We start from the raw sequence: 143,720 nt of genomic DNA, 5'->3' as shown, positions 1-143,720 counted from the left end.
TGAAACAAAATGTATTTATATTTTGTCATAAAATGGACGGAATAATTTTTTCATGCTGGTAAAAAAGAAAAATCTCATAAATACTACTACTGACATTAATTAACAATAGATTAAACGCAACAACAACAATGATATATTATTAATAATATTAATAATAATAACAAACATGTTAGTTCTTTAAAAGCTATTTTAATGCTTAAAGAATTTCCACTGGACTGTATCTGCTTAAGATGGAGCTTTTATTTATTTACATAGTGCAGTCATTTTATTCAAGACCCTTGATTTTTATATATATATATATATATATATATTCTATTCTATTTGAAATTATATTTACATTTTTTTAAATCTTTTGCATAAATTGCACACATATGTGATTTTTATATTAAAAACTTAATCAGACGAGCAAAAATGATAGATAGATAGATAGATAGATAGATAGATAGATAGATAGATAGATAGATAGATAGATAGATAGATAGATAGATAGATAGATAGATAGATAGATAGATAGATAGATAGATAGATAGATAGATAGATAGATAGATAGATAGATAGATAGATAGATAGATAGATAGATAGATAGATAGATAGATAGATAGATAGATAGATGCTCTGGGCCTGTATCGTCTCCTCTATCTGCAGCTTATTATCTTCTTCACTACTCCTTTGTGAAGCGACACTTTCACAACACTTACTGAGGTGAAGAGACATTATGCAGCGACAACAATCCACTCATCCTGTGTAAGGGGAGAATTCATGCAGTTTGTGGTGTAAAACAGTGTGATTGTGTCAAACAGCAGGATTTCATGTTAGAGGATGTGCCACCAAACGTGCAACATTGTTCATCTGCTGTGAGAATTGGATGTTTTTACTTAAATGTTGATAACTTTGACATTCTAGCAGCAGGTGGACATCTTCAGTGGCTGGGAAGTTTGGAAAGTGAACAGGTGGCTGCAGAATTTTGAATCTGGGAAATATGACATGTTCATGGTCATATCGAAAAGAAATAATAGATCACATTGCTCCTCTAGTGGGGTTACAGGCATAAAGAATGTGGTTTTACATCGCTGCTTTATTTTTCTGTGACTTCCTTGGAGTAAAAGCGTCTGCCTGTTCTTGCTGCCTGGGTAATACTGCCCCCTGCTGGACAGGATCTGCTGCTGGCATCTTTCGGCTCTCAAGTTTATTCCTTGAGTTTCCAGCTGAAAACAAATCAACTACTGACTTTAATCAGTCTAATGTTACACATCAGAGATGTTATATTTAACATGTACAAATGAAGAGCTGATTGGTGTCATAGAGAAAAACATTATAAAGTTACAAGTTCTTATGTAAATATCCATGATTACAATTTGTGTTTTTTTTAGTATTTACATTTTTAATGTTTATTTTAGGGCTGGCAGTCAATTAAAAATATTTAATTGCAATTATTTGCATGAGACTAGAAAGTAAATCATGATTAACTGATTTTTTTTATTAATGGATTCTTGTTTTCTGAGTAGCGTTGGGGGAGACAAATATACTTCTTTTATAAAAATATTTGTTTCTCATAACTGCAAAAATATCAAACATGACAAATAATAACAAGACTATTCTACTGAAAACTATAAAGTTCTTATGCTTAGAAATTGGCTAGAAGTATTTCTATGCATATACATGATAACTGTTTTACCTTCATGGTGGAAAATGAACAGATGTGAATCTGGATTACAAGGAAACAAAGAAAATAGAGTAAATGAAATGGAACAGTGTGAAGCGTAAAACAGAACAAGGACTCACTGTATAAAAATCAACTACATATAATTAGTTACATTACTCTTATATAAAGATAGTTACACTACTGTTACTTATTAAATGGCTTTACTTGTCATGGTAACCAGTGATATTTTCTATCAACTGTTTCTTTTACAATCCTATTCAATAAATTCGAGCGTCCCACTGAGTCCCACTTGTCAGATTTAGAAAATAACCATTAAGCAGGTAATAAACATAGTTTTTATTAAACCCAAATTAATGTTTTGAATTTTTTTTGTCTGATGTAATATAATTTGTAAATGTGATGCCTTCATTATCTGTAAGTGAAAAATCATCAAAATTAACCAAACATCCATCTGTATGTAATTAATCTATACAGTGTGTTTCACTTTGTGATAAAGTTCCTGAAATAAATAGATATTGTAATAATGTTCTAAATGATTAATGGGTTTGTTTAATTTCTTAAAATGAAGTTTGTATTTTGAGAGGAAAAGAAGTAAAAACTTGTCCTTAAAAATGACAAAAGATTGTCAAATGACAAGAAAAAACAAATGATTAAATATTATTACTCACCATGGCCTTAAATACTATATATTACTATATAACAAGGCGGAAATAATATAATATGGATTTCTGGCTGTAACATTTAGACAGATATACAATGGTTAAAGTGTTTTAGTAAAAACAGTTGAAAATAAATATTGAGCATAAAGAAATCATCAAGGCTGAAATATTCAGTCTTGTCAGGAAGTAAATCTGTGCAGTCCTGGTAAAATGACTCCTTAACTTGAGTTTTTATTCAGTTTTATCAGAATATGCTTAATGATCTGGTCTCAACCAGGTTCTAAACTTCATTTAAGCCTAACTTCAAGTGTAGAAACACGTAAAACAGATTCCACACTTCCCCAGGTCAGGTTTCATCAGACCAGAACTGAATCTCCCACAAGGTTTTACTGGGAGCTCCATCCCTGCCTGGATGTTTTCTTTGGAGAAAAAGCTTTTATTATGCAACTGTACTCCTTACTGGAGCCATGTGGAGGAAAGAGGAGATTTTTGAAGGATATAAAACACAACCAATGTCAGAACTATTATCAGTTTTTTTTTGTGTGTATTATACTTGGCCTTCCTCACCAGATTCTTTTTTTTCTTCCTTTTTTTCCTCAATAATTTTAGGAGAAACACGCAGTTTTGATTATTGTCTACAATACATTAATATATAATGTTTAGAATAATGCTAGCAGTGTTAATAGTCTGATGGTTTTCAAAGATGTAAAATGTTTCTCAGACTGGTGTGACCAGTTTTGCCTCTGCTAAAACACACAGGAGCCAAGTCAAAGATTGACTCTAGGATTTCCTCATTCAGTTTCTGCTCACCGTTACCCTGCTCTCTATTAAAGTACCCAAGCTGAAAACATAAATACAAATATTAGTGACAGACTTAAATAAATGTGCAAAGTAAGCATTTCAGTATTTTTTGTCATTGTTGTAGTGACAAGAAAATAGTCAGAAATAGTTAGAAAACAAATGTTTGCATGCGCTCTATGAAAATACACATTAACGTTTGTCACTTTGTCTGACATTATCAGAGGCTGTTGTAGCTCAATTACCCAAATTATTTCTCTTTGCTAAATATCAGAATACTGAGAGAAATAACTTAATTTAATTCTCTATTCAAAGTCAAATTGACTTATATGAAAATAACGCTCAACGCAACTACAGCTAAACCTTTATAGTTGCACATTTAGAGGGTGCGCTACCCAAGAAAGTAGAGTAGCTGTAATACCCAACCTAACAGTGCTCCTCTATTAAGCCCTTAACAGCGTTTTTACCTCAGCTCAGCAGATGAGTAGCTCCAACATGTGTTAGCTAATTGCTGCTGGCTAGTCTGAAGGAGCTGAGCGGGGGAATATTGTGAGGTGGAAGCTCAGAAGCTTGGAAACTGGAGTACCAAGGAGGAGCTGTGCATCGAAGGCGGAGCTAGGTCCAACCTCTCGTTTTGTGCAGCTGCAGTTGCCATGGAGATTAAAAGGATTTCTCAAACATGCATGAAAGAATCAAAGCAACACTCCAGATATGATTTTGATGAGGGAATAACATAATGACATGATGTCAATCTCAAAAAGTTGATTTTTCATAATACTGCCCCTGCAAACAGTGGAAAAATGTACATATTAAATGATAACTAATAATTTAAAAGAGAAGGAAAATGTTAAGTAAACATGACTGAAAACCACACACTATATCTAATCTCTAATTTCAACTTTATTTAGTAAATTTCAGAGAATTGTCTGATAAATTTTAGTCTCTTTTTTTTTCTAACACATTTCTGTAATACCAGAATATATCCTAGCTTAATAATGTAAAGTTATACTTTTGATCAGGGAAAATTGTAATGTGTTTTTTTGTTGTTTTTTTTTTTCCAAATTTACAACTTTTCTACATCAAAGAACATCTCAGTACTTCCTTGTAAACATGTGAACTTACTACATGTTGGTGCAGGAACAGACTGGCTGCCAGTCTTGGTTGTGGAGTCGTTGCAGTTTGCTCTTGACGTATTTTGTGCTGAACTTTGTGCTTTAGTGGTGTCAGAGAACAGCCTGGTGCGCGGCGCTGGGAGAGACCCAGAAAGACTTCCCAGGAGTTCTGCACGAGTTCCTATGAAGTATGAAATGCCAAGGCTAGATGGAACTTTGTTCTTCCACGCCGAGTGAGAGAGAACAAATTTCTCTGTCCTTGCAGAGTAGACAGAGTAGACCTTTATCCTCTCTGCTTGCATCACATCAAGTCCTGAAAATAATCAGAGCTGCTGAGAAGCAGCGGTGCACGCTGCCCAAGATGGAAATCCCCTGGAAAAGCATCTCTGAATGTCTGTGTTCTTGCCCTCAGCACACGTATTGCTCTAATAAATATGCTGAGGAAAATAAAAAAGCAACATTGCCAGCAAATTAATACCTGCGGAGTGCGTAAACGGCAAAGCTCTGTCATCAGAGTGCTGAGTATCCATTTCCCCACGGTGCGCTGTGGCTGAGTTAAACAGGCGGACTCGTCTGCTGGGTTGACTGATGCCTGTCACGCCTGCAGAAGCAGCCAGAGGGAGCAGAGATTCACCTGGCTGTGGTTCAACATCAAAAACTACTCACCACAAAAACAAAACATGGTTTTCCCAAATCCGTTTGAAAGACACAACCTTTCCCAAATTAAATGTCACACGGAACAAAAGACTGAGATCTCTGACCTACATGTGGTTGGGGTTGTAACTGGAAGCTGCTTAGGGATGCGTTAATTAGTCCAGGGCCGTCATTATGACCGCGGCTTTCACAGAGCTCCCTCTGTAATTAATACTCCGAACAAAGATCATAAAATCTACCTGAATCAAATGGGAAACTTGCTAATTGGCCGACTTCTTCCATTTCACCGTCCGTTATAAGAATCACATTATGTTCCTTTTTCGTGTGAAGGTAATTGAATTTCTAATGGAACGTTTAGTTTTTCAAATGACCTTTTTCAATTAAAGCCCTTTAATTGAATCTATATCTTTTTCAATCACTGAATGTTGTTTAATTAAATTTGATCAACGATATATAGGACACTCTGGTTGAACTCTGGTTTTCAAAAAGCTTGTTTGACTTTTAACTCTCTTTTGACATTTTTACTGTTTAAAGTAACATGCATGTTAAATCCACTGCAGAGAAGGTTTCATAAGTTTTACAGATATCTCAGGATATCATCTACCTTCATGTCATCGGACAGGATGTCAGCAAATCATCTCAGGGTTGTCAACAAACATCACAAGTTGTTCCTGTAATAAACTAATTACTGATCCCGTCTATTTTAGCCAGCTGCTTAGGAATACTAACCCTGGTTGCTTACACTCATCCACTTTATACTCTAAAATGATAAAAGAGATGGGACTGTGGAGCTCCACATCTAGTGGACCCTTCTTTTTATAAAAGAATGAGTGAGTTTTATACTTCTTTAAAATCAAGAAGTATTTTAAAGAATGTTTCTCGATTCTTCCTGCTACCAGGAAGATACTGCTATCAGTTTTAGTGTAGCGAACAAAACGGATGACTGGCAGCATTAAGGCCCTCCTCCTGGCTCTGATTGGTTGTTGCTAGTTAGCACTGGGAGAAGGCAGAGGATCTCAGTTCTTTCACAAATTATCTGTCTCATACTACGCTGTAACATCATAGTGACAGTTTGAACAAATATGTAAAACATATATTTTTTATAGAAGTTAAATGCTTTAACTTTAAGTGGGATTTCTCAGTCCGTATGGTTTTATTCTGGTTTTGCTTATGGCTACATTTGATTTTTTGTGGACAAGATTCGAACGTGTGGTTCTACTTTTTCCAAATCTTTTTCAGAACTATTTATTGACCCAGTCATGAAAACATGAGGCTTATATGATGTCATGTGATATGTGCCTCCCTCCCCTTGTGCCTGTTCTCCATCTCACTGGAGAACAGCGCAGTCAGTATGTGTGACATTGAGCAAAGACACAAAACTCTGGTAACTGCAGCTCGGTTCACATTATTCATACTAAAGAGCCAACTGAATAAAGTTGGTTTATTGGTAATAGTCACTGTTTCTGCATCAGCCATTTCTACCAAAAAGTCAGCAATTAAATGAAAAACTCATTGAAATCAAAACTGTGTCTGGGAAAGTTCAAGGTTCCTCATCAACGCCTCCCTGATAATAATCATTTCAAATCTTTTTTATCTTTGCTATAATAAGCTGTACTTCTTACGGTTTGTATGTCAGTAGATCAGTTTCACACTTTGCACTTTAGAAGCAGAGCTGGAATGTACAAATACAGCCAAATAACTATCTGCTTTAGTTAAGTATTGGCTTGGCGTATCCCTCGGTTACAGTAGGTCCAACTATGAGACAAACGGCTCAATGCTGCCGTTAAGCTGGAAGGGGACCTGTGTTTGTCTTTTCACCCTGCAGCATGGCAGCATCTTGGGGACCCTGAATTGCCATAACGACCAAAAGACACATTTAAACTGTTCTGTATGTCAATTTGAATATGTGGGCGTGAAAAAGCTTTTCCCTGTCTTACCATGGCAAGCAGAAACGTGTGAAGTTTGTTAAACTCTGCCGATTCGCACTTCAGCATTCACAGATTTTTCCATGGAACGTAGCCAAAAATTCACCAATTTGAAGATTTTTTTCTAAAATATTCTAATAAAATGCATCTTGGGAAGCTGAAATACCGAGGCCCGATTCTACTTGACACTATTGGCTAGCGTTTGCAACACAGTCCACTCATTCTTCTTGGTGCTGATTGGCTGAACACCCAAGAGATAAGGAAGTTTGTAGATTTGAGCTTCTGTGGCAGCATCAGTACATGTAAATGAAGGTATACTTGGAGTTTGAACTATTAAAATAGACACATGTTTTTTGAGGCGGTCTCAATTATTCTCCGATTTTAGCTGTTTGCATGTGGTAAGGTAAGGTAATGTTATTTCTACAGCACATTTTCAACAACAAGGCAATTCAAAGTGCTTTACATGAGAGAAAACAAAATTACAAAAGAAAAGCAAAAGAAAAAAATATAACAAGTTTACTAAAGGTAAAAGTATAGAACTACATATTGGTTCCCCATGTTTAGTAAGAATACATTTCTAAACTAGTGGGGGTTTCTCTGGATTCTTGATCTGACAAAACTAGATGTTTGTTCTCCATGTATAATGACACCAGTGAGGAACAGAGCTAAATGTTGTTCTCCATGTTTGATTCTGTAAAGTAGATGGTAAATGTTGATCTGAGGTAATGAGAAGATGAGTTTCCCTGGATCCCAGAGAAACTCATCTCTCTGGAGATTCTTGTTTGCTCTAATTCCTTTTCTGGGTTGAGTGAAGTATATAAACTAAATGTTCCTGTTCTGACCTAAGATTAGGTCTGTAACTGCTGTGAATACTGGGGGCTCACTGTATTGAGTTGTGATTATATTTTTGTACACAACTAATAATAAAGATCATTATTCCTTGACACCCGACTTAAAATATTAATTTTGGGAGAAATCTGATTTAAAAAGAAGAAAAAGAGAGAAGCGTGTCGTATGACACAGTGAACACCTTGCCCTGTGCTGTTTTTGCCCTACAACTGTGTGTGTGTTTGCGTGCGTGTGTGTTTCTGTCACCTTTTGGCATTGCTCTGTCGACTCTTTTTTTTTGTGCAGCAGCTGCTGTTGCAGTTCAAACTTGTTTTCCTCTCTCTCTCTCTCTCTCTCTCTCCCTTCTTTCCCAACCCAGCCCCCTCAACATCACCTTTTCTCTCCAAATCAAATCCAACATCTGGAGGAGGAAGAGCTGCTTGGATCGCCTTTTGTTCTGCGCGTCAGAACAAATCTCAGACACAGGCCCCGTTGCGATGATTACAACCAAATATCAGAATGTTAGCAACAGGAGCTCCTGACAGTTTTACGGCATTAGGACGCCGTCAGACGTAGACCCGAACACAGTCCAGTGTTGCTCCTGACCTCCTGTACTTCCCGTCTCGCTGATCTCGTTAAAACATTTTCCTCCCTCCTCCTCTGACATGCAGAGAAGAAAAAAAAAAAAAAAGAAGAAGATCCGACTGCAGAGAATCTTGTGATTGTGGAGTAAATCTGATGGTAGCCCACATTCTCCATCTGTGAGGGGAGCGATAATAGGCTCCACGCTGGTTTATGTCAACTCCGGGCCAAAACTCAGCTACAGGCGGTGCAGATCTGTGACAGAATCTGACCAAAAGGGACTAATAAGTAGGAGAGAGAAGCAAACATCGGGGCCGACTGTTTGTTCTCGGCGTGTATCAGCCCTCAGAACGCTGGATGTTCCTACATGCAATGTGACAAGACCTCCTCTATTCTTAACCTCTGCTGCTGTGGCTGCTGTGGGGAGGAGAGGGGTGGGGGTGATGGGGGTGATGGGGGTGTGGGCTCCTGGCTGTGGAACGTCTGACACAACCTCAGCCTCTCGGCTCCACGCCGCCATCTGCTGCCCCCCCTCCACCACCACCACCACCACCACCTCACTCCAAAGCCAGCACTCACACCCGGATGCTGCCATCACCGCTGACAACACAACAAGCTAATTAGGAGACTTACTGCGCTAATTACACATGCTGCAGAAGTGTTGCAGGAGATTTCTATTCGGGGGGCCTCAGCTCCACACACCGTTTCCCCTCCATTAAAGGCAAATGTAGCATGTAAAACCGAGCGAGATCCTGCTTTGCACCCCTCCCCTCCGTCACCCCCAACACCCCCCGCTTGACGCTGATGCGTGGCGACACCCGACAGACAGCTGGGATGGCTGAGGGCCACCTGACTTTCTGAGAGGCCGAAACAAAGAGATGAGATCCCCGGGCCCCGCAACCAAAAGGAGGAAGTGAGTCGAGGGGAGGCTAGACTGAAGATAACACCCACAATCTAGAACATCGTGCTCTACTTTCTCCTAACAATTAAGAAGCGAGCAGGAGGAGGACTGCACTGGGCAGGACAAGCCCAGAGAGAACCAGTCCAACACAAAACAGCTGCTTCCTTTGATGCAAAAGTCAGCCTGACTGGAGCTCTTTGAAAGTTACTCAAAGGCCCAAAGGAGAAGAAAAAAACATGCCAGCATATAAACTGACAAGCAACCATAGCAGTGTTGTTTTAGGAGCTTACTGGTCTGGATTAAAGTAAATGCAGTCAAATACAGTCATAGTCAAAGGACAGGGCGCCATATTTCTTTTCAGCAAAATGTAAAATGAACGTTTTGGAGTTTTTCATCATGTTCTGCTGTTATTCTCTCGTTGCTTTGATTCTTTCAAGCATGCTTGAGGAGACCTTCAATCTCCATGGCAACCATTGAGCTGTGCAAAACGCCTGGATGGATCTAGCACCGTCCTCGAGGACGAAGCTCCTCCTTTGAGCTGCAGTTTTAAAGTCTCCCACTGCTCCCGACAGACAGCTGCAATGGCTGAGGGCCACCTGACTGACAGAGGAGCCCTGCTGAGCTCATTGTACGAGCTTGTCAGTGAAATGCTGGTAAAAATTTTGTTAATTAAAAGGTTAATAGAGGAGCCATGTTGTGGTGACTTCCTGAAGGCGGAGTTTTAGAAAGAGCAGGAGTTTTTAAAGAGACAGAGCCAATTTCAATTTACAAAGTCAGTTTTCTTTCAAGTCCTTTTTGACATATAAAGCATTTTCATAACAAGTGAATATGACGTAGTTGATGTTGCTCCAAAATTGTACTATAAGAAAAATACAATGATAAAAATTACAGAATTGAGCCCTGAGTTCATCTTTACAATAATGCAATATGTCCACCTCTAACCAGTTATAATAGTTTACACTCTTCCTACAAAAAATGCTTTAATCAAAACAGCACTTGCATAATTGTTTATTTTTAATGAAAAAAGAATTTGCTCACATGTAATTTTGAGTTGACGATTTTGGTTCATTTGACAAAACATGTGGACACCACTGATATAGAGACTCAAAACTACCGTTAACTAATAACGTTTTTATTATGGCAAAAAGAAGAAGAAAAAAGACTCAGGAGACAATCAGCTTTTGGCTCAACAGCAACCTGCTTATTAGCAGATCTTACAAATCATTGAACAAACTGTTGAGCGTATCAGTATTTAATCTCATGCTCAGTACAGGCCCTCAGTAATTTCTAGGAACCATCAGGAATCTTTGTGCAAATCCAGGTTCAAGAGCCCAGGAATGAATCTGAGGTCTCTCTCTCTTTTTTTTTTTTTTTTTCATCGAAATGTAGCCAGTAACTTCCATGTCCATGATCGTGAGAATGGAGTGTGAAGTCACACACACATACATTAAAGCAAACTTGCAAAATGGAGGGAGAGTTGAGGAGGGAAGAGCAACAGAGAACAAGAGAAATATGATGCTGTATAGTTTTTTATGACGACATGCAGCACAGACCCTCAGACGTTTCTAAGAGACGCTGTTGGAAAACATTTCATTCTCTCATAACTAGAACGGGTCACGTGGTGCTTCATTTTTCAAGAATCAAATTCGGAAGTGGTCCACGTGGAGGTAGTGCTTCTTTTAATGTACACAGAAACATCCAGCAGGTGTTTTGAAAGGTTCCCACTCTGGACTAGAAATAAATGATCATTTCTAGCTCCGCCTCACCCTCTCTGGAAGAATAATGAGCTCAGTCAGGAGAATCCAGAGAACATCTCCTTTTGGTGTAGCGTTGTTTTATATATTTATTTATTTTTTTGACTCAAACCAAAGCTAAGTGAAGAGCTATCTAAACTCCGCACTGCCAGCACTGTTGCCTGCACCGTTCCACCTTATTACTGGCAAAAACAAAAACTGTCGAGGCACCAGCAGAGTGTTTAAATATTAATGAAGCTCTTCCAGCATGGGAATAATAGAGGCATCTCCTATTCCCTTTCTCTCCTTTATTGTGCTCGTTTGTTGAATTAAAAGAGGATGTTTTAGGGAAATTGGTTTTAGTCAAAGGCCTCCGGCAGGCGGGCCGCTGCCTGCTGGAGAAGGTTTGAAAACAATTTATCAAGCTTTGAACATTGTTATAGAGTGACGACCAATCCATCGCTCTGAAAATAGTTAACTGTTTTCAGCCTAAGCTAAGAGGGCGGCCAAGTAGAGCATTAGCTAGAGACGTAGCCATGGTTACTCTGGAGGAGCAGCAGAGATCCACAGCTCAAATGGCTCAACATTTGATAGGACAACCTCTAGTCATGCACTCAACAGATCTGGCCTTTATTAGAACAATGACATGAAGAAAGTCTTTGGTCAGAGCCTCTTATAGTTTACCAAAGGTCCAGCCTGGACATCGCTTTCCTGAGCAATTCTGCTCGATTCTCATCTCCCAGCACTGCTCCGCCTGGGATTTCTCCCACTGAGCTAGATTTCACTGAGCCAGAAAAATCTATGCCGTCACCCAACAAGACCTGTAGACAATAAATGACCTCTTAATCTGATGAAATCTTTAGTTCCCGCAGGTGGACTAGTCACGTCGATAAGGGGAATGCTGATAGTCATGCAAGACAAGACAACATTTTCAGTTGACTAAGTAATTTGTTGCAATAAAGACGAGAAATGTTTGACATGACTGATTAGGGCTAGAGGAGGGTGAACACTTTAAATAAAATCAACTATTATCAGAAACAAACCTGGAGTGTTGCTTTGATTTTTTCATTCATGTTTGAGGAATCATTTAATCTCCCATGGCAACCATTCAGCTGTGCAAAACGCCTGGGTTGACCTAGCTCCGCCTTCGTGGACAAAGCTCCTCCTCAGGGTTGCAGCTGACAAGCTTTCACCTCACAGAGCAGCCCTCCGACAGAACCACACTCAGTCAGTTCCTTCAGACTAGCCAGCAGGAATTAGCAAAAACCCGATGAGTATTTTCTGAGCTCATTATCAGAGCTACTTCTCACAGCAATGAAAGACGTTGTTAAAGGGTTAACAGAGGAGCCATGTTGTGATGACTTCCTGAAGGTGGAGACTCAGAAAGAGCAGGAGTTTTTAAAGAGACAGAGGCCCAATTTCAAAGTGTTAAATTACAAAGTCAAATTTCTTTTAAGTCATATTTTTATAACAACTGAAGTCAACATAGTTACTCGATTATGCTGCATGCCTGGAAAATACATAATACTGCCCTTTTAAGGATCCACTGTGATTAGTCTGTAAATGTACCATATCTAGTTTATGTGTAATGAAATGTGTTGGATTTATTAGATGTTCAGACGATGCGATGCCTAATAAAAATACTTCCTATAGAATGTTTCACGTTTCGGGAAGAAACCTAAAGATGAGCTGCATTGGAAAAGTCCTGTTGTTTCTGAAACATGGCCTGAGGCAGCGTTTGGATTCAAGCTGCACAGTCCAGGGTCATCAACCAGTGTGAGGTATCAGAGAGGCTCATCTCTTCCATAGCAACAACTGGAGTAAACAGAACCTCCATGACAGGAACGACCCGCTGCTCCGGCTACAGCTTCAGCTCTGTCCTTTCAGAGGCCTGGTCGCTCCAACACACCAACACATTAATGAGTTTGAGCTGCAGTTTGAAAAGACAGCACACACACAGAGGGGTTTTTTTATTTCCCTAATTTCCAGAATATAACAGTGACAAGTTGGAGAACACCACCACACTCCAATCCCTGTTTTAATTGCTTTTCAGCAGCGCTAACAAAGGAGTCATTTAGACCAAATACAATGGCATTCTCAGCTGGCCTGCCCCACTTCCAGTATGAAACTTTTAATTCAAAGTGCCGTGTAGATTCATTTTCTGATATGTTAAACATTGTTCTGCATGCTAATTGACACAGTTTTTTTTTTCTTTTTTTATTGTGCAAAGTGAACACTTTTCACGGAGACGTAATTAAAAATTGGTGAGGCTTTTATGGAACACATCAGAGTCCATTCCGGGTTCTGTTTGAGCTGTGGAATGGCCGTCACTGCACCTGTTATTTGCTGCCGTTTCATTACTTCTAATTACCCACCAAAGTATCCAGCTTCCCAAAGCAAAAGAGGTTCAAATCCCTTGTCAGGAAATGTGCTGGATAAGTTTGGGTTGATGTTTTTGAAGACTGAAAGAATCGACAGCCATAAGGATTTACAATCTGTAGGGGAAAATTTTAATAAACAAACTAGAAAATTTCGGAAGAAATTTAGCCGGGGCCTGCCAAGGCGCGCCCGTCGGGCATGGGCCCGGCGTCGTCACGCTACAAATCGGCGTCGACGCTAAAGAACGCCGCGACGTAATCAGTGGCACGCGGAGAATCGCAAGAACGTTAAGCGAGGCGGACGTGCACCGTTCAGTATTATAAAGTAAGTATATCAGCTAAAATCAGCAGAAACGCTAATGTTAGCGTCATTGCTTTCATCAGTATGTGGGAAATCACTAGGATATTTTCTGTAATTGATTTACTCCATTCAGTATACTAAACATTGCTAAAAAGTAAAATAAATAGCTAATAGCTTATTGAAGCTAAAATGCTAACGCTAATGAACCTTGCATTGAACTGTTTAGTAACAGTTCAATGCTCATAAACTGCAGGAAGGCAGTTCATTAGCATTTACCTAATGATTGTCACAAATATAAATTTTCAATAACGCACACACACACAACATATTACAGTTTAAAAATATATATTGACCTTATGTTAAAGATTTCTACAAACATTTTACAGGTAAAGTTTACAATGAACCAAAATTACAACATTTAAAGAATACCATAAATTTAAGAATCTAATGTCTCTGCAATAAAAAGAAATTGCTATCTTTTTTATTTTTAAACAACACCTCATATTGTTAAATAACTGATTTTATGTATTCAAGTTTTAAATATTACATTTGAGTTTGCATGGATGTAAAATTACTGCTCAGTTTAAAAATTACAGTATTTTTAAACTGAGCAGTTTAAAAAAATGCTCAGTATTTTTAAACTGCTCAGCTAAACTTCGCTCTTTAGCTCGTTAGCTTGTCGATGTTTCAGTTTTATTCGCTGGGAAAATTATTCTTTGTCTGCTTTGAAGATAAGCAGACAAATAATAAAAAACAAGTTTTGATATTAACTCTCAACTTCATTCACAAAACTTTTTCGTTATTTATTACGCAACGAACATGCATTTCACATAAGAACAAAACAATGAGGTGACGTTGCCTGTCCTTGAACACAACGCTGATCCCTCTTCACCCTGTCACCAACTCACACACATCCTCATTGTGTTGTGTTCTGTAAATAAACAAAACACAAGCAAAATCAATAAACTATATGCATATTCCAGTATACTGAGTTTTGGTTTTACATTCATTCTATTTAAATGTAGTTTGTTTGTGCTTACCAATGTTTTCTGGCCGGATGTCAGGCACCGTTTTCCCCTGGTCAGTTCGTCGATGTCTGGTTTTAGTTCTATTCTGTGGCAATCCGCAAAACGGCGTGTAGGTTTTCGTCAGTAATGCGCGATCTGTGCTTGGTCTTGTTTAAAGTCATTATTGAAAACATCTGTTCGCACAGATAGGTGCTTCCAAACGTGGACAAAACACGAGCTGCGTGGAGTCGAAGCTGTGGCATCAAATCAGGGGGCAGTAGACGGTAAAAGTCCTCGATTGAAACATCACGGGACTTCGCTCTTTAGCTTCTTAGCTTGTCGATGTTTCAGTTTTATTCGCTGGGAAAATTAATAATCAGCTTGAGGTGACTCTGCTGCACTCTAGTGGCGAGAAGCCGTAATGTTGGTTGGTAAGAATCGGAAGGCATTATGGGATATGTAGTTTGTAGTCAATTCGTGCTCAAAACCTATTTTAAGTCAATCAATGGGGCTGTAAAACGGTGGTAGGGGGGAGAGGGCCACATAAAATGACGTAGCGGGCCACATGTGGCCCGCGGGCCTTGAGTTTGACACATGTGCAATAGAGGATCTATCTGCTGCTCATGCAAAACAGTCTATTTTAATCCCATGTGTAATAGTCATTGGGTTAAATCAGTTATATAATGCTGAAAACGCAAGTAGTTGATGTAAAAATATTCAAGGCTTTTATTTTGAAATTTTTGTTAAGCTTCATTTCAAAGGGCCAAACTAATACCATGTGTAACAGTGCTTTGGATGAAAAAGTCAAATAAAGCCAAAAAGAGCAATTACATGATGTAAAAATATTCAAGGCTTTTATTTTGAAATTTTCAGTATGCTTCATTTTAAAGTTCTGAACTAATACCATGTGTAAGAGTGCTTTGGATGAAAAAGTCAAATAAAGCCAAAAAGAGCAATTACGTCATGTAAAAATTTTCAAGGCTTTTATTTTGAAATTATTATTATGCTCCATTTTAAAGTTCCGAACTAATCCCATGTGTAACAGTGCTTTGGATGAAAAAGTCATACAAAGCCAAAAACAGCAATTACATGATGTAAAAATATTCAAGGCTTTTATTTTGAAATTATTATTATGCTCCATTTTAAAGTTCCAAACTAATACCATGTGTAACAGTTCCTGAGTTAAATCAGTTATATACAGCCCATAGCAGCAAATAGTTCTAAAGGCCAGTTCAGTCCTGATCTGTTTCAACTGAGGGTTCCACTATAGATAGAACTACAATGATGCGTATTCGTAGTCCAAACCAGCAGCCAATAGCCTCTTGAGATCCGTTGCTATGGCAAATAATGGTCTCAGCAGGGTGTGAGCTCTGAGCTCTGAGCTGTCAAACACACAATTGTGTGTTTGAGCAAACACGTTTTACTGACAAAAAGCATTGGAAACAAATCCTTCCTGGTCGGGAACCGTAATACATATTCGAAAAGCGTTTTAAGCGTATGACAGTTCAATGTGTCTTCTGCGATAGTCCCGAGATTCATATCTGTACCTCACTCAGAACATTTACAGCGATGAGAGAAAGAAATGTTGTGCCCAGATCTGAAATTCTATTCAAATACATGGGAGAGAGCCTCAGACAGCCTCAGAAAATCCTGTCGCATGACTTTGCTCTGAAGCACCGTGACAGAAAACCGTACGATCTAGATAAATTTCGAAAAGATTTTACCGGAGCAGACAGGCGTATCAATGTCAGGACCGATTTTGATACTAATCGTGCGATATTTGTGGGCGTGATGGCGATTTCAAAAATGATTTGGGTTGAAAAAGTTGTCTTGATCTCTCACTCTAATCAGCGAGAAAAGCACTCTAACTTTAGGAAAAATGAGAAACTTTGGGTCGCTTAGAGGCAAATTGTGGACAAACCGTAACTGTTATCGACGAGCCGTCTTCACTTTCGAAGAGATCACAGACGTATCTACAAAATGAAATTTGAATGGCATTTCTACGTGAATTAGTGACGACACAGAAAATCCTCAAAAATAGGGTATTTCCAGGATTTTTCCCATTGACTTATAATGGGGTTTTTTTCGTAGTTTTTTGCGAATTATGTCGCCACGTTAAGCCCAAATCCCACCAAAAGTAATAGCAACAATGGCGTGAATTTTCTGCACGTTTTGATACCTCATTTGTAGGTGTGCACCCAGCGGTATGAGCCGCATTAACGGTTACGGAAGAAAAATAAAGAACTATAATAATAAAGAGACGCTTGTTGGGTGTAGAGTAATAGGTTCCTGCCATTGCTTTGCATGGCAGGCCCCAAAAAACTACGAGATTTGATTTGAACACATTTACGATATTAGGGACTACTTTCAGAACCTAATGTTTGATCCTAGCCATATGACAATCAATACCTGTTAAACTGAGTGACACTGCCACCTAGTGGAAGGATTAAATACGACAAGAAAAGAATGAGGATGGCTCACTGAAATCAGAAATATTCTCATATTGAACGTCTTACTGTGTGTCCACGCCGAGTAGAGGAACAATAGTAGTACCAACAATGGCTACTCGGGAGTTGATATGTTGAAATTTCAACTTCTCAAAATATGTAAACTGAAACATTGTTAGCTGGGTGTGATGTCATTCTCATTGCAACACAAGAATGTATTTTCTGTTTACTGAGAAGTAATGTACTAATGAAGTAATGTATCAGAGCATCAGGGTAATTTAAAGCTGTTCAGTCAGTTTCAGTAGTAAATTATTACGGTCCTGTCAATTCTCTTACTAAGGTCGATGGAATAACAGTTCACTGTGCCACAATATTGTTTCAAATGATTTGGAAAACAAGTTAGAAATGGATTACTAGTAAATGACATCAGCGACCACCTGCCAGTGTTCATACTGTATAATTGTTACAGCAGGAAAAAAAACAACATGAAAATAAACTGTTTCATGTAAGAGTTAAGACTGATGAATGTACAGAGACACTTTTTAAAGCAAGAGTGGCAATTAATATGCAAAGAAGATGATGCTGATGAGGCTTATGAGGAGTTTTTGAGAGTATTTATGATTCTCTATAATAAAAACTGTGTAAAATTACACTGTTAAAAACGTTGTAATTTTTTGGTGCTAAACCAAGTTTCATTAAAATGTCTACATATTGATACTGACACTGTGTTGGAATTGGAAAATGTTCAATATTGGATCAAATGTTAGTTTTTGTAAAAAAAAAAAAAAAAAAACAAGGTTAATTGCGATTAATTACAGATTTTATTTATTTCATCCCACCACTGATAAGTAATTAACATTATTTGTATTCTTTCCCCACTGAACAGATTAAATGATTTAAAATATAAAATATGAGACTGATTTGTCCAATAAATAAAAGGTGATTTTAAAATAATTCTAAAATATACCAAACAGATGAACACTGTGATTCTTAATAGAAGAAACTCATTCTCTCATACATGTTACAGACATGTTGGCTCAGTTACAAACAAAAAAAAGGTGCCAGATTTTGACAAGTGTCCTACATATCTGTGTTACAGTTTAATTAAATAACATTCAGTGATTGAACAAGATACAGTTTCAATTAAAGAGATTTAATTGAAAAAGGTCACTTCAAAAACTAAATGTTCCATTAAAAATTTAATTACCTCCTCATGAAAAGAAACTAATAATTTTCATAATGGACTGAAATGAAATAAGTTGGCCAATTAACAATATTTCTCATTTGATTTAGGCAGATTTTTATTATCTTTGTTCACATCATCAGGTACAGAAGGAGCTCTGTGAAATCTACACTAATAATGACGACCAATGGCAGACCTGGATAATTAACGCATCCATAAGCAGCTTCCACTTAGAACACAAATCAAGCTGTAACACACAGAAAGGTCAGAATCTCAGTCTGTGTCCCATATGAAATTTTACTTGGTTTGTCTTTCAAACATCAGAGTCACATTTGGGGAAGCATAAAAAGTTCTGTTAAGAACTGTAACAAACGACATCTAGTTTTTGTCAGTGATGAACTTTTTTTTTTTTTTTTTGATGCGTTTAAGTCAAGTCAAGTTTATTTGGGCAGCACATTTCACCAGCAAGGCAGCAAGACGAAATAATTGTCAATATCAGAATCGGATCAGTACTAGTGTTGTGTGATCAATGCTTTAGTTTCCTCTTGAAATATTATTTGATTTTGTATTTCAGTTTCTCAACTCTATCTCAAAGATTTTACTTTAGTTTTGGTCTCAAATGATGTACAGTATTTTCCCACCTTGATCATTTAGGGACAATGCACACACATTTGATTTGTTGTTAATCGTGTTAATGTGTAAATCAAATATTTTGTAAACACTTAGAAACTTTGTCCACATTCTATCCTAGGGTTTAACAAAATAATTCATGCATATGCATAAATGCTAAGCATTATTGGTATTTATTAGTACATCACCAACGCTGAAATCCTGCACTCAGTACACAGCAGCCTCAGAGAACAGCAGACTGGTCCAGCAGAGAGCTGGAAGCAACGGTCAGGAGGAAAAGATAAGCTAAAGGCTAGAAGGCCACTGATTTTAGCCTCACACAATAATGTAATACACATGTAAAATATGATGGGATAACACCAGTCGAATACAAATAGTACATTTTCTCAGTTTTTGTCACATGCGGATGAAAATGAATTTTCATTCTCATTTCATTTCCAGCCTTCTGTATAGTTATCAGTGTTGCCAAGTCCGCTTATTATAAGCGACTTTGGCCTTGTTTTTTTCTAAAGTCGCTTGTCAATTTATTGAGTCAGAGAACCCAGAGGAGAATATTTCCTGCTCACCTTTCAGTCACCTTCGCCCCTTTTGGGTCATAAATTCAACCCGCTGAACACAAGACATGAAATTCAGTCAGATGAAACTCAATGAGAAAGACAACGTTGAAGAGCTGATGGAGAAGGTTTGCTGCTACTCATCCAGCAAGACTTGCCTGTATGAAGAGTTGTAAGGACAAAAGTGTCCACATCACAGGCAGATACAACAACTTAAGCACATCCTTTACCCAAACGGCCACAGAAGAGAAGGAGACAGACAAAGAGGGAGGAAAGGCCACAGTCAAGGTGACAATCAAGAAATCTGTAGAGAACACATAAGCGGACCTAAACGAACACTTCCATGGCTATGTGAAGAATTTTAGCTTTAACATCAAGCAGCTTAAGCCTTCTGCCTTGAGCTGAAGAGTTTAGGTGAGGAGGCTGTGATTCACATTGATTTCTCAGACAACTACAGCTGTAAATACAGTTCCTATGTTCAGGCAGTCCATGGTTGTATGTTGGCGGACACCCAGAGCCTGTGTGCTTTAACACAGTCTCTGCCAGTAAACAGCATCTAAATCCTGTGCTGGATTTCCTTCAGGCACAACATTCACAAGAGCCTGTGCTGCACTTTTTAAGCGATGGACCGTGTACACAATACAAACAACAAGGCAACTTCCTCCTTTTCGCCATGGAACTGGACAGAAGAAGATTCCAGGGTGGTTCGGGAAATTTTTTCAAGGCCAGTAATGGAAAAGGAGCACCTGATGGTGATAGGGGAGCCTTAAGAAGAACGGCTGACATGATGATGGCAAAGGGCCGTGACATCCCAGACGCAGAGCCGTTATTCAGGGGCTTGACTGAGACAAACACAAAGATGAAACTGTTCTTTGTGAAAAGTGAAGATGTTGAGGAAGCAAAGGAGAAAATGCCAAAGCTAACAGCAGCTGTTCCTGGAAGCACAGGAATTCACCAGGTCATTACTCTGGCTGTGGGAGAAATGACATTTTGTGACCCAAGCTGCCTGTGCACAACATGGAAGCAGATTGCCTGCAAGTGCTTCAAGAAGAAGGGCAGATAGAACAATACCCAAAATGCATTTGTAATTACAAACCAACAGAAAATCCAAAGAGGAGTTTCACAGTTTAAGTGAATTCAACTGCATATATCAGGATTTGAAGCTGCGGTTGAGTCATAACTGTGTAATTATGTTTATGTCACAACTGCATAGTTTTCTATTTCTACTGTTGCTTATTTCTACCGTTTCTCCATATGCTGTCATTTGTCTTTCACTATACTTCTAATACTTCTACAGTCAGGGTCAAACTAGTGTTTTTGTTCCCATCTGAGTTTGTGTGTGACAAACAATACCTGTTAAATAGAAGGATGCTTCCACCTAGTGGCAGAAGTTAATACGACAAGAAAAGAAAGAGTAGGCCTCGTCTTCATTTTTGTGGTGCGTTTAAAACCTAACACTCTGTGGCAAGGTGGATGTTTTTGTTTGAGTTGATTGCATGTCTTGTTATTTGTTGTGTCCACAACAAATAACCGCCTCCAACTTTTTTTATTTTTATTTTTAAAAAAAGTTGGATTTATTTTGGATTTATGTAGATGTGGGATTTTCTTTGTTTTGTTTCTTTGCTGTTTGTTTTGGATTCATTTGGGTTGTCGTGTTGCATGTTTTTCTGACTTTTTCGTGTATATTTGCCTTTAAGGCTGACGTTACAACCCACAGCACGGCCCTCTTCGACCTGCACAGGTGTTCCCTAAGCCAGAAAATGGGGGAAATAAAAAGAACAGATCAGTGGTTGAACGAGAGGAAGGCGAGACAGAAGCGACTAGGGCATCGCTGAAAGCTAAACAGGAACCACTGACATGAAGCCACAGGTTGAGCAGCAGCGGAAGGGATGTGAAGTTGAGGGCCGCCGCTGCGACATAGGAGAGGCGTGAACACCTCAGGGGCCCCGCATCGTCAAGGCTGTGGTGGGGCCACAGAGAGGGGCACCTGAGCTGAAATCTGTCGCTTGACGCTTCTACGCACATTGGCCGGATGGAGAAGAGGATCCCTCCAGGCCAGGAGCGAGGGCAGGATCAGGATGGAAGGAGACTCTGGGCAGACGCCGGGCCCCGCTGGGCCCCGCCGGGCCCCGCCGGGACAGGTGCGGAGCGGCCGAGGAGAAGCGAGCGCTGGCGAGAGAACCACACTCCCCCCTTTCCTAGCTAAGACTGTTTTCAGCTTTTCCGAAGACTTTTATTGACTGTGCTGCTTTTATATTTGCCGCTGCATTTTTTTTATTGACTTTATTGTAATAAATTAACTTCATCTGACTTGTTTTTTAAAGCACTGCTCACTCCTGCAGTTACCTTCGGGCCTTATTCCTAACTAGGTGGCGCTGCTGTTTGTCCCATTTCCCGTTCATTTAAAACATCAGGAATGTGGACCAGAAATGACAAATTGTCACTTTTAGTTTGTGTTGTTGATTCACCAATGTCTGAGTAGTTTGACAGTAGACTTTGTGAAGAAAGTTCACAGTGTACGGTACAACTTTTGTATTTAGCTAATTGGGAAAAACGGTTTTATTGACTGAAGACAAAGTTTCACTGCATCTTTGTAAGCACCTACAGATATGTGAAAAAAGTGTGACAGATTTCCTTGCAGAATCCACATTTCTCACCAGTTACTCCAGAAGCACTTGTGGACTGATCCAGGACAACATCTAAAGCACTGCAGGCCTCAGTTAAGACTAAAAATGACTAAAAGACTCAGCAAAAATGCCATGCATAGGAAAATGCCAAAGCCAAAACTACTGGTGACTGAAAATACCTACTCAAAGGTAGTGTGTGTGCGTGCATGCGTGTGTGTGGGCGTGTGTATGTGAGAGAAAACGAACACATTTTAGAAAAAGAACAAGTCAAACATGCTGGATGTAGTGTCATGGCCTGAGGCTTTTTTTTTGCAACTTCAGGCCCAGAGCATTTCAACATCTTTCACAGCAATGTGAACGACTCATTATCAGTCATTAACGCCATAAGAGGGTAATTACTGTTTCACATGTAATTGAGATGTTTCACAAGGTTGAGATGTTTTTGTAATGTTTGTGTAACTTTATTGTAATGTTTTGAGTGTGTGAACCCCAGAAGTAATAGTCTACAGACTAATGGGGATAATTAAATAAATTAAACCATACCTCTCTGTGACCATGAACATAAGTTTACTGGACCAACTTAATCTACTTATGGACCTAAATTCTGATTTTGTTTGCTGTCTGCATCACAGAAAAGAACTGAAAACACAGAACAACATGACTTCTCACCTGAATGTCAAAGCTGTTCCTGATTGTTTAATGATTCAAATATGAAAATAGCAAATCTCTTACAACTGTTGGTTTTCTTCTGCTGTATTTTGGTGCTATTCCTTGGCATGGAATACTTCAGACTATCAGAAATTTTCTAGAGAAAAACAAATTCTACTTTCCGAGTGAGGAGTTTGACTTTGGCCTTTGAAACTAAGATTAATCTAAAAATGTATGAGCTTTTTCTCACAAATGTTCCCCTTTCTTTTAAATCTAAAATGGCCCAAAGACACCATTGTAGTTTTGAGTTTCTTAGCTGTGATAGATTAAAAAGTGTTTTATGTTCTGAGCTTGTGTCCACCGCAGTCTGGATGTCCTGCTAGAGCTCCACAGCGCCCCCTGGAGACTCACAGTCAACATCTGTCTCTTATTGGGAGCTTTTTCAATTGAGCAACATTCCTCATGATATAATTTTATTCTCAATGCCTTAATCAAGTCTCACGTGTTTCTAATTGGAACTATAAAGTGTAAACACCAGAGTCCTGTTGAAACTAAACACATATTTGCATTTTTTCCCCACCATTCTACTTGACAACTTTGTGGGCATAAAAACTCAAGCTTTCCAGAATCAAAGTGGAAATGCTGCTCTGGCACTTTTATTTTTACATCTCCGTCTGCCAACACAGAGGAAGCTGGCGGGGGAACTGGGTCACGATTTCTGCTCGACAGGCAGAACATGTACTACTGCTCTGGATTTGTATTTTTATTCTTGGTTGGCTCTTCAGGAGTCATCATCAGTGAAATCCTACTGACCCGTTACTATGCAACAAAAGCCAAGGCTCATTTTGGTATCCAAGAAGAACTTTTGAAAACAGTGTGCTGCTCAAAGTAAATGATTTATGTAGCCCTCAAAAAGAAATAAATGCAGTGTGGTTTACATTTCAGCAAAGGTGTTCATATTTTAAAGTCTTCACTTAAAAGTATTCAATAATTGCTTCCATCGTTTATGTGTCTTCCTCCAGTATCTGAAAAGTATTCATACTCTTCCTTTTTCACGTTTTGTCTTGTAGCCACAAACTGGCAACAATGTGTAGTCACGGGTTTCATTCATCTAATCCAAATAAAATACCACAAGGTTTTGCGGTAATGTAACGAATTGCGGAAAACTTATGAAGGTATTGGGATGGACTTGAATACGTGTGAAACGCTATGAACCATCTTGTCTTGTCTGCAGTAAACTGAATAGAAACATGTTTTGCACCAGCCCCTCTCCCCATGTTTCAGGCAGCTAACGAGTGAAAACCAACCTGGAGCATAAACCGACGGTTCTGACTGCAGATCTCAGACTGTCAGAATCAACGCTGTTTACTTTCCAAACAGCCTTACAATTCCCAGTTAAGAGGGTCACCGATGTTGCAACTCTATATGAGCTGACCTGTTTTATGTTTTCTGGAACCAAACCATGACCTCATCCATCTTTCTTCTCCAGTTACTCTTTGTTATCTAATCCTGTATTTTAAAAACAAGTATGGCTGACCCAGTACTTCCCCACCAGGGCGCAATAAGCCCTATTTATTCTATTTCTGTTCAACTTAATGGTTTTGTTTTATAAATCTGATCTTATTTGCAAAGGTTAAGGACTGAAATGGCTCTGAGTGTTTTAGGAAAAATCCAGTTTGACTATATCAAGTTTTTCATCGAGCTTTAATTTAAGTGTTTATGTAATACTGTGCAGACCCATTTCAATAAATTAGAATATTATTGAAAAGCCCATATATTTCAGGAACGTTATCACTAAGTGGAACACATTGTATAGATTAATTACACACAGAGGCTTGAAATTCCTGTTCATTCCAATGATTTTCCACTTACAGTTAATGAAGGCATGACATTTAAAATTTTAATATTACATCACACCAATAAAAAACGACTTCTAAAAGCAGAAATGTGGACTTAATGAGAAGGATGTTAAAAAACTTCTTAAAGGTTGTTCAACCTGTGTGTGCGTGTGGGTGGGTGAAGCTCTGCACGTTCCTCTTATAATGCAAACAGACATTTACGGTTAATTTCTCTCACTGAATTGCTCATAGGTGTGTGCGTTATTTCTGCACTGTGTCTCTCCTATGGCCCCTTGATGAACCGGATGACCTGGCTGACCCCTCTGCCCCTTTCCTAAAGAGTAATAGGCAGGTATTCAAAATGAACGTGGATATAATTTTTTACAAAAATCCTCAAAATGTGAAAGTTGGATATTTAAAAATATTTAAATAATTTCTCATCCAAATTTGCCATAAAAACTGAAAAACAACAAAAATAGTAACAATTTGAGAATTGTAAAAAGAAATCAAGAACCTATTTAAAAAGTAGTATTGTTGAAATTTTACATATTAATTAAATAAAAACTTTAATTAAAACATGTATTTATTTAGACATTTTATGTTTTTCTTTTATTGAATAAAGGGTAAGATGTTTTTTAAATAAAGACAATGTAAATAAGAAATGTATTTGATCATTGTATTGAGTAAGATGGTGCCATTTATATTTTGTTTACGTTTTTTAGTTTTTTTTTTATTTCAGTAAGATATCCACACTTTTTATTACCACATTTCAAGTAATATTTATTGAATTATTTTTGCAAATTTAAGTATGAAATGTATCAAATTATTGTGCATCCCTATTTTTAAATAAGGCAATGTTTCATAGTTTGAATATCAAAGTTTTTTAATTTAATGTTTAAATTTTAAGTAAGACATTTTTAAAAATTATTTACATTTTCCTTACTTCACGCAAGAAAAACATTTGAACAGGCAGGTATCGGACACTAGAGGGCACACTTTTTACTGTTTACCACTCGGTTTGTTGAGATTCCCACTCCAACCAGGACTTTTTCTACAGTTTGCGTCTCATTTTAGATGCAGTTTATCGTGTCTTCTTAGTGTCCGGGTCTTCGTTCATACTTTTTGTGACTCTTTGGGGGCTGAAAGTCTTTCTTTTAATGAAATATGGAGGGTGGAGAGTATTTGCTTTGTTCGCCGCTGAAGTGTCAGAGCGCGTGCCTCCTCCATCCCTTCATCACGGGCTGGTGACGTTTCGCTTCGGACCAATGGGAGGCGGCGGAGATGCTAGGCAGGGATATAAATGCAAAGGAGCAGCGGCGGGGTCAGCAGGAATGAACAACAATAAAAAGAGACACTTCGAGCACAGAGCAAGATACTCTTTTGATCTTTCGATATTTTTCTACACTTAACATCAGGTATGTGAGTTTTTGTCGTCAACAAACGCGCTGTTCTGAGTTGTTGCCATCATTTGCTTCGTCTGTCGCAAACTTTCTCCTTACCTACGTAGGCTCTATGTCCGCAGCTGGATCGGAACAAAGGATAGCTTTGTAATGTTTGTCAGTGATGCTGCCATTTTTAATCAGAGATGTACAACAGTTAGCCGTTACTACAGCTTATTTCACATCAAACTAACCTTTTATATCTACAATGCTGCCCATAAAGTTGGCATTAAATTTAAATTTCTTCACCTTCCTAAAATAATAAGTCATATTGTCGCCACCTTTTTTTTTTTTTTTTTTTTTTTTTTGCCAAAATGTAAACTAGGCACACACAAAAAAAATCACATTTGGAAAAAAAAAAAAAAGATTTAGGCCATGATTTTAGGAAGATGACCAGTTTTAATCTTTTTTTAAAGGAAATTATGGTGAGGTGATATTGACAGATAATGGTTTTTTGGGTTTTTTTTAAAATTGATGACTCTCCTTTGAACATTACACTCTGTTCACTGAGCGGTTGTATAAACAGGAATGTTTATTAAAACAAAATGATTCCAACAGAGAAGCCCATCCTGTTTTGTCCTCTCTGTAGGTCCCAGGGTCAGGAAAGATGGCCACCTCAGCAAGTTCAAAACTGAGCAAAGCTGTTAAGCAGCAGTACATGGAGCTCCCTCAGGGAGGAAAGGTCCAAGCCATGTACATATGGATAGATGGAACAGGAGAGGGACTGCGATGCAAGACCAAAACTCTAGATTGTGAACCGAAAACCATCGAAGGTACGATCGACATCTGTTAAAGTGAGGTTGAACTGTTGCTCTCAGATGCTTGTCGCAGGTTTTTGATGATCTCCCCTTTCCTCTGTTAGATCTTCCTGAGTGGAACTTTGACGGCTCTAGCACGTATCAGTCAGAGGGTTCTAACAGCGACATGTACCTCGTCCCTGCGGTCATGTTCAGGGACCCGTTCAGAAAGGACCCCAATAAGCTGGTGCTCTGTGAGGTGCTGAAGTACAACCACAAGCCAGCAGGTGAGCGGATGGAAAAACAAGCCAAAGAAGATCTTTTTGTTGTTGTTGTTTGTATTCTAACTTCTTTCTTTTGCTTCCCAAAAAGAGACCAACTTGCGTGCGAGCTGTAAACAGATCATGGGGATGGTTGAGCAGCACCACCCATGGTTTGGCATGGAGCAGGAGTACACCATCCTGGGTACAGACGGACATCCCTTCGGCTGGCCTTCCAACGGGTTCCCGGGTCCACAAGGTGAGATCTTTAGTTGCTACATAAATTTTGAAGAGCCACCTCAACTGCTAACCTTAACATATTTTCATCATTTAGGGCCTTATTATTGTGGAGTTGGAGCAGATAAGGCATATGGCCGGGACATTGTGGAGTCCCACTACCGAGCCTGTTTGTACGCTGGGGTTGAGATTTGTGGAACAAACGCTGAAGTCATGCCAGCACAGGTACTTTTCCCTCAACAAATCACAGAAAACACTGTTTACGTTCATGGTAATTGACATAGATGTTGCTGCTGCTGTTTCAGTGGGAGTTCCAGGTCGGAACCTGTGAAGGAATCAACATGGGGGACCATCTTTGGATGGCTCGCTTCATCCTTCACAGAGTCTGTGAGGATTTTGGCGTGGTGGTGTCATTCGACCCCAAACCCATCTCAGGGAACTGGAATGGCGCTGGCTGCCACACCAACTTCAGCACCAAGGAGATGCGTGAGGCAGAAGGACTCAAGTAAGGACCCAACCAGTCCATCGAGTTCTGTCCGATAAGTTCATGATTCAACGTTTCCTAATCCTAAACGTCTCTTCCCTCAGAGTCATTGAGGAGTCCATTGAGAGGCTGGCGAAGAGACACATGTATCACATCCGGGCGTACGACCCTAAAGGCGGGCTCGACAACGCCAGGCGCCTGACCGGTCATCACGAAACCTCAAACATCGACGAGTTCTCGGCTGGCGTGGCCAACCGCGGGGCCAGCATCCGCATCCCCCGTACGGTGGGACAAGAGAAGAGGGGCTACTTCGAGGACCGCCGTCCGTCCGCCAACTGTGACCCTTACATTGTGACGGAGGCGTTGGTGCGCACCTGTTTGCTTAAAGAAGAAGATGACGAGCCCACAGACTACAACAAATAGTGTCACTATTTAAGCTTTGTTTAGTCACTCGTCTATTTTAAAACTCAATAGAGAGACTTTACTTGTTTTACTTTGTTGTTTGACAAATGAAACAATTAAAGTATCTCTGCATTTAGTTGTGTGCATCAACTGTTGCAAACGCTGCCTTTTATTAACGGTGGGTTTTGTTCGTTTCAAATGATAATTTCTGTAGATGTGCACCATTGTCTGTTTAGCTTTTACTAATATAAGCTGTTAAAGTGCCTCAACTTGTTGCTGTAGTCAGATATTCAGCCAAAGGATCCTAAAGGCATTTGAATGTTTTTTTACAAACATTGACCTCTGTCCCAGTTTGTCACGTTTTGCTAAGTGTATGCCAGTTTTTCCTTTTATACGCTTGTAAATAAGCATGATTGCCTTGCCTTTTTACACGAGTTATTAACTCAATAAATTGCTTCTGTTTTTACTTTTTTTTTTTTTTTTGTCTGCATGTTCCATTCTGACACAAACCAGCTTGTCACGAGTAGAATGTCAGCTGAATCTCTGAAATGTGACTGCTGTTAAAGGAAATGTGCCGTAATGTTTAGCAAACAGTGCTTCATTTAGAGGACCTGGGCACACATCGTCTCCGTTAAGCAGGACCAAACGGGCTGAAGTTACAATAGATACAAGTAAATCTTGAAATGTGTCTAACATTGTCATAAAAGACTGACTTCAGAAGAGCTAACTGACTGAAACAAGCCCTGATAACGTTTAAAGGACAAGATGGGGACAACATAAGGGTTGTTCAGAATTAAGGGACAAACTGGCAAATTCTGTTTGGAAATCTCTAAACAATTAATAGCATGCTGTGCATTATACAGTTTATCTGCAGAGCAGTAAGTTTGGGCAGCATTTACAACCCTAACCTTGTACGCTGATATAAGTCTGTCAAACCCACTGTACAGGTTCTATTACCAAGATTACAGAAAACAAGTTTGTTTTTTTTCTTTTTAGATACCTTGTATGGTTCTATATCAAGTCCAAAGGACTTTACACTACATTCAGTCATTCAAACTCTGATCTTGACAAGCTAATGAATGATAGCCCTGGCTTCCCTGGGACAGGCTGACAGAAACAAGGCTGCCATGCACCGGCGCCACCAGGCTATTCAACTCATATTCTATCTACAAGTCCCTTTTCTCTGATTTGTATATATTTTTTAATTTATCCTAAGGTCACCAAGCTTGTTGGTCAGTGTGTTACAGTTTAAGTTCAAGGCCTGTCAACTATAATCAGTGGTGACACTCTTACAGTGTTCGCCAATGCTGAGACACTAAACCTCTTCACATAACCCCTTTTTTTTTTACAGAGGGAGAGATCTCTAGAAGTTGGAAGGAACCTTGAAAGCATATTAAAGGAAATCTGTCGCCACCATAACCTTTTGAACTTCATTAAGTCTTTGAAAGAGTGCTTCAGTGGTAAACCTGCTTTTTAAGAGTTATGAAGTGATTGCTGTGGCACAAGATCTGTTTACTGAGAACGTGATCACACCTGACACTACAAAGTGCTGGGAATCTGTTGTTAGATCAGAAGTAGGACAGTTAAGCTAATGTTAGCTCAGGTCATGAATTAAAGTTCAAGTGTTCTTCCTCCTGCAGTCCAAACATGCCTGTGAGGTTATCTGGAGTTCCTGCGATGCTGTTTGGTCTGCATGTGTGTTTTAAAAATGAAAGTAATGGATTTGTCCTTCAATTTCAGTGCTCAAAATATGTAATTTTAGTCATATTTGGTTAGATTTTTCTTCATGTCCTAGCATTACCAGGGTTTTCAACCTCCCCCCTGAAGTCCCGAAAGAGGGTCAAAAGACCCTGGACTCAGGGCCCAGTAATGGCCTTATTTACAGAACAAAAGCACCTGTTCACACCTGCTTATAGGATGCTAGCTAAAATCCTTCAGGTCAGTCGACCCGTCTCTGGGCTCCAAAGGTAGAAATGTTAAATGACCCTTCTCTGGTAATGCTAGTTTATAATACCACTGTGACTCCTGTGATGCGAAAAAACTGTTTCCATTGCAGTTTTGTGACTTAAATCTATTTGGCTACAACTGAGAAACCATCTCATAGAACAAAAGTTTTTTATCCAAAACTGAGAGTTTTTCAGTGTGTTTCCGTTTAGCAAATTTATTTTCGCAATTTCAATTTGCTAAATTTTTTGACTAATGGAAACACAGCTACTGACCGTGGTGCAGGACATTTTCTCTGTGCCTTTGTAAAGGTTCTGCTGTGTCATGTCGAGGAGGGTCCTTTTGGAGCTCGCGTGACAGCCCTTACATAAGCTGGAGTCAGAGTGTGTGTGGTGGTATTCGCTTGCGGCGATGCATTTGACAGGAGTTGAGACCAAACCAAATTCAATTTGGCTCAGAGCTAACTGCCAACGGGGGGAAAAAAGCCCAAATTATACTGCACTGGTCTGCTTTAATCAAGTCCAGCAGTCAGGAAATGCTCCTCCAGTCGCAATAAGTCACTCAGGACAAACTCCGTGGTGCAGCTGATGCTTCAGATAGGCAGGAAATTGTGTCGACAAAAGTGAAGAAACTTAAAAAATTGATAAAAAAACAAATAGTCAAGAACCACACACGAGGTGCTTTGATTAATGCTTTCAGCTAATCCTGTTTCAAGCTGGCAGACATCCAGTCAAGTGTTTTGTTGAGTTTTTTTTCTCATGAGTGCATTGTTACTGCAAAAGCTCCACTGCACAGCCTTCGCATATTGTATTGCCCGTTGTTTGACCGTAAAGTATTGTCACTACACAGGTGTGTTGGAGTCAAATTATTTTTCTAATACTGTCATGACATAGTGACAGTATTTTAGTATTTTAACAAATATGTAAAAAAAAAAAAAAGCATATTTTTGTAAACATTTCATACTGCTGCTATATTCAAAGGTTAATTCACATCTTACCTCTAAATCTAACTATTAGAACTTTAGATTGAGGTTTAAAGACCTCCCTTCGCTGGCAAATCCTGTGAAAGTGACATTCTACCACTTTCACAAGTACACACACACACACACACACACACCCACACACACACACACACACACCCCCACACACGCATTCAAAACCAGTGTTGTGCAGCCTTATCACATAGCATGTCTGAAGGCTAAATAATCTCACTTCTCTCTTCAACAAACCCCAGTCACAGCAAATAAAGACATGAATACATCATTCTGGTCAGTGTGGAGTGAATCAGGTGGGTTGAGTTCAAAAAGCAAATGAAGCTTCATCCTAATCTCATCACATGCAGGCTATCTCCTGTGCTTCAGAGGCCTTTTATCACGACTTCTACTGATGACAGCGCTCTGACTGTGTATGATTCCCACCTCCCCTTTCCCACTGGAACCCCCCCCCCCCCCCCCCCCCCCGCCCCACACACACACACACACACACACACTTTTCACTTGCTTCTGGGTTTTGGGTCATTGAGAAAAAAAAGCTGTTACGATGTTCCTGGCCTGACAGTCGGAAAATCGTACAGCTGTACAAGCAGAGCCGCGGTATGAGAAAGAAAAGATTCAAAAAGCAAAGCTAAACATGGACGGAGATCAGACCACCAGCAGTTCTGTGGACAGTATCTGCAATACGGAGCAAGAACATTTCAGTAGCACGATGAGAGCAGACCTTATGGTCACCTCTGACCTGAAAGGGTCAATCGTTTCCATGACCTCAGAGACATTTTTAATTTTTGTGGTATGGTTCACTACCCAGGAGACAATTTAAGAAGGAGGGTGGCATTGAGCGCTCTACAAAACTAACCAATTCCTCTGTTGTTGTTCTGCAGACGTTTCCTCCTGTTGCTTTTTTCACGCCCTGTGTTGAAGTTCTCCAAGTTCGTGTGTGATTCACAGAGCTCCACTGGGCTTTAAAAATAATTGTTTTACTCTTTTTCAAAGAATTTGGACTGAATTTGATGACCCTGGGCTCAAAATTTGTAATGCACAAACATGAACTGGAAGTCTGCTTTAATCCAACTGTAGTTTGTTGGCCTGTAGAGTCCGGTTCGTTTGGGGAGGTGTGAATGTGTAATCAAACTCCGGTCTGCCTACAGACCTAGATGTTGGATTGGTTGAAGTGAACTCTGATGAAGCTTGATTGCATATGTGAACAGCAAGTGGACCGGAGGAAATTTAAAAAGCAGGAAACTGACGACAACGCTGTGTATTCTGGGTAAATACACCAAAACAAACACGTGTCTAACGCTAGCGGGAGAAACGGCAACAGGTCTTTTGTCAAAAACAAAACAGAAATTCTACAATCACTCTTGTTTACATGTTGTGAAGAAGAAAGTTTTGATCACTGTCTTCTTCAGAGGTTTTTGTGTTGTTTCCGTCAGTGGTTCTTGGTGCAGCGCCCCCCACAGGTGAGGAGGGGAACAGGTTGCTCAAGGGTTTGGCTTGTTTGACTCAGTGCAGTGTGACAGAGAATCACAGCAGCTGAAAATGCAACGAATTTATAACTTTGGTCCTAAAATCAAACTGATTTTACCGGATTGTCAGGACTGGAAATGCCCTTTCTAGTTTCTTTGCATAAAACAAGCCTTTTTTAACTTAACATTTATTTTTCCTTTTGCATAAGAACCAGTAAGACAAGCACAAAACCACTTTATAAAATCACACTAAAGAACTATTCATGCTAAAAATTGCCCCTAAATTTACACAGCTAATGTGTCCTATTACCAATATTTTTGGTAATAGGACAACCTGGACACAACCAGGTTGAGTTTAAGTTATATCGTAACTGTCATGTTGGAACAAAGCGGTTCTTTGTGCTGCTGCATGTGCCCCGCAGCTGACCGACTGATAAGGAACATGAGAGAGCAGGAAAATGATGACCGGTCCTCTACTCAGCTCCATGTCCAGCTGCATGTAGAAGTGAAAATCACACAGGAATTATTTCAGATTATCCTATTTGGAAAGAAAAAACAAAACAAAAAAAAACAGCTACTGATAAAGTTTGTATTTCGTCTCATTCACCATGTGTCCAGGATTAGGAGCCTCTGGCCTGACTTTACCAGAGAACTGGAGAGTTGCTGCAAATCTGGTCAAAGTTGTTTAGAGTGATTTATGATGACTTTGAAGAGTCTGAGGAAGACCTGAACCAAATCATTGAATCATTGGATGTCTTTCCAATGGTTGAATCGACAAAAACTCACACAAACTCATTAATCATGCTGTCTAGTGTTTTCACAAGGAGCGTCGCTGATTGTCAGCGGTTGCTCCGGTTACTGCCTCATACAAGATGGCTTTTGAACCGTAATAAATGGAAGACTGACCAACATGTTTGGTGTGTATTGATGCTGCTAACAACGACTCGTGACAAAATGTAATGACTCTTATTGGCTTTCACAACTCTTCACTATCTGATGTGTTTTTATGTTTTCACAAAAGCACTTTCAACTGCCATGTTGCACAAATATGCTATTCAAATAAAACTGATTGATTGATTGATTGATTGATTGATTGATTGATTGATTGATTGATTGATTGATTGAAGGTGTGTGGTCTCTAATTCATGATGATGTCTGTGCTTTTCATTCCTGTTGTTTTTTAATGCACCTCTATCCTCCAAATATATTTTAGGTCTAATAAAGACCGAAAAATATTCTATTTTTCCTTCGCTCTCGTTTAGTGATTTATGTATTAATTTGGAGATGTATGTTTCTAATGCGTGAGTCATTTTGTGGGAGCTGCTTGATTAAACTTTGTAAACGGCATTAAACGTTTTTCCTTCGTTGCCAATCTATCACTACTGCATCTCTAAGTGTTTTTTTTTTATTGGGTGGAGAACTGACTTCATGCTTTAATTTGAAGTCAGTATCCTACCTACACCAATAAAAGTTCAGTGCGCTGCCAGCTCCAGGCACTGCTGATGTCCTAATTTGTGATTTATGTAATTAGTCCCATGAAAATCTTAGTTTTGTGACGGGTTGTTGCAAGTTAAAGAAAAGTAAGAAGTTAACAGCAGGAGAGGGAGAACGTTAACTTGTTGGCAGAATCATATCAGCTCCAGGAAGGAATCGCAGCCAAGCAGAAACCCAGACCAGGTGCAGCTAACAGCTGAATTTAAAGCAAATCGTGCAAATTGGAAAGAAGGAGAAGAAGTGAGGAAAAGTGGTCAGGGTGATGCGGTGACTGCATGGTTTGATAATTATGTGAACAAATGTACTTTTTCTGTAAAGTGTTAAGAGATGGCATGCATCGCAAACTGGCTTTATGTACAGAATTGAGTTTAATTGAGTTGAAATTCAGTTTGTTGTTCAAAATGGTAAAAAAAAGAATTTCTAAGAAAACCCACCAATTACATCCACTCTCTGTCTTGCAGCATGCTAACACTAAGCATCCAGGCAGCGACAGAGAAGAGGAAAAATTCAACAAGAATAAACCTCCAGCAGAACCAAAACCAGAACCAGAACTGGGCCCAGTCCCAGTGGCCATCTGGCACAACAGACTGAAGGCTTGAGAAAACAGAGCAGAGACACAGAAAAACAGAAGCACTCATTCAGAACTTTTTAGGTTAAAGAAAAGTAGAAAGTTAGTTTTTAACTATTAAAGCTGCTTGATACAAAAATCTGTTGCCATGGTTGCTTACAAAACATGGACTCAAACTCCCCACTAAACTACATTAAGATAGATTGTTTGATCAATGATGGAAGCTTTTTAGTCACTTTATGCAGTTTTGTTTTTATTTTTTACTGGCTTTCTGTTTCTAAAACAGGCGTTTCACTGCAACAGACACAGGTAGCATGAAACTTGTGTTTGTCTGCAAGTTGATGCAGAACACTACTAGGAAGGCCCAGCCCCTATCAAACTGATTTACTGTCTATTACAGACACCCAACTGTGTTGCAACATGTTCAAAACAGACTCAGAAGTTGTTCCTCCTCATGTCTATCAAATTTAGTGTTTCCAAAGATTGTGTGGCGGGTAGGGAGAGTTAAACAGAACCAACTGAGATGTAAACTAAAATGTAACGATTATTGAACTGATTTATTTTTAACTTTCTAGTTTAAAAGACTGTTGATTTCAACAACATTTTTTTCCAGTGTTTCACTGAGAACTAGCTCCTATCAGCAGATGCACACTTCCACCAGGTGTTTGCTAATTGCTACTGGCTAGTCTGAAGGAGCTTAATGACGGAGACGTAGGGGAGAGCTGCTCAGTGAGGCTGAAGTTTGGAAGCTTAGAAACGGCAGCTTTGAGGAGGAGCTGCGTCTCGAAGGCGGGGCTAGGTCCACCCAGGCATCTAATGCAGACGAATTGACGCCACAGGAGATTCAACGAATTCTATAACATGCATGAAAGAATCAAAACAACACTACAGATATGTTTTTGATGGGGGAACAACGTGACATGATGCAAAGCTCACACTGTAGGACATCAATGTCAGGTTGACAAGGTCAGACTGTTACAGGAGATCCTGCCCACCCACAGCCATCACCATCTACAAGAACACTCTCAAAACCTGGACTAATGTGAGTTACAATATTTAATTTCCCTTTGTGATCAATAAAGTATATCTGAATTTGAATTAAATACCATTTATCTTTAATTTGTTACTGGCATCTGAATTTCCTCACTGAGAGACAATAAATAATATTTCTATTCTAAATAACTTGTCTCTCATAAGATTTTCTCGTTGATATCATGATTAATTTCTTCAGATTATCATTCTTATCTACATATCAGGGAAGACTTTGTATGTGGCTTAGCACTAGTACAACATGAGATAGTTTGTTAGTCATGCTGCTTTGTTAAAGTCCTAACAAAAGAGGAAACGCGTATTGCTTCCAGAACAGAGGACAGTCAGGCTGACTGACAGAACTGTGAGCCACATTTGGCTCCAACTTCACTCTGTTTTTCTGTGTTCAGTAACAAAACCAGGCTGAACGACGTTTTCCTCAGAGGTTCACCTCCCTCATCCTCTTTCACTGTAATCACTGGTGTCAAGTTACGAATGTACAACTCGGACATGATGTTCTATTTTCTTTGTATTCTTGTGTTGGGGTTTTTCGTGATACGCGTTTCTTTTTTCCTTTAAGGGGGGAAAAAAAGAAAAGAAAATCCTCCCTAGTTCAGAAAAAAAAACTGATTCTCACAGCTCTTGTAAAGAATTCCTATAAAATTTTACCCTGCAATATCAGAGTAACTGTTTACCCTGATTAACATTTTCTTTTTTTTTTTACCTTTTAAGCTTTCCTGATTATTGCTAAACAGTCCATGAAGAACACACGGGCTTGATAAGGTTTCCTGTAAACTAAGCAAAGTTTCTTGTTTTTTAGTCAGCTTGTTTACTTGCTGTCTGGACTCCCTGCTCTTCGCTGCACATTTTCTCCTCCCCCTCTGTGTAAAAGCCCCTCTACCATTTACAATGCCCTATTTCGAGACCCTCAGGAACCGTAACGTCAGCACTGCCACCCCTCGCCCCCACTTCAGTGTTAAAGAAAGTGGAAATTTACAATGGTCACACAAGCGTTTTTAGGGGGTTACAGAAACAAGTGAGCCACACGCTATGTGGGGAAAATTCCCGCTTTAGTTATAATCCGAAAAACAACGTTTGTGCCATCTGGCAACGTCTTAAAACTGGTTTGACCAGGTTTATGGTCGTGACGCCAGGAGATTCACTAACTGCTGACAGTAATTAATGCCTCGAAGGAGTTTATCGGAAATCACCCCGTCTACGGCTGATCTTGTTCCTTCACTTCTTTTCCACTTGCAGACTTTTACCTTTGAACAAATTCTGTTTTCACGCAGACCATAATGGTTTTCTAAAGCTACAGTACAGACCAAAAGTTTGGACACACCTTCTAATTCAATGGGTTTTCTTTATTTTCATGACTATTTATAAGGCAAGAAATCCCACTTATTAACCTGACAGGGCACACCTATGAAGTGAAAACCATTTCAGGTGACTACCTCTTGAAGCTCATCAAGAAAATGCAGAGTGTGTGCAAAGCAGTAATCACAGCAAAAGGTTGCTACTTTGAAGAAACTAGAATATAAGGGCTATTTTCAGTTGTTTTACACTTTTTTGTTTAGTGCATATTTCCACATGTGTTATTCATAGTTTTGATGCCTTCAGTGTGAATCTACAATGTCAATAGTCATGAAAATAAAGGAAACTCATTGAATTAAAAGGTGTGTCCAAACTTTTGGTCTGTACTGTATATGCCGACAGCAATTTGTTTACACCAGTAGAGACAACGAAGTTTCTGCTGCAGTGGAGAAGGTCGAGATGCCGCTTTGGAAAAACCAGGTTCTGCAGACTTTATGGTTGGTTTCAGGAGTGCTAGCAAAGATCCTCAATCACTCTCCGTCAAGTAGGACTGTCTGATGAAACTGAAAAATAATGAGAAGACTTTCTTCTCTTTCTTCATTCCGCCTGTTTTAAATAGAGGTAACTGGATTCTTCACCTCTAATGTGCTTTAGTTCTTTTTTTTAGTCACACAATGTTGTTGAAAAGAGCACATTGAGTTTATCACGTTTATCATGACTTCATAGCAATCCCTCCTCCAGAATAAACATGTGACGACAGTAGAAAGGAACTTTTACTCAAACCTGGGTAGAGTAGCCAAACTATGTACTGAAGTATCAACTGCACTGTAGAAGAAGACAGAGCAGACAGGGGGGAAAAAAGACAAAAACAATGGTTCAGGTCCATAAGTCCTTTTAAAACCGCAAATATGGTCAATGGCAGCAGAGGCTCTTCTAGTGATTTCACTTAACAGAAAAATCTAGCTAAATAGACAAACCTGTGAGCAAGAGGTAAAATAAATGGAATGAACAAACAGAATGTATTTAATTTAAACTCAAAGACAGGATAAAATCAATATCCTCTGTAGAAGCCTAACATCAATCAGGACAGAAAATGGGGGCTGAATTGTGGAATTTAAAATATGAGAAAGTGGAATATCATTTGGTAATTTGTGCTTTTGATAAATCAGATTTCTACTGATCAAAGTGTTCTAGAGGTGCAGCTTTACACTGAAGTTCCCTGTGAAGGAGCATCGACAGAGAGCGGGTGTCGGTCGCTGCTCCCTCAACCTTTCTGCTCTGTGACCCATTCAGCTGAAGCATAACTCTGTTCATTCAGAGCAACGTTCTTCATTCAGGAAACAAGGAAGAGCACTTTTGGTAAGTTTTGTCTGCACAAAATTTATTGGAACTATGAGGAGAACATGTTCTGAACAAAAGTAGCAACCAGAGCCTGTGACCGTAAACAGGAAACAAGCTAGCATTAGCCAACCGTTTCTGCAAACTCCTCCATCAACAGAGATCCTTAGCGAAGCATGATGTGCTTTTTACTGACACTTCTGGTGAGTCAGGTCTTCATTTTGAATAAATGCTAAAGCTATGTATGTTTTAAGTGACGTGTTGTTCAAACTTTATAGTAGCTTTGTAAAACCAACCCAGCGCTGTTTGAGGCAGAGAAGCAAAACTCAATGTCAGCCACTAAACGTCATTATCGACAAAACTATCACTCACTACATTTAACTGAAAGTCTGACATTTATGTTTAAGTCTGAAGAGCTTTTAGCTTTTATTTTAAAAATGGAGAGTAGGAGAAAGTAGCAGAGGGAGGAAAAGTGGTCAGCCTAAAAAAAGTGTTACAATCAAATTCAAAAATACCGTATTAATCCTAAAGGGGAATTAAATGTTCATTCAGATTTTTCAAAGCGTTATTGTAAATGGTGATGGCTGTTGGCAGGAAGATCTCTTGTAGCAGTCTGTATTACAACAAATCTGAAGAAGCCTCTGACTGAAGATGCTCTGCTTTCTCAAGATAGTCTTATGAAGAGGATGTCTGTAACTTTCTTGATTTTATGAAGAAATCATTTTAAGCCTAGAGTTAAAGACAAACATCCTATCTGCAATCCTGCAACATGTGGAACAATTTAATGTCTATGTGATGGAGTTTGATTAGAAAGAATTTTATAGGCACACAGCTGACAAGTTTGGGAGAAAACTTCTAGAATTATACAAAAATAGCCCTGACTCATAACGGACTAAACAGTAAAGATTTTTATTTGTAAAAAAAAATAATAATAATAACGTACAGTTTTCCTTCAACCTCAGAGCTATGCACTACCTTGTTTTGATCTTGTATGAAAAATTCCCATAAAATCTGTTGAAAATTGTGTCAGTTAAGTGACTAAATGTATGAATACTTTTGGAAGGTACAGTATTATGCTGTGAAACTCACCTGTCAGCTGCAATAAATCTCAAAGAGGCCTGGAAAAGTTTCATGTGGTTGAGTGGAGATTACGTTCAAGAGCACAGCAAATAAAGTTAACAAAGCATTCCCTGTGCCAACAAGAAACAACTGTTAAGCCTTTGGTGATTCTAATGCCGCCCATATGAAATGCTGTCATCTTCACATATTGTTAAATCAAATTGTCAGGTGGCAAACCAAGCCAAAAATAAAGCTGAAGAAGATTTGATAAAGATTAGATCTTGCTGCTGTCATACAGAAACACACCTTGTGAAGGAGGAGACACTACAGGACCAACTCTAAACACACAACTGGGTTTATTTTGAATGACAAAGAGAAGAAAAAGGCAGAGAGGCTTTGCACACACTGTCAATATATACTAAACCACATTAGAAACTTGTTTTTGTGCAATACGCACCAAAATCTTTCTGCTAAAGATGCAACAACTTCCACAAACCTGGCTAACGTGGCAGCCTTTAACGCAAATGAAAAACTAATTTGATTCTGTTTATATCCAAAATAATAACTATCAAAAATCTGCTTCAGAAAAAAACAAAAAGTCATGTTGGGAAGTTTTTTGGCATCTGTCACAGCATGAATAGCGTGGTTAGATGCCCTTAGGGGTATAAGTTGAGCAAGCGGGCGAAAGCAAAGCCAATCCAAGGATTTTCTGGGGAAAAGGGAGCGGAAGCCTGTGGAAAATTCCCAGATCTGGTATGTTCTCAATTAAAGCTGTCTACTCCTCCATGAAATCGAAGAAACCGAGGAGTGACTCAGCACTTTCTCTGCTTAAGCTGGTCACCAGTGATGAAAAGGCATACTCATTCACATCCAACTTTAGGAGTGCTGGGATTTTTACTTAAATCATAGTGACTGGATAGAAATAGACTTTGGATTTTGTTTTTTATCTTGTTCCTCTTCTCTGCTATAATTGAAAAAGATTCCTTACTGATATCCTGGGAGAAATCTAATGAAATCTTTGTCCCAACAGGGACTTCCTGGGTCATGTTCCTTAAGCCAGTTGTTGTTTCAGCTTCGGCACATAGGTTCAACGTTTAACGTCATTCTGAGGCACTTAAGTAACATCCAGCTTTGTTGTGGCAACTTCCAGTTGAGCCACTGAAAAGAAAATTCCCTCTCCCACTGTGTTTACCTCTCTTCTACCTCACTCCTTTTGATGGGGAGGCCGAACACAAAAAAAGTCTGAGTTTCATTCAAGACTTTTATTGAGCTCAAAGTTCAGGTCAGAACCCACATCATGAAAATCTTTTTAATTTTTCCCGAAGCAATACAAGCATTCCTGTTATTTGTGACTGATTCATCAAATGTTCCAAACACAGCTGCAGAGGAACATTGTTTGATATTTCTAGTAGGTGACCTGAGAACGTCGACTAGCACGGTTGAAGGCAGATCATTTAGCTACACTGGCGGCCATTGTCTTTCAACAGACCTGGGTCAAATAATTAGGTAGTTAGCAGGATACTAAAAAGGTAATTCAGACATGTTGTTCAAGTGTGTTGGATGAAGGACACTTCTACAAGTTGGAGGACTCAGGTCCTTGAGGACTGGACTTGAAGACTCCTAAGATACACAGTTAAAAAAGCAGTGTAGCTGTTTTTCTTACAGTGAAATCTGACCAAATTTTTCCTATTTTACATCTGATAGAATTAGCAAATTAATTCTGTCAGAAAAAAATGAGAGAAAGATTATTTTAGAGAATTTATCAAACTTTCTTTTAGCTCAAGAACAAATATCTAAATAGCTGGAGACATGTCCTGTGGTCTAATACATACATTTTCTCACCATTTGGTAGGACAACCTTTTAAACTTCTGGGTTTCCTTTAACAATGTTTTTGCAGTGGTATGCTGGAATTCTGGCTCATTCCCTTTGACAGAACTGCAGTAATCGCTCACACAGACCAAGCACAAATTTTCTCTGCCGTTGTTCTTAAACCACTTTATAAGTATTTTGGCAGTATCCTTGGTTACTGTCCATTCGGCAGACAGATTTGTGTCTGAGCTATAACCTCCAGACTTGAGATGATGTGTCAATGTTTTTACAGTTTCTTCATGACACCAGTTTAGCTTTGCAACAAAACACGGGAGCGCCATGATGCAGCCACCCCCAATGGGCCGAACAACAGGCCATCCTCCGTCAGTTTAGATCTTTGTCCTTGAGTGTATTTGCAAACTATAATAAGTTTTTCTGTTGTCGCGTTTGGAGTAATCACTTCTTTCTTTCTAAGTGGCCTTTCAGTCCATGATGGTCCATAAACCAGTTCACTCATTATGACACTTTTGTAGTTTCAGCCAATATCTTAGTAAAGTCTTGTTCTTTTTGGAATCTGTATCTTGGAGTCTGTTTTCTTCCTGAATGGTATGGTGATCATTTTGGTGTATACATATTTCCATCAGATTTGAGAAGTCCACCACTTTCTTCCTGATATCTTGGCTGATGTCTATTGATTTTCCATAAATTCGCAAATGCAAGCAGCAAGTTTGAGTCTTTGGCTTATAATACAATCATAGGCAATAATTTCAGAATTATTCTGGGATTCAACATAAATAATTTCGCTGATCCTAAATAATTTCAAACAGAAACGGTTTAGTCAGAGTTCATGTCAGAAAGTGAGAACAATTGGTTTTCACCAATTGAGTCTTATTTTTTTGCAGCATATTTACATATCTGGTTTCAGCTTAGATGTCATGTTGACGTGTGAAAAACTGCAGAAAGGTAGATTTGCACAGAGATCAGAATTTGACACCCAGGAACGAACAATACATGGATAAGTCTCAGTCTTAAAGGGATTTGTTAAGAGTTTAGTCCAGACTGCTCACCTGGGAAACTCCTCCCTGCAGAAGGCAGGGAACATCCCTGACAACTTAATTGCAGAAAACTCTGCACATTTAATCATTTATGTAAGACCTGCAGGAAGACAGGATGCCAGAGTAAAAGTGATTTTGTTGTCCAGTGTGTGACTGTTAGGGTCAAAATTGAACACTCATCAGTTTTGATAACTTACATCATGCATGCTATGAAAATCGATATTGGAATGCGCCTTTTATGGATGAAAAAAGAAGTTACCTGCAGCTCATGCTTTCATGTTTTAGCCAGATGAAGTGTTTTCCATAACAAAACCAACATATGTGCCAGAGTTGGAATTTTTAAGTTTTCTTTATAAACGACAGAGAACGTTCTGTTCTTAAACAGCACAAATGCCAACTATGAGGAGGATTTCTGACAGATTTGTAACATTTCACTTTTGTTTTTTCCTGTTCAACCAGTGATTTTCCGCTGTTTGTTTCTGATGGGCTCTGAAAAAGAAAGCGTAAGTGGTGCCATCTAGTGGCCATTGTCCAAACATACGGGTCATCTCAAAATATAGTTGTGATTTTCACAGCTCTGCTGTGATGCAGTTCTGGATCTTATGGCGTTAACAGCTGTATGCTCACAACAATCTGGTTCCTCTAACAAAATGTAATATTATTATTTATAATAGCAATAGCACAGTATATTCAGTTAAACAATAACTATAATAATAATAGTCATCATCATTGTCTGCCTGGCCAAATAAAACAACAGAACCATTATATTTAAAAACCCAAAGTACCCAAAGTGTTTAGTTCAATAAAAACTGAACTAAACATTCAGTGGCAGTTAAAGCAGTTGTTAAGTAACCTTGTTAGTTCTTGGTCTACAAAGTGTTGTTTATCTTGATAGTTAGTCTTGTCATTAATTATAGAAATAAATGCTCAAATCTTATGTATAATTTAACCTATTAAATGTTATTTTGAGGAGAAGTTGTAATATGTCTGCATTAGTGTTCTTTTTCATTTCGACCTGTTAACTCTAATAAAATGTGAACGGATCGAGACCGATGATCAGACTTAGCTCCGAGCGACTCCCTGCTGGGACTCAACAGCCCCCATAAGTTAAATTTCGTTTAAAAAGTATCATCTAGACCTGTGAAAATCGATACCTGTGTTTACTTTGTCAGGAATAATAAAGGCAAAAACTGAATGTCTGCTGTAAATTTACAAGTATGAACAGTAAGGGATCAAAACCACCATCTTTACATTTGTTACACAAACTCCCTTTCTCAAGCAGTTGTCTCAGTACTTAAATTAGGTTAGAGAATCAAAGTTGTCACTGTTTGTGAATTTTTGTCCAGGGATTTCACATTGCCAGGCCTCCGTTTTGGACTTCTTGCCATGAAAGACAAATGTGTGAAATTTGCTGATGTCAGATTCACACCAAACTTCCAGAATACATTAGATCTGGTCCTTAGCAATACTATATATATCTTTATATTCTGACATCTTCACATTTCTGCTATATGCACTTTATTGTCCATATGGTTCTCTACTGAATTTTGGCATATGGACTTGATGCGGTTTTGTAGTGTCTTCCGTCTTTTCTGTGGAAAATGCAACCAGCTAAGTTGACCCTTACAACAGGTCAACTTACCAGTTGTAAGGTGGTCCAATTTACTGAACTTTTTTTTAACTGATGGAAACTGACCTGTGTGGATACCATGGTGGGGAAAGGTAAAATATGTAGGCAAGAATGCAACAAACTAAAGTAATGCATTTTCACAATGTGATTTCACAATAATTATCACTTTATACTTGCGTTAGTTGTGAAATTATTTGTTTACAAGAACAAACTTAACAGCTAAAAGTCAACACTTTCAGTAACGGCCCTAAACTCCAGAAAGCAACAGCATAAACAGAATTGTGCCTCTGAGTCTAACGGCCAGCCTTGCTATATGTTCACCCTCTCTGAGTTTGACCGTGTGTGTAACTTACTTCACACCCCTTGCAAACAGCTGGTAAACTAAGTCAGTGGGAGGTAAGGGGAGCTTGGCTGCGAAGATATCCCCATTCCTGCTGACTTGCAGGATAGATGCTGACCTACAGACGACTCCTGCCAAACTCCGCCTGTAAGAACATCTTTCCCTGAGTTATTCAAGACCAGGAGCCAGTATATCTCTGTGGCATCTCCTGGACCTGGCCTGCTTGGAGTGAAAACGCAATGTAAGGCATGCTTCAGTCTTTAAATTGATATAAATATGTATATAAATATATCTGTATTTATATTTTATAGAAATAACCACAATTTTACATGCTAAGGTTCTGGTACTTAGTTCAAATTCCCAGTGATACATGTGCTGCTGGATGCTTCCAAGACACTCTTGCATATTCAAAACTGGTGAGCAAGGCATCAGTGGCAAAACTAAATCTCCACTGATCTTACAGATGTCTGAAAGAACAGCTGCTGTGAAAAGGAGCAGAAGAAAACGTCAAGTGAGACTTTGTGTAACTCGTAGTCCGTCTGATGGAAGCACTGTAAGTAACCCTGACAATATGAAGATGTACTCTTCACTTCACGGTGTGTGTGCTGGTGAAGATTTGCTTGCTGACAGCAAAGACAATGGAGTTCTTTATCTAAATCCTCAAACACCAAACTGGAGTCTTGTAGAGAGGTTTGCTGAACTTTCACCAGCAGAAGAGGTAAAGATGCCCATGAAGCAAGTCCACAGGGGGGCCATGGCACCACGTTCCAAACACGCTGAGACCAAAAACAAACATAATGGATTGGCAGATGCTTTAAAGGAGAAGGAAATAAACTCTGTCCAACACTTAACAAAACAAAACAAGGACTCAGACCAACTGAGGTCAGCTAATCTGAAAGAGCTAGATGCTGAGGAATACTCTCCTAATGAGGATGGAAAAGGGACCATAAAGAGACTCAGAAAAAACCCCTCAGCAAATAAGTCACCTAAAAAATGTAAAGACGATAAAGCTCCACGACTTTTGGCTGTAATGAAAAGACGAAGTGCAGTGGACACTGAGGACCGACCTTTCAAATGCACACACTGCCACTGGGCTTTCAAGAAACTCTGCAACCTCCAGAGCCACTTGCAAACACACTCTGGCCTCAAGCCACATGTGTGTGACATATGTGGCAAGGCTTACTCACATCAGGGCACTCTGCAGCAGCACAAGCGTCTGCACACTGGGGAAAGGCCGTATCGCTGTCCCTTCTGTGACAAAACATACATCTGGTCCTCAGATTACCGCAAGCACATCCGCACACACACCGGCGAGAAGCCCTACATCTGTGAAACATGCGACAAGGATTTTATCCGCTCCTCCGACCTGAGGAAGCATGAGCGGAACATGCACACCAACAACAAGCCTTTCCCATGTACGCACTGTGGCAAGACCTTCAACAAACCTCTCTCCCTGAAGCGCCACGAGCGCAAGCACCTTGGAGAAAGGCCCTTCTCCTGTCCGGACTGTGGCAAAGCATTCGCTCTGGCCAGCCGCATGGCCGAGCACCAGAAGGTCCACATGGGAGTTCGGCCGTTTGTTTGCTCCGTGTGCTCCAAATGCTTCACAAAATCCTCCAATCTAACGGAGCACAAAGCCATTCACAGTGGAGTGCGGCCTCATAAGTGTGGGGAGTGCGGCGTGGCGTTCGCCATGGCTTCCCGCCTGGTTCGTCACCAGTTCATTCACAACAACCAGAAGCCGTACGGCTGCACGGGCTGTGGCAAGAACTTCAGCCACCTCACGCAGCTGAAGCTCCACCAGGAGCAAACCTGCGCCGGCAGGATCTTTGTCTGTGTAGAGTGTGACAAATCTTTCCAGTGTGCCACAAAGCTTGCACAGCATGTGGCGGAGCACAAAGAGAAAACAATGTGACCCCAATAAACAGGGTATGATGTTTAACCCATATGTCAGAAATCTTCATCCAGTACAGAAGAGCATCGTAAGATTAAATGTATTTAATAATTTAGTGAAATGTAGATAACGGTCCTGCATGAGGGTAGGTTGCACAAAATGATGTCTGACAGAGCCATGAAACTTTCAGGTTTCCTCTGTTTTTACTTTTGTTTTCCAAAATCAGATCAGGAAATATAGAAAGCATTTCTCAAATAATGATTCCATTTATGAATGGGAGAAACGGCCAAGGCCACCTGGCCCTATAAGAAAATGTCCTGAGCCCGAAATCTAAATCTGGCAATGAGTTTTAAAATTGCTGTGGTGGAATTTTGGCGCAACTTTCTTTTCGAAATTGTTTTTGTTGGTGTACTTTGGATCATTGTACAAGTATGCTTGAACTTAAGATCAAGCATACTTGCTGGATGTTCTCTTACAGTATTTTTAGGTTGAGGGTTTTATTCCAGGTTCAGTCAAATAGAGCATGTTGTCCAGGACCTGAAGCAGCAAAGCAGAACTTTATACATTCCAAAAAGTTCCACTTTTGCCTTTTACAGCTCATACAATATTTTATTAAAAGTCTTGGGGCTTATGAAAATGTCTTATAGTAAATTTCAGGCCCGTGTTTTGTTTAGGTCAGCCATGGTGTTAATCCTGAAACTCTTCTATGGTTGCCAGACAAGTGAGGCCAGCAATATTTTAATGTTGTTCTGTTTTGATTTTTTGTGACCCTTGGATGATTTACAGAAACACTGTTAGAGTAATCGTGGAAGGCCAGCCACTCCTGCGCTGGTTTGTGTAACTCCTTCTACACTGATAGATGCCACTGACTTTGTTTCTCTTAACCAAAACCAATTCAATGGACTTGGTAGAATTAGCAGCAAAGGAAGACTCTGTTGAGCTTGACATACTTTTTGATATCTTTGATTCTTTTTCTCATTGTCAGACAGATTATACTTAAGAGATTTCTAAATTCTTCAAGTCTGGCAGAAATAAAGATAGAGGAATTGAAATAAATTAAATCACCATTTAACAAAGAAGAATATTACCTTTTCACACTGGGTCAGGTGGATTTGGGTTACTCTACCCCCTAATAACTGAAATCATTTGAAAACTGCTTTTTGTATTTACTATTGTATTACATTTTTTATTTTTTTTGATGATCCGAAACATTCAAGTTGGACAAAAAAGAGAGTACTTTGAAAAAAGGTAAGGACAAATACTTTTTCACAGTACTGCATGTAATTAGATTGCATTTATAATTACAAATAGATAAAAATTAAAACCTCACACACTCCTACCCCGGTGGGGGTGGGTTCGCATCAGGGCTAAAAATTTCCACCAACCCAGCTCTGATATTGGAGCTAGCAGTGATGTGAAACCGCTTACGGTGTTAGGCTGTTATTAATGTGAGAATCCACGTGTAACTGATAATACGCACAACTTTTTCTCTTTGCATATTGGCTCACAAATAAAGTAGCGCCAACTGACAAAGACTTGGCTTTGAATAATTTGTTCTGACTTGAGTGTGGCGTCATTTCTCTCTCTTGTATCTAAACATACACTGAAATCAAACTGTCCTTTTCTGAACAGCATAACTCATCTAAACGAAACTCAGACATATAGCAGCTGTTGTAAGGTGCGGGACATTCTTCAAACTCTAGGGTAAAAAAAAAAAAAACATTTTGTTTTTTTAACCAGAAAGCTACTCACACTAACTGGAAAGTGTGGGGTGTGCAGTGATTGGACTGTTCCTGCTGGTAGAGTAATGCAACTTACCAAAAACTCTACATAAGCAACTTTTTCATAAGCCGAGACCTTACATAGTGTTAGCTGTAGCTGTTTCTTTTCCACCATTAGCGTATTTATCAGCACATTCATGATGTTGATTGTCAGCGCTAAGACCCTCCTCCTGGCTCTGATTGGTTGTTTTCGGTCGGGAGCGGTGCATTTCTTTAGTCGAAGATGGGAATTCTCAAAGACAACCGTTAGTCATGTTTGGAATGGGAGGTGGGGGAGTTGGGTTGTCACGTGAAGTATTGATTAGGTTTTGCAAAATGTTGTGTCAATGTTACCTTTATCTGTCGCTTACAAGGCCATTCATTTTACAAGCAGAAGTAAAAATATAATTTATTCTATTTTGTCTAAATCTCAGTGTTATAATTCAGCCATGCTGTTTCAAATGCAGCGTATTAAAAATATACTGTTCACACTTTATCATCTGGTAAATTTTGCCTTCTATCATTTTGTGTCTTCATTTTACTTAAGCAATCAGAATGTAATAAAAAAAAATCAAAGAAGAGTTTGTGATGTTCCTGAAACTACACCTGATTCGCTATTTATTTACAGAACTTTATTAATTATGTTAGGGAAAATGCATTAATCCTTAGTGGCCTAATTATAATTCTTTGACACTCCAAAGGCTGCTTGAAAAGCTATTCCATAAATCCATTCCATGTTCTAAGTTGCTTACGCTGTGACACATTACAGGCAGATGGTGACATGTCTGCTGTGTGTGTGTGTTGCATTCCCTGACCAATCACACATGGCTTCTGCAGACGAACAGGAAAAAGGAGCCGGCACCTGCCGTGTTGTCACCAGGCCTGTGCAAAGTGAGAGGCCCGCTTGGCATTATTGTTATTTCTGAGCTCAGACCCGTCTGTTATTTATTCACCATGGCTGTGTGACAGGAAATAGAACATGCAGGCTGAGAATTTGTTAATGTTTTAATGTTTTAGTGTCATTGAAAGAGAAACAGACAATTGTCATGTAACTGAAATGTAGAAGGCATTAATATACTTTAAAAAACAAAACCTCACTGCTTAACTTAAAACATCTTAAATATATACAGACGTGTTTACAATATGACAAAGAAACAAAACAGGTGATCCTCAAAGTAAATGTACTTCTACAGACATTTAGTAGATAACTAAGATAAACCTTCCTCACATGAACATTTCATAAACAGTTTGGCTCTATAAATATTTTTTGGGGGTGGGAGGGTATGAGCAGAAGCATTACTGATTGATAGCCTGGCAGAGGTCTCCCTTTACATAGAACCCTCCCACGTCCACGCACACACACACACACACACCACGTATTATGAGACGACATGAGGAAGAGCAGTTTGTGCATTTTGCAATTACAACAACAAAACACTTACATAAAATCCTTAAGAGAGTCAGAATGGCTAAATATTACCTCAAGTAGAGAAAAGCTATACTGATGAAAGTGTTTCATTTGTGTGTTTTAAAGCTGTGGCTCTTACCCAGATTACAAATAACACAGCGGATCTGTTAGACTTATCACTTTCTTCTACATTCAAATGACTGATAATCAGCACAAAATGATCGCTACGCACAACTTAAATCATCAGCTAGTGGGCACAGGTTCTTCAAGTTGGCTTTAACTTTATGTGTCACGTGAAAACTCGCATCTTTGCTGCTGATAAAACTGATTCCAGTCACTTCTAGGCTGTAGTCACTGGGGTCAGAGATGCTGTCCTGCCCTCCCCACCGGCCCCTGGTGATTTCCCAACAGTCAGCTCTCAGGAAGCATACCTTGGCTGTCACAGCCGCTGCTATTTGAGTTGCGAGTATTTCGGTTCCATGCATGGAACATGATGGTGAGTCCGCTGCAAGGGTCTGAAACGGAACCCCAAAGAAAGAATCATCTGTGCAAGCAAGCAGTATACAGTTCTTCCTGGTGGCGGTATATGTGCACAAAGTCCTCACTTCGATTTAAGGGTAATCAACTGTTCTGCAAACATAAAGACATGTAATCAAAACTGACTCTTTTTGATGATTTGTAGAGCAAAATGTGTTAATGCTTTACCTTTGATGGAGTTATGCAGCTTTTACTACCTTGGCTGCAGGCCTGTGAGGAAAATACAAAGGTTTACAAAAAACACATTTACAACCGTAAATAAGGGTTAAATGATGTTAAAAAGAGCTAAACTTCTGCAGGTTTAAATTTTGGAGCTAAAGAACTGAAAGGTGCATGACATGAGAGGGATCAGACGCTTTGGACCGCCTCTGTCAAAACGCTTCAAACATGACTGAAGATGTGAACAGTGTTTAAGCTAACAGCATACAACTGGTAGAGGTAAAACCCACTGCTTTACATAACAAGCCACAACCACCAACCTCAGTGCATTTCATTGGGATGTCATGTAATGGGTAAAGAGCAGTGAAAGCATGAAGTAGGAGAAAAAAGAACATGGCATGCAGCTTTTTTACCAACACAAATCTGGAAAATGCGGCGTCCATTTTTACTTGGCACCTGCCACCTTTTGCTGCAGCCACAGCTGCAAGCCTTTTATATGTGTTTCCACACCTGATAATTCGGTAGAATCATTTTAATTAGGGACCAAAATTGTAACATTTGTTGAATTTTCAGCTGCTGCGGTTTGGAAAACCTGTTCCACCACTTGCCTGTGGTGGCGCTGCACCCAGAACCACTGAAGGAGACAACACGAAAACCTCAGAAGAAGACTATGAGCGCAACTTCATCCTTTGAAAAATGTGAACAAAAATAGAGTGGCGTGAGATTTTAGCAGTTGCAGAATTTCTATTTTGTCTTTGGTAAAAGACAACAAGACATTTCTCCCGCTAGCGCTAGATGTTTTGTTTGTTTCGGTTTGTTTTCTTTGTATTTGCCCAGAATGCCCTACGCTGTAGTCCACTTCCTGCTTTTGAAGCAGTCTCCGGTCCGCTTGCATCCACGTTTAGTCAAAATGCACCAGAGGTTATTTCAACTGAACTGAGAAGAAGGTTTGTTAGCAGACCAAATCAAAGCTTTTTTTTTTGCTTTGATTAGGAAATATTCACACCTCCCCCCCAAAAAAAGACTTTCTAGACAAACAAACTAGAGTTTGATTAAAGCAGACTAAGCTGGGCTGGTGTGAATGCACTTTATAGGTGTTGGGAATTCCTTGCCTGTTCTCCTTACCACAGATCTTTTTCTTGTTGGCCTATCTATAAATGGTCTATAAGTTTTGTGATAGATAAATTTCACTAAAGAAATTTTAAATACATAAAAATTTGTGGTTCTAATTTGATGAGAGCTTTAGCAGGAAACTGTACGTCCTAATACAGACAGCTGGTCAACACGGTCACACAGGAAAACTATTTTTTTATTTGTCTCATGACTCACCTGCTCTCCTTGAGAAAGGATTCATCCCAGCCGGTGATGCTGGACATGTGGCAGCAGGGAGAGCAGCAGGTGGAGGAGGAGGGTGTTGGCCAGCAACTGGGAGCTGGTCCTACAGATCAACATATTAATATAAACAATTTTAACAAACTGATGAAATCAATCATGTTTTCCATCTGTTGACATCTCACCGTCTGAGCTGGGATGTCTTTCTCTGTATTTTCCTGGACCTCTTTTGGTTTGGATTTGAACCAGCCACTGAACCACCCAGCCTTGGTGCTCTGTGTGACCAGAACAAAGACTGAATCCATTCATGTCACCTCCTGTCAGCCGGCAGGAGCTGCACTTCCATTAACCATAAAAATGTGCAATTTGAAATTACAAAAATAATTTTTGCCAAATGGAAACATTGCAATTTCCAAAAAAACCTGTTTTTTCATTAAAAGGTTTTTGCAGTACAACAAAGTTTTACGGCCATATCAAATTAATTGTATTTTGCAAAATAACAATGGAAACACTTTTTTTGCATCACACAAGTCACACGACCAATAACCGGATGTTACTACTTTTCTTTGTGGCAAAAACCACAAAGACGACAGGAACTAGTAGGAGCATGATGGTTTGCTTTTGTTTTTTTCAGACAATGTACAGCTCTGACCCCACCAGAGCTCTCACAACATCACACTTCATAAAAAGTTTGGTGTTGTTGATACATGTTGAATATTTTAACTCTTCTATAAAATCACCAACTACAATTTCCCCAAAAAACAGCATATGTAGTTGCTCCCGAGTAGGCGGGGCTTGTTGCTCCAAGGCCTGAATAAGACGCTGACATTTCCTCTGATTGGCTGATAGATGATGAGCGCTAGCTCCATGGCTGAATTATGAATATATTTCATGTTACTGTTTACATCTGTTACTGAAATGATTTATCACATGAACAATGTGTGATTTTAATTTCATTTTTCATTTAGTGAAAACATAGCGATTGCATCTCATATAGTCCAGAATAAAGACAAACATTTGGGCACTTTAGTAATGGAAACACAGCTGGTGTAGCAGCTCTAAACTCCCTACCTGTTTAGGAACCTCTTTGGGCCCCTCAGGCTCCTCCACAGCCCCAGTGACGACCTGCTGGTTTGGATTATGACCGAAGCTAACCTCAAGCATCTGATTATTCATTTCCAATAGAAAACAAAGAGTTGATTTCTGAAATAAGTCAACAATTTCTCCGCTGTCTTGGACAGATAATGACTACAAAGAAACCTCTCACCGTCCCAGTCCTGGAAGACGAGTCTGCCTCTGCGGATGAAAACAAAGTAGTTGAGCAGAGAGCCAACGGCTCACGGGATGTGAATGTCTGAACAGAGACAGGAATGAATGACGTTTGGCAGGGGACCCTCACCATCAGCTGCCAGAGAAACATTACTCAGAGGACAATGTGGCATGGAACTCCTGGCTTCAACACCATCCGTGTAATGATGACTGAAGTTTTGGCCGGCGGGAGCAGAGGGAGCATGAACTGCTATTGTTGGCATGGAGGGAGCATCGGCATGAGGCCTTGACAGAGTAACAGGCAGAGAGTAGCAGAGCTGGTCAGAACTGAGCCACCATGTATGAACCAACCTGAGTGATTTACAGTGCTACTAACAGTTCTCTACCTTTGCTGTGTTTCTGTGTCAATGTTTGACATCACTTCCTGCGTTTCCTCTCCACTCCCATGAATGAGGCTCTCCTGATGCTCAGAACTTTGAAAATAGAGAAACTCAGGCTCCGGATTCTGGTAGTGACAACTTAAATCATCCAGATCAGATTCTGTACAGAGAGATAGATAAATGGATTTTTGTACTAAATATGTAAGAAATACATTTCAAACTAGATGTTTTCATATCCGTTATACAAAGTTTGTAGGTCACTTTGGATTTCCAAGAGAAGTTTGCTTAATGACAGAATAACTAAAGAAATATATACATATATATTTTTTCACTTTCTTCAAGTTAGGAAATCTGAATATAGTGAGAGTACTGTTTCGTCAAATAATTTGGGAAACTTTAAATGAAGCACTTGCGACCTTTACAACCCAAAAATCCATTTTGCCCTCAACCTCGTTAAATAAAACTTATTTGGAGCTGCATAACCCTTTGGAAGTTATAAGTATCTACTACAGAAAATCTGTTGTAGTTTTTAAAGAACAACCATTTTTTTGATGATTTCATGTTTATAAATCTAATGGCAATTAGATAATACATGTCCTGAAGTCTGATAAAACTAAAATCATCAGTTTGACTATTATTTTCATTTTCATTTCTGGAAAAAAGAGGGGAAACGTATACCTCATACTTCCCAACTGTGAAGTATTGGAGTGGCAGCATCATGCTGTGTGGTTGTTGCAGTTAAAACGACAATTCTACCAAATACTAATATTGGTGAATTTATAGAAATTCTGAATTTAGCTCGTAGAAATAATTCTGGCTAAAACAGAAAACATTCAGTCTGATTCAGTGCCAGACAGTGAGAACAAATGATCTAGTTTTTCAAGTGTATAAAACTGCTCAGCAGTAGGAAACCTCACAGGCAACATTTGAAGATAAACTTACCCGGGTCCAGTTGGCTGTTCTCGTCGGCCAGGGCATGGTTTGCAGGAGCTGCTTGATTTATATCAGTACCGTCATAAATCCCCATCTGAGAACAATAAATGTTATCATCAGACTATTTGCACATCTTAAAGGTTTAACAGGGAGTAAATCTTTAATACAGCTATCTTAGCTGCTCTTTAAAGCTGTACTGTGAAGAATTTCAGCCTGGTAACAAATCCTAAAAATGATACTAAACATTATTTAACTTATTAAGTGAAGGTCATATGTGAGACGTTAATGGAAATGTGACTGGTGTTTCAGGCATCTGATCATAACACTGTGAGTGGTCAGATCGTAAATTTGATCAGATGCTAAATAAAACCCCATTGGTCCATCATTCATCCCAACCTGACGCGCGAAGAATCTCAGAGCAAAATTCCTTGGCAACCCATTCAATATGTGGAGACAACTAATTTAGAAGGCTTATTTGTTATCATAAAGCATGTAGAAACCATGTATGTCTACACCAAATGTTATGGTTAAGGACAGCAGACCAAGCAAAAACTATACTGTTGAGCTATATCAAAAAGGAAAGTAACAAGAACACAAAACATATTACATAAATATTTACAGGCAGAAAAGGCAACATCATAGTCTTTTCACTATGTGAAAAACACCTTTTCATGATAGCTAGTTGGACAGATAGCTAACTAGCTAGGTATACAGATAGATAGCTAAGTGGATAGCTTGATAGACAGCTAGCTAGCTAGCTAGCTGGGTGACTCCACTTTTTATTCTTTGTCTCCTCCCAAAAAAAATCCTTGTAAAAGTTACAAATCTGTTATTTTAAGCCATACTGTATCTATTCTGGGTTTTTAACTATATCAACAGAAAACTGTTCATGGAAAAAAACTTAGCCTAGTCAAGTTTGAGATTTTGATGATGGTATTTGACAAAATGCTAAGTTTAATGGTTTGTTTTATAATTGGTTACTGTTTCACTGGTGTAATGTACCTAGTATAGTTACTAATATTAAAAAATAATTTTCATTAAGTGGAATAAATAAAAACAGTAATTAATGGGCAAAATTATAACTAACTGAAACTACATAGTGCATTTATAAAACTAACAAAAACATACTGAAATTATAGATAAAATATCCTTCATTTTTATGTTTATGAATTTAGACTCCAGCCTTCCTGTCACTCAGTTCTGTTAGCCTTTCAGTCCTAAAGGCTAATAAATAGTTTTCCTCTCCCCATTTCCCAATAAAGGTTTACATGATGACATCACAATAATTTGACCTTTGTGAATTCTCTACCTAAAAATTTATCAAAGTATGACAACACTTAAACTGCTACTATAACGAATAAAAAGTAAACTAAAAACAAAATAATATTTAACTAATAATAACGAATAACAAGTAGTAAACACACTCTAAGAACTAACTAAAACTAACTGAATTAGACAAACAAAAAGTAACAAGGACATAAATCTAAAGTATAATGAACAACCCATAACTATCACAACCCTGCTTTGAACTGCCTTGTTGCTGAAATGGGCCACATAAATAAACAACTTGACTTAACTTGACATTAAAGTATAAAGCATTTTTACTGGACATTAATAAGTCCAAAATCATTCTTAGAAACATCAGCAATCCATCTACTCCTGATTACAAATTGGACTTAAAACTCGTAATAAATTTGCCTTCCTTACAATGTCTGAATTCTGTGACGTTTAGAATTAAGGCCAGATGTCTTTCTTCACAGACCTACCCTTGGTCAGCATGATGTGAAATGAACGGACTGATCACCTGCAAGCGTTGGTGTCGTGTCCGAAGGTGTTTGAGCCACTCTGGTTCCTGTTCTGCTGCAGTAAACCCAGCTTCACTGTACTGACCCTCGGAGAACCTCAGTCTGTCTGACAGCTGTAGGGGAAAACACACACACACACACATACACACACACACAGCATGTGCAGAATCTACTAGATGCAAAACGTTGATAGGATGGATTAGACATGTAAACCATATTGCATGAAGTGTGCATACCTTAATAAGCTCCTCCATCAGCACATAGTGAGGCTCCTGCTGCCTGAGTATGGCCTGCCCTACCACCTCACAGTAATGGAAGGCCTGAGACGAAAGCCCACAGTCCAACAGCCGACTGGCATACAGGAACTTATACACCTGATCACAGAGCATCAGACATAGCAGAATAACCCTGAGATGACTTTAAATGTATTCTTGTTAAAGTTCTAGCTAAAGGCACAGTAGGTGTGAGCTACCTGAAATGATGGGATTGAAAATGACTTTCCTCCGAGCGTCTGACAGTACTCATATAGCTCAGTACACTGGATGGCAGAATTTGACGCAAAGTTTCCAAAAGGCTGCCTGAAAGAGAGGACAGAAGTGTGTGAATGAAATATATCAGTTTACAAAAAAGAAGTCTCTTTACCCTTGAAAACATCAAACATCATCAAACGAAAGGGGAGGCCCACCAAAGGCCTACGGACATTCAAGATCTGGTGAGATCATTTAATTTTGCTTCAACGTTCCGGTGCCCCTTACTGAGCATATGTTTTATTCTCCCTTTAAAAGGGCAGTATGATGTAAAATCAACTTGTTATAATGTTATTCCCTCATCAAAAACATACCTGGAGTGTTGCCTTGATTTTTTTCCATTCATGTTTGAGAAATCCTATAATCTCCCATGGTAACCATTCAGCTGTGCAAATAAACTGGGTGATCCTAGCTCCGCCTTTGAGGCAAAGCTCTTCCTCAGAGCCTCAGTCTCTTAGAGCAACCCTCCTCTGTGGCTCCCCCACTCAGCTCCTTCAGACTAGCCAGCAGCAATTAGCAAACAACTGGTGGAACTGCTCATCTATTATTCTATTACAGGAGCTACTTCGCAATGGTGGTAAAAATATTGTTAAAGGGTTAATAGAGAAGCCATGTTGTGATGACTTCCTGAAGGCAGAGTCTCAGAAAGAACAAGAGTTTTTAAAGAGACAGAGGCCCAATTTCAAGGCTTTAAATCATTTTGTAAAATTTCTTTTAAGTCATATTTGATCTGTGCAGCATTTTTATAGCAACTAAAGATAATAGTTATTTGATTTGATTATGCTGTAAAATCCCACTATGTGCCTGGAAGTTCGAAGCACAGCTCACCTGTGGCTGCTGCCTAGAAGCACGAGTCTCTCTGCCTTCTGTGGAAACAGGCCAAAGGAAGCAGCGGCCGTCAGGTAACACACATGGGCCGCATGCGTCAGGCCCCTGGAGGCTGCAGGGGGAACAGCAACCCCACACATCAGTGTGTGTGTTTGTGTAGAGCCACCTGTCAGTGAGTCGGTGTTTCTATACCGAGCGAGTCCCCCATGGTGAGGATGGCCTTCTGCTGTATGGCGCCACTTCCTGTCTCGTTGGAGAGCATCACGGCCAGATGGGGCCGCCAGTCGCCCCACTTTTCATTCCCACAGCACTGGATAAGGAGCACCATCATTAATGCCATTGCTGGGGCTTCATAAAGTATTCATGAGTGGGACATGTGATCATTTTATTGCAATATTTTACCGCAGATGCAGCTGGAATTCTCCCAGACAGAAGCTGGAAGAGAGTCTGGAGGGGATCATTTGCTACTAGCTGGCTTGTAAACCTGCCAACACAGCATTTTTGTGTCATTTCACATCATAACCCAGACCAGCAGCAGCACTTGGTGTCAGTTTTCACAGCCTGAAGCAGGAACTAACCTACTTAAACAGCATCCCTCCTGCCTGACTTTGGAGGGTTTACACAGTTCACCCCGACAGCTCAGACTCTGGCCTTCTGTCACTCACAGATCTTAATCATGCTGGTCATCTGACGGCCCTCTCCTCACAGATTCCTCCTCTGGCTAACCAACACATCCTGCTGTGTAATATGCTTCTGATTTTAAAACAGGTCTGAAAAAAGCGGACTAGATTACATTAAATCTGTCATGGTCCAGGGAGGGCCGTGGGTAGCGAACACGTGGTTTGTTTCTTGAACGAACGTCCGACTTGATTGTTTGAAATACATATTTCTAGCAAAAAAGTACAGACAAAACAATAACTAAAAACTGCTTGCAACCTACATGAATCTTACAAGTTCAAAAAGTGGTTCAATATATTAGTGTAAAATATTTGACAAATTAAAAAAAATATCTCCACCACGGCCTCCCATCCCCGGATGTGTTCTTAATCTCTGAATTTAATTGAAAGTGTCTAAAAGTTACTGAAGTAACCTTAACAAATCTCAACACAAAAATCAATTAAAGATTTTGGTTCTAAACTGACAGAAGTATATTCTAACAGCCTGAAAAATGAATAGAAATTTCGATTCAACATAAATGGCCATATCAAAATGAATGCACACCTGTGGATTAAAACATTTTTTAATTTTTAAAAGGTTTTGTTAATAAAATGTGCCTTTTTCTAATTGGACGACACCAGACTGGCTGCTGCGCTGGGCAGAAACTATGAGACTTTCTGCATTCAGTTTTCCTGCAGTGTTTTAAGCTACATTAAAGTCTGGACCAGGACCGAGTCCTGATAAAAATACACACCAGTTACTGTTGTGTTAAGGCGGACACAGTAAAGCCGAGGCACAGGAAGACTTTTTGAACAAATTATCACTTCTGCACTTAAATGTAATCAGATTTCAAGAGCTGTCCCGTTTCAAAGGTCTTGGCATTTCTCACCTGTTCAGTACTGTGGTATATGATCTGCTGCCCATCTTGCTGGCCAGAAAAAGTGCATGCCCCCACAGACCGCTGGACATGGCAGACTCCAAGGCCTCCTGCTGACCACATGGGGAAAGTGAGAGAAACACAAAGAGCCAAGAATAATTACAGTTCTGTGTTATAAAACACACTTTAAAGGCTCAATATTATGTATTTTCCAGGCATGTTGTGCTGTAAAATGGCACAGACAGTTGTTATAAAAACGATAGATATATTAAATATAACTCAAAAGAAATGTCAAAGTCAACTTTGTAATTGACTTTGAAATTGGGCCTCTGTCTCTTTAAAAACTCCTGCTCTTCCTGAAACTCCACCTTCAGGAATTCATCACAACATGGCTTCTCTATTCAACCTTAAACAACAGATTTACCAGCGTTTCACTGAGAAGTAGCTTGTAAAATGAGCTCAGCAGATGTGAGCTTGGGATGAACAGAATGTATTAGCCTTTCATTTCCACAGCATTGGTGGACATGATGACGTAGGAAAATAACACTCCCAATAATCACGTCCCCACCTACTTGGAGCACAAGCCATCCTGAAACACAACTAACATGTCGAAAAACTGTTCCTCAGGAGGCCGCCGTGCACAGCGCACACATGCACCGCTGCTGCAAAACCAATGGAACTACAAAAATCTCACATGATGCTATCCAGATGCTGCACTCACTTCAGGATGCCTGATGTTGGAAACTGAAAGTGAAACTTAGAATTTAATAGCTGATCGATTCAGTCAAGCTACTAATCTCAGGACTTGGGCAGGAGGAGGGGGGTGTCCAAAGAGCACTGAGACAGCCACTGAATCATGACAGAACCCCCCAGAAAATCATAGTACTTGTACTTGACGCAGCAGAACACTGTGCACACACACGATTCAGAACATACATCAAAATAGTTCAGAGATCTCATTCCTTTTCTTTATGTTAGACCCAGGTATTTTTCAAAACTTCAGCATGCATGGCGACTCAGGATAAACAAGGGCATTGTGGCACAAAGAAGCTACGTTTCAACATGATTTTAGGACAAATGTAAGACGTTTGCTCCAAGCATCATTAATGACACCAATGGAGCAGATGCAACCCTTGTTTCCTCGATAATTTAAAATAACTTTGCTTTGCACAGCACGCTGTCCAGATTTATTTACCATTGAAAATGACAGGCAAGATCACGAAAATGATAAGCACTCTGTTCTCTACAAGTCAAACATGTAAATAAATATAAAAGTAAAAACTTTGACGTCAGACTACAACTGGTAAGTAAATGACTGAACCTTCTTCCTTCCAGCCAGCAGCAGCTGAGTGTAGCTCTGCAGCGCCCTCTCTGGTCTCTCTGCACCAGAGCTGCTGGGATCTCCTGTGAGCAGATCGTCTCCGCCGGCAGGCGGCGCTTCGGCGGCTGGATGCTCGTCGAAGTCGATGAGTGTGGGGACATCTGGCTTCCAGCTTCCATCTGAATGGGAATCCTGCATCAGGAGCTCAGCGATATCTGAGCCAACTATTTGCTGGAAATATCAGAATATATATTCACATGTGAGGTGGTGTGGAAATTGTAATCTCAGCTTTGACTGTTTTATGAAGCGCACACTTACTCCATTCTGTCTGCAGAGAAGTATCAGAAGGTTCCACAAGAGGGCAGCAGAGCTCCTATCTGCCAGCTGGCCGTCCCTCATGCAGACTCCTGCCTTTTGATGAGCAAAGTCTATTGCATCCACTTTATGCAAATCTTCCCTAGTAAAATATGCAGAGACATTTTTCAAAGCAAATCATTTTTCAGATAAATTTTTGATGTCATGTTCTGCAGTAGGCAGCATCTTGCGTGCAAGTAACAAGGCGGTACCGAGTTAAAGGCCCTGGGAAGTTTCTCATCTCCTGCTGTTCCTGCGTCTCACTCAGTATGAGCTGTGCAGATGGAGAGATGATGTTCTTCAGTATACCACGTTAGAAATCCAAACTAAAATATCCTGCATTTCAACACTGATTCATTTTGTACTTACTTCCAAACTGTGGATTTCCAGCCGACTGGATTTCTCCTGCGCTGACAGGGCTGGAGTGACCCGTATGAGCTGGCCCACGGGCCCGAAGCTCACCACTGTGTGAGGGACTGAATACTTCAGAGGAGCCGCGGTCTGACGCACTGCTGGGTGCTCTAAGCAGGTAGAAAGCAGAACATGGCACTCAAGACTCAAAATTTAAATACATATTAAAATTAAGTACAAAATAAGATTTAAAATGCAACCAAAGGGCGTAGGTTACTTGAAACAGATAAGTTTTGAGTTTGGATTTGAAGTGTGGCAAAAGAGTCTATGTTACGGAGATCAGGTGGGAGTGAGTTCCAGAGTTTGGGAGCAGAACTGCTGAATGCCATAGTAACAAGACAGGCTGTTACTATGGCATTCAGTGAGATGACTAGGAGAAGAGGATCTGAGGGTACAGACGGGTGCAGCAATGTGAAGGAGGTCCAAAAAATATGGAGGGGAGAGGTTGTGGACACCTTTGAAAGTAAGAAAGAGTATTTTATAGCTGATGCGATATGAGATGGGAAGCCAACGGAGATGTTGTAGAATCGGTGTGACGTGATGGATTGAAGGGGTGTGATGATACGAGCACTCACCTCCGTCAGAGCTGAGGACAGGCTGCATGTCTGAATCAAGGACATCAGATCCGTTCATGTACTGACTCAGCTCATAGCTGCTGGAAGACAGGCCTGAGGTTTTGGAACTCTCTAGAGTCCCGGGGTGATAAGAGGAAATCTCCTCATTGTCTCTGGAAGGGTTAGCTTCATAATCACTGAGGTAACGCTGGGAGATGTCCCTCCTCTGGTCATATCTGAAAGAAGGAAAATCTGACTTTAATCCATTATCATTTTACTAGAATAACGATATGGCTAGCACATCTCTTCTCATCTGGACCACAAGAAACTCTAATGTGGTATCAGAGGGGATGTATGGCAACCAGTTATCCCATTATGGTCACTTTCCAAACATCAACCTCTCCACTTTGCCATCAAGGCAGCAATTAGGCAGATCTAAGGTATCGGACACCATGAATGGAAGATTCTTAAATTAAGTTCTAGGACATGCAAACTCAGGCGAGGTCAAACTACCCATGGTTGTTTGACTTGTATTGCTTATGTTGGTCTGATGATGGTTTAAATGTCCCTAACCTTTCACTCTCACACTGCTGGTATAATCTCACATGGGTTTGTCTTGGGTCCACCAAGCAGAGAACATGTCCCAACCAGCACACTGTCTAGGACAGGGGTGGGCAATCCTGGTCCTCGAGGGCCGGTGTCCTGCAACTCTTAGACGTCTCCCTGATCCAACACACTTGAATCCAATAGTTGAATCAGTTCCTAAGTGCAGTCAGGTTCTCCAGAGTCCTGCTAATGACCTCATTATTTGACTCAGGTGTGTTGAAGTAGAGACACATCTAAAAGTTGCAGGAGACCGGCCCTCGAGGCCTGGAGTTGCCCACCCCTGGTCTAGGACGTGGCATCGTGGTGATGCACAACATTGGACAATAAATGTCCAACACTACTTGGTCACTAAAAAAGCAAAGTGGATGCTTGGTAGCTGATTGGCTCTAAGGAGTTATCTGTTCTGTTCCCTTTCTATATTTCAGGTAATTAAATTCTCTATAGCTGATGACAGGTTTGCATAGTTTTCAGTTGAGCTCAGGATCTGTGTCATATCAAAGGTGTGAAGAATTTGGAAATGATTTATTGATTTATTGCAAAAAAAACTGAACAGAGCCATTGTACAATAAAAAACCCTGTTGATGCAGTTAAATGAAAAATTTGTTCTGTGACTCACCTGTGCTCCTCTGAATTGAGGCTCGCTCCATGTCCCTGCATATGGGTCCTGTCAGGAAGCTGATTGGTTTGCCATGATTCTTGGGGACCCCACTGTACACCATCTAAATAAGTAGAACAACATGTCATTTATATCTAACCAGATGTCTTAGAAATAGGTCGAGCTAATCCAATTCCAAGTATAGTCCTGAACGAGGCATTTCCAAACAGAGTCTCTACTGTATACTCAACTCACAATATAATGTGTATTATCTGTTCATCTAAGCTAGAACTTTGTTGATCAATGTTTAAAATTCACAGCTTGTTAGCATCTACACTACTTGCAAAACTGTAATAGAGGTTGTTAATCTAACAAATCTGGGTTTTTGCTAACTTTGGCTATAAGCCTGTACTTGCTGTTTAGGTTTACCATATATGTGTCATGTGCTAAGACAGCTGTCTTTGTTAGAAAGAGCAATGCAGAAAGTAAAGTCCTAGCCAAAACATTAAGCACATGAAGCAGAATTTTCTAAAATGGTTCTGTCTGTACCTGATCACTGGAATCACACTGGAAGAGTTTACAAATCATATTATCAAAAAGTCCTGCTAAAAGAAAGTAATCTTTCTAATGTTAGCCTACCATTTCAGCTAAGTGCTTTGCATAGACATCAGTAGGATCGAGATGTTTTCATTATTTACTGTAGCTGCATGCGGCATGTTTAGTATGTCTTCAGAAACATGAGAGGCTGACCTGCAGAAACTGCTACGAAAAAATTTAAATGTTAGAAAACAGAGACTGCCGCCTTCCAAACATCAACAGGAAGTGAGGTATCCGGGACAAAATCATAATACAAATGTAGACTATGTCATAATAAAAATATGTTTTCCCCCAGTGATATGAATTTACTAAACTTTCAAACTGATATAATGCCTTAACCAATTCAGGTCATCAAACATATGTTATAAGGATAAAGGGAAAACCTGGGTAAATACAAAATCACTTGCCACACTCAAGTTCAATTACTTTCTGGTATGTATAACCAACAAATGACTTCAACACAGCCTGTCTAACGACTAAATATTTCAAAAAGTGGCCCATCACAGCCCAATGTAAAGAGAGAAAGTCAGTATGGAAAGTGTTACACAGCCTTGAAAAGTCATTGTTCATGATTCAGCAATAATAAAGAGACTGGGCAAGAATGGCATCCAGAGGGTAGTCGTAAAAACTGCTGCCAACCACAAAGAACGCCAAAGATGTTTACCAAAAATATCTTTATGATTCCCATGACTTTTAGGAAAATATTCTGTGGACTGATATAAAAAGTGCAACTTTCTGAAACCTGCGTCTGAAGAGAGAATAACACAGCACTTTAGAAAAGGATCTCATCTCTTGTCAAACATGGTGGGGGTATTGTGATAGTCTAGGGTTGATTTGGTACTGCTCCACCTGGATGGCTGGTCCTAAGTGATGAAACCATGACTGCAGCTCTCTAGCAGAAAGTCCTGAAGGATAATGTCCAGCCATGGATTTGCTATCTTTAGCACTTGTGGGTTATGCAGCAGGATAGTGATTCAAAAAACATCAGCATCTAAATGGCTCAAACAACAAAATGAAGGGTTTGAAATGGCATAGTCAAAGTTTGCATTTAAATTTAATTGTAACCTGCTTTAAACTCATCTAACATAGCTGGATTAAAACAATTCTGGAAATAATAGTGTTTCAAAAAGTGACAAAAAAGACCTATTACCAGTTATTGCAAGACCTTGATGGTAGTTGTAGCTGCCAAATATGGAACAACCAGATTTACTAATAATAGTAAATCTTAACTTAATAATTCCATCAGAACATTTTTTAAAAGTTACAAAAATTTGGAGGTACACAAGCAGGCGTCATAATTTGGAAATAATGTGTACGGCCAAAAGGCAGGTTCAGGGACAGCACAAATGATGTACACTCCCTCACGCCCAGTTCATTGAGTCAACTACAAAGCTCAGTCTATGTTTACTGTCACTGTTACTGGTGTATAAAAAAACTGTTTAAAATAAACAAACATGGTGGGGGGCAAGTAAAGTCTGGTGGCCCGCCAGGCTTATAATACACTCTGGGACATTACCACTTCACATACAGTGGAGTAAGGTAATGTGAAACCACACTGTGTCCAGGTTATCATTGCCTAATATTAAAATTAGTTTGATGATCTGAAACACTTGAAGTGCTGCAAAAAAAGGCAAAACAGCAGAAATCTGAAAGGGGGGAAACACTTTATCACGTACATGGTATTATTGTTAACGAAGAAGCAGGTCAGGTTTGGTGTCTGTCATGAAAAGTACTGCTTGGCCCTCCCTACTTTAAATATCTTGAGTTGCTTTGCGTCAAGATACCTTGCTGTGCATGGTGGCCTCTGTAGTAGTCATAATAGCCATAGCCGTCTCGGTAATCCCAGTGGTGTTGAGAGGAGTAGTCATAGCCGTGCCTACAAAAAAAAATTGTTTAATCTTAGGTCTTACTGAACCGAACAATGCTGCTATTGGCATAAAGAGGAAACAGTCATTTGCTTAGCACGCTGCACCTTCTACTGTTGCTGAATGTCAAGATACAAAGAGTTCACTGCAATAACCAAAACATTCAGTATATTTGTAATGTTTGCCTGCAGTGACTTATATGGAGAACTGACCTGGACTGAGGTCTGTGATGCTCCTGCCACCCATATCCATATGCATATTCCTGGGAGTTGTATGGAAGCAGCTGAGGTCTGGCAGGTGGGCTGGTGAAGTGGCTCATGTAGCGTGCATCGGGACGATCCCAGTGTTGGTCCGGCATAGGATAGTTCAGATCCCGCTCCTGCTGAGCAGACCTGGAGTAATGCTCCTTGTCTTTCTGTCTGTGGGAACGGTGGCCGGAATCAGGCACCTGGTGGCCCCTCTGGTACATCTCTAAGACTAGACTCTAACACCTTGTGAGTAGAACAAAGTGAGTTTTAGAAAGCTGGACTTATTTTAAAAAATACCATTCACAAAAAAGAATTGGGGTGAAGTGTTGCTGCAGTACTCACAGCTCAGACATGTCAGAGGAAGGCAAAGTACACCCACAGCTGCCACATCATTCAGCAGAAACACACAACATGAGCTGATAACTAGTCAGTCTGATAACGAGAGGAGAAAGTTCACACACTGTGACCCAAAACAGGAATTTGCGTGGGCAACTCGCGGTGGCAGAAACAGTCTGAATGAGAATAAAACAGGATCAAAACTCAAGAAAAAAGTTTTCATTTTGAAAAATATTATTTTGTTTTAAAGATTAGAGATTATCAAAGAAGCGTGTGGTAGATCGACGGTGGTTGCCCTAACGATGAAAATCCCTTCATCCTTTGCGTCCAATGAGTGTTCTCAGGGAGTTTTAGGTAAACAGTGGAACACGCCCTGACTGCTGTTCCTGCTGAGATCCATCCTCTGGTTGATTACAGAAAAAAAAAACACTCACATTCTCCGTGATGTACAGGACAAACCGGGTCCTCCATAGTGGCTTCATGTTGTTGGGTTGGGGGAAAAGGGGCAACTTGCATACTCTGATTGTTGCCACGTTGTCGGTAGGAAGGTTGTGTAGGGGACGGTCACAATGAGCGGCGCAGAGAGGGCTGGTCTCAGGTCAGCCATGGTAAACGTTTCAGGGAATGGGAGAAACGGAAACTGACTTCAAAACAGATCTGAAAGCGTTAGAACTGCACGGCTTTGAGTCCATTTAACTTTTCTCCACTAGAGGGCGGAAGAGTATAAATTAAAGGGAACAGCTGGAATATTTCAATGTGAGGATTCCATATATGACTAGATCCTGTTGCTCTAAACTTTGCAGGAGAGAGTGGTGATAGTTAGGCTGCCTCTAGGGACAGTGAGAAATATTGATTTGAACAAACGAACTGTTCTTCTCGCCTACTGCCAGTAGATGAGCTTTAGGCACACCTACAGAAGAAAAGAAGTGTGGAGCATTTCGGCCAACAGAAACTGAAGCAAACCAACTCAAATGCTGGTTGATGTTTATGCTGAATTTTGAACCGAACCGGATTCAGTTTCTAAATGTAAACACCAGACTTAAAGACTAAAAAGGACAAAAATAAATAAATAAATCGTTATTTAACCATGAAAGAAATAAATGTTTAATTCAATCTTAATTTAATAGGCAATTAATGTATTACAAATGTCATTACATGATAAAAATGCAAACTTATAGCATATGGATATTATATTAGTTTGTATTATAAGTTTGCAAACTTATTATAGGCTATACAGATATTATAAGTTTGCATTATAATATCGTGCAAACACCTTCAGGTGATGCTAATGACTCCTGAACCTACAGCATCGCTTAGAAATAATTGTATCTGTTCCATTAACATCGAGGGGCGGGGCTATGGGCGGGGCTTACTCTGACCTGTTGGACTTCATAAAGACGGGCACCTCAACGTTGATGGACATATATAACAAAAATTATCTTCTACAGTAACTTTTCATTTTAGGGATTTAATGACATATAAATTAATTGTGTATCATGCAAATGATTAAACTTTTAACTAAACTTTGAATTATTTCTCACTACATATAATTAATTTAATTATGTATTTATTAAATTTGGTTTTTTATAAGCCTCCTCATATATAAAACTGTTAGCAAATACAAGCGAAGGTTTTTGTACATTTTGCACTTTTGATCAATGCAGAAACATGTTCACTAAATACTAAATGTAAAGCAAATATTGCAGTGTGTAGAATGGATAGTGACAGTCAGAATAAATGAATCCATATTCAATAATATAATGTAAATGAACAGTTTTAACTGCAACTGCCATTACATTTTAGCAGCAAGGCAGCCATTTTTAGATTTTAAGTTGAGGTTGGTGATTAAACCAAAACTTCTGACTCCTGCGGATCTTTTCTGTGAAGAAACTGAATGTCAAAGTCTGACAATCACAGGTCTAAAGGCCACGAGATGATCACATGTTGTTGAATTGCACCCACGGGGGGGCGCTGTTTCTACACAGGTCCCGGGTTGAACGGGTTGAAACCTGGCCGTGTATTTTGCATGTTGCCGGACCAACAGCCAATGGGAGGCCTCCATGTAAATGAGTTGTGGGCTCACAGGCTGTCTCACTACAGGGAACACTCAGTTCACCGGGCAAACAGCGAGCATCGCACCGTCGTCAGCCGCAGCTCTCCATCCACTCTGGACTGTGTAGGACACCGAACCGCCTGGATGTGCAATATGACTTTTGAAGAAACCGGAGGAGAAAACTCTGTAGAAAGGTCAGCTCCTTTTACTACACGTCGAACATTTTTGCATTTCTTGTCCTTTGAGTTTCTAAATAGTTTCTTTTATGTCGAAGTTTCTCACTTTTAAACATTGTGACGTTGCACCAACTGTTTTGCTACGGCTTCAGTTTGGCTAGTTAGCATTAGCTTCAAAGTAGCTCTGGAAGCACAGCTGGAACAGCCTGGCCGCGGGTTCTGTTCGCGTGTCTCTTCGGGCATAAGCAGTTCCACCCTGCATGCAGCGTCACGTCACGGACTGACATCAGCCGCACATTAAAATGAACAAACAAATTTAAGCAGCCACTAAGAAGTTAACCGTGCGCCTGCTGGCAGCATTGAACCCAGTTTCCCCGTTTCCCCCCAGGATGGAATCGGTGGCCCAAGCCCTGGAGGAGGTCCTGAGCTCCGCGTTGCCTCAGGGCTGCATCACTGTCGGGGTGTACGAGGCTGCAAAGTCCCTCAATGTGTAAGTGTATCACGTCCTGATGTGTGAGTGTGTGTGCGCACTCTTTTTAAAGATCCATGATGGAAGGTGATCACTCACTCCTTCATTCATTTTTTTGTGGTTTTCCTGCCTGCAGGGATCCAGACAACGTGGTGCTCTGCCTGCTGGCTACGGATGACGAAGAGGACGTGGCTCTGCAGATCCACTTCACCTTGATCCAGGCGTTCTGCTGCGAGAACGACATCAACATCCTGCGAGTGGGCAACATGAGGCGTCTGGCCGAGATCCTAGGGGGGGTGAAGCCCGGAGGGGAACCCATGGATGTGCACTGCGTCCTGGTTACGGTAAGCATCATTCCTCACCCCGAACTGTGAGCAAGTCTGTTGAATTGTGTGTTCAAAAGAAACAAACCCCAGCATGCATCTAACTGCTTTGCTCCTACTTGCAGAACCCGCAGTCGGCCCTGTGGAAGGACCCGGCGCTGAGCAAGGTGAACCGATTCTGCAGGGACTGCCGCTGCCTGGATCAGTGGGTGCCGGTCATCAACCTGCCGGACCGATGAAACCGCTTGGAATATCGTCAAGAATCGTTTGCGTCCGGGGACGAAAAAAATATCAAAAAAACACCCGCCTGCATTAATTGGAAAGCCTTTCTCCTCCTTCCTCTTCCTCCTTCTGCTGCTGCTGCCACCCCCCCTCACACACCACCCAGCGGAGGAAATCAACGGGGGGGCAAAAATTGTAAAGAGCAACGGGAAACGTGAATGTTTCGTCAGGGTGAACTCCAGGGTCAAGGAAGAGTGACTCAGCAGTCCTCTCTCTCTGTCTGCCGAGAAAGGAGCAGTGTTTTTACGAGGAAGCGGCAGCATCATGTGAGCAGAGTGAGCGCACGGCGTGGGGAGCACGTGTCTGAAGGGAGCGGGATGGGGGGGGAGAGCTGGCACCACTCCAGGAACCGGACCGCGCCGAGAGTCGGCACCGTTCCTGTGACAGTTCGACCAAACAGAAACTGTTTCTTCAGCTTTTATTTAACGCTATTTAAAGTATTGTCACTTTGTTAACTTAAAACCAAAAAAAGAAAGAAAAAGGGAAACTTTTCTCCTCCTGTTGTTATCTTAAGGACGGCGTGTTCCGAGTTGTCCGTGTTTTCTTCTTCTTTTTTTTTTCTTTTTTTTTATATATGTTGTTAATTTAATGAATTTTTTTTATTTATTGTGCATAGTTTGGCTGCAGTCTGCCATGTGAAACTGAATGAAATAAACAGAGAAGATTCTCAGGGTTGTTCTGCCTCACTGATTTCCAGTAAAACGCGGCGCTGGGAGGAAGCAGGGCATGTTTTTATGACGCCTTGTTTTGAGGCCGTTGCCTCAGAGCGCTTGGCGCTTTACCAGGTATCTGACGATTCCTGCAGCATGCAGACTAATGCACACAGCGTAAATATCCGTTTAAATGAGGATGTTACTAAGGAGACGCTGCACTGTAGTACATAAACCAGAACTGTAGCATGGAAGCTAACAGATGCATTGGTTTTATTTGCAAAAACATGCATCCGTTGTTTGCATATTAAAAGTAAAGTGCATCAGTCTGTACCGGGGGCCTGCAGCCTGTGGCTCCTTTGATATTTGGCAAAAACTGATAAAGAATGAAGACTATAGACGTAATAAAGTGTTAGAGTTAAGCAGTTATTTTCCTTATTGCATTTCTACAACAGGATGTCTGAACTGTATCTGTGATGTTTTCAGATCTATTTTTTTCCTTCTCATTATGTTGGAAACTGATACCTAAAAAAAAAAAGTATAAGTTTTTTTCTCTTTCAAAAGCTAGAAATAGAATAAAATGCTGCAACACATTTCCAGCTGTAGATGCTCATCGGAAAGTACAGGTCGTCTTTTTCTGAAAGGTCGTGTAACGTTTGTGACGCTAAATGAGTTTTATGTAGCTGAACTGGGCAGAATGTTAAGGTCTGTAAAAAGTTGCAGATCCTTTGACTAGACCTTGCAGAACATTTTGCTGCAGCTACATTTGGATGTTTCCTAGTTTATGTCTGTTAGATTACACATTTTGCCCGTTCTTTTCTGCAACAAGCCCTGTCAGCTTTGGACGTTATCTAGGAAACTGCTGGATCATCATGAATGTTAGTCTCTTGAGCTTCTCTTTAATTAACCTAAATACCTAAAATGACAAATAGAAAGCAGGTAGAACGCAGAAAAAGTTGACCAATAACCTGGCTGCTGATCCTGCCTCCCTGTTCTCTTCCCTGGCCCTTCTACAGTAAAGCATCCCCACAGCATGATACTGCCACCACCATGTTGTTTTTCCTTTTGATCTTGTGTGACCAGAGGAACCACCTTCTTCCTCATATTCGCTGTCGCCTGCATTCTGCAACTCGTGGCAAACTGCAGATGGGACTTTCTGAAGTCTTTGGTCTGACTCTGTGATCTCCTCCAGACTGACGGTCATCCTGTCAGCAGGTCAACTCACCTGCCTTCACAAACCAAACACAGACTTCGCTCTCAGGCCAGCCAGAAAAATACTTTGTCCACAAACGTCACGAGACTTTTTTTTTTTTTTTTGTTGAAAAAATACGTCTTATAGTTGCTAAAATAGATATCTACTTTAGGAAATTTGTTGTAATCTATAAAGAACAACCATCTTATCTGTACTTTTAGGATTTAAAATAAAGATAAACATACAATTTTGCAAAAAGCGGATGGATAGTTTCTACTTCTGTGTGATGAAAAATGATGTAAAATAATAATAATAATAATAATAATAATAAACAAAACTGATTCCAACCGAAAACCTAAGAAATTGTCATTAGGTTGTCATATTACTGGGTCTTTCAGGTTCATTCTCTTTTGGAAATTCAATGCAAATATTGCAGGAAAATAATTTAAAACTGTTAAAACCTGCATTTGCCACCACATCAATATTTAATACGGTAGCTGGTTCTTTTTGTTTTTTTAGCTAAAGGTCTTTGTAAAAGGTCCAAAAAGCCAGCTGTGGCTCCAGAAGACTAGGGTCTTCACAGAACAGCTGGAATTAGATTAAACACAAATAGACTATTTTTAAGGATTTGGGGAGTTCTGAGGGCAGAACGCGGCAGAATCTTCAGAATTTTATTTGTAACAAAAATTCAAGTAAAGGACATTAAAAGGTTGTAGCTGCAACAAAAAAAAAAGGGTTGGAATACTTTTGTAAGGCAAAGCAGAGGGAGCAAAAATAACTAATGTTGGTAAATCTGTGTAGGATCAGAGCGATTGTGGCAACATGTTCTTTTCAGCCGTCGACTTTAATGCAATCCAAGCTAAATTTACTGCTGACTGGATAAAAATAGCAAAGAGGGAAGGAAAAAAAAACAGCTGAAGCTGAAGACCCTCTGAGGCTGTAAAAAGAGAGAACCAGAACTTATTAGTGCCTGTAGCTCAGAGGGGAGGGACAAAGCTTTTACAGACACACACACACACACACCCACACACCCCTGCACACACACACACAGGGTCACGAGACAATGGCCACATGAGTCAGGCCTATTCAGGTCCCTCATTGCTAGAGCTGTACAGTAGTTTAGCTTTGAGGCTAAAAATAAGCCCAGTGAATAGAGGCATTCCCCTCTGACCGCTGACACGCTGGCAACGAGGGGCAGAGGGTGGGGGTGTGGGGGGCCTGGGGGCCGCAGAGACGTCAGTCAGCAGAAGACAGGGGGCCTTTGTTGGAGGAACCGGGTCAGAACGCAGGGAGCCACGGAGGAATGTGGGTGAAGACCGTAAGCTGCAGATTCTGGTTGCAGGAAGCGTTTGCTACAGTTTAATAAGATGTGCAAAGTTCAAAATGCAGAAAAGTGATGGGAGGTATAAAACTTTGCATAAGCACCACTTTGTTTTTTTAAATACTTTCTCAACGTTTCTGTGGAAGCTGCCTCTCTGCAGAGTTCAGACGGTTTCGGTATGAAGGCCACTAGTTGAGATACTTCTAGAGAAATACGACAGTCGTTCCAGAAATACCAGCATTTGTTGACTGAGAGGACATACGGAAGCTGACAAGAGAAAAACACACACACACACACACGCACACACACACACACACACCCCCACACACACAGAATGCCTTCCTGTTAGTCAGAGGAGTGGCCACAGAGGAACAAGTAGGTGACATGCTGGAGACAGTGGATTATTAGCTTACCACAGCATGCATACACAACAACGCATAAAATCCAGTTCACACACACCCAACCTCAGCATCTGATTGGAGGAGGGATTGCATTGATGTGGGGCACAGAATACGGCTTGACCTGGTTGTAAGTGTAACCTCACACCTGAGGAGCTGGTGAGGGGAAGAGGAAGGAGGGGGGAGGATTGCATAACAAGCAGCGCATGGCTCAGGGCACATAAACACTCAGGATGGGAAATTAGAGCAAACATGTTTGTCCACCTGACCTTGTCGGCTCTCCCACCTGTTTGAACTCAGGGATCTGTGGCTGATCGCCGCCTCACCACCATTTTAATCAAGCATCAGGGCAGAAACGTTTCCGCCCTGATGAACTGAGCTCAAGGTCAGGTCAGTCGGGTTGGATGGAGGTCGTGACTGAACAGTCATTTCAGATCCTACCGCAGATTCTCCATTGAGTTCAGTTCTAGGCTTGGACTAGACCGTCTCATTGCAGCTCTCGCTGTACATTTAGGATAGGTGAGCCTCCGCTTTAGTCTTTTGCTGCCTCTAACAGTTTGATTTTTATTTTTTGATCTTTCTATTTGTATTTTTTATGCTAACAACAAGCATCTCCAGAGCATGCTGCCGCCTCCACCGTGTTTCACTGTGAAAACACGTGCAGATAAATGTTACATGCCCTTTTCCCTCTGGACTGGAAAGTGCCCTTCTGAAATCTATTTGCCCAAGTAGATCATGGCTATTGATTTGAAAAAGGTATATATACATGATGTTCAAGAAGTAAAGTACAATAAACACTGTGTGGTTCATGTGCTGCACAAGCATTTGCACCCCAAAATATCTGCCACTTTTTGGAGTTGTATATTTAGGGTAATGTGCAGTGCTAGCTTTCTACTTCATATCACATTTGAATTTAATTTAATTCTTCAAATGATTTTTTATTCAATTATAATACATTCAATTCAACAATAAAAGCAGGAAGTTTATCATTCCAACTAAGTTCTATTTGAATCTTTAAGTTTTTTAGAGAATGAAACTATAAGTTTTGGGTTTTTTTTGGTGAAAGGAAGACTTTATGACAATAAGTTCAGAAATGTAGGATGCTCCAGAAATCAATGGAAAGCAAGATAACGAGGCAGCAATTTTCGACCAAAGCATTTAAAAGTGTGTAGTAGTTTCCAGAGGTGGGCAGAGAACCCAACAATGGTACTCAAGTAAGAGTAGAACTACCTCAACATGTTTTTACTCAAGTAAAAAATTAGTCTTCCAAGGAATGACTCAAGTAACTGTATAAAGGCTGGAAAGGCGACTCAAGTACTGAGTCTGTCATGTTCTGTGTTTTTCTGTGTGTTTATTTTGAGTTTCCTGTGTCTCTGAGTCTCTGTGTTGTCCTGTCTTCCCCTTGATTGCTCCCAGGTGTTTCTCGTTCCCTGATTGCCTCCTGTGTATTTAGTCTCACCTGTGTCTCTGTGTGTTGTCGGGTCCTTGTCAATGCGTTCTTGTCCATGCGTGTAGCCTGTTGCTACCAGTGCTGAGCCCTAGCCTTCCGTTCAACTGTGCTGCCAGGTTTTTTGGACTTTTGGAATTGTTTAAGCCCATTTTCATCATTAAACTTGTCTGCTGCGTTTCCCTCACCGCTTTCACCACAACAGTTCATGACAGAGTCACTGATCAAAACATCAATTATCAAACCAAAATATAAAGTTATGTAAAGTTATATGGAAATTTTGATATTTTAAAGATCAAGACATAAATATATAAAAATCAGGTAAAAGAAAAAAAAAATCAAAATCTGTTTCTTTCAACATAAAACTGATGAAACTTTAACAAGTGTCTGTGCAAAGTGAATGTTTGGTTAAAGCAAGCTTGGTCTTCATTCTGTGAAGTTGGCCACAGTGGCAGAGAACCCGGAGATTTGACTCAAGTGAGAGAAGCAATACGTCATAAAAATTTTACTCAAGCAAAAGTCAAAAGTACAGCCCAGCAAAAGTACTCCCAAAAGTTCATGTTTTTCACCTAAAACGTTACTCAAGTAAATGTAACGGAGTAAATGTAGCGTGTTACTTTACAACTCCAGTAGTTTCATATTAGCAAATCATCAAGTTTTTTAAAGGCCAATTAGACTCAGTATCTTTTCTCCTTTATCTTGTGTGATTTGCTCCTGCATGCTGCATATCAGCGTCTCATTTAAATCCCATGTGATGATGACTTATTCATATCTTATTATTGCCTGAAGTTGCACTATGTGCCAACTTCGGCTTTTGGAGAACTTCCAATAAGATGCACTTCTCGAGAAGATCTGGGGAGTTTCCTGACCACAGGTCCCACGCTTCACCCTTTGAGCCATTTTTATCCCTGAAGCCTTGTGACATGGCGCTCCATCATCCTAGAAAACTGACCGGATTGTACCTGGACTGTTGAAAGCAGTTGGACACGTTGTGCTGCTAAAACAGAAAGATTTCAGAAGGTTTTTGTGTCTCTCCAAAACCTTTGGCTAGGATTTTACCGCTGTGTTGATTTCAGACAATCCAGTTCAACAAAAATGTCTTCCACTGGGATTTTATTAAAAATAGAAAAAAAAGCCAACACAGCTATATGGTCATACATTTGTCTAAACACTAAAGAAGAATTATGCTCATCAAAAAAAAAAAAAAATGAGGACACATGACTAGATGAAATTAACTGGGTTATTAAAGAAATCCTAAAATAACTGAATCAGTCAGTACAGTCCAGTAAAGTAGATGATGGAGAACCAAGAGAGCATGTGCAACAATATATGGACACATGTACTCTGCAGACAGAGAAAGATAGAAGACAATGTATTTATGGTCTACAGTGCCATGAAAAGGTTTTGGTCCACATATTTCCTTTCTTTTCCTTTTTTGCCTAACTTGAATAGTTCATATTATAAAAAATATTTGAGCATAAGACAAAGATATCCTAAAAAGTCAAAATGTGTTTTTAGAAACCTTTAGAAACCTTTAGAGTGTCACGCTGGGCAGCAACAACTGCCATCAGTGTTTACAAAAACTACCAACGGGTCTTTTACGTTCCTGTGGTGAAAGTCTGATCAGCTGTTCGTTACAAGATTCTTTTAATTCAATCACTTTTTCTAATGGCCTCGTTAGAGTCATTCCACAGTATCTCCACTGAACTATTGTCCTTACTTTGGCTAGACTCCTCCAAAATCTAATCTTTTTTCAAAGCCATTTAGAGGTAGACTTGCTGTGGTGATGATTAACTTGCCACGTAGCCATGGCAACTTCAGCAACTTGAGCTTACGATCATGAACAGATGAGCAGATTTTCTTTTTCTCCAAAAAGAAGTACCTTCCACAAAGTTCAACTCAGAATCACAGTTGTTGCTCTCTCAGACCTTTCAGCCAACTTCAGCTTTTCAAACAAGTTTAACTCAAAATTTACTAGTTGATTTTTCCAATAGGGCCAGGTTGTTTTAGATAGATTATACCCTTAATAACTAAAATCATCTTTTGACAACAAATTTCCGTGTTCTCCCATGTTATTTTAGTCTGATTTTAGAGTGATGACATGAATCGTTTAAGCATGACAAAAAAAAATAAAAAATCCAAAACAGGAGAAATCCGTAATGGGGCAAATACTTCTTCTCAGCACTGTTTATTGACACAAATAAGCAATAATCCATTACACAGTGAAAAGCAAACTACTCACTTAAAGCCTTCATTATTCACACTATTAGCCTAAAGCACTTATGTGACTAAAACAAATGTAGCTCTCAGAGTTGAAGCTGTCTGGCTTCGGGAATAAGACTCTGGCAAAAGTAAAACTGTAACAGCAAACAAATTAAAGATTAATTGAAACAGTTAAGGAGATTAAGAGCACAGAATGTCTCTAAGTATAACGGTCATCTTAAATCCAGCTTTCACAGTCCAGTAACCCACCAGTGTCTCACAAAGGAGATTTAAAATGTATAAAAGAAAAGAGCCAAAATAATGGCAGGAAAACTCCCATAAATAGGAATATGCTGCTGGAAACAAAAATCAGAACCGCAGTTTTTATTCAAATTACCCAGCAGGGTTGTGTTTTACTTTAGGACATAACGAATAGTAACAAAAGAAAAAATTAAAAAGAAAAAAAGGAGTTTTTTCTGGTTGCCCTGCTTCTCTCGGAGTTCATATTAAAACTGAGCTGAACTGATAATGAGTCTGTTCAGCATCAGTGAGATGTTTGAAATACGGTCAAAGAAAAGTCCAGCTGTGTTTCCTAAAGGCATTTTCAGTAAATGTGAATATTTTTAAAGATGTGTCTCGTTTGTCAGATTAAAAGTAGCTTTTGAAAATAAGCAGGTACTAAACCTACACTTTCTCGCTGTTTTTGCAAATATATTTTTTATCTGTCTGATGTAATATTTTAATTTTAAATGTCTCGCTTTCATTAGCTGTGAGTGGAAAATCATCGTAATTAACAAACATTTGTCTGAGTGTAGTTAATCTATATAATGTTTCACTTAAAGACAAAGTTTATGAATAAATGGGCTTTTATTCCAATTGTTTGCAGTATTTCTGTATACAGCAGTATATTGATATGTGGGTGTGCTTCTTTTAGGCTGCAACACGGCAAGACTTTCAACAGAAAAGCAGAAGGCTGAGCGTATTCCAGGAAATCTGCTCTCTTTTATCCTTGTGACGATTTAACATCCGCCTGTCGTAGAACATGTTGTTGTTTTTTTTTTCTTTTACAAATCTATAAACTAAGGAATGAATCCATGTTCTCTATGGAACACACATGGACACTGCTGTTTGGAGCGACCTATAAATGGACAACACCAAGCATGATCTCTACTTGCGATTGTTAGTCCATGGCTGCCTGAGGCAACAGCTGGCCGTCACCAGCAACAGAGCTTCACCGTCTCCATTTGTCATGCAGTAATGGGCAGCAGCCTGCTGGCCCACTGACAGGACGTCATTATCTTGAATGGTCCTTATCAGTAGAGCACAAACTCCCTCCTTCCTCAAGCAGGCATGATGAAATTAAGAGGTAAAGGCTTTTTTATCAGATTGACCCAACGAGTTAAGGGTCTTGTTTTGGTAAGATGTGGTAATTATTCATCAGGCGTTTGCTGCCACAGAGGAAATGTGAAGCCACCACTGGGCTAACATGCAGATTATACCTAGACCTAAAAATTTCTGACTTCTGCCTGTTCTTTGGTTTTACTTTTATTTAAAGAGTACCATGTTTTCCGGACTGCAAGTTGCCTTGTAGTATAAGGTTGACCTCATCCATGTTGATGAAAGGTTCCAGTTGTTTTTTAACAAACTCACAGAACCGGTGGACTTTAGCCTGGTAGTCTGCTGGCAGTTTCTGACACACCAACGTTCGTGCCGTAAATCAGGTGGTCAGAAACGACTCTGCCAATGTTCTGACGATCCGTGCCACCTCGTCAGATTATCCTGCCATAGGCGGTGAAGTGCGCAGCGGAGCGGAGACGCCTGGAGAGAGGCGGTTGCGTTCAATGAAGCTGTTGCACCAAGAAGACCTGCCTGCAAAGTCACATGTTAATCTCCTTGGCAACATTCAGGGCATAGAGATGTAACTACACCATTCACAGGAACAGGTTGTTGAGGCAACACACTTGTTCCTCCAGGTCTGGTCACCTTCCCTTCCTCACAGCTGCAAGCCTAGCCTTGGTTCATGTCTGTCAGTATGAATTAACATTTGACGCATCAGTCAAAAAATACTAGAAGAGAAATAAAAGAGAAAAAAATCATACACAAGTCACACTGGGCTATAAGATGCAGAATCAGACAAACTATTAAAAAAAAACCCTGCAACTTATAATCTGGAAAAAAAAAGGTAAATGTGAAAAAAAGTCAACCACCACCGAGGCTTTTAGGCAAGTTTGTTCAAACTACTAACAGCCATGTTACATAAGAGTGTAGAAAAGCAACAGTTTGGGTATTCAGCTACAAAACAGTGCAAGGTTTCTTTTCTTTGAAGGGGTTCTCTGAGGTTGGGATGCCCATAAGGAGAGGGTCGTTCTTGGCATGCTCTCCACAGTAGCGCATCAGGTCTGATGAAGCCTTGGACACCTGCACAAACACACCAATCAATCCACACCGCCTTAAAAAAAACATTCACACTGAGCCTTTTCACATTTTGTTACATTCAACTCCAAAGTTGCTTTTTGGGACTTTATTTGACCGACCCAATGCAAAGTAGAGCACAAGTGTGAAGTAGGGAGAAGAGGACACAGAATACAAACAAATCCTAAACATTTCTGATTATGTGTAGGAAAAAACAAAGACACCTTGAGTCCTAAGTGGATAGAGCAGATATGTGTGACTAATTCTCAATATGGACTCACTTTTATCCTGTCGATGCGAGCTTCCCTCCTCAGCTGCTGCACTGTCCGCCTGGCCTGCGCGACGCTACTGGAGCTTGGCGTTTTGGAAGACATCTCCGCTTTCAGACAATGACTCTGCGTGGACCTGTAGTACAGAGAGATGTACTTGTTAACTGGACATTAATTAGACAAGGCATACAGATGATATTTACACAGGGTAAGCCAACAAAGCCACGGCGGAATTAGGCTGTTTAAACATTGACTGACAACATGATGTTCCTGGGAGGATTAAAGAAACAACAAAAGGTCAAACTGCTGAAGGAAAAAAAAAAAGCCGTGGCTCCAGGTGCTTTATTAGATAGACAATAAAAGCAGCAACTAGGCCAGCAAAGTATGATTTGATACGATAATCAGCGTTATCGTCTAGCAAACAACTTCATTTAGAAACCAAGGTCTTCTTCTTTGCATTGCTCGATTCGTCCCATGTGCAGCTAAGGTCACAATATCAGCCTCTGGTGTAAACAAGAGCATCTTGTAAGAAACAACAGTAGACATGATGCTGAGAGCAGGAGACTGGTTTTGGTGAACAGATTTATATAAAACAAGCGAAAAGTAGTTGATTAGAAACAAAAAGTATATTGCAGGTTTATTCTTCTGCAATGAAATAAGTGCTTCAGGCAGAGAGAAACAGGCAATTAATACATATAATAGTAAAATACTACATGGTCAGTACTTGTACAGTAGTTTGTCAAGTCCAGATGACCCCAAATTCATTCACACACTGATGAATAAAGAGTCAGTGTCATGAATATGAGACGTAAAGCTGCTCATTTGTTGAAGCGGAATGGACCTTTTATGTCACTGCCTGTGCAACTTCTGAGAAAAGACTGTCGACTTAATGTTGAGTTGACTCAATATGCGTAGAAGCTCTGACCCAACCTACCAGGCTCCTGTTTCACAATTTCCACTTCCAGGATGCAATGGTGTGTCTTTACCGGCTCATTACGTCACTGCCTGTACTGCTAGCAGAAGAGGCTGCACAGTTCCTGGATTCAACACGTCATTCAAGCCAACTGCAGAGCAGAACTCAGAGCGGAACCAGAGTTTGAGCAAAAGTCTGATGTCTCCAGTCCGGAGGGCCTTACCTACCTGGAGGCCGAGATAGGTAAGGCCCAGGAAGCATGTTCCAACTGCTTCCTGGAACATGTAAGACAATGCAAAGTTGTTCCTTTGCATTAGCCTCTAAGGCAACAACTTTGAAGGCTAATGCAAGAGGAACAGAACAAAGTGTTTTTACTGTTACAATGGGACATGGTGCACATTTAAGCAATGGATTAGAAACCCAGAGTGGCTCAGTTCTGATCACTTGAAGCTCATGTTCTTGGAACAAATGAAGAAAACTGTGCGACGCAGCATGGTGACATGTGGTGCTTGCCTTGTGCTCTGATGCCGGATGTCATGGAGGAGTAGGGGGTGGGGGGTGAGGGGGCGACCGGCTGAAATGCAAATCAGATGAAACATGGGAAACTGCAGGACCAACTACAGAGAGGAGACGAGACCACGCATCCCTCTAATCCCAACTCCTCTCCCCTCACCCACTGCCCTTCCGCTTCCTCCACAGGAAACTGGATCGCCAGTCACCCTGCAAAAGCATAAATGATTAAATATGGGGTGGTGGGTTTAAAAATAGAAGCTTCCCACAGAGGAGTTACCAGGGAAACAGAGAAATGAGTTCTGCTGCAGCTATCAATAGCGGGTAGTAGTTTTAAAGCACACGCCTTTAGGTCGAGCCTCCCAGCATTTGAAAATCACAGGCAACATTACACTTGTTCAATGTGCAAACACTCGCTCAGTCTGTTGTTGTACGTTTTGCTTTCTTGACCTTTGGACTCTTTGTTCCATGGCGTGCCTCTCGTGTCAACACAGCTGTAGGGTTTAAACACACAACAGCAGCAGCAGCAGCTAGGAGTGAGCGGCTGTGAGAGGGTGAGCTGCGTCAGAGCTGGGCCGTGCATCCGCACTGCGTGACGCCGGCTGCTGACACACACACACGCGCACACACACCAGAAAGTTCCACGACTAACCCCAGCACTGTGGGATCACCACTGACACTAATCCTTTTTTTTCACAAGATGATGTGTGCAAACAAATGTGCTCTGGAAAATTAAGTCAGTGGCTCCCAAAGTGTGGGGTGCGCCCCCTAAGGGGGGGGGGGGGGGGCACAGTTACACTAAAGTGTTTCACTGTAAAGATGGTTTGTAGTGTGTTTTTGTTGCAACCTGAAGTGTGAAATAAACTTTAGTGGAGTTTGAAAACAAGATATGTGTATAGGTTTATGTCTAAGGGACATAAACTGGGGAACTGGCACACGGTGTGTGTGCCCAGTTGATGCTTTTTTCTTTTTTGGGGGGGGATTTTATTGTAATCCATAGGGGGGCCCAGAAAATCTCAGGGAACCACTGGATTAAGTCATATGTGCGTCTATGCTCTCTATGTTTAGAAGGTAGAATAGCAAAGGATATTGATAAATATAGCAGCAGCAGAAGCAGCAGCAGCAATGTTTTCCAGATGTTGTACTTTTGGAAACACCATCCTGCCTCATTGAGACTTTTCCCCATTCCAACAGGCTTCATTCAGAGAAACAAATCAGCAACATCCTGTTGCAAAGTTCAGCAGAAAGTGCAAAAATCCACTATAGTCTGCAAACCAGCTAGCTGGTTTTCCAAGCTAGCTTAATTTGCCGCAACAGGTCTACAGCTAATTAGGCTGGCTGTTGTAGAATGGGAGCATATGTGCTGAACCACAGAAGTTACTTCCAAAGGAAATCTGGCAGCAATTGTCACATTGCATCAAATCTGTCCGCATGTGTGATGAAATTGTTGCTAAAAATATCCCATCTGGGAGATCAGTTTTATGGATTTTCCTGGACCGTGAAGGTAATTGTTGAGCGTCAATGAAAAAGACTTCTGAATGTCCAAAAAAGGCCAGAGTTGGTGCAGAGCCCACCCAACTCTGGCAGCAGATAATGGGAGTTAATCTTCATATCCATCCATCCATCCATCCATCCATCCATCCAACTGTCCATCCATCCGACCGTTCATCCATCCATCCAACTGTCCATTAATCCATCCATCCGTCCGTCCGACTGTCCATCTATATCCATACCTGCTTCGCCTTGCTGAGTTGTGGATGGGTTGGTGTCTATCTCCAGGAGGTTATTGTGAGAGAGGCGTTGTTTACACCGTGGACTGGTCAAGAGTCCCCCACACAGGCCAATAAACCATGAAAACTTATAATTGAGGACAATCCAGAGTAACCAATTAACCTAACAGTCATGTTTTTGGACTGTGGGAGGAAGTACACAAGAAGAACAATGAAAACTCCATGCAGAAAGACCCCAGACTGGGATTAAAACCCAGGACTTTCTTGCTGCCAGGCAGCAGCGCCACCAACTGTGGGACCCTACAGTCTGACTGCATGTAAGGGAAAATATATGACTCAAGACCATATGACATCAAGGGCAGCAAAGGAGTTACTTTGGATCAAAAAGAGATGGAGGAATGAAGAAATGACATATTTTGTGGGAAGTACGAGACAAGAACAAGCCTCACTTGCTTTAAATACAGAGCAGCAAAGACGTGTTTATGTTCCCACGAGAGTCCCGAGGATCTTTGAATGTCCTGAAAAATAAAATTGAATGCATCTACATTACATACATCTATATGCATTATCACATTGACAATGACATCATGAAGTTGATTTTTACTGTAACCTGCTGCAGTTCTTTGAAATCAAAAATAGTAGATGTAAAGTTTGTACAGTTGCAGTACACCAGGTCACATTGGACCCATCTGAAGGTGGAAGGAACTCCAGCTTCCCTCCAGCCTAATCTAAAGAAATTCCTGCTTGCCTTGCATTTGATTGACCAAATTAAACAGATTTTCTTTTATCAGGGACTTTTCTTTTAATGTCTGTTATGTTTCTTGAATGGCACAATCTTTTTGAACTGCGATATATAGATAAGTATGAGTCAGTCAGAACTGACAGCGATGCAGAAACCGCTTTTATGACAACACATACATGACATGTAAAGTCAACAAGTCATTATTAATTAATAATTCCTTATTATTAATTAATAATTCCTTATTATTGCTGAAAAAGTTCCACTGACTTATTTCACTTATAACATGGGACAAATGTCTTGTTCTAAGTGAAATAATGTCCCAGTGGAACCAGAACTTTTTTAATCAATATAAAGAAATTATTGACTTAAAACGAGCTCCTGTATCTTGCTGAAAAAGTTACCTGTAAGTTAATTTGGTCTTATTTCAAGTCTAGTAAAATATTTGTACGTGAAACTAGACAAACAATACTTGGAAAGTTTTGTGTTTTTGCAGCAAAACATGATTGAATGTGTGATGGTAACGATGTAAGTTTGATCGAAACAATAACTTTATTTCTGAATTAGCTCTTCCTCTGAGTTTAGGATCAATATCATCATCTCTGGAACAATAGTGTTTGGTGCAAATATGTAACAAAACAAAAAAAAGACACAAGTTCACTGATAATTTCCCTCTTTGAGTTATGAGCAGAGGTCTGTAAGGTACTAAATGTTCTTTTCTGGGCCGCAGCAGGAGGAAGGGACCTTTGTAGGCTAATTACATTGACAGTGATCACTCCTCCCCTCAGGCCAGACATTGTCTACACTTAGTGAAAAGGTGAACAGGGTTTGCACACAGCAGGACTGGTTGGTATATCACATGTAGCTAGCTAGTGAGGCCCCTCTGGCATCACAGTGCTGTTCGGTCCTACTGAAACCCTGCAGGTTTCTAACACACACATTAACACACACACACCATCCTGATGCATTGCATTGTCCTGACCGTCGTCCCCGTGCATGATGCATAATATCTGTTTTGGGAATTAAAGAAAACACCTCAAATAATTCTGCAAAAAAACAAACAAAATAAAAAATAACAAACAAAAAAGAACAGAAGGTCCTGACTTTATGAGGGTTCAGGAGCTGAGCTGGCTGTTTCCTGCACATTCAATGCTAAGCTATACTGTCTCTATGGTTTCTATTTAACACCATGTTTCTTAAAAAAAAAAAAAAAAAAAAGACGCCAAAGATTTTGAATAGTTTTGACTGAAAGTGGTCCCTCCCCTAACCCTTTGCTTGCCTGTGTTGCTGGGAGACTCAGCCTGCACTGCAGCTGGGCGTTGTGTCTCTGTTGTGTTAGTGCTACTTGCAGGTCCACTAATGTTTCTGTCTCACAGAAAGTCTCCCTGACAGACGGGGAACATGGTTTTGTAGCTTTTCTCACACAGGAGTTTAACAGGAAGAGGAACATCTGCAGCGCTCCAGACTTAATGACTTTGCTTCTGCAACTTTCTGACAGAAAGACGTAATGTCTGTGGTCCAAAATAATTCCAGATGAATAACATGGAGATTTTTGAGTCACAGGTTTTCACAGAGCCCTGTGAACGTATTTGTATTTGTTGGAGTTCTCCACCTTTTGTTACATTAAAACCACAAACCTGAATATGTTTTATTGGTGTTTAGCAACATACTGACAAAAAGTACCATCTAAAAATAAAGACAGCATTTTTTTTACTCTTGCTTTAAGGACAGAAATTTGAAAAGTGGTGTGTGTGCTTTTGCATTGAGCCCCAGTGAGTCAGTACCATTTAGAACCATGTTCTGCACGTCTTAAGGAATATTTATCTTCCATCTTTATTTGTCTGTTTTCTTTGTAACAGTTCAAAGTCAATCCTTTTGGATGGAGAGCATCAGCAAACATCAACATTCAAATCTTCCCACAGATTCTTAGTTTTTCTACCTAACATTTTGCATTTTAAGAAGATTAATGATTGTTTCAGCAGACATCTGGCACCATAAAATTACATACAGTAGTGATGCTCTGATTCCGGTGTTCTGGCCAATCACCGACCTTTATAAAGTCTGACCTGCCGATTCTGATTTTGGTCGACACCAATTGTTTTTTGTCGGAAAAGTCATTAAATATAGCAGCAAAGTTGCTAAGTTAGTAACAGTGAGGTGACTGTTGTTAACTGGGACGTGAGCTGGTGGACAGGTTCACTCCATTAGATGATCTGCCTGAGCTGAAAAGGTATTCAGCTTCTATGCACCACAAATCTGGAACAAACTCCTAGAAAACTGCAAAAACTGCTGAAACACTGAGTAGCTTTTGGATAACAACTGGAATATTGATCAATATACTTGATGTATTTTAGCTTGTTGGTTTTAATGATGGCATTTGAAAAGATGTCACGTTTGTTGCTTGTTCCATAATTGGTTACTGCATCATGTTTTATGGTGTGAAGCACTTTGAAACCAGCTGGTTGCTGAAATGCGCTACACAAATAAACTTGACTTGTTCATTATTTAGTAAAATCTGGAGGCAGTAGGATTTTATTTAGGGGTATCAGAGCAACATGCATACAACACCTTTTCAGGTTTTTGTTTGCAAAACATTTTGAAACATTCTCCTTATAAATCAAGTCAAATCCAAAATATTTGCGCCTGTAAAAACATGTGAAGGAGTTTAAGGGTTATGAAGACTTTACAAGCCACTTTATGCAGAAAATAAAGGAATTAAGATTCTTGGTGAAATTCACCAAAGTGACAACGCATACAAGATTGACGGAGCAAATGTTTGAAAAATAATGAATCTTAAAAAGTGCATGAACACTAAAACACTAAAAGCATAAAGCTGTTGAGTGCAATGACTTCCTTTATTCTGCACTATGTCTGCTAGGAAGCAGATTATATAAACCAAAAGAAAAAATCATTCAGTTTATTTAAAGAGAGCCAAATTACAGATGAAAGGTAAGTTATAATCAAAATCCTCGTCAGTGTAAGAAAACAGCAGCGTCAGATCTTTATTCTTTGTTCTTGCTTGTGCAATTTTGCTTTCTGCAACAATTAAAGGTGATGTAGAAAATCCTCTTACATGCACATTCAGAAACATGCATGTCAAAAGAGCCGTTCTACACATAAGCACGATAAAACAGCCAGCTTCTGCCGCAGCCGGGCGTGTTCTTCACACGCAGGCCGAGACTTCAGAATCCTACAAGCCAAAGGAATGTCTGCAATGCTGTCAGCTGTGGTGACTCTGTCTGCATCTAGCGTGAATTCTCGTGTGTAGTACATGTAAACACGAGACGCGCTGAAAGCACTGATAAAAAAAAACAACAAAAAAGAAAGTCTTTGATGTTCCTTTCATGCAGCTTCAGGACTTTGTGCAGATGGTCTGTCTGCGTGCCAGCACACAGTCCTGAAGAGTTCAGGACAGCAGCTTTAATCCTGTGGTTTGTAACTCAGCACAGAGCTAAGTTCTGCTGCCTGAACAAATACTCTGTGACTCCACTCTATTAAAATCCTCCTGAGAGAATCCACTCAGCCTGTCTTGCAAATGTAGCACAAAAACATCAATTCATGCACAAATCAACCACAGTTTCTTTTTGTTGTTGTTGTTTTACCGTCTGAACTGTGGACTGAGGCTACAATTGCATGACCCGTACAGTATGAGCTGAAAGCTAAATGTTCTGATTGAAATGTTCGGCGCCGCAGGGGTACGAAGTGTCTGTCAGGTTTTCGGACTAATCCCACTAGCATGCAGCAGCTGATAGGAAACCGGCGCGTGAACTAAAACCCTGCAGCTGGTCCAAACGCTGCAGCGGTTTCAAGCTCGGGAAGGAGAACTCAGAGTTTTGCTGGTTCAGATCACAGAGCGTACCAAATATGGATTTGTTCCGAACATCTTGTGGGATCACAATAAACAAAAACTTTTAAAACACCAGCCTAAATAACTGGAGAAAATGTCAGAATCTCGCATCTCTGTAAAGATAAAGCTCTGCAGCAGTAAAGTCATGAGATATTTCCCGTATCTCGGCACATCAAGGACGCTAAGTTATATAACTGTAATCAGAAAAAAAAACAAAAAAAACTGGGACAGCATGAAACAAACTTCTTTTAAATTGATTAAATTTGCACACATTCATCGTTTTGACCTGAAATCCAAAGGAAATTGGGATGATAGAGATTGGTATTTTGTAGGGTTAATTCCACTTTCAGAATGCTCAGCAAAAAGAAGAAGGAGGTGGTGGGTACTTACTTTTTAACCTTCAGTGGAGCTATGGAGATGAAACTAAAGTTTGCAAACACTGACCTCTAAAAAGGCCACTTTAGTCTCGTTTAGACCGATTTAGATGAGCTTTTAATGCTTCATGACCAACAGAAAGGTTCCCACATGGAAATGGGGGCTGAAGTTGACCCACCCATATCTTGTCTACGATCCCCTTATGGAGGTATTCAGGGACTTGTAACAATTAGGAGGGGAAGAGAGGGCTGACAAACGAGTGTTCTGAAAAACACAAAGCAAATCCAGCAGCAGCAGCAGCAGCAGCAGAGTGTGCAGGTGCAGAGAGAGATCAGATGATTCTCCACAGCCTTTCTGACATGAGGAATGTGATGGCAAGCAGAGTCGGATGCCAATAGTAACATATTAATGTTACACAATGACTTTCAAGTGTTTAAAGTGTAAATAAACCCCAAATAAATTGTTTTTGGTTTGCAGACAAATCATAAATAAATCCTTAAAGCTGCAGTATGTAACGTTTATAAAAAAATATATATATTTTTTTCATATTTGTTAAAACTGTCACCATGTCAGGAGACAGATAAACTGTGAGAAAATGGCGCTCCACTGCTTTCTGTTTGTGCTAACTTGAAACAACCAATCAGACCCCAGAGGCGGGTCTTGGCGCTGTCAATCATGATTATGTACATGTTTTTCAGCTATATTGTTAATTAAAAACCAACCTTTTGCTAACTAAATGAAATGTATCAGATGACGTAACCAGACAATGCAAAGAAACACAGAGCGTTTTGTCTTCGCTTTCCAAGTTGTGACTCAGAATCTTACAAAGGAGAAAGGTGTCTTTGTACCGCAAACAGGAATCCTCTCCTGTCTGGTTTGAAAAAAAACCAGACAACAAGACACGGAGTTTGCCTGTTATCTACCAGCTACACAGCTAAACTGCTTGGCAACAACACAGGCCACACACACACACACACACACACACACACACACGACCCCCCCTCCCCCCACACGCCTACACATGCACACAAGCCACTCTGGGGACAGCGATCATTCTGCAGTGACCTCCACAAAGGACTCTGAGGCTTTGGCACATTTGAGAGGCACAGTGACAATGCAGACAGCCTATCAGCATTGTGTCACACTCACAACGGTTGTTTGTGCATTGAATGGAACCGAGACAACTGGAATGGGAGTCCAGAGCTTTTACAAGTTTAACTGTGCCCTCATGAGCTCTAATCTGAACCCGCCTGATGCTATCTGGGAGTCAGACTGCCCAGTGAGGCGTGCAGCGCGCTGAGACACGGGGCTCCCAAAGAGAAACAAACACACTCTATTCTGAGTTGTGGAGGAGACAAGCTATATGACGAACACTGCAGCTTTCTAGTCTGTGCACAAACTTCATGGATTGCGAGCTCCGATGGTGACAGATTGGTGAAGGCATCCTGGGTGCTGTGGCAGACCTAATCGTGTGAAGTCAGTCGACATGAAGAGCAACACAGGAGGTGTGTGCGTTTGAGCTGCAGACTAAACCAGGAGACGCGTATTCCTAAACCCTGAGTCACAAACTGAGACTTTCTCTCAGGGCCCCATGCTTGAGCGCGCGTCTTTCTCTCGTAGAAAGACGCCCTGTAGAGGCACGCAGCATCCCGACTGAAGGTGAGGTCACGTACAGGACAGCCGAGTCTTCTTGGGCCGCCGTCCCACCTGGGCCCCACGTGCAGCAGAACAGGTTCCTTTGAGTGTGTGTACTCGGTCACAGTCATTCTTTAGTTCAAAGCTCTGGGTAATGTGCTTCTGATTCCCACAGAAAGACCTTCATCTGAGACCATTAACACTCCCCACAGAGATGCATACTGAACAATGTCCAGGGATTAGGGATTTCTTTGAAGTTTGTGCAACTTTTTTTCATTCATGCACTTGGAATTCGGTCAAAGCAAAGCGGCTGGAAAACCCCAAACCAGGTGGCCCCAGACTTTATGTACACATGGTAGATTTTCAGACTTGCACTGCATCATGAGAGACATGCGAGTTCACCCAAAGAAACTGGCTTTAAAGCTGGGTTTAAAGCCAACAAGATGTACCACAAGCTGACTCTATAAATGCACAGATGTATGTGGGTGGGGGCAGCGCAAAAGGACACCAAGTGATGAAGAGTATATATAAAAGAATGTTATCAAACCAAAGTGCAACTTTATTCCTAACTTAAAGGAAAGAGATTCAAAGAACAATTCACCAAAATCAGTCATTGGTACCTTTGTCTTATTTGGAGGCAAAGGCACCAATTTCTAGGTACCACCTAGGTTCTGTGAAATCTAATGTAATCATTTCAGCTTTTTAGGTGAATGCACCATACCTACCTCATTCACCCTCTTCCGTTTTTCATGTTTTCTCAACACAGACCCCTATACGCCACATTAAGTTTTTCCCTCATTATTTCAGTTTACATCCACAGATCTGGTCTGATGACACTTCACTACAATCCAGGTGGGGATGTGTTTCAGCACCACACAGTTGCTGGTTTTGTTAGTAGCTTGTCCTCCGGGCCCTAAGCAAAGACAGCAACACTCTTTAGTGTGAAAGTTGCTTCAGCTACCAGTGAGGCGTCCAAAGTTAAGTCACTGGAAGCTAAAAGGCTTTAGAGACTTTTGAGAAGGAAACAGTATGCTGTCTGTTCCTCCAGGCTACTACTTTACACAGGAGGTCAGAGTTCAGAGGATAACAATTATCTGAACTTATTGCATTGAAATTCCTCTGATTTATTATGTTGTGGGGTATTCAATCATTGAGCATGTTGCTTGGCTGGAAATTTCACAGTTAAGATAAGGCTCTAACGATAACTCTCAAAGAAAGTGATGTTTAAATTTAGTAATGCTAAACATGCTAATTGTGTCAAGGCTAAAACAAGTGTGATAAAAGTTTAAATGTGAGATGAACAGGAGTTTTTTTCCCTTGTTTTCTATAAAATTGCATACTGCAGTGTGACTACAACGTTTGTTGAGTTGGCAACGTAACATCGGTTCACATCTCTGCTACTGTTCTTTCATAAAACACACGGAGACGGCAAAGAGTCCTTCATCTGACCTTCAGTTGTTTTGTGAAAGGGTCTCAGGACTTATGTCGCTTTTCCCATATTATGGAGGATTTAACAGCACCAGTAGAGTTTGAATGATACAATGAAACAACTCTGTAACTTTGGGATATTTCTGACAAATTTTGCTACAATTTATTGTTAAGGCAACCAATCAGCATGGGCAGATCAAACAATGGAAAAATTATTAGAAATCTGGCAACAACATTTCTGATCGGTGCATCTGTAAAAGGAAGGGTTATTTATTCATCAAGAAAACGTGACAAAATGTATCGAAAATTGTTTTGCTTATTTTAAGGACACGTCCATATAAGGAGCAACATTCAAGTCGGGAGAATTTTGCAGGAACTAATTTGGGAGAGGCATCTGCAGGTTTATCTCTGTCTTTTCCCAGACTCTGTTATCTTCACTTTGGCTTTGGAAACCAGTGCTGTCAACACCAAAGCTCCTCAGAAAACAATGAAGTCGTCTCAGCTCCGGTGGAATGGCACACATGGAAGAGCCCTCAGGGAACGGCTGAGTGTAACAGTTAATGAACCCTTAGTCAGACCCGTCTGCGCGGCGATCTGACGCTCTGAGAGCCGTCACGCTGGCTTTCCTTCACTTTGTCTTGGCGCAAACAATTACGCCGAGACAACGGAGCCGCGAAAAGTGGCTCCACAAGGAGGGAGCAGAAAATCAGCTTTTATGTCTTGGCGTCACAAGGTAAAGTGAGTGATACTGCACAGGAGCTTGTGTGTTTAGGCGTGTGGGGGCGTGTGTGTGTGTGTGGCAGTGATTGTGAATGCTCACCAGGCAAGATGAGACATCCTATTTCCTGAGTGGGAGACATGAAAGCAGGAACTTTTTTTTTTTTACACAGTTGATATCAACGCACAAATACACCATGCTGTCTCCACCCTAACATGGGAGAAAAACTCCAACCACAAAAAAAAACCACACACTCCAAGCAGCAGGCTGCATGCGCTCACATTCCCAACGGAGGGAAAAGTGAGCAGGATGGAAGGAGAAAAAAAAAAAGCAGGGCTGCTCTCTCCAACAAACGTCTACTTCCTGGAGCCCGGTGCAGTCCTAGATGTGACAACCGAGCTTTGTCTAGACAGAAACAAATGCTTTGCTCACCAGACAGGAATTCAGTGAGACCACAGCCCCTCCATTTCACACCACCTTTAGGCTGCTGCCCTCACATGGCTCACAACAAGCAAGTTACACTCACCATTGTCTAAATGATCCAGCATTTATAATCCCAGCCATCTGCACCTCCCTGTTATTCAGCAACACAACAGATAACAGTGAGCCTAATTAAACAGGATGCACTATTTTTGCCTTACCTCGTGTCTGTCAGCGAGGAAAAACCTTCAGGTTTGCTTTCTTAACTGTTATTACACATATGACACAGCTAACATATTTGGAATATTTTTAAAAACAGGAAGGGCTCTAATCTTGTCTCCACTTTCCTCTTTTGTTCACACCTCCAGACAAACACATCTTAAAAGCTGATTGTCTACAAGCCTGGAGGCAAGCCAAAAGTGGGGATGACAATTTATAGACTTGCTGGTAAACCTTTCCTCTCCAACCCTGGTTCCAGACAGGTTTCAGATCTGAATCAAATGAATCGTTACCAGGCCTTTACCACCCTTGATGGCATGCTGAAGAAGTTACTCAATCATTTGATTCAGTTGTGTTGGAGCAGGGATGGATCTTAAACCTGCAGGATGGTAGGTTTACAGGACCAGGGTTGGAGACTACTGCGCCATGATGTTGGAAGAGAAGTTCTGCCCAACAGTCAAACCAAAGTCAGAAGAAACAGAGTGCACATACTAACAATGCAGGGGGGTTTTCACCGCTCATAGTCCGGTTGGGGACCAAACCTGCAACATGTGTTACATTCTCAGTTGTGTGGTTCTCTTTCACACTGCACTGAGTCAAACCAACCAAACCGTTCTAACAACCTGTTCCCCACCTTCGCATGAAGATGGCGCTGCACCAACAACCACTTAAAGAAACAACACAAACCTCTGAAGAAGTCACTGAGCGGAACCGTCAGATTTCTAGCTGTTGTAGGATTTCTCTTCCTCTTTGGCAAAAAACCATTTTTCCCACCAGCTCTAGACTCACGCGTTTGTTTTGGTTGTATTTACCCAGAGTGCCCTGCGCTGTAGTCCGCTTCCTGCTTTTGGATTCACATATGCATTCAAACTGCATCAGAGTTCACTTTAGTCAAACAGAGATGTAGGTCTGTAGGGTCATCAGAGTTTGGCGCATTAACTGGACTTTCTAGGCAAATGAAAGAAAGCTGAATTAAAGCAGACTGAACAGAACTGGTGTGAATGCACCGCATGTAGTAGTTTATTGTTTTTTCAGTTCATAAAATATGTTTCATTTCTGGTTCTCTTTCACACTACACTTTTGGTTTGTCTCTTGCAACAAACCGAAAAAAACTGACGTATATCTGTTTCTTGTTCATGGATAAAGATGGAGCAGGTGATGGAAGCTGGATTGGAGACATGAATTGGTGTAAAATACTTGCAAAACAGGAAGCTTTCAAGACTGCCTATGTTCCAACTTCCACCCAACTTTAGCTCCTGTTCTTTCAGGAAGTAGCTTCAGCCACTAAGTCTCATTTCATAATGAACAAACAGCACCATGGAGACAAAGGAATATTACAGACAGGTCAGGCATAAAGCTGAGGAGACGTTTCAACAGGGTTAGGTTCTAAAACGTAACCCTGGTTTTAAGAAGGATGGAGCTAAATGCAGAACGGAATCCTGTTGACTCGGGCTTAACTTCAAGCCGACCACAAACTCTAAACATACTGCCAGAGCTACAACAGGGTTGGGACTGATCCACTTTTTTCACTTTTAATATTTCCCGGTACTGATCCAATACAGAGAAACAGCTGGATTGACTTTAAACGTAGACATAAATGTACTTAATTACAAATTTATCTTATAACTCTGCTCCAGTACAGCTCACTTGAACACATCAATAGCTTCTCGAGCTTGGTCAAACATGTAAAAACAACTTTAATTTGTTCAGTCAAAGCGTAGTGAGTAGAACAGCCAATGTAGAATAAATAGTAAAGAAACTGAAACTGACAAAAATTATAGGTTGACTATCTTGGTCAAACATGAAAAATAACCAGCAAAAAAAACCTTCTCTCAAATGGTTCACAAAGTGCATTTAGGAATTGCAAAGACAACGTAAAATAAATAATAAAGAATAAAGTCGCTCAGAGCAAAAAGCATAGAATTAGACTGAATAGATCTTATGGAGTATGGAATTATACTCGATCTAGAACGTTTTTCAACATCAGGACAGATACAGATGTTAATACACAGTCTGACCACTGCGCAAAGCCTTCTCCAGCACATCCCAAAGATTCTCAATGGGGTTAAGGTCTGGACTCTGTGGTGGCCAATCCATGTGTGAAAAAGATGTCTCATGCTCCCTGAACCACTCTTTCACAATGTGAGCCCGATGAATCCTGGCATTGTCATCTTGGAATATGCCCGTTCCATTTGGGAAGACAAAATCCATTGATGGAATAACCTGGTCATTCAGTATATTCAGGTAGTCAGCTGACCTCATTCTTTGGGCACACAATGTTGCTGAACCTAGACCTGACCAACTGCAGCAACCCCAGATCATAGCACTGCCCCCACAGGCTTGTACAGTAGGCACTAGGCATGATGGGTGCATCACTTCACCTGCCTCTCTTCTTACCCTGATGCGCCCATCACTCTGGAACAGGGTAAATCTGGACTCATCAGACCACATGACCCTCTTCCATTCCTCCAGAGTCCAATCTTTATGCTCCCTAGCAAACTGAAGCCTTTTTTTCTGGTTAGCCTTACTGATTAAGGTTTTCTTACGGCTACACAGCTGTTCAATCCCAACCCCTTGAGTTCCCTTCGCATTGTGCGTGTGGAAATGCTTTTGCGTTCACAATTAAACATACTCCTGAGTTCTGCTGTTGTTTTTCTTCGATTTGATTTGACCAAACGTTTAAGTAATCGCCGATCACGATCATTCAGGATTTTTTTCCGACCACATTTCTTCCTGGAAGACGATGGTTCCCCACCATCCTTCCAATTTTTAATGATGCGTTGGACAGTTCTTAACCCAATTCTAGTAGTTTCTGCAATCTCCTTAGATGTTTTCTCTGCTTGATGCATGCCAATGATTTGACCCTTCTTAAACAGACTAACGTCTTTTCCACGACCACAGGATGTGTCTTTTGCCATGGTTGTTTAAGAAATGAGGAGTTCCTCATTGCATCAGCTGGGGTTAAATAACTTGTTGCCAGCTGAAAGATAATCACCTATGCAGTACTTATCCAATAGGAGGCTTGTACCTATTTGCTTAGTTAAATCCAGGTGGCGACTTTTTTTTGGCCAGGCAGTGTATCAGATCAGTGTATCTCTAAGCTATAATGGACTGGATTAGATTTGTCATTCCCGGTCCAGTCAAAGTCCATCCCACCTGGGCTGTCTTGCAAAGAAGAATGTGCACAAATGTCAGTGTGTAGATGTGCAAAGCTGATAGAGATGTGCCCAGAAGATTAGCTGCTCCAACGGCAGTGAGAGGTGTTCCTAACAAAGCATTCACTCAGGAGGCTTGAGCAGAAATGGACCTCACACCTGCATCACACTTGGGAAATGCAAAGAAACCGCTGCAAGTGCAGCATGAAAAGAAAGATTCTGACTCATTTGATTCAGCATTGCAGAAGAATGAGATCACCCTCGTGTTTCTGCTGTTGGCGGGAGAGAAGTGGATCTAATCAGAACCTGGCAGGTCCAACATGAAGACAGTGGCTGCAGATAGACACGCTTGTTACTGCTGCCTTCTGATGGCTTATCATGACGAACGGGACACAAACGTATGGGGAAGAATGAAGTTGGGGGGCGGGAGGGAAAAGAGGCTTCTGACCTCAGTGACACCACCTCCAACTCCACCTCCACCTCCACCTCCCATTCTCCTTGATGTGAACTTTGGAGCACCCTCGAGCTGAGTGAGCACTAAAGTCTGCATAATGAAGCAGGGAGAGGCAGAGGCGCAATAGAGACCCCCACTACTGATTACAGCTTTTGTAAAGTCACCTCGTTGCCTTGAAGCCACCTGATCACTGGCTCATGCTGGCGCCCTTTGGACGGCCATGTTAGAACCATAAAGCATGCATACAATAAAGCAGATAATATTAATCAAAAAAGAATCCCAAACATCCAACACACCTACAACACATGGTGACAGCTCCTTTAGTCACTGCATGCAGACAGGGAGGATTCCTAAATGTCTCAGTGAATGCAGGTTTAAAGGGATTAATTGTATTCACAGCTACAGCCAGCAACTTTTAAGGACAACGCCGTTGCATGTACAATACACAGATCAATGTGGAAAAACGAGATCTGCTGCCCTGATTCATTTTAATCTCGCTGGTATTTACATGTGCACAAAAATAAACAGTAGTCAGCCAATGTTCCCAGTAAGGTTACATTCCCATATAAATACAGCAAATAAGAGATTAGTAATGACAAACTTCACCTTTTTTGGTGGAATGTAAAGGTAAACCTTGAAACATTTGAATATTATTAAAAACGTACTTTTGTAATTCATTTCATACTATAAAGAATCGCTACATAAAGAGTGACTTGGCCAAGCAATAAACCAATTAATCGCATTATAAATTAAAACTCAGTCATTTCTACTTTCATTTTTCTCTTTTCTACTAAAAACTGGATGAAAAGTTTTCAGTCTGGTCCTTTTTTTTTTGAAGGACAATTTTAGAAACTTCATAATTCATTTTTACTTGTTGTTTTGTTGATTTATTTTTGGACATTTAAAATGTCTCCCAGTTCCAGTGTTAAAGTTTATTGATCGTTCAGAATGTGTTCTTGCATTGTTTTGCCATTCACCGTTATATGACTTGCAAATGGTCTAAAAACAACAACGTTATTGCAATAACGTTATCGTTATTGGTCATCGCAAAAACTTCTGGGACAATTTATCGACCTGCAAAACTTGTGAGCGTGACAAATATTACAAGCATTTCTTTCTTGTGATTTTGATGGTTATAGACTGTACTAATAATACATAATTTGGAACTTTTGGAAAAACAGATTATAAACTAAGATCAATAAATAAAAGGTACATTGAGTTCAGCGAGTTTGGTTGACGCTTCTTCTGCATGAGTTACTGCATTAGTGCAGCATAGCATGGCTGCCTGTGATTCTTACTGAGGTGTGATGGAAACCCAGGTTGCTTTGATAGTGGCCTTCGTAATCCTCTCAAGGGTGTGATTTTTTTTTCCTTTTTCCTTCCACTCAACTTTCTATGAATATACCCTTTTCAAATTGTTTTAAGTTTTTAAGACACTGAATTTGGTGGCTTTCAGCATCTGTAAGCCCTAACCATCAAAGTTAGCAAAAAAAAAAAAAAACTCTCTGAAATCAATCAGAGCTGCACAATGGCACAGTGTGTAGCACTGTTGCCATGCAACAAGAAGGTCCTGGGTTCAAATCCTGGCCTAGGGTCCTGTTGCATGGAGTTTGCATGTTATCCCGATGAACTTTTTAGTGCAGTGTGCTTCAGTGTTAACAGGCTTTGACTCCTGTACTGCAAAAACAAAACCTCTGTTCTGTGGAAGTGCAGTTATTCCTGTACTGAGCCTGTTTACAGAATCCACAGCAGCAATGAGAGACACTGAGAGATACAGAGTGTTATGTTCCTGTCCTGACAGTTAGACTGTAAATAAGGGGTGGGGAGGAAAGCAGATAAGTGTGCATGCAAACTAAAATGCTCCATAAAATTCCCCTTTGTGAGCAACTTTTCAGAGAGGAGATCTGAGTGACCTGACCTGCTGTGTCACCATCGCTGAATATGAAAGTCCATCCGAGCGCTCCGGAATGCATTTTACAACAAACCGGTGGATCATTTATACGAGTGAGAATCTCCTTCCCGGCAATGGGTCACTGAGACCCGGACAGGTCCGCTCACTCTCAGCAGTGGGGAGATGTGCGGTTTAATTGCGATGCGAGCTATTAGCTGAAACTCTAATGACAGTCGAAATGAAGATGACAAGATACGATACTTAGCCACAGTCTGGTGCAGAGCTCACACAGAGGCCGACGTTTCCAGCCATGCATTCTGGAAGCGCCTCATTCAAAGCAGCGACCAGGATCTCACAGGGAAAGTATGTGCGGGCCGGTTGGAGCGGTTTGTTTTCAGAACGGCGTTAACTCCAATGGAACGCGGCTGCAGACCCGAGCAGCATACCACCCTGCTTCTCCCCTAATGAACATCAGTCAAAAGCACATTTTCACAGACCACTGAATGTATGCTTCCAAGGCAAAGCAATTAACTTATTTCTGGACTGGAAAATATTTCCTTTTCCACTGTCTTGTGAGGCAGGGAGGGCGGGAATTTTAGGACGGGGGGAAAAAAAAAGAAAAAGAAAGAAACATTGAAGTGGAGAAGAGCAGCTTGAACAGGAATGCCAGGCATGTAACCAGCGGCTGGGCTACCTCTGGGCAGGGTGACATCCCGGCAGCTGCTCGCTCTTCCTCTCTTAGCTGCCAGACCGTAATGTTTGTTTAACTGGGACCAACGATTCCCTGAACGGCCGAAAACGGAGAGGATTGGAGCGGCTGGAATTCCTGCCCGGCTGACACGTGGCAAAGGAGAATCCTGAACTGGGACACGGCACATCGGCCAGCTGGATGGACTGGATACTGTCAAAGCCCAGCAGGCGTGACAGAGTGCACTTCCTGTTGCTTTGCAGAGAGGCATGCTGCGTTTTCATTACAAATGTGAGCAAAGCGTTGCGGTTATTCCGGTAATGTCAAAAAGCACAATTTGGCAAATGCAGTGTTGCAGTGTTTCCATTAAATAAAAAACGCAATTAAAATCACAAATGTTTTTTAAAAAGTCATTAAAAAATATGCGGCGCCATCATCCTCCTACCATTTCCTGTCGTCTTCTTTGTCTTTTCCGCCAGTAGTATCATCAGGTTATTGATCACTTGACCAGTGTGATAAGAAGAAAATGTTTGTATTGCACTTTTGCTAAATACACTACCGAGACTAGCTGCGTTTCCATTGACCATATAATTGCACAAATTGGAATTATGAAAATAAATCTGAGTAATGGAAGCACAGCAACTTTAAAAAAGCTCATGTTTTTCGGTTGGATGAGTTGGAGTTTTTGGCCATAGTCAATGCAAAATACATGATCAGCAAGCGGATGTCACCACTGGCGCAAACCATGAAGAAGAAGACAACAGGAAGTAGTTGGAGGATCATTGCGCGGCATGTTTTATGTTTTTTAATGACACATGAACAAATTTATTCATGTGTGGTTTTTATTGCATTTCTTATTTAATGAAAACGTTGCAAATGCGAAATTGTATTTTTTTTTTAATTAGCAGAATAATAAAGTTTTGCCCACATTTGTAATGGAAACAGAGCTGGTGACAGCAGTGCAGTAAAATCAGTCTGTTCCTACAGTAAAAGAGTGATTCACTCCAAAACAAAATGTCTGCAGCTTTACATGAACAAAAAGCAGAAACTGCTATAAAATATGCTCTGGTTTCCATTTGGAGGATATGCAATTCTATTATTATTCTTTTTTTAAAAATTGTCCTGAATTTGGTCTATTGACTCTTTAATCTTGTCCTTTCGGATGCAAAACATAATTACTGCTTGAGTAGCTGTAGAGTACCCTTTGGACTTGGACGTACTGTTTGCTGAGAAGCAGTCAATGCAGACGATGACTGATTACTGTGTTCTGTCAGAGGAGCAGAGGACGGACAAAGGAAAACAGTCTCTCTTACTTCCTGTGTTTATACAGAGCTAGCCACCCTCAGAGGCTACATTAGAACTACATTATTGTAGTTCCTTGAAATGCAACCAACTCCTACACAAAAACATGTTCTGTACAAGTGGATAACTCTCTCAATCTGGGACTGACAGGATGCTGCTTTTGCTTTTGGTTCTTCAACCATGAGAATGGAGCAAAGTTCTATTCTATCCGTTCATTTTCCAGAATTTCAGGAGCTCCTGTTTCATGGAACTTCTTTAGAAATGGACTGTGGACTCTGACATTAGCGTTGTGCTCCTGTGCTGCTGCTACATGTTTAGCATTAAGATGCTATTTCAGGCCAGAATAGCTTCACTGACAGCCCGTAACTTGAACACAGCAATAACGTTTTTTCCAGCGTCCCATCAGATCTTTTTATGAAGCAAAGATAAACCCTCTGTGAACTCTCAGAGAAACAGCGTTATCGTCCGTCACTGTTTGTCTGCCTATATAGTTGGTGCGTCAGATTTACGGGACGTAGTAGAAACACAAAGCAAAGATTCCCGCTTGGGACTGTAAAAAAAAAAAAAAAAAAAATCCAATAAGCATTTTAATGCCTTAAAATCCATGTAATTAATTCATTGAAATTAAAATGTTAACCGTCATCCACGACTCTTTGAAAATGTTGAAATTAATGTTATGACATTTAATTTCCCTCTCCGAAGTGTATATTACTAAGTCATGTTAGTAGCAGTAAAATATTGCAGGCCTGTGAAAACATTAGACCATGTAATCCATTGTTATTTAAAATGTTCACGTTGAAACCACAATACCAAGCAACCAGTATTATACATTCTCATATTGTGAGAATCTCATACAAGTTTGTGCAAACTGCCAAATGTTATGTGAATTTGTCAAGGCCTGGTACAAAGTTCAGCACAACACCTGCCAAGAGAAAAAAAAACCCTCCAATAAATGCTTCTTCCATTGTAGTTTTGTTTGGAAAAGACTGTTAAGCAGGAACTATTACAACAGGTGAGTTATGACTACTCCCTAAAACACACCCACTTTAATCCAGCAAACTGGTGAGCCATGAAGGAATTTGCATGAGTTTCTGCAGCAATACTTGGGGTAAATAGGTCAGGAATGTCAAAGAAATGAACATTTACAATCTTGGGTTTTCGTTCATGTTGACAAATCAAATTTCTGTTTCAAAACTGCGAATTAACATGATGTCAGGACAGCAGGAGGTATGTTCTTTAAGTTCACATTTTAAACTTTCTTCAGCATCTTCTGTCAGTGATAAGAGCGGTTGCTACTAGAATAATACATGCAGCAGTCCTGGTGTGCAGTATTGAATGCAGACACTTGCCTAAATGTGAAACTTCCAAAACTTTGTGAAAGAATCCACACGCGTTTCGTAACAGAGTTATCGGAAGCTAAAGGGAAAGAAAAACAGAGCAACGCTGCTGTAATACCTTCTGTCTTCCTGCTAACATGGTTAGCATACCTCACATTCCTAAAAAGCAATGTCTACTGTACTTTAGAGGATGCAGATCTGCAACTTAACTTTGAGCTGAAAAGGCAACAAATACTAAAATCCAGCTTTTCTCCCCAGAGATTAAATTCCAAACAGAATAAATCAGGAACTTTGTTGCACTCTATGTTGCCTGCCTAAAGTTTCGCTCTCCCTCGCCCTGCCGCAGCATAAATGAGCCACGTTTTGACATGCCACAGAAAATACTTTCATTTTAAACAGGTTCTTACATCTCTGTGCTTCCTCTGAATTGATTTCACTGATACAGAAAATAGATGTTTCACTCGACAACAGCGTCAACACTGAAGAGCATATAAAAGGAAGTAATTTAGGGTCTATGCATCAGTCAGCGTAAGCCAACCAGTCTGATCCTAGTCATCAACTGATTTTTCAGGGCATCTCCAGTACATATTGTGTGTTGTGTGCATGGTGCCAGGGCTGGTGGGTGGTAATGTGCAATCAAGTTATTTTACTTAAATTTACTTAAATTGTTTATCTCTGCGATATTTTCATGTAAATTTGAATTGATATGCAAATATCTACACTTTTCTAATAAGACCTAATAAACTTTCTGTTTGCCAGATCATTTGAAAATTCTGAGCTCGGCAGGGAACGAACCTCTTAGAGTTAGTGATGCACTGATAAATTAGCCAAAATTACTTTCATTTTGGGAGATCAGTAATCGGCCGATACTTAAATGTGAAACCGATTTTATATGTGCCAGCAAAAATCAGCAACTGTCCCCTTTTGCTATGCCATGAGAGCGGGATGACCGACAGACCCCGCCCACCAGGTTACATCTGCACATCTGCGTTTAGCAATAATCACCTCACTGTACCCAACTTAGCAACTTTGTTGCTATATTAAGCAACTTTTCAGACAAAAGAAATCGTAATCTACAGGTCTGGCTTTTTAAAGATCATTGGTCGACCAGAAAACTGCAATCAGTGCCCACCCACCCATTAGTACATTTCTAAAGCCATGTCCAAAATCTATCTAAAGTTAAAAATCACACATGCGACTCATGCCTGTAATTCCATTCACCCCTCAGAAGTGAAGTTAGTGTCTTTCCAGGCATTTGTTTCAAAAGCTGCTCCATAGTAACAGGATCTGCAGTGACCTAGTTGTGGAAGGAGCTGATAATATATCATAAGAACAACAGGGAGGGTGAGATTACACATCTGAATCCCTGATCCAATAGTTTCATGTTACACATGTAGTGCTGCTCAACGGAAATGCATTTATAGAAGATATCTTCCGGTTCCATTTAGACACCTTATTATTTTGTAATATTCTATGATGCTACTCTTCGTTGAACATTTAGCGGCTGCTGAAAGCCTCCAACGATTCTGATGCAGAAGCTTGGTGCAACTCTCTGCCCTACTTCAAATCCAACCAGTATTTGCGTTACAGCCACGCAGACAGGAGTGCTGATCTGAGGGGCCTGGCCGGAGCCCACCCAGAGAAACCCCAGCTCAACCCCAACAACTGGCGATCCACCAGTAACGTCGGGAACATGAATCTCTGTTAGGAGAGTGAATTATTTTTGGAAGCAACATGTTCTTGTTCCTGGGAACAGGGCAGTTCTGAAAAAGGGCAGAGCATGTGGGAACAAAAGGTCCCCCGATTCAATCACTGCTGTCTTCCAAGAATGGAAACAAAAATAGATTTCTTTTAAAGATTTTGTGTTCCCACCCTTTCAGGACGAAGTGGAATGCATCGTGCATTGTCTGCAGGCAATAAAGAGTCCCACATGCAGACATAAATTACTGTAAACACTGCAAACACGTGGTTCCGAAACGCAACGGGCAGAATGAGAGCCGTCCCGCTGGCCGTGGAAGCGAGCCATGGAGTGAGTATTAACCACATGAGTTCCTGCTTAGGGGGAAAGCCACTCCCAGAACTGAATGCAGTGAGTAGGAGTTTGAGATTGCACATGTATGTGTGTGTGTGCGTGTGAGAAAAGTTGAGGCATTTTTTGTGGAAGGGTGTGTGTGTGTGGGTGGAAGGGGGCGGGGGGTTGTTCAGGAAGCGGACATGGTGCAAGCAAGCAAGAGGAAAGAGGACGTCCATATATGTCCAGATGCCTACGAAACGGGAAAGAGTCATCTATTCCAGCACTGGGATCTCCCTGGGGTGTAACAAGGGGGGTAATATTCAAACCTCCTCCTGAGTGAGCAAACACACACACATACACACACCCTGCTGCTCAGGATCCTACCAAACCCCAAACCTGACATAATTCTGACACGAACCCTTCTGGCTTTCATCAGACGCGTCACCCGAAACCCCTTCAGCAGCTGTGGGAAATTCAGAAGTTATGGTCAAATTAATGATTTCCCTCGGAGGCCGACTGACCGGCCGGCCAGCGACTTTCTGTTTCTGCCAGGTTTGCACAATAAATAGCAGCCCAGCAACCAGCTAGCAACACACCTGGACAAAAGCAAAAAAAGGGCCTTTGTTCAACACCTGCACCAGTGTCACTGATTTACTCTCAGCCAGTTAAACGCTGGCTGCTCACAGTAAAACATGTCTTTGTTGCTGGTTTGCTCGTGGTATTTATTTAGCTCTTTTGAGATGCATTTGAGCCCTGACCTTTCTGCGCTATCGGGATGTGAAAACGTACCAGGTCACTCCAACACCACACATAAGAGCTATTTGCACTTGAAAACACCGACAGCACTAGAAAATAACTGCACACGTACATCCAGATACTGGTGACCAGGTGACTCCCAAACTATGAATGTCTGAAAGGCGTTCACAATACTGGCCCTCAAAGTGAGGCCCAGTTACAAACTAATAGACTGACCAATACTGACACCATGTGGTGACTTTTTAAAATGAACTGTGAGTTTATTAACAGTAGAATTTTTTTTTTCTTCATTTTTCTCTAACTTTAGAGGCAGGGGTGCCCAAAGTGGAGCCCGGGGGCCATTTGCAGCCCCTGGACTGATTTTGTGTGGCATCTGAAATTCAAGAATGATACAAACTAATCCCCCTCATGAACAGGCTGTTAATGCAAATGGAGACTTTTTTTTATTTTTAATTTAGGCAAAATTATTCTTAAAGTATTTAAATTGTCATATAATGGAAATTGTTAGGTACAAAACAAAGTCTGTTTTTTTCATGCTCTTTAATTTTATAGTAGATAAAACCACATCTAACCAATGACTTTTACTCTGATTGCAGAGAATAAAGTACATTTTTCAAAAGAATTTGCCAATCCAACGCTTTTATCTTAATGAGAAACCTTTTCAGTTATGTGCAAAAGCTAGAAAGGACTTTACACTTTACATCAATCAGTAGGTTATCAGACATTACGTGTAAGGCACCATTTGACAGAGGAAGAGCTGGAATTGGACCAATAACTACTGTACCCAACAGGCTTTGGATTCACACTGAGCTACATGAAATCAGGGAGAATAAAGGAATCCAGGAATTACAAAGTGGGGGGAGGAAAATAAGGCCATTCACCAATCTTTGAAAAGCCTGACCTGCCTATTCTGATTTTTGTGGATACTGATTTACATTTGAAAACTTGTTATGTTGGCAACAGTTGGGTCACTATAATTAACCATGTGTAAGACCTTCTAAAATCAAGAAAATCTGAGCTAATTTATTGGTGCCCTCCTCGTTTTTACTATGCAGATGATATCTTGGTTGTCGTACCAAACCCTGACACATCCCTGCCTCACTTGATGGATACTATTGAGTCACATTTTAAACGCATCAGGCTGCAGGCACCTAAAGACATGAAGTATTTGGAGGAAATTGCTAATCCTGTATTTTAGACCAGCCTTACAAAAAAAAATGAAACAAAAGTGGGACAAAATACAATTTACTCTATTAGGGGAGATTAATATTATTAAAATGATAGTGGCACCTAAATGTAACTATTTGTTGATCATTCTACCAATTATAATCACAATCTTTAAACAACATTTTATATAACTGTTTTTTGGCAAGGGGGGAAAAAAGCAAAAATCTAACTGAGTAAACTTTGGTCCACTAAGAAAAAATGAGGACTCAGCTCATCAGATCCGAGGTGGTGTAGATTATCTTCTGCAATCACTAAGCTGGCTGAATAGCGGAAATGTTCCAATAAAGGATCAGAATTGTTGGATATTGACAGTGAGTTATGTTTATCAATTAGTTCAAAGGAGAAACTGTCTGAAAGGGATGACACCACCAGTCCAGCCCTCATGCACTGTGTGTTTGGACCAAAGTACATGAAATTATCACACCATCCAGAGAAGTACGCCCCCCAGTGGTTGCTCTCTGCCATTTGCACTGGAAAAAGACCAATATATTGGAAGAATGGAAATCAAGTGGTTCATCTACCATAGGACCATTTAAATCATATGAAGAAAAAAGGAGTGAATAGAAATAGGAGGGTAAACAACACTTCTGGAAATATTTACAAATCAGAAAGTGTGAAATCTTCGCCTCAGAAAACCCTGTCTCAGATCACTTGAAGCTACCACAAGAACAAAGCATGACTTCCTGTTTTTAGAAATGAACCAAACTGCCAACTAGTGGCAAATTCACAAGTGTTCAGCTGTCGTGGCAAAAATACCTGGGAATCAGTACAGGACAGGAACATGTGGAAAATATGTTACAATGAGTAACACTTCCCTTTGCTACAATCAGTCTGACTATTTTTTATGTTGAATGGTTCAAACATAGTGAATGCTTAGTTCATTTCTGTATTTTTTGCCCTGCGGCTATTTTGATTTGACAATTTCAGTGGTCACTCAGCTGAAGGCTTGGTATGGTTATTAAAGTTAATCAATGCCAACTAGCAGTGATCATCTCATTGTTTTGGCGTTGACCTCTTTTACTCACAACAAAATTTGGTGTTTCAGTTCAGCAGCACATCTTATGTTGTGAGACACACCGTAAAATTAGAGAATTAAAGATGGCTGACAATTTATATTTAGGTTATTCTTATCTTTTGCTTATCAGAGATTGGGTTGCCGAGGTAATACGTCCAAGAGGAAAATCTGGACATCCTGCTCCCCCAGTTTCAAACTCCAGTTCCTTCTTGGGGATCTCACAGTACTCCAGGACCTGAAGGGATGTATACAAAAATTGGGATCTGCCCTGGAGTTCCCTGCTACCCCAAAACCTCCAAAGGGAAGTGCCCTGATCAGAAACACCAACCAACCACATCAGCAGACTCCAAACTCCCAAAAGATTCTGCAACTCTAGTAAATAATAACTTGTATTCTCTTGTTGAAAACTGAACATCTCTGTGAATGTAGCCGAAGTATTACTAAACTTTAGTGAAAGTGTACAACCATTCAGGCTTTGAGAGAAGAGCATTGCGCTTTTACTCTTTCAGAGAGTAAATTGTATTTTATCCCAAAGTACAGAATTAGTAATATCCTCCAAATTTTGGCTAAGTTGGATTCCCAAATACTTCATGTCTTAACCAAAATTGCGTGGCACACTGATATCACTGGCATGGCTGCAGATTTGTTCCAGCTGATTCTGTAGCCTGAGACTTTTAAAATAGGACTGTAAACTTCACCGCGCTCTCAAGAGGGCAGCAGATTACAGACGGTCTTCAAAGTCTGACCTGGTATATGAAATACTGGTGGGGACAGGGCCTGCTTAATTATAGATAAAGTGTGTTTGCAACCGGAGCAGCCTCACAAATATACAAAAAGCCCAGGATGCCTGGCTTCCCCAGAGCCTGCAGGCAAAGACACCTACTTACCTTTAAGGAAGTAGTTTGGATGGAGAATGTACCAAAAGTGTTCCTGAGCGTTTGGTCAGCAAACATCTGGGGGAAAAAAAAAACAAAGAAAAGGTTAATAACCTCATCCTGCTAGGTAAATTGTGAGACAAGAGAAGCAGAGAACAGAAGCAAACAGTCCAGCAGAGAGTAAACAAGGCCGTCAGTACATGAGGTGACACTATTTACTTCATCGCCATCTGTCAACCACTGAAAACTGCAGTGGGTGGGAAAAAATCTGCTCTGTGCTCCACTTGCTTCTATTTCTCCATTCCAGCAAAACCAGTTGCGTGACCAGTCAGTCCTGTGGTCAGACTGTGGTCTGTGTGATGAGTGGAGGCAGCTAACATGTGAACTAAAAGGTCTAACTCTAACCCTAAAATTTAACTGACACAATTATAAAAAATAAAAAAACTTCTAACATATAGTCCTATATCTAAACCTATAATGTGAAATAAAAAGAGTAAATACATTTTTAAAAACTTTCTAATGACCCTATTATCTTTTCTTCATCTGCATAAGATTAGCTTTAAAGAAACAACCCTAAGCAACAGACTAGTCTGAGAGTTTATCACAGGATCAGGTTGTTTCTCAGTTTCTCACATTACGTCACATTATCTGACTCAAGCAATGTTTACAAAGCTTTCCGCAGGTAAATATCAAGGTACAATTGCAAAATGTAATTTGTAATCAATTTAATCAAAGTCGCTTAACACGGAATTAATTTATTTTGTGTTTACTTTTTTTTTGGTTTATTGTTATTTAATGCACATGCACAGCAGAACGTTACTCCGTGTATATTTAAAACTTTAAGTTGCCATTCACATGCCATATGCCTTCTATATAATCACAAAGAACACATAGAACATTTAATAAGGTTTAGAATTGTGTCAATGTTTACGCTGTATTACCTGCTGCCTCTTGTCCTTGCTAAGCGACAGCTCCTTTCCTCCTCTGGTTTAATATTTACCTCAGTAACAACACAAGGGGCCGTGAGAGTTGAGCGTTTATGGCCGTGTGCAGCACATTTAACGCCACACAGCCACCATTTGTCTCCAGCTAACACTCCCTGGGGAAATCCAGATAACACCATTTCAGTTTCTGTACTTAAAACAAACATATTTTTCGCATCTCAACGCCCTTTACAAGACACATTGAATTCATATTCACATAGTTTGATTCAAGTTCAGTCGCTGTCACACAATGTTTTCAAATTCACCTTAGAATGGCAACTGGAAGAAAGAAGTCTATCAAAGAAATAATGGCAGCAATTATTCGCCCTGAGCAAGCATGGGGGCACAGTGGAAAGGAACAACTCCAGTCCTTCATTAAGGAGAGAAACAGATAAACAAGTAATACAAACTCTGGGACGAAAAGGAGAGTATAAACACAGTAGCAGTAGTAGGTTCATCAATAGCAGCAGAAGTGCTGCAACATGCTGAGATCTGCATGAACTGAACGTCACATTGTGTGGGAATAAAGCAGGCGCTACAGGTCTGATGGTTATAGTTGTTGACATAGTTGCAATTAAAGCAGCAACGGTTTAAGACTCTAAAGCGGCCTGCATAAGCAGAAGAGGAATGTTGATGTCACACAGCAGCGCTATGGTTACAGAGGTAAAAATAGACGCCGCCGTCTAAGGAATTATTTAAACACTAATAAGAGCCAACAGCATCGTCCCAATATTAAGTTGAAGGAAGCAAAAAATAAATAAATAAATAACACAAGTAATAGTCTTCTGCGGAGCATTAACTGCAATGTCTGTAGAGAAGTCTATTTGGACACACAGCTGGAAGCAGGAATGGTGGGGTTGCGATGTGTAATTATAACAGTTGTTATTTTCAGCCGCTGTTTATAACCAGATTTACTGCATCTGGTAACGTAAACGTCAGATTAAATGCAACATTCAGACTGCAGGTGCTTTGAAAACTATCAGACATGTATCCAGTTTAGTGCAACATATGGAAGTGATACAGAGCGGATTTTCTTTCTAGGCTTTTGAGAGGTTAAAATTTAAACTGGGCCATTTCTTGAAATTCCCCATCGTATTTCTTGAAAAAATAGGATGGGGCGTTTGAAGCCGTAGTCTTTGTGACTCTGAACCAAGCACAACCAAACTGTTTTAAACACAAGCCGTTAAAAAAGACTATTCCTGTTCCTCTGCATGCAATAACATTAAGTCGTCCATTTTTATTTTTTCGAAGCTGACAAAACACACTTAGCTTAATAACAACCCACAGAGCAGCTAAAAGGAAAATCTCTGAGCCATGGAATATGTCAAAGAAAGGACATGTGAAGGTAATTCAATTTACAGTAACAGCTTTACCAAGAGATGTTCCACAGATGCACACGGCTATAAATATCCTGCAGATGCTACTGTATGTGACAACTCCCACAATGCCACTGAGCACAGACAGATTATGAGTCAAAGGACGTCCCGGCTACTGTCACAAACTATCAGCGTCTCATACTAAAAATAATACATAGCAATAATATCAATGGTACCTAAAAGGTAATACCCAATTTGTCCCACATTCATTGCGAATGTAAATTATTTGTCATGATATATATACAGTATATATATATATATATTTTTTTTAAATGCCTGTAAGGCATGAGAAGATGGGAGTGTGTGGGAGACTGTTAACCAAGTAACAAACATTAAGAGACCTACTTTCATCTATGGTCCTTCTATGACGCCATGGCAACACTCATATAAGAGTGAAAGGACGTTTTAATCATCATCATCATCAAACAAAAAAAATCTTAAGTAGGAGAGAAATGAGGCACCCAGCTGCTACTTCTGCATGTGTGCTCAGAGCTCCTTCAGGACACACCATGCAGGGTTTGGCTATTGAGAGCCTGTGAATGTGACAATCATCCTTTGAATTTAAAGTGATTTCAAACCTGTTTTGGACTATAAATACTGTACAAAAAAAAATCGTAATCATAAGTTGTGGCTCGTCCTCGTCTCTTCTGCTGTGAAACGCCTGAAGATGTGTGACTGCGTGCGTCACTGACGTTTGTCTTAAAGTCTGTTACAGTTACATCACATTCTTTAATCCATAAGGTATAATCACAGTAACAAAGTTATTGGTTATAGTTGTATTGCTGATAATCCAAGTCTGTTGTTTTTTGATGTTTCCTTTTAAGGGGACATATCATTCAAACACTTTTTTAGCCTTTAAATACATTTGTTGTGTAGAAGTCTCTAGGAGTGCAGAAAAGTTGAATTTAGTCTCTTCCGTCGCCTTGTAAATGTTTAAATTCTGTTTGGGACACATTTTTCCATCTGTTCAGTTTTCTCTATTCTCTTTTACGCTTTTTGAACTATAATGTCACTAGACAAAGTCAATAGCATTCAGCTAACCAATTTTACGAATCCACTCGTGTAACAAAGGCAACACCTGTAACAAAGGCATCTCGACAATAACACATACTGACTTTAATAATGTATATTTAAATGGAACATGCATTTTATTTTTTCAGTATTGCACACAAATACTTTTCACAACCTACTGTATTTTTCACAGTAGGTTTGTAGTCCAAGTTCAAGGATGTGGAAGCTACAAGTGGATAAGTAAAAATCCTCGGCTGTTGGATGTATTAACAAACATAGTTCATTACAAAGTTCTCCAGAATCAGAACCTCTTTGAAGTGCCTGTATAAATGTTATTTCCAGTGGGGTCAGTCCACTTTGTTTCTTTAAAGCACTTTAAAGATGAATGCTTTAGCAACCTCCACCAGTATCAAGAGGGATTTGCCAAAAGACTTTGTCTGACTGAGGCGTCAGCTCCTACTAAGGAAACGACGGACACAGCAAAGCAGTAAGCTGCTAATAACGCTGCTAAAATGACAACAAACTTTATTTTAGACATAAATGTGCTGACATGACGTCTTGACTATTGTTTTGCTAGGTCCCTTCTGCTTGTGTTAGCACTGTGCGCTAGCTATTAGCTCCTTGAGGACGTAACCATACTCCGTATTTTGAATAGTATTATTACTTAAAAAATTGGCTTTGTTTTTGCTGGTTTTGTCATGGGGAGAGCACATGATCCAAATGCACTCAGTGACATTCTTAGCTTTAGCGTGAGCTAACTCGTCAACTGTGTTGAGGCCTTGTTTACAACATGTCTTCATTCATATTATATACAATATTATGTTCATTTTTCTGGCTTGTACATGTAAAAAGTCTTAAGTTGTTGACGTCTTTTAATCAATTTTACGAATACAATCTTTCTGCACTGCTAGTTATCAAACTACAAATATGGCTTAAGGTGGAGTGGAACATTCTGCAACCCGGAGTTAAATTTAAAGAGACGGCACCAAAACGAGTTGCTCTCAGATGCAGAACAGAGGTAAAAGTCGGGCCTGTGGGGCCACAAATATGAAGAATTCAGACCAAAGCATTGCAGTTCCACTTCACACAGACCACAGCGGAATGGTTTAAATGTGAAAAGGCAGGATTTCACTGCGTGATATGTTCACTTTAAAATGCATATCAAGTACAAAGAAAGTTTTCAGTGGCTTTCCTTATAGCTGTTAAATTGTAATCACTGAAAAGAACTGGGATCAAAGGCAGCATCTGTCTGATTTCACAGCTTTTTGAATCGCATTCTGGATTCTGTTGCTGCGGGCGCTTTTTGCTCAACACGGATCGGTGAAGCTGCAGGAATGAAAGTTGCATTGGCAAAAAATTAAATAAATAAAAAAAAAAGACCAGAAATATCATGATATAAAACCTGTATTTCACTTCCTAGTTTTATCATGTTTCCAGCACAGTGATACTTGTACAACATCAGCCATTCATTTACATGAACAGCCTGGATTAGGAGCCCACAGTAGAAACACACACAACTAATAGCTGCAGTAAAAAAGAACTTTCTGGAAAATAAATTTTTAAGGGAAAAACATTCTGGAACGAAAAAGATGAGACACACCAAAAACCTTGTGAATTACTGCATCAAGGCTGGAAAGGCCTTTGTTTAAGACAGTAGTGTCCAAACCAAGAGAGTTAGAATGGTCCAATCTCCTGGGGCCTGGAACAATTGCTTTTGTCAAATAAAAATTTACAAATAACTACGTTGTGCCTTTTTCAATTTTTAGATTTTATTTTTCAAAAAACTAAGCACACAGGATTTTGTTAAGAATTTATTATTTTTTTTAATGGATCTTTAAATCAATGTAGATCCCAAACATAAAAAGGTCTGGTGTGACTGAGTTATTATAACAAGGTCTACAGTCTCTAAAAAATGTTAAAAGTGACTGTTGTCCTTTTTGGGGCAGAATATTTTTATTTTAGCCTCAAGCTAAGGGGGGTTGTAGGTCAAGCCTGAGTAATAGTTGTTGGATGGTTGTGGTTCCTTATAATACAAATTTCAGATGAATGCAATAAATGAGAAAAAATTTGAGTTGTACATAATATTATTTTTATTTTAATGTTGATTTGCTCCAATCTAAAATTGCAATCAGAAGGCCACAGAAAATCATTCAGTGGACCACAAATGGTCCCTAAGCCGCACTTTAGACACCACTGATTTAAGATCTTACACTTGGAAAAAAAACTGTCAGTTCGGGAATTTTCAGAATACTTAAATAATTAAAATTGATATGTTTTACTTGGCTGAAATCTAATAAACAAAAAGATTGGCACCGTAGTTGCATGGTACACAATAGAGTTTCAGTTGAAATATTAAAGGATCAGTGAAGGGAAGAGAACAGAGCCCACTGTGAACGCTCCCCTCGCTGGTTGCTAAGCAGTTAATGTGTTCTGCACTCACCAGCCTTCTCACATATGACACATTCTCTTCACAGAGAGGTTGCAACACCTTCATCCCTGCCATATGAGTTATGTGAGGAGATTCACACGTGCATCAAGGCAAGGGGAGGGGAGCCGTTTCTTTGTTGTTGCTTTTTTTTTTTTAATAATACTCCGTACCTGCAGAGGTGGAGAGGCTGACTAGAAACATTCTCTGAAGGTCTTTGTGACCAGAGCAGTGACGCACGGAGGAGCTCCCCAGAGGCCGAGTGAGGAATTTGAGTCGAGGGACAGACAGAAGGAGGGGGCCTGGTGGCTGAGTTAAACCATGCTACGGTCTGCACCAGTGGTAACCCAGGCAACATGGACGAATCCACTTCAACACCAACAGCCCAGTCGCACCAGACTGCCAGAAAACAGATCCCTGGTGAAAAACATCAGACCCAAACTTAAGAGAGTTCTCAGTCACAGTCACAGGCGCACACACACACGCACGCACACACACGCCTGCCCATTTACAGAAAACACACCCACTGAGTAATCCTGCTGACCAACAGCCCCTCCCACATAACTCGGTCTCAGTGTGTCTAAACAACCCTCCCTTTTGTTGTTTGCAGTAAACATCAGAGCTGCTTGTTGGGGGGAAAACAGGATTACACTCTGACACGATGCTGTGGGAACGGCTGCTCTCCGCTCTGTAAGCTGATCCTGGAGATTCTGCTGGGAAACAAACTGATAACATAATACCTGTGGAGTCTGGCAGTCAACAACCAGGCCTACGCGCCGCAAAGTTTGCTCATGATGACCGCACATTCTTGGGCCATGTTTGTGTTTCTGGGATGGCAGTCAGGGTTGTGCGACATGGACTTGGAGTTTTATCACAATATTTTGGGGTAAAAACAATAAAAGGGATGATAAAAACTTTTTTTTTTCTTTTTCGGGTAACGTTGACTGCATCATGGCCCCTCAAACACAAGTAGTGCTTGTGGAAAACCTTCCCATTTGTAACGAGCTTCTTTAGAATTGATGTTGGGACGTGCCGTGGTGGCGTAGGGGACAGCGCGACCCATGTTTGGAGGCCTAGGTTCCTCGATGCGGCCGGCGCGAGTTCGACTCCCGGACCCTGCGACATTTGCCGCATGTCTTCCTTCCCCCTTCCTGTCAGCCTACTTGTGTATAAAGGGACACTGGAGCCCACAAAAAAAAGAATTGATTTTGAACCATAACAAAGAAAACATGGATTAATATTGTGATATGTAACGATGGCACTTGACAAAATGTAATGTTTCAATTGTTCACTGTGTGTTTCTGACTTTGCATTTTTATGTTTTTACAATGTAAAGCACTTTGAACTGCCTTGTGAGCTATACAAATAAACTTGATTGATTAATTGATTGTGTGATTTGCACAACAGTAGCTGCTCTGAATCATATTTTCAAATGTACTGATATTTGATACTCTCATTGAATAAACGGTGGCGAAAGTAGGAAAACTAATAATCCCGACAATATGGAGGTTTATTATTTTTGGGACGATTTTAAACATTCATTGGAATTTAGAGTAAAGGTGATAAATTAAAAATTGTTCTCATGATGAGAAATTTATCACGATAAATGACAGACGATACAGTAACACTGCAAACCTAAATGGCAGCACTCCTCCATCCACTCCTCCCTGTGTAGAATAATAAAATTAGAACTATAATACATTTGGACAAATCAAGTAATAGCTGTTGCAGTTTTTCTCAATTGCTTTGGGGCATTTCTCAAGTTACACTCAACATTTGCATTTCTCAAAGCAATTTGTACAAACAGCAAAACATCCGCACTGTTTACCTGCAAAAAGCCAGTCTCTTTCCCAAAGTTCTTAGTTCATCTCGCAAAGTCAACGTTTCATTTTGTACGGAAAAGACAGTCGAACCGATTAGTCACGTTGTCAATACCGCGGTGTACTTTGAAGGAGTGTTCTGACGTAAACTATATATGGAGTTATGGTGGATGACAAGTGTTGTAAATTGTAATTATGGGAGTTCAATGGCAAGAGACTGGACAAGATTCATGTTCACATTTTTACTGCAAATTGTTGACAGTGTATGTCATTGTGATTCAGAAAGGAAAAGATAGAACTGCAGAGCACAAAGAAAGAAACAGTAGAAATGGGAACATAAAACTAGAAAAACATCCCAAAAAGTCGGACCAAGGGGTCAAACTGGGGGCTTTGGAAGTAGCATTTACCGTGAAATTGTGATATGTGAATAAACTGATTTGAACTGAATTATGGAACACTTGTAATCACTTTTATCATCCTCTAAATGTTTCATTTTACTCAGTTACTTTTATTTCCAAATGTTTCAGGGAGAAGAATCGTCTCCTGTTTATAGAGAAAGGCCATTCTAATGGGATGTTTTCCCATCTGATCTTCTCCAATCAATTCACTGAATCTGTGTTTAGAAGAAGAGAGGAGACACAAAAACTGGTGCAAAATCCTCCCATCTGCTGGACTTTACAACCCTGGATGAGCCTGCATGCATTTAATGGTATCTGCTTTGTGAATCTGGTGCGAAAACAAGGAAAGCAACTACAGTTGCAAAAAAAAAGAAAGAAAAAAAACGAGGTTCACTACAGGACTGTCTTCCCTACAGTTATGATGATGTCATATTTCCTGAAGTTTCTAGATTTGTCTTGTCATTTGAGCACAGAGCCACTGATAGAGTCCAGAGTGAATGTCACTCTGAGTAGTGAAGGCAAAACAGTCAGGAGGAAGAATGGGCTTTAACAGGTCAATATTTCAGAGTCTTTGCACCAAGATACTCTAAACTGAACAACAGTCACCGTACTGCATTTATTCTTAAATATCTTATTGGTATTTGGAGCAACAGCACAAAACACGCCTCTTTGGCTCTAACCTTCCAGTTATTACATAGCTTTTGTAAATATGCTTAAGGTTTGATACCGTTGTCCACCCTAACGAGCTGTAAAGCTACTGACTTCTAATCAAACACATCTACATAATATTTTAATACTTCGCTTGTTAATCCATTAAAAAAAAAACCTTTAACTCCCAAGGCACCGTTCTGCCTCTTAATAACAGAATGTCTGCCTTCGCTGGGTTAGGGGAAAAAAAACAAAAAACATTATTATTCTTTGTGCTGCTGATACTCACCTGTGGTCTGTTTTGATGCGAAGTTTAGGGATTTTTAAACTCCAACCATGAAATATTCCGAGGTGGTCTCCTTCCCGTCCGCCTGAAAACTTTCCCTGTGATTAAAACACATTCAGTTGGTGTCGGAGCGAAGCAGACAGACGGTGGGCGCAGACGGGCTTCAGCCGCTGGCCGCTGCTGCTGAGCTGTGGGCTGGGCTGCACGCTGTCCGGAGCGTACAACACTGCCCCCTGCTGGTAGCTCCGTCCGATTGAGAAGGAACCAAACAGGATCAAAGCGTCTAATCCGTCCATCCATTGTCTTACATCCTTGTCCCTAGTGGGTCAGGAGGTGCTGGTGTCTATCTCCAGCTAACGTTCCGGACGAGAGGCGGGGTCACCCTGGACAGGTCGCCAGTCTGTCGCAGGGCGTCTAATCTATAAACTTTATAAAGTGGAAGTAGGCCATTTTCAATGACATGAAAGCAGTGTCTTCATTGTTAGAAATTTAAGGACGATTATGGGCATCTTCTCTTAATTGTTCTTATTAAATATTACAGGTAACATTTAATTACATAGATTATCCCAGGATCTTTTTACGGTTCCCCTGGTTTTACCTCCATACATTGTAACATGAACTCTGAATGCATCACCATTTTTTATTTACTTCATAAACTTCATCACTATTGAAATGTATCACTGTATATAGACTGATTCTGCACAGACTGTATTCCGACTTTTATTTCTGGTCATTATGATTTTCAGCTAACAGCTAACAGTAATCACTCATTCATTCAAGATTAGAATATTGATCAGATCAATAAAAAAAGTTTTATCACAGAAATGCATCTTCAAAAAAAAGATAGGTAATATTTTTCTTAAATGTTTCCAAAAAATTGTTTTTTTTAATGTGGGAAAATGAGCCTCATAGGACAATATATTCTAATTATCATACATGACTGTAAACAGGATTTTTTTTAAATATAGCTATCTTTCTGTAATTACTATAGTTACCATGGGCCTCTGGACTGCCTCTCTTTGTTCCTTGATCTTCAAGATACTGTTTCAAATTTTTGTTCAAAGAAATCTTTATTATCTTTACTATGCATAAATTACAATTGTGCTTCACTTCCTTTTATCAAGTTTGCTATGATAATGTAGACTTCTGGGAAACAAACAAAAAAAAACTGTATTCTGAGAAAGAAGTATTTTTTCTGAATGTACAGAAAAGGATTAGGGCCAATGAAAAAGTTTTATTTTCATTGGCCCTAATCCTTTTCAGTACATTCAGAGTGGGAACAACAACCACAGCAGGAACAAAACACACATTTTAACAACCTGCTTAAATAAAAGGCTCGTCTTTTTACTTGGGGGCTGGGAGAACATCGTCTCCCATTTCTTGGTTCTAGTATCAGATTCGCCACATCTGTCATTAAAGGAAAGAGAGAACAGCAGTGAGTAAAAAAAACGATGCCTTTATTGCTGAAAGAATACAACTTTGTAATAAACTCAAGTGAATGTGTATCACAACATTGTTTTCTTGTCTTTACAGTTAGAATTGACCAAAGTCACAATGCTAGATACTGCACCCAAAGAGAAGTAACAAAATTCAGCCTGGATATGAAAGCATCTTGCAAAGTTAGACGTTAATATTCCTCAACATCGTTTACACTGATCTGGAGTCAGCAAAGGGAATCCCAGTCGCGCCTGCACCTTTAAAAACAAACTCTGGGCTTCTTAGACTTTGGTTCTAGGTGACAAAAATATTCTCTCTCAAAGGTGTAGCTAATTAGCAATACTGTGGTGGTTCAAGGAAGAACAAAAATGACACAAAGTTTTCAAGAGAAAAAAGGAGCTAAAAATTAAACAAAACTTCCATTTATTTCTTTACATAACAGAATAAATTTATATTCACAACCCCTCAAACAATCCTCTGTTGAACAAATATACCAAAGAGGGGGGGGAAAAAATTCCTGGTTGGAAAAAAATTACCATCAAATATTTAATAAAGAGGAAGAAGATGCTGGAATCATTCACAAGTAGTTTCCCTAAACCACCAAATGTCACTGAGTCACAAGTCATCTGGTGCAGCACCAGAGGGCGTCAAACTAACCACGGAGAGACCCTCAGCAGTGTGTGTATTCAGCGTGTTCAGAACACATCCACAAACCTACAAAACAAGAAAATTAAAGATCGTTTAAACCGAAGCAACTAAAACCGGGAGGGGTGGGTTTAAAGTCATTTTCATAAACATTAACAGTTCTTTCTATTGGTTTTTAGGTACTGGTGTCTGGAGAGGGGGTCTGTCTTTAAATCCCCCCTTTCATCTGTTCCTGTTCGTTCCCAATGTGAGTTTTCCAGTGCTCAAAGAAGTCCTGCGTCTCCGTCGACGAGTGCTCTGGGAGCCGTGTGTGTCCTCCACGCCGTCCCGGGACAGAACCTGGACAGGTCGAAAAGCCTGTGACCTGGGATCACATGTCGTCCTCGTCGTCTTCATCCTGGGACGAACTGGCCTGCTGCGCCACGCTGGCAGACGCCGCGGCCATCTGCGCCTGCTGAGCGGCCTGCTGCATCTGCAGCCACTCCTGCTGGGCCAGCTCTGCCTGCTGCTGCCGAGCCTGCAGGGGGCGACACGGGGACAGAGTTCATCTGAAGGCAGAAAAACCACTTGATAATTTAGTTAAAAACTGTATTTATCCCAAAGTGGAAATTAAATGTTGTCATAACTCATATCATCTAAGTTTCTTCAAAAGGTCGCTGTGGATGTCGATGGTGTGAGCAGGAAGGATCACCAGTAGCAGTCAGTCTCACAACGAATCCAAAGAGGCCTCTGACTGAAGACTGTTGCTGTATTTCTCATGACTGTCATGACATGCTAACCGATCCATTTCTGAGTGATATTACACAGTAGGACTGTTGTTGACGATTATTTTGGTAATATAGTGACTATTCTTATCAGTAATTGAATAGCTACATAAGCTAATAAAATAAATATATGAAAGAGAAAATGCTTGTAAAAGACAACTTGGATCTTTTCCCCCCCTTCTTTCCGTTCCTCAATCATCTCCTCCATAGCTGCTACTAGGGCTTAGCATTTGGTCAACAGCTCATTGGTTGAAGTGAGAGCGTTGCTAAACACAGAATAGCCATTCGGCCGGAACACAACGCGCTGAATAGTAAAACAGTTTATTGGAGCCTCGAGGATGAAAATTTATCTCGTGAAATTTTAATAATTGATCTCCTCAGATCATTCCATGACTTTTTACAGCCTGATTCCATAGCAACATATCCTGAATATTCCTTGTTCAGCAGATCAAATTTGGATTTTGTTTTCTGTTCATATTAATGAATAGAGAAATGTGTGTTTTAACACACAAAAATTAGGAAATTCTGCCATTTTTGCCATGTCAACAGAAACAGCAAGAAAACATGCTCAGTGAAGATTAGAGTTGCTCTTTGTTGCATAAAAGCAGACAACTTTGTAATGCCTTCATTTTCTTTAGGATTCAAAATCTCACATAACCTGCATCACACTTTTTCTTTAAGGTCTTGCAGTCCTTTAAGGACAAAACAAAACATCCGACTTGATCAAAACTGAAAGTGGTAGGAGAGACCGTAAGAAAACCAGAAAGACACTGCAGCAGAGGAGGCACGCTGCTAAAGGAAGGCTACGTTCACACAGCAGGTCTTTAAGCTCAAATATGAATTGTTGCGTGGCTGTTCATACAAATAATTAAATATGACCAAAATCACACCCTTATGTGAACAGTTTATGACATCAAAGCGAGCCGCATGCAGAAAAAGAAACGTGGCCGTCACGCAGCAGTGCTGTTTTTATGGAAGCAAAAATGGACGCCACCATCCATTTAAAGCTACTCAGCAACAGGAGCCGACAATATTGTCAAAAATTGGAACATGAAGGAAGCTGATGAAAAGAAAGCACAGCTAATAGCGATGACCTTGACTGCAGCTTCAGTAGAGAAATCTGTTTGGGTGTGTGGTCAGAAATAAGAATGGTGGGATTCAGATGTGATGCGCTTCACTGACAGACGTCTTTTGTAATTTCAGAACTATAATTTTGAGCCACTGATTGCCTCCGGATTTACGGCAGGTGGTTTCTTCTGGTGCAGAAGTATGATGACGTGTCTCATGTAAATGACGTGAAAACCTGATTAAAAGCGCCACGACCTCTCAGAGTATGAAAACCATCAGATACGTATCCCAATTAATACCACTCAGGGAAGTGGCATAAAGAATTTTTTTGAAAGGTGAAAAGATCAGAATTGGGCCGTTCAGACTGCTGTGATAAAGCTGGATATGATACGAATTATCAAAATTGTTTTTTTATAAGTATGATTCGTGCCGCATTCGCTTGCTGTGTGAATAAGTATGTTCCTGAGCAAATCTGACTAAGCTTATGTCTGTCTTTTGGAGCGTGTGTGTTCTTATCAGAACATGGATGTGTGAGGATAAACAAAAGGGAACAGGGAGCATCTTCAAAATAAAAAAGGTTGTCACAGGATTAAAACATAATATCTACATGCTCTAAGAATAACATCACTTCCTGGCTGTGATGCAAACTCAGGTAGACTTCTCCACTAGACTTCATTGTTAAACAGGGCGATCATCCTGCTTTCCACAACACGAACTTATGCAAATAACCCACACAACCAGGGGTATGAAACGCTTTTTTTTTTTTCTTTTTACCTTTGCAAATAACTCCTGCTGCTGCCTAAGCAGCTCTTCCTCGGGGATGCCCAGGTTCTCCAATCGGGAGCTAGCCTTCCTCCTTTTCAGAGCCACAGTTTTGCACTCCTGCAGAACGTCTTTTACCTCCGTTATGTACGATGCGAAACCGAGGCTCTCTAGCGCTGCGGTGCGAAAACGAGAGGAGAAAGTGCAGCGATTACTTTCAGTGGTTTAAACCTCGAACAGAGGGATCCACGCCCCCTCACAGACGCTAATCCGTAATGCGTGAATCTAGGAGAGCTCTCACCGTTGATGACATGTTCTGGAGAGATGGTCTTCTTGTCTGACTTGTTGCATATTTCGTTGGCTTCGGAGGAGATGAGGTGGATGAACTCCGTGCAGCAGTTCACCACCAGCTCGCGAGCGTCATTGGCCACTCTTACGTTAGGAAGAGTCTCTTTGATCATCTTGTTGATTGCCGCTCTGGGGATTGTGAGGTCGTCGTCGTTGCCAGAGGAGGAAGCCATCGTGGCCCAGATATTTGTTTTCCTCCCAAATATGAAATTAAAAAAAATTGCAAAAATAAACTCCTCTTCTTGACAGCGCGGGCTAGATTTTGCCCAACTAATTTCCCTCTTGAGTCAAATGAACCCGAGCAGGTTGACTGTACGTCAGTAAGAACACACACGTCATGAAGAGGCGAGACGTTTCCTCTAAGTTAGCTATCCAAACACACGTCCCCCGCCTGGTTTGAGCGCTTTAAAACAGCGGACCGGCTCTGTTAACTTGCATAAAATAAAACAAGGGTATATTAAGCGACACCCCCCGACATACACAACGAAACGACAGCACTACAGGAAAGAAGCTTAACTAGCCAGCTACTAGGCTAGCTAGCAGCGGTGGTCCCAACGCGGAACAGAAATGAAAGCGGCACAGAGCATGGCTAAAACTAGGCTAACAATGAGCTCCGAGCGGAGGCGGCTTTGTAAGCAGCCCTTACGAGAATGACGACAGGAACAAATTCCTCACAGCACAGCAAGTTGCTTTGCATCGTCAAAATAACCGAGCAATATAAATAGGATTAAAGGTTCTAAACATTTATTTAGGATAGTGTATTCAGGGTAACATTAGACTAATTTTGTCCGGATACAACGTCAAATACAGTACCGGAAGTAAAGAGTTCCTGTCATGGTTTTTGAAGTAGGACAGTTGTTGCATACTGCCACCTTCCGGGCATATGGAAGATAACATAATTTTTTTATTTACTACTTTAATGAATGATAGAGAAGCTCCAATATAACATGACAGAAATTCATTTCAATATTATGTATGATGGTTATGCATGCAGTGACATTTTGCAAAAGAAATTTAATATAAATGCCTATTCTTGTGCGTTTTGTGACTCAGATATAACACATTTTTCACAAATGTCATGAATGTTTTTTGGGGGTTTTTTGCAAGGATTTCCAAGACTGGATGTAATAAAATATGACTATATTTAAGTTTAATCAACTGAAACATGGTGTTAAATTAATTCAATTTCCGTTGTGCTTTCTTGTACAATGTCAATAACGAAATTCTAATTATAAACCTGAATTGTTGCAAAATATAATAAGTTTTATATGAACTAAATTAACAATAATCAGGTTTTTAAGCAGAATTTAAGCGACACTTGAATATATAGAAGTAAAGTCTATAGTCTTGTTTAAACTTGAACTCTACTCTCAGGAAACTGCTTTTCAAAATATACATGATCGTGGTTGAGAAAATTCAGGTGCAGTAACGCTAGGTGGACAGAGGGTGGCAGTGAATGCGAAGAAACGCCATAATCTACTGATGTAGTAGGCGTGCAAAGTACACAATCTACACGAATTATCTCTGTAAATTAGAATTTCATCAAGAAGTGCATTTTTTTTTAATAAGTCATTTGAAAAACTGAAACGTCTGTATTTTAGATCCATTACAGTGCTTGTTTCTGTTCTGATGTTTAAATGTTCTGTTATTTATTGACCTACAAAATTATTGAGAAGACCAGCAGTCAACATACCTGCCATAGGAAAGTCACAAAAACTCATGGCTAAAGCAGATGGCTACTCACAGACAGCTGTATTCAAGAATATGAATGGAAAGTTTAGTAGAAGTAAAAGCTGCGGTAGAATGTAGGATGCACAAGTAACAGGAATAATCACAGCTGAAGCAAATATTATTCAAGAATTTGGGGGAGATTCACAAGACATCAGCTGTGATTGGAGTCAGAGCTTCAAGAGCTATTCAGCCATACCTTAATGTTATGAAATTAAGTGCATTATTAAAGCCCATTCATTTACTGAAAAAACAGTGGAACAAAAATGTTCTGCTAGATTCATATCAATAAAGATTATCTCTTTCAAACACAGTATTTATGTGTAACAGCTCTGTTTAGACCTTGAAATATTTTCACTCAATGGCATAAAGACTACTGTAAAACTAACTTAATTTAACATGACTGTGCGTCAAAGGTCGTGTAAACAGTTAGGCCAGCATACTGCTCAATGATTCTTCTATATTATATTCTGTATATTGTGTTCCATAGTGTAGAAAACTCCAGAGACATACTTTTTCAGAAATTAATTTATTGCTTTAAAAATTTATGATATTTTAGTTGACTGTTCCATTTGAAATGTCGTTTCACTACAGCAGAAATAGAGCTAAACCTGTGGACAGCTTTGGTTGGTTATATTTCTCACACACACATATACACCCGCACACGCAGAAAGAGATCTGACGTGTCGTTACTAATCCTCTCAGGTACTCTTATCTTTTTCCAAGGTAAAACTCTTGCGACTCCTCCAGCGCAGCAGCTTGAGGAAGTTCAGGCTGGCGTTGAAGACTTTGTCGTGTTCAAACACCATTTTGTAAAACGTTTCAATGGGAAGGTCTCCGTTGGGATCGGCATATTTCAGTGTGGTCATGGGTGTGTAAAGCGTGTTTGTCTGATGGCGGAAAGGAGGATCATCCATGGTGATAATCCTGTGGGTGTGCTGGAAACAAAACACACACAGCAGGAAGTTCAACCTACAGGCACTAAGAACTTATAATTTGCAGAAGTATTCACTCCTTCAAACTTGTTTACACATTGTCAACCTCAAATGACAAATGTGTTTTTATTGGGCTTTTATGTGGCAAACCAGCACAGAATGGTGCATAGTTGGAAAGTGGAAGGAAAGAATATGTGATTCTGAAAATGCTTTCTAAGTTGGAAATTGAGAGTTTGTGTTAAATATGGGGAGTGAGAGGATGGGTCAAAATGTAAGACCAGAATTGGGACCATTTCCAGCAATTTTACTATGAAACTGGTCTTTTTATTGAACAGAAAAAACCCAGAAAACCTACAACAATGAATGGCACAGGAAGCAAGGACAGAAGAGCATAAACAAACTGATACCAGGAAAATCTGACAAATGTGGAAGAGGAGAGAGGAGCTAAATTACTAAGGGAGTTCTAGAAATGAAGGGCTGCACAGTGGTGCAGTTGGTAGAACTGTTGCCTTACAGCAAGAAGGTCCTGAGTTGATGCCCGTGTTTTTCTGCACAGAGTTTGCATGTTCTCCCTGTGCATGGTGTGTTCTCTCTGGGTATTCCGGTTTCCTCCCACAGTCCAAAAACATGACTGTTATTTTAATTGGTCTCTCTAAATTCTCCCTAGGTGTGAGTGTGTGTGTGCATGGTTGTTTGTCCTGTCTGTCTCTGTGTTGCCCTGCGACAGACTGGCGACCTGTCCAGGGTGAACCCCGCCTCTCACCCGGAACGTTAGCTGGAGATAGGCACCAGCACCCCTACCGAACTCACTAAGGACAAGGGTGTACAGAAAATGGAGGGATGGATGCTGGAAATGACAAGAAGGGCTAGTTACAGGTGAGTGGGTGCAGCTGGGGAAGGGAGAAGGTACAAGAAGACGAAGAAATAATTAACAGCTGGGATGGGAAGGAGAGTGGTAGGTTGAGGAAGAGATGGAAAAACAAATAAAGAGTATAAAAAGGGGAAAGGAAGCCTGAACAGTAACCAGAAATACATACTGATCAAATGAAACAAATCCAAAAGAGAATGAGGATAACTGAACTGTACCAAGAAATAGAAGCCAACAATAAAGAAGTGCTCAAAACAGAAAATGACTGAAAAAAGCCCAAAATGAATCATAAGACTTTGAGCTGCAGGTGTTTGAATGTCTTAACCAGAGAATGGCATTTTCCCATCTTTTTTTGCAAAATATCTCGATTTTAGACAGACTAGAGAGTATTGCGGAACATTCATTTTTATGTCTCTTGGTAAGTGTGGTGATATAATCTTTCTTTTATGGGTGATGGTTTGAAAAGTGCTCAGTAAATACAAATACACACTATATATATATATATATATATATATATATATATATATATATATATATATATATATACAGTACAGACCAAAAGTTTGGACACACCTTTCTAATTCAATGGGTTTTCTTTATTTTCATGACTATTTATAAGGCAAGAAATCCCACTTATTAACCTGACAGGGCACACCTATGAAGTGAAAACCATTTCAGGTGACTACCTCTTGAAGCTCATCAAGAAAATGCAGAGTGTGTGCAAAGCAGTAATCACAGCAAAAGGTTGCTACTTTGAAGAAACTAGAATATAAGGGCTATTTTCAGTTGTTTTACACTTTTTTGTTTAGTGCATATTTCCACATGTGTTATTCATAGTTTTGATGCCTTCAGTGTGAATCTACAATGTCAATAGTCATGAAAATAAAGGAAACTCATTGAATTAAAAGGTGTGTCCAAACTTTTGGTCTGTACTGTATATATATATATATATATATAAAAATAAAAAATCAAAGTTGGAAGCCTTCCATCATTTTCTCTCTAATTCACAATTATGCAATACTTTCTGTTGGAGTATTACCTCAGATGGTGTAATTTGTAAAATCACAATTAGCTTTTAGAGGAAAGGTGCATAGCCAGAAAACTGCAATCGGTGCATCTATAGAAACAACATCTTCCAGTTGAACCAACATAAAGATCTAATACCTCTGCTACATCCTCTGCTGTCTGACCAAGGGTTTCGAAGATCTGGTTGTAGTTCTTCAGGTAGATGTTTGTGAACATGTCTGCAGTCACTTTATCAGCTTTGCTGAGGTCCGTCTTCAGGCCCTCTTCGTAAACCTTATGCTCAAACTCTGTGATCACCGGACCTGGTTCTATCAGGCTGATGCTGGCAAAGAAGTTGAACAAAAGTAGAGTGAAAAAGGTCATATGAAGAAATACTTAACTCGTCACTACCAGTAATCTAATCACGCATTGAGAAACGGATTGGCTCTGTTAGAACCTGCCATGACATAGCGCAGCTCTCATTATTCTGCCTTTGGTTGTTGTGCAGCATGTCTGCACACACGCTCCATTCAAACCTCAGTATTGTTTGCAAGTCTCATCATGTTGACGATGTACTTTGAACATACTTCAGACTGAACCTCAGGGCTTGAACTGCCAAGCTTTCACAAAAGCCTTCCACTGCAAACTTAGACGCTGCATAGACATCGTTGAACAATATTCCTAAAACAGAGACAAAGAGAGAAACTGTAAGGGAAATGTTTCAAACAACATTGGGACTGAAGATGAGCAGGTCAGCCCCTCCTCACCTTGAATACCCATGACGCTGCTGATGACCACGATATGACCTTTCTTCCTCTTTTTCATATCAGGCAGGATCTCCTTCAGTAGTCGCACAAGCCCGAAGAAGTTGGTGTCCATGACTGTCTTCATCTCATCGATAGACTGGCACTCGATGGGTCCAATCAGTCCCATCCCTGCATTACTGACTGAGACAAGTGGGCAGTAATATTAACCTTTATATTACTGTCTGCATTGTCACACAGTTTTTAGCAATGTTGCCTTGCAGCAAGAAGGTCCTTGGTTCAATTTGTGGCCTGGAGTCTTTCTACAGGGAGTTTTCATGACCTCCATGTGTATGAGTGTGTTTTCTCCAGGTACTCTGGCTTCCTCTGACAGTCCAAAAACACGACTGCTAGGCTAACACGTCACTAAACTGCTGTTCTGTTGTGTTTGATTGTCTGAATTCAGGGATGTGTGTCTCTTTGTTCCCAAATTGATCAGTCCAGGATGAAGGTGAAGACAGAGGATTTGACGGACGGATGAAATACAATAACCTCAATTAGGATTTCTTGTGTGTTTTCAGTGAACTTTAGGGTTGAATTCACTAGACTGAAACAGACTCTTTCTGAACTTCTAAATGTCTTATGTTTTATTTTCTTTCTAGTTTCTGCCCCGTCATGTGGATTCTTCACTTTTTCCACACCCTTAGCCCCCTCAACATCCTATTAGATGTAGCTGTCCCTACATCTAATATATGCCAGCCAGGCAGAATATAGTCATTGGTAATAAACTAAATGTCAGCCAGTATCAAATGGCTTCTCTGATTGACATACAGGCACAGTGCAGTTTCCTCCCAACTGCATTGTGCAACTTTCAAATACCATATCTATATAAGGACTGGCAAGATATTTGCAATGTGCTTTGTGTCTCTGGCTGACCACTAATTGCGTAGGGTTGTGTAATTTTCCTAAACTTCCATTGAGTTCCCAGTAGATGGCAGTGTATGAAGCAGCACTGCAGAGTCCAGAGAAGAAGCCAATGTGAAAATAGATATTATTTGCACATATATATTTGGTATTGATCCTATAACTATACTGATACCGATACTTTTTATTATTTAAGTTTGACATAAAATAAAACTTTAGACTTTTAGGTTTTTGTTTTTCTTTTGAATTATTTTTATCAAAACCTGGGAAAAAACTTGGACAAAGTTTATAGGTGTCTAAAAAATACATGAAAAACAGAAACAATAGGAAAGCAGAACAAATTTCTGTGCATTTTTTCTAATGTAAAGTACAAAAAAAGCCATCATTTGAATGCACATCAAAGCTTTGAGCTAGAGTTGAGAAGCTACAATAGAAAAATGAAATAAATTTCAAGAGGAAATCTGAAACTAAAGTATTGATCCAATACTGAGGCCCACTTGGAATCAATATTATTGATATTTTTTTATTGATACACCCCCCCTCTGGCATGTACACCACAATCACCTTTACACATGCAGAACAAGAAAACTGTATTGCCTCACTGTGGGATGCACTATTCAAAATTTTGGCACGCATTGTGCAAGAACTGTGTTTTAGTGTTTCTACAGTAAAAAATGTGTGCACAAAATGAGCTTTGAACTTCAAAGCTTCATACCCAGTGTGGGTGTCTTTTGCAGCTGGTGTGTGTTCAGGTGTGTGTGCAGGCTTACTGAGGATGTCCACCCTGCGTTCTGGCAGGCTGTCCACGCAGGCTTTGATGGATTCCTCGCTGCACACGTCCAGCTGCTTGAGCTCCAGGGTCCTGCCCAGAGTCCGGTCGGCCGCCTCAACCAGCGGCTCTGCCTTACCCAGGTTTCTCATGGTGGCATAGACTACAGCACACAAAGAAATAGTCCTCTGACAGCAGAACACAGCTACGTTTCATGCAGGTCTACGCGATATGTAGGATAACATCCTGTTGCATATTTATGATCAGACATACTATGGGTTTATTCTCTAATCAGGCTCCTACTTTGCTGACCAGCAATAATTCAAATGGATAAACTGTGTGATCAACTCAGTGGAACATTGGCAGCTGTTCAGATCAACTTCATCTGCCTTGTTCTGGATCATGCGATGAGACATTATTCATCCCATTTACTCAGGATAATCCCCAGACCTCAGTGACTTTTCTTTAAAGAGAATACTGTATAAAAACTGTTCACTGGGATATTATGGTAAACAACACAATTAATAAACGCATGACTCCACGATCTTGATTATTTAGAATCATAAAATGTTTTTCACCACTGAGTTTTTTTTGTGCTCTCTCATTTATTTCTTGCATTAAACAAGGAACCAAATTCCTGAAACTGGAAGGTATGTAAGCCTGTCACAATAATCAAATAATCAATTAATGGCACGATGAATTAAAATGAGCTCAACCATTTCCATTCTGATGATTCGCAGTTGTGGTTGTACATGCTTTTTTCTTTTCTTTTCACTTATAAGACATTTTTCCCAGGTCATATGAGTGACATAATCTGCCAATGAAACTAATACTTTTTTCACCAATATTAAAGAAGTATTTGCTTTAAATAAAGCTTAAAAGTTACGTTTGTTGTATCTTATTTCAAGCATTCTAACCTATTTGCACTAGAAACTAGACCAAAAATACTCGGTTATAATGTGTGTTTTTGCAGTGAACAACTCAAGACAAAGTTGAAAGAGAAATAATAGAAATAATCTCCTAAATTCCCTTTAAACTAATGAACCGGAATATTTTTCCTTCTCTCTGTTCTTTCTTTTTTTAGGTGCGACCTAAAAACCTCTAAACCACATCTGACCATTTTCAAATTTAACCCAACACATCCAAGCTTTGAGGAGAAGCAGCGAACCGAAACATTTACCCATGAACCTCTTCTTCTCGTCTTTGGCGATCCGGGCCGCCAGAGCCAGGCCGATCCCCGAGGAGCAGCCCGTGATGAGTACCACCTTCTGGTTCATTGTGCCCGCTTTGTTCGCGTTTGTCTCGCAGAATGGAGAACAAAAGGAGCGAGGTGATGTTAGGGGCGCTCTTAAAGCCCACTCCTTAATCCACAGGCCTGCAACTCAGCAGAAGCCTTGTGCGCAGGGCCCGAAGATTACCAACAAGCGTGGCCAGCACATGGTGCAGCTGCACAGGAGGATTTAGGTTAATGATAACACGGCTATTGTCACAGGGAAACCCAGGTGTGGAACAAATCAAAGGCTTGCCAGACGGAGCATGGGGTGAGAAAAGAGTTTTATTTTTTGATTCAATTTTAGGTTAAACATTTATCTTTACAATCTGGGCCAAAATATGCTAAATGTAATGTCAAATTCAAAACTCTACACTGCAAAAACACAAAATTGTACCAAGTATTTCTAACCTTTTTTATAGTGCAAATATCTTAGTGCACTTAAAATATGACAAAACATACAAGTAACTTGTCAGCAGGATATAGGAGCTTGTTTTAAGTAAATAATTCCTTAATATTAACAAAAAAGTACTATTTCCATTGGCAGATTATTTCACTTGTAACAAGGGAAACATGTCTTATTACAAGTGAAATAATCTGAGAATGGAATTACTAGATTTTCATCAATATCAAGGAACTGTTCATTTAAAACAATCTGTTATAGCTTGTTGAAAAGTTTCTTGTAAGTTAGTTGTCGTATTTCAAGTGTACTAAAATATTTGCACTATAAAGAAGATTAGAAATACTTGGTACAGTTTTGTGTTTTTGCAGTGTAGATTTATTTTTTATTCATTTTTTTTATCTCAGTTTTTGAGGCCATAAAGCTCGGAAAACAAGACTGCATCATGCTGTCTTTTTTCTTAATGAGTTGCAAAAACCAGCTGGTTTACTGGTGAAAGCAAATGAATAACAGCAAAGGAAAAAGGCAGGAGGTTTTGTCGAACATATTTCAAACACTGGGTTGCATAGCCTTAAAGTATTTGTTTTCCCCACTAAAGTTTTTCTTTTTTTTTCTTTTCTGAAGGCAACTATGGGTTCCAAAGGATCTTAGTTCCACATCTTGGGGTCCCAACCATGGAACCAGCCGGAGAAGGAGGGCGGCTCCTGCCCCTGCTTGATGGTGGTGATGGGGATGCCGCGGCGACCAGAGGGGTCTGAATTCACGTAGTCCTGGGCTGAGAGGAAAATAAGGAGAAATTAAAAACCTCAAAGTCAGGTGTGTTCTGGAAACATTCTTAACAGTTGAGGAGCAGGAGGTTGTACCGATTTGAGGCGCTCCAGTCGTCTCCGTGTCATTCGCTTCTTTTCCAATCCAAACGAAGACCTGAGAGCAGAAAAGTCTCAGTGAGCTTAAACGCAGGAAATCACATGAAAACACATTTACCACAGAACCGTGTCAACGTTAGCGGACCTGATCCCACGTGTCCAGAACCATGACGTCATCGGTTGCCAAATCAATCTGTGAGAAGTCGCCTGGCACCTCTTCTGCCTGCACGTCGTCAAACACATGCTTATGTAAATATGTGGTGCTGCGCAAAAGGTATTTTCATCCTTTAAACTTTTAAACATTATATTCACAAACTTGGGATTTATGTGACAGAGCAAGACCGAATAGCAAATAATAGGGAACTGGAAGGAAAATTATAACATTTCTTCACTGGTAAAAATCTGAAAAGTGTGGTGTGCATTTGTGTCCCCCTTGAAATCAAACGCCTAAATAAAACCCAGTTTCGATTAGGGATGCACCGATTCACAAAGACCAGCGCTAAATTTGATTGAACAATTTGATTCAATGGAAGACTGGTCTTCACAGATTCTCTCCATCTTATCCAATTGAGTCATTTAGCTATTTATTCTTTTTCCTCCATTTTCTAATTATTTGCTACTTCGTGTTGGTCTATCACATAAACAACCTATCTGTAGCAGTAAACAAGACAAAATGTGAAACTTGGAACACTCACAATGAGCCGACCGGTCTTATTGGAACAGCCAAACAGTCTTGGTGGTCTGACTACATTCTGGAGGGTCTTGGAGGTCTGGTAATCTTTCTTCCCTCCCAGTGCTGCCCAGAAACCAGCTGCCAAAAGGATAATATCTGATTAACACAACAAAGCACCCATTGCATTGCCATGTTGCAGTGATTATGCGTCTACTTTTGCCCGTTACCTGGTTCCTTGGATTCCTCCACCTCTGTGGCAGTTCCACCCAGGAGGCTGGCAACGTACTTGGCTGCAGTCATCTCATCCGGACTTGCTCCCTTCCCCTTCCACACGAACAGGGAATTTGCCGATTTGAGCACAAACACGTCGTTGGTGTTCAGACTGGAGGCCGTGGCTTCCACCTGGGTAAAAGAGATTGAAGATTTCCACAGTTCAGCACAAAAAAGCATCACTTCCACATCAACTTTTCTCAAGAACCAAGGCCGACCTCAACAGCCCGCAATGCTTTGGTGGAGCTCTGGCGGATATGGAAGAGACGAGTGCTGGCGGGTTTGCTGTCTCCACCCTTGCGGGACGTCCCACCCAGGTAGATGATTAAAGGCTTGTTCTTAAACAGGCTCACCAGGTGAGGAGGCTCTCGGTTCTGAGTGACCCGGACCTGTAGAGACACAGATGATGTATAGTATGAAGATGTAGAGAAAGCATGCAAGCTCAGCATTCTAACTGAAAGGTGGGTCCTCTCACAGTTGGTCTATCTGAAATCTACTGGAGTGGAGTTTCTTCTTGTTCCCTATCAAAAACACTAATCTGAACAAAATGATTCCATAAGGTCAACTGGTTATACTTTGGTTTGCTACCAATGAGCAATTTTCTTTAGTCCTGGGTAATCACAGTGGTAGTGCTGCTTGGAGATGTTCAGACACTTTAGAGCTTCTTGGTTTACTTTTGGTAAGAAAGTCCTTGGTTGGAGATCTCTGTTGGAACCAGGGAGGCTGTGTAGAGTCTAATAAGCTCTTGGCTTAAAAATGAAAGAATTACAGCGAAACACAGAAAGTGGTGCTGACACCATAATGAAATAGACAAGTCAGAGTACCTGGAGAGAACCCGTTTATGCACTGGGAGAAAATGCAGAGGAACCAAACCTGGGATTCAAACACAGGACCACAGTGCTACCAACTGCCATTATGTGACCCACTACGCGTGAGAACATAATTTTGTTGCCTGTCACTATAACCAATAAAACTTGAACTGATGTTTTATCTGTAAAATTGAATGGATGTTTGTTGTATTCAGTAAAAATACAAGATGGAGATAACACACCTGGGTGGCCACTCCTCCCATCGAATCGTCCAGTTTGACTGTGAGGAAAGCTGAAGCAGCTAGTTCATCCTGACTGCACTTCTGGCCTTGCCTGCAGCAAAGCAACACCACGTTCAGTGCTGAGAATGCTTGTTTCAGCTTTGAGCAAAAGAAGCAGGAAAGAAATTTGCTGCATTCAGTCCATTAGCTAATATGCATCATTTGTTTAAAGGATAGATACATAGGAATGCTAAATCTCTGTTAATGTTGTGAACAACAGGAAATTTGGTCATTTCAACTTCTGCAGATAGTTCAACTCGTTAGAAGGCTGGAAGAGATGTACAGAACACAGACAGGGACCAGTTTGTCTGAGGCCATCTTACAGATGGTGCAAAGCTGCACCCACCAGGTGTAGATGATGTGCTTCTGCCTGCCTCCATCGTTGTAGGAATACAGCACCAGATAACAGTCTCCTCCATAGAAATGCCCATAGCTGGACGGGTCCACAGGGGCCTTGTCACGTCCTTCCACACGCCAGATCTACAAACACCCAATAGTGTCATATGTAAACACTACTACTACTACTATTAGTAATAATAATAATAATAAATGATACATGCTTCGTTATTGTGGCAGAGCCCGTAATCTCACCTGGACTTTCCCAGAGCCGTCATCCACCATGCCGTGCTGGGCGGCCATGGCGTTGTTGCCATGGAGTTTTGAGGCATCGAAGGGAATCTTCTCCACTTTAGCGATGCGACCCACAGTGTAGGTCTGACCTGTGGCCGCTCCCTCCAGCCATTTGAAAAAGAACTGCTTGAACAGAGTGGTCTCACTCCCAGCAGGAATGACCTGGACCTTTTATTGGGAGAAACAGACCAAGCAATGAATGCGTTTTCATCACACCGTCTAATGGAGACCCCGTGACAGACACTGATTGCATTACCTTTGTTCTTGGAGAGTAATTCTTTTCTTTGATGAACTTTTGGGCGATGGTCCACGCTTCTTTGCGCTCAGTTGTGTTTGCCTTTGGTCCTGCAATGTGGGATGTGGTACAAAGGTCAGAGCTGAACAAATGTAGTCTGTTCTTCAATGGAGAAGTAGCAGAATACTAGCAGGTGCTATAAACACAAACTGTTCATCAACAAATGTACAAAATACAGAAAAGTTTTGGGGAAAAATAAACGGAAATCAAAAGCCTGATACCTTTCCAAACAAATATGTTCCCGTCGTCTCCATTATCCAGGACGTAGCATTCACTGGGAGAGAGGATGTCTTGTTTGAATGGGTTTGAACCGGCCACCAGGGTTGTTGACATGTCTCCAGAAGCATCAGAAACCTACCAATAAAAGATCCGACTTAGACTTTTCAACGTATCACTGAAATCTATTAGACACCAGCAACAGATTAAAGATTAAACAAAATCTTTTTTGAGGCAGAGTTGAGAAACTATAATACAAAATTCAAATGAATGTGCAAGAGGCAATCTGAAAGTAAATGATTGATTTTACCACATTTGTATTGATCAGATCCTGAAACCGACTTGGTATCAGTTTTATCCATATTTTGGATCAATCCACTCACCTCTAATTCAAACGCAACAGTAAGTACAAACGCTTTTGCTCCACAAAACGGAAGTACTCCAGACCACTACGGGGAGTCAACCACCAAACCATATAAGACCAGACCCTCAGTAAAGATGGGATGTCCAGTAGTAAGTTGGAGTCTTGTTCAAAAACACAATCTTTTACAATGACATAGAACAACAGCATATTTACAGAGATAATACCTACACTAACCATAGTGGTCTGGAGCATTTTTGTTTTGTGGTGCGAGCTTGCAGTGTTTTGTACTTCCTGATGTTTTTTGTTATTTGTGACATTTCCCTTTTTTTGACCAGTACAACATTTAATCACCAGGGAGACCAAACACAAAGAAAAAGACACTGCTGACAAAGGAGTCATCCAGAAGAATGCATTACTTCCCCAGACTAGATACAAAAAACATTTTTGTTTGACTTTATTTTTTAATCTGTATGAAATGAAAGTGTCACTGAAGAAGAATTCAGTGACATTCAAACCTCTTTGAGGTTTCTGTAAACGTTTGAGATAAAAAGTTACAAACATTTCATTGAGGTATGTTTACCAGTGGTATATCTACCTGATACAGAGATGCCTTATTCTTCTTGGGCGTCTCATAAGCCACATCACAGTCTCCTGAAGGGAGATTCGGCTTTGGACCAAGTTCCTGTTAACGAGTAGAGATTATTGTTCATAGACCTCATGAAAACACAACCAGCGACAAATATTTTGTGTGCTTTGGTGAAGAGTCAAAGAAGAAAACAGCTCACCTTGATGACAGCCTCGGGTTCACTGCCCTCATCAATCATGTTCACCTCAGCACGGCCATGTCTCTCATTGTCACGGATATCTTTGGCCATCTGAGTGGCCTTGAGACGCTCATAGCGATTGCTCTCACTGCCAGACCACTGGTAGATCACCTGTTGTTGCACCGAGCGGAAGAGAAGGAATCAAAGGGAGGAGTCTTAGTTACTGCAACATTTTTCTAATTAAGCATTGGTTTTCTTTAGCTCAGACTTTGTCTTGCCTTTCCCAGGTCGATGATGAAGCAATCTCCCTTGTTGAAGCTGTCCCAGGACAAGGCCACCTCGGTGGCTCTGACTGTACGCCGGCCTTTGAGGTGCAGCAGGCGCTTCACATTCATGTCATTGGTCACGACATGCTTGAAGCCTGAGTTTACGCCACCTTTCTGTGGATTACAAGCCATTTATACCTCTGTTGTCCCATCCAGAACAGATCCGCAGTGATGAAAACAATGAACATGTTAGACGTCATCATCCTGCTATGAACTTTGTTCTTTTCATTCTGAAAGGACAGAGACATGCTTCTTTCTAAAGCACACACCGCCCTGTTTGTTCAGCTCTCAACAACCAAAGCAAAGACAAATGAACACCTAACGCATGATCCCTTTGTGATCTGTCCATCCACTCTTTCTTGGAACAAGTGAATTTTGACAGGCTTACAGGTAGCAAGCTGCAGTACCAGGAATTACACTCCTATCAGCCACAAACGCTTTTAAAGCCTCAACTATTTATGCTTTCAGTCTGTCTAACACCTTATTATGTCTACACTTAACAAATTACAGCCTTCTAAGTCGGATCAAATTCATTTTGGTCCATTGAACTGAAGAATAAGTTTTGTTGTGCTTCCAACTGGAAATTCAGAAAATCTGAGTACAAAGAAAAAGCTCCATTACAGTCCAGCGATTCCCATTAAGAAAATAAGAAATGATCTTGCTAAAAAGGATGGTTATACTATGGACAAAAGCAAAAATGTTGGTCGATGAAAATGTTCAAGTTGCGATTGTGGTCTTGGTTCATTTATTTACAAGTAACGCCAGGGATTCACTAAGAGGTATTTTCCAGTGTTATTTCATGGATCAGAAGCTTAGAAGTTTGGCATATTATCATGTAAATAAATCTTAAGATTGGTTTGATTGCAGTCACAATGAATCCAGTGGATTCTCCAGGCGTTCTGAGGCAGGAAATCTGAATCGGACCATCTTCAGGACAGGGTGAAATGGAAGCAAGTCTGTGCGAAAGTTTCAGCCAACAAAACAGTTGGAATGTGGTGACTCATGGCATCATGGAGCAGAATCTCAGAGGAATGTTTCCAAAAACGAGATCCTGTCTGATACTCCTGTTTTTTGTGTTTTGTTTTTTGGGGGGTTTCTTTCAGAATCTTTCAGATTCAAGAAAAGAATATTATTTGAGTGTAGAAGTTAATGGCATCTGCAGCAGTCTGGTATTTTGGCATTGTCAGAGCACGTCTCTGTTTGGCAGCTCAAACTCTCCATGGAAACCCTCTATGGAAACCAGGAGGAGCAGGCTACCACAGAGCCCAAAAATAACCCCACAAATTCAACTGCTCTGCTTAAAAAGTTCCATTACTTTTATACACGAAGAAAAAAATCACATAAAACAAAAGATATCTAGGTAACATTTACGTGAAGGGGTGTTCATAAGACTGACAGAACACCTGTTCTAAACATGAAGGAGTCTTCATGAATGTTTATGACTGTTGTCCTGAAGTGTCATTCAGTAAATAATGACACTTGTCAATACAAACAATGCAAAGTTGAACTAAAAGTTGCATTAAAAGCTCATTAAAGTGTCAACTTTGCATTATTGGGAAAATAATGACATTTTTAATGCAACGTTGCATTGAAACTTGCATTAAAATTTAAAATGTCATTAACTTTGCATTAAATGCGTCATTGCTTATGAGACTTCATGACAACAGTCATAAACATTCATGAAGACTCTTTCTGTTCATAACAGGAGTTATGTCATGTTTAGGACAGTTTCATATCAGTCTTATGCTCACCTCTTCAGCTAAAGTGTTACTGATATGTATAATGAGAACAGGAGTATTTCACCTTGTACTTGATGCCAGACTTGAAGTAACCTTGAAAGGTGAGCGACTCTTCGTTTTGGAACTCGTTGAACTGGACCGGACCGCCACCAAGGTGATCGTCCAGCTGAGTGATCAGAATAGCAGCAGCTCCAGCCTCGTCTTTGGTGGCTTCCTCACCTGCAAACGGGACAGGAGTTCAAAAAGTGGCAGGAAAAACAAGACAGTGGTTTGTAGGTCAGACATACCGATCCATGAGTGCACGTTGTAAGAAGGAGCCGCAGTGGTGTGGAGGATGACGTAGGCGTCCCCGGTGAAGAAGTCTCCGTAGAGCTGCTTTGGAACCGGAGCCAGATCCATCTTCTCCACCCGCCATATCTCCAGGCCGGGCTTCTTCCCCGCTGTCTGGAACGCCTGCTGTGCCATGGTGCTGAAGGCCTTAGAGGAGACACGTTTTCATTAATGACTTGGCCGTGCTGCAGAAAACTACCTGATGAGTTTCTTGCACGGAAGAAGCTTATCATCTTCAGTAATGTAGCCCTTTGAGCTTTCTGACTTTTTTTTTTTTCTTCTTCTTCTTCCCGTGACTCAAACATGTACCCACAGCTATGCTCCGAGACAGATTCAAAACCACCACTAGCTTTTAGGATTAAAGTGTCATTCATGAACTCAAACATTGAACCACATCACCATCTGCACATTAGAGTTCTTTGTTTTGTTTCCAATAAACTCCTGCAGGGTTCCAGGAACATTTCCCTGCTGAACCTGTAATACAGGCACTTTTATTTATTAACTCAGCTGCTCTTGAAGCAGAATGTATTGGACACAGCAGGGTGTGTCTGGCCAGCCTTCTACTGAGCTACACTGCAAGTCGTCTGTGGGGCGTTTTAAAAAAAAACGAGCAACCACTCGCTGAGAAAATGCATCTAGTTAATTGTTGAAAGTATAATTATGCTGGGTGTGGACAAACCGGTCCACACCCAAATATCCAACATACAATCATGTTAAAAAATACTTTGTTTCCATAATCCCAGGTCATAATGTGCATTATTTAGTCATACTTGGCTTTACTGGCATGCAGCTTGTGTTAAAAGTTTGTTTCAGTAGATGCATAATGCAGACAGAGTTCATGCAGAAGCGTGAACAGTCTTGCAGGAACTGTTTCTATTGCATAAACAGTGACACGACAGGAAAGATTTACAGATCCAAGACGTTTTTCTTTACCTGGGTGAGGAGAGAATCAGATGCTGGTTGTGGAGAAGCTGCACTGCTGCTCTTCCAATCGTCCGCGGAGCCAGTTTGAGCCGCCGGGCGCTATATAAGCAGACGGGACATCCGCCCTCAGATGGAGAGGCGTGTTCAGCCACATCCAGGCCCGGCCCAGGCTGCAGAACAAAACACACACAACCGCGCCCACACACAACACACGCACCTCCTGATTCCCAGTCTTACATAACTTCAATTTTAATTGTGGGGATTTTAATTGTGTCCCATTTAATTTACTGCAGATCATCTATATTTGAACGTGTACAGAAAAAAAACAGGAAGTGAAATCTGAATGAGACGTAAGCAGCTTTAGCGTTTACTCTGCATGTGATGTTTTTACTCCTTTATAAGGACAGAGTTCAACAGAAACACAAATGTAACACCTGCACAACTTTCAGCTAGAATATTTTTCCATTAAGCTAGTGCTTAGCTTAACGTTCAAAAGTATTTATAATAATCTAGAGGTTTATATGTCTGGGCTCCTCAGAAACCCCATTAAGGAGAAATCTGAACCTCCTAAAGCTCACATGATTCTGAGCCTTTATCCTCGCCGACTCCTGCAGCTTCACAGGGCAGCGCATGAACCCCCCTATGACTGCAACCATGAAAGAGTTTTTGCTTCTTTTTTAAAAATATATTTTCCATTAGCTTTTCCATAGGAGTTTGATCTGGGACTGATGGAAGCAGAGTGGATCATATTGATCTGATGGAATCCATCAGAAGTTTAATTTAAATTTCCAGACATTTCAAATATTTCATGAAGCTTTGCATTCTAACAACGTCCCACAGCATTACAGACCCTCCACTGTACTTTTTTTCTACATATTAATCTTTTGCTAAAGTTACAGTAGCATTTAGAAAGCTGGCATTTCTAGGTGTTTAGAACAGAAAAAAACTTTTCCCAGCCTTGTCTAAACTTACATCCTCATCCACTTATTATTGATCTGACTGCAGACATCAGCAAAATTGAGTAAGTGGATTTTTTTTTTATAGATTCCTAAATAATTGTCTCTTGAGATTCTACTGTACACAAACTGAATGTTAGATTTAAACAAAAAACAGTGAATCAATGTTAATTTAACTCAGTAAATGATTCATTTAATACATCATATATCATAATTCCCGTGAGTGTGTTTGTGTTTCTGAGTTAAAACTTCAACTTCGCAATAGCATTACATAAATATGTTCTCTACTAGGTAGATTCTGTTTTACCTGGTGTTTTGGCTCGTTGTTAGGTGACCTCTGTTTAGGCAGCGGCTTGTTTTTCTGTGTTTACATCTGAAACAAGAAGCCAGATCTAGTTGTATGAGATGTATTAGAATGTGGTTTGTTTGTTGCTACGTGTCTGCTTCCTATTTTCAAGGAAGCAGAAAACAGGAAGTAGACTTGCCAGTTGCAGACATTTCCTGCCCCGTGAACTGTAAGCGCATCCGTTACTCAAGTTTCAGTTTTGTCAGGGTGGTAATGCAACCTCTGGTGAACATGGACAGTTTTCCAGTTTTCAGTCTGTTTGTTTTGTCTCTATTTTTTTTTATCGATTTGTAAAGCAGGACGCCTCACTGAAATGAAATATGGTGGTCTAAGTACTTCTTCCCTTACAGCGTAATGCATTCAGTCTGTCTGTGCAGGCACTTTACATGGCAGCCAGGGAATTTTAGCTGCACCATTCAATTCAGAGGTGAATAGAGGTGAAGCATTGATGAAGGAACTTCCAAAATGCAGATGAATTCAAAAACCAGACAGTTAAACTGCTCTACGTACACATTTTATGAGCATGTCTAACACAAAATTATGACTCATAATTTCTCTCCAGCAGAAAAACAGCTCCAAATATGAAACATTGACTCATCTGTTTCCTGAGCTTCTTGCAGCAGCTCTAACAGGCCGACTCTTCGAAGTTGTGATAAACGCCCCTCTGTGCTGCCACCACAGTTGATTTGGCAATTACATATTTGTTGCTTTAGCCCGCGTGTTTCTCGATCGCGTGGCTTTTGCCCGGCCAGCGGCCCCTAAGACTGTGGCCCCGCTGACGCCCATGTGGCAGCGTGACAGAAAGCGGAGGCCCAGATCTCCTCTGTGAGCTCCGGCAGTCGCCTCAGGTCAGGGCTGGCTCCGTCGACTCCCACTGGCAGAGCTGCGTCAGCACATTCTGCCTCATTGTGCAGAATACACACATCTCTGTCCCCGTCTCACACATGCCAACTCCAGCAACCACGAGACCAAACAGATGCAACACTCTGCCTGTGCGGATAACGACGGCCACACACACGCACACAGGCCTGTTCTAACTTGCGAGGGCCGAAACCTCTCTGAGTTACAAGTTGCATAACTCTTGGGGGTAATACTTCTGCTGTCCTGACCATGGAGTTTCCCACAAACACACAGATTGCGAGTAGCTGCATTCTGGTGAAGCATATGGCGCAGCGATATAACAGGGATTCTTTATGACTGAGCATGAGAGGCGGATAGGAGCAGGGATCTGGCGGCCCCGGTTGCCTGCGGCTTCCTCTCGGTTTTAATTTCCTGCTGCAGCAGCTCCGCTCATGTGGAAGATCATTTGCAGCTGGTAGTAGACCAGAACTGATGCTGATGTACGTTTCAGTTTAATTATTCGTTAAAAAAAAAAAGTCTCTACTCCGCTTTCTCACCAAAACCGTTCTCATCAGCTGTAGGAATGCAGTATGAAGTGGTTTCCACCTTAACGTGTCACTTAGGAGGAGTTAACTGTCTGTCCAGCCTGGAGCGCTATCTCACCTTGGCCCTACTGAAATACAATAAACTTAGAAAAGCGTTTTCTTTTCTTAGTGCTGTTAGATGTTCTAAATGTGCAGTTAAAAATGCGCTAACATAGTTTGAAATTACAAATGTGGATCTAAAAGATCTCTTTCTACTGGATGTTTGGCACATTTCCCATCTTATACTTTTGTAGTTTTTTTTCTAATAATGCATAAAGGTTATCACTAGCATGTTGACCATCAGCATGCAAAAATCATTGTAAAAGCTAAAATGTGGTAAAATGCTAATGTTAGCCTAATTTTAATATGATTGCTAACAGTAGCAAGTTAGCTAACGATGTTTAATGCTTCATGTCACAATTTGTCATATTTTATAAGAAACAACTTGGACTAAATGGGGATCAGAACCAAAATAATTGTAAATAGGTTAGAATACAAAGTCTCAGATTATATGTTTAATTAACTTATTTAGATTTGAGCATTTCCATGACGATTTATCTGCATAATGCAGATCAATAAATCAAAACTGTATAGCTTTTGAAAAGATTTTGGTTCCATTATGAATAAATCCACCTCTGCATTTCACAAAAGATTTGCTCAAAATCAATATCCACAAATATTTAATTTCTTTCCTAACCACATTCTCTGAAGATACGATCGCTGAACTTCAGATCCAGAAAGATTTGAAAAAGAAATAAAACAGGACGGTCATTTTATTTTTTTCTCTTATACTTAGATGAATTTTGCAAGGCAATATTCTTGGATCATCAGCAATCCGCCTAACCCTTCCTCTAACACCCTGCCTTTCATTTTACAAGGTTTACTTTAGATGTACCAGGGATTTTTGAGTGGATACACGGGGGGAGGACAATAACCTGAAGTGAACATGGCGTTATGCTGCAGGGGAGAAAAGGATTTGAGTTTGCAGCTCATCAGCAGGTCAGGGTCAAGACTACAGCTGGACATTTCTCTCGTGCCACGTAGTAAATGTAAAGATGTATTTCTGAGTGTATTTGTGAACTGTGTGAGGACTTACCTCTAATTTTTCTTTTTACAGCTAGCAGTATTCATTTGCAATAGACCAGGAGCAAATCAAGAATAGTTGTGAAGGGAAACAAAAAAAAAAGAAATAAAATCTACAAAAAGTGGATTGCAGTGAATTCAGTCCCCTTTACTCTGATAACTCCATATAAAATCTAGTGCATGTTCTTCCTGAGCAGCCAGCCAGGACGGGTGTTAGCTTCATGATATGGGATGTTTTCCTCAGACGGGACAGGGAAGTGGGTTAGTGTTTATGGGAAGATGGATGGAGCAAAAACACAAGACAATCCTGAACACAAATTCCTGCTTCATTTTTCAGTTTTGTTACTGCAAAAAATAATAATAATAAAAACCATGTATCTTTTTCCTTCCACTTCACAATTTTTCATTGGTATATCACATGAAATCAAATACATTGCTTTGAAACCTGAGGGTTTAAGTGAGAAGCTAAGAGTAGATTTGACAGGTATGGATGCATCAGCAAGGAACAGTTGGCAAAGTTTAAAATAAGTATAAATAAAATCTGTCAGGGTGAGAGGTAACCAGGACTTGAAGGCAAGCAACAACTGCGGACACCCAACTCAGTTTAACAGATTTATTGAATTAGTCAAGTGCAATGGAGAGAGAATGGAGAGGCGTTGATCTGCGGCAGCAGGGAGAGACCGGGCCAGAGGAGGAACTGAGGAAAGGTGAGCTGTTAAACAGGGAAGTAAATGAAGGGAATGATGGTGCAACCTGGTGATGGCTTACGGTCTGAGGGCTGAGATGAGCAGAGGTGGGTACATGGGTTTCCCAGCAGTTGGTGCAGTGTGGGGTTTCCAGGTGGATGAATTCCAGCAGGAGACTGAGGGTGGACAGGCTGCAGCTGAGTGGTGGTTGTGGAGGTATCCAGGGACGAGGCCTAGCGGAGCAGTGAGGATCAGGTAATTCAGGTGTTTATGAGCACCAGGGAGTGGTCAGAGCTGCTTCTATGAGGAAGGAATCGATGGGAGAGGAATCAGAAACAAGTTAAACACTGTTAATGCAGCACTGAGAGCTGGAGTGTACCACTGTTGTAGTGGAACCATCTGCCTCTTCTTTCTGATTTTTACTGGCGGGTGACATCTAACGTTAAGATGTATTATCACCATCTACTATGCTGGAGTGTGGACCAGAGTATCTTCCTTTAATCTAAATTCTTATATATGATCCTGTGTCCTTCAAAAATGTAACAGCTGCTTTATTTATTTTATGTTTAATTAATATCTTATTAAGTTTTAATGTCTCTATATCATATTTCCTAATTTCTTGTTTTAGCTTCTCTCTACATACTGTATATTTTTAACAATGAATTATTACATGTTCTACTGTTTCCATATCTATACCACACTCACAACTACCTGTTGGATGTTTACCTATCAAATGTAAAGTTTTATTTAATCCAGTTTGTCCGAGCAGCAATCTTATCATTACTACATGTTCTTTTCAATTTTCTCCTCTTATTTCCATATTCCCTACTTTCTTTTGTATATAAAATAAATGACGACCTTTAGTTCCTTCCTCCCACAATTGTTGCCATTCAGATTTAATTTTGCTCTTAATTAATTTTATTTCAGATTTACAATACGCTATTTCCATAATTCTACTTTGTTTTAAAGGCACCTTAGCTAAATGATCTGCCATATTGTTCCCTTCTATATCTGTATGAGCTGGTATCCACATAAACCTAATCTTTATTTGAGTTTGTCATTCTAAATATAACTTCATAAATTTCATATACCAACTCCATACGACTTTCAGATGAGACATTTAAAATAGACATTAGTGATGATAATGAATCTGAGCATATAAGAACTTTTTCCATTTTATTTTGCTCTACCCACTGTAAGGCCATCAGTATCGCTAACATTTCCACTGCATACGCAGCTGAATGGTCAGACGTTCTTTGTTTCATAAATACACCTAGTTCAGGAATAGCATAAGCAAATCCTGTTTTATTTGAAACTAAGTCTTTTGAACCATCTGCATATATAATTGTAAAGGATTTATACATATTCTTAATTCTGTCATTTACAAAACTTACCGGCGTCTGCCTCAGGGAAGCCGCTCCTATTTAAGGCCCTTGCTGATTGGTGATGATGAGCAGCTGGATCCCATCAGCCTTCCACCCTGCAAATGTAGAGAAACCATTCCCCTGCAGAACCCAACAGTCTGAGTCTCGTCTCTGCATCTGGCTGACAGAAAGGGAAACCTGGCCCTAATAAAAGGACTGCTGCTTGAAGGAATGGAAGGGAATGGTTTTGTTTAAAACACGGGCTAGCTGTTCTCCGGGTCAAACAGACAAAAATGCTGGGAAGAAAAAGCAAATTATAAAGCATCAAGACAGGAAACTGAGATGAATATCTAAAGTTCAAAAATAACAAACAGGGTAAACAAAAGGACACCAACATGAGTCACTGTGAGCAAATGACAGGAAACCAGCTGAAGGAAACACGATTTCCAGGCTTTAAAGCCAAATGTCAATTAGTGCTAAACAGAGGAAACCAAAGGTCCACTGAGCTAAACAGAACCGGCTACGGACAGTGAGCTGGTGGAAGCCATCTGGAAATGATTCAGAATTATATTTTAGGCTAGGCACAGATTCCCTGGTCTGAGTAAAAGTCATTTATTATTTTCTAAAATGAAACAAATTTCTAAAAAAGCCGCTTTGTAGAAATGTGTATTAAGTGGCTTTTGTTTGTTGTCAGATGTTTCAGTCCTACTTGGTCGACCAACACTCTTCGCGGTCAGACTCCATAGTTTGGTGGTGATCTCAGACCCTGTTTAAGAAATAAACCACATCATGTCAGCTTGTACTCATCTAATATGTGGTGTACCTCCAGGCTCTGTTTGGGCCCAATTTTTTTGTTGCTAATATATACACCCCTTTGGACTGATCATTAACACATTTCAAAAAACTCCTTTAACCTTTATGCAGATTACATTCAGATGAACTGCTCTTTCAAAACTTGTGATTTCTTCACACTATGGATGGCATCAGAGGAATAAAAA

General features: G+C 40.3%; 7 protein-coding genes and 1 pseudogene across 12 annotated transcripts; 3 read left to right on the top strand and 5 right to left on the bottom strand.

The window, feature by feature from the left end:
• The first annotated feature begins 25,739 nt into the window (after positions 1-25,739).
• LOC116726187 (glutamine synthetase-like) lies at positions 25,740-28,493 on the top strand. Its single transcript, XM_032572791.1, has 7 exons — positions 25,740-25,883; positions 26,497-26,680; positions 26,770-26,931; positions 27,017-27,163; positions 27,239-27,366; positions 27,447-27,646; positions 27,730-28,493. The coding sequence occupies exons 2-7, from the start codon at positions 26,515-26,517 to the stop codon at positions 28,046-28,048; spliced, it is 1,122 nt and encodes a 373-aa protein (XP_032428682.1). The 5' UTR covers positions 25,740-25,883; positions 26,497-26,514; the 3' UTR covers positions 28,049-28,493.
• A 15,671-nt stretch (positions 28,494-44,164) lies between these two features.
• znf648 (zinc finger protein 648) lies at positions 44,165-48,218 on the top strand. The gene is made up of 2 exons (XM_032572674.1): positions 44,165-44,309; positions 44,532-48,218. Exon 2 carries the CDS (start codon positions 44,532-44,534, stop codon positions 45,981-45,983), a length of 1,452 nt encoding a protein of 483 aa, XP_032428565.1. The 5' UTR covers positions 44,165-44,309; the 3' UTR covers positions 45,984-48,218.
• A 496-nt stretch (positions 48,219-48,714) lies between these two features.
• sec16b (SEC16 homolog B, endoplasmic reticulum export factor) lies at positions 48,715-66,376 on the bottom strand. Of its 4 annotated transcripts, XM_032572671.1 has the most exons (26): positions 65,756-66,375; positions 65,328-65,417; positions 64,950-65,228; positions 64,657-64,748; positions 62,297-62,399; positions 61,096-61,310; positions 60,479-60,630; positions 60,322-60,383; positions 60,074-60,212; positions 59,756-59,986; positions 58,447-58,544; positions 57,303-57,384; positions 57,093-57,210; positions 56,901-57,012; positions 56,018-56,123; positions 55,782-55,919; positions 55,545-55,658; positions 53,750-53,834; positions 52,814-52,967; positions 52,558-52,712; positions 52,426-52,454; positions 52,230-52,322; positions 51,344-51,433; positions 51,156-51,264; positions 49,836-49,877; positions 48,715-49,760 (listed from the first exon to the last, which is right to left on the bottom strand). In XM_032572671.1, exons 3-25 carry the CDS (start codon positions 65,204-65,206, stop codon positions 49,861-49,863), a joined length of 2,751 nt encoding a protein of 916 aa, XP_032428562.1. In that variant the 5' UTR covers positions 65,207-65,228; positions 65,328-65,417; positions 65,756-66,375; the 3' UTR covers positions 48,715-49,760; positions 49,836-49,860. The 4 variants fall into 4 exon arrangements, with proteins under 4 accessions (XP_032428562.1, XP_032428564.1, XP_032428561.1 ...); XM_032572673.1 differs by having other exon boundaries at positions 48,715-49,755; positions 65,328-66,376; XM_032572670.1 differs by having other exon boundaries at positions 65,328-66,375.
• Positions 66,377-67,239: 863 nt separating this feature from the next.
• LOC116726130 (growth arrest and DNA damage-inducible protein GADD45 alpha-like) lies at positions 67,240-69,799 on the top strand (annotated as a pseudogene).
• Positions 69,800-75,789: 5,990 nt separating this feature from the next.
• On the bottom strand, positions 75,790-114,905 carry gng12b (guanine nucleotide binding protein (G protein), gamma 12b). 3 transcript variants are annotated; one of them, XM_032572804.1, is made up of 5 exons: positions 114,714-114,905; positions 106,705-106,862; positions 105,776-105,841; positions 78,528-78,651; positions 75,790-78,252 (listed from the first exon to the last, which is right to left on the bottom strand). In XM_032572804.1, exons 4-5 carry the CDS (start codon positions 78,618-78,620, stop codon positions 78,127-78,129), a joined length of 219 nt encoding a protein of 72 aa, XP_032428695.1. In that variant the 5' UTR covers positions 78,621-78,651; positions 105,776-105,841; positions 106,705-106,862; positions 114,714-114,905; the 3' UTR covers positions 75,790-78,126. The 3 variants fall into 3 exon arrangements, with proteins under 3 accessions (XP_032428695.1, XP_032428694.1, XP_032428696.1); XM_032572803.1 differs by lacking the exon at positions 106,705-106,862; XM_032572805.1 differs by lacking the exons at positions 105,776-105,841; positions 106,705-106,862 and having other exon boundaries at positions 114,714-114,808.
• A 1,241-nt stretch (positions 114,906-116,146) lies between these two features.
• On the bottom strand, positions 116,147-120,510 carry dr1 (down-regulator of transcription 1). Its single transcript, XM_032573039.1, has 3 exons — positions 119,688-120,510; positions 119,399-119,562; positions 116,147-117,309 (listed from the first exon to the last, which is right to left on the bottom strand). The coding sequence occupies exons 1-3, from the start codon at positions 119,905-119,907 to the stop codon at positions 117,163-117,165; spliced, it is 531 nt and encodes a 176-aa protein (XP_032428930.1). The 5' UTR covers positions 119,908-120,510; the 3' UTR covers positions 116,147-117,162.
• A 1,462-nt stretch (positions 120,511-121,972) lies between these two features.
• Positions 121,973-128,580, bottom strand: LOC116725992 (retinol dehydrogenase 8-like). The gene is made up of 6 exons (XM_032572440.1): positions 127,887-128,580; positions 126,708-126,869; positions 125,038-125,217; positions 124,858-124,951; positions 124,430-124,613; positions 121,973-122,400 (listed from the first exon to the last, which is right to left on the bottom strand). Exons 1-6 carry the CDS (start codon positions 127,981-127,983, stop codon positions 122,164-122,166), a joined length of 954 nt encoding a protein of 317 aa, XP_032428331.1. The 5' UTR covers positions 127,984-128,580; the 3' UTR covers positions 121,973-122,163.
• A 245-nt stretch (positions 128,581-128,825) lies between these two features.
• LOC116725991 (gelsolin-like) lies at positions 128,826-137,004 on the bottom strand. The gene is made up of 17 exons (XM_032572439.1): positions 136,873-137,004; positions 135,897-136,086; positions 135,674-135,828; positions 133,823-133,984; positions 133,566-133,715; positions 133,376-133,462; positions 132,422-132,554; positions 132,162-132,250; positions 131,867-132,073; positions 131,622-131,755; positions 131,237-131,327; positions 130,404-130,574; positions 130,143-130,317; positions 129,938-130,053; positions 129,388-129,465; positions 129,240-129,300; positions 128,826-129,151 (listed from the first exon to the last, which is right to left on the bottom strand). The coding sequence occupies exons 2-17, from the start codon at positions 136,072-136,074 to the stop codon at positions 129,024-129,026; spliced, it is 2,115 nt and encodes a 704-aa protein (XP_032428330.1). The 5' UTR covers positions 136,075-136,086; positions 136,873-137,004; the 3' UTR covers positions 128,826-129,023.
• Positions 137,005-143,720: the final 6,716 nt, after the last annotated feature.

This window comes from Xiphophorus hellerii, chromosome 9, assembly GCF_003331165.1.
Source record: "Xiphophorus hellerii strain 12219 chromosome 9, Xiphophorus_hellerii-4.1, whole genome shotgun sequence".
Taxonomy (NCBI): domain Eukaryota; kingdom Metazoa; phylum Chordata; class Actinopteri; order Cyprinodontiformes; family Poeciliidae; genus Xiphophorus; species Xiphophorus hellerii.
The sequence above is the reverse complement of the archived record's forward strand: the minus strand, read 5'-3'. Positions and strand labels throughout refer to the sequence as shown.

Coding starts and splice junctions, on each gene's coding strand:
- LOC116725992 (XM_032572440.1), bottom strand. CDS start 127,983: ATGAACCAGAAGGTGGTACTCATCACGGGCTGCTCCTCGGGGATCGGC. Junction 125,218..126,707: donor ACGCAGGGTGGACATCCTCA/GTAAGCCTGCAC, acceptor CACTTGTCTCAG/TCAGTAATGCAGGGATGGGA. Junction 124,952..125,037: donor CAGCGTCATGGGTATTCAAG/GTGAGGAGGGGC, acceptor TCTCTGTTTTAG/GAATATTGTTCAACGATGTC.
- LOC116725991 (XM_032572439.1), bottom strand. CDS start 136,074: ATGGCACAGCAGGCGTTCCAGACAGCGGGGAAGAAGCCCGGCCTGGAG. Junction 132,555..133,375: donor ATAAGGCATCTCTGTATCAG/GTAGATATACCA, acceptor TTTTATTGGTAG/GTTTCTGATGCTTCTGGAGA. Junction 129,152..129,239: donor GACTGGAGCGCCTCAAATCG/GTACAACCTCCT, acceptor TTTTCCTCTCAG/CCCAGGACTACGTGAATTCA.
- znf648 (XM_032572674.1), top strand. CDS start 44,532: ATGTCTGAAAGAACAGCTGCTGTGAAAAGGAGCAGAAGAAAACGTCAA.
- LOC116726187 (XM_032572791.1), top strand. CDS start 26,515: ATGGCCACCTCAGCAAGTTCAAAACTGAGCAAAGCTGTTAAGCAGCAG. Junction 27,164..27,238: donor CGGGTTCCCGGGTCCACAAG/GTGAGATCTTTA, acceptor TTCATCATTTAG/GGCCTTATTATTGTGGAGTT. Junction 27,647..27,729: donor CGTGAGGCAGAAGGACTCAA/GTAAGGACCCAA, acceptor CTCTTCCCTCAG/AGTCATTGAGGAGTCCATTG.
- dr1 (XM_032573039.1), bottom strand. CDS start 119,907: ATGGCTTCCTCCTCTGGCAACGACGACGACCTCACAATCCCCAGAGCG. Junction 119,563..119,687: donor TCCAGAACATGTCATCAACG/GTGAGAGCTCTC, acceptor TTCGCACCGCAG/CGCTAGAGAGCCTCGGTTTC. Junction 117,310..119,398: donor AGCAGGAGTTATTTGCAAAG/GTAAAAAGAAAA, acceptor CGCCCCCTGCAG/GCTCGGCAGCAGCAGGCAGA.
- sec16b (XM_032572673.1), bottom strand. CDS start 65,206: ATGTACCAGAGGGGCCACCAGGTGCCTGATTCCGGCCACCGTTCCCAC. Junction 59,987..60,073: donor TTCTCTGCAGACAGAATGGA/GTAAGTGTGCGC, acceptor TGATATTTCCAG/CAAATAGTTGGCTCAGATAT. Junction 53,835..55,544: donor CACGACACCAACGCTTGCAG/GTGATCAGTCCG, acceptor TATTGTTCTCAG/ATGGGGATTTATGACGGTAC.
- gng12b (XM_032572804.1), bottom strand. CDS start 78,620: ATGTCTTCCAAAACGCCAAGCTCCAGTAGCGTCGCGCAGGCCAGGCGG. Junction 78,253..78,527: donor CTCGCATCGACAGGATAAAA/GTGAGTCCATAT, acceptor GTGTTTGTGCAG/GTGTCCAAGGCTTCATCAGA.